This window comes from Mobula birostris, chromosome X (genome assembly GCF_030028105.1).
Source record: "Mobula birostris isolate sMobBir1 chromosome X, sMobBir1.hap1, whole genome shotgun sequence".
NCBI classification, from domain to species: domain Eukaryota; kingdom Metazoa; phylum Chordata; class Chondrichthyes; order Myliobatiformes; family Myliobatidae; genus Mobula; species Mobula birostris.
Genome location: NC_092402.1, coordinates 45,898,184 through 46,042,362, shown reverse-complemented (window position 1 = coordinate 46,042,362; position 144,179 = coordinate 45,898,184). Strand labels below are relative to the sequence as shown.

The window sequence follows — 144,179 nt, the reverse complement described above, 5'->3', positions numbered from 1 at the left end:
ATAAAGCCTCAACATTACATCCTTGTTTTTATTTTCTAGTCCTCTGGAAATGAATGCCAAGATTGCATTTGCCTTCCCTATCACCAATTCAATCTGCATATTAACCTTTAGGGAATCCTGCACGATGACTCACAGGTCCCTTTGCACCTTGGGTTTTTGAATTTTCTCCCAGTTTAAAAATAGTCTAAGCTTTTATTCCTTCTACCAATATGCATGACCATACACGTCCTGACACTGTGTTCCATCTGCCATTTCTTTGCCCATTCTCCTAATAAGTCCAAGTCCTTTTGCAGCCTACCTGACTCCCCAACACTAGCTGCTCCTCCATGTATCTTTGTATCTGCCACAAACTTGGCCACAAAGTCATCAATTCCATCATCCAGATCATTGACATACAACATAAACAAATGGTAAATGGTCAAATGGTACTGAAGGAGAGATTGTCTAAAATTTTCCCTAATGGTGATAGTTATTGTGATAGATGTAAAACTGAGACAGCGATACTGACACACATGTTTTTTGGTCTTGTTCTATACTAGAACAGTTCTGCAAGTCAGTTTTTTCAACAATTTCTAAAGCACTTAAAATTAATTTACAACCTAACAAATTAACTGTACTTTTTGGAATAATTCCTCAAAATATCCGTGGTATCTCTTTGTCTGACCAACATGTTATTGCATTTGTTACATTGATAGCTTGGAGGGCCATTTTGTTGAAGTGGAAGGATACATTGGCTCCCACTTTGTCACAATGGTTCTCTCAAGTGATGCTATGTCTTAGTTTGGAGAAAATTAGAAGGCGAACCTTTGAACCTATGTTCGATTTTGAGAAAAGATGAGGTGGGCACAGAGACTCATTCCTCCGAGATGCAGCACAGAGCGTCATAGGAAGTCATTCCTGCCTGTGGCCATCAAACTTCACAACTCCTCCCTTGGAGGGTCAGACACCCTGAGCCGATAGGCTGGTCCTGGACTTATTTCATAATTTACTGGCATAATTTACATACTACTATTTAACTGTTTATTACTATTTTCTACTACTATTCTATTACTATTTATTATTTCTATGACTATTACTATTTACTATTTACTAATAGTAATATTACTATTACTATTTCTATTACTATTTATTATTTATGGTGCAACTGTAACGAAAACCAATTTCCCCCGGGATCAATAAAGTATGACTATGACTATTTGCTCGTTATTATCATTTGAGTTAATTGGTAGATTTCCTCCACGATCTAATTGTAAATTTTTGGTACTTTTGTTTTCTTGCTGGCGGTTTGATGTTTATCTTTAGAAGCTTTTTGTATGACGCATGGCTCCGGGGTTGAACACCTAGTGGGGTTTTTTCCCTCATTTTTTCTTGCTCAGTAGGGGTTTTTTTCTCTCTTTTTTTTATCACCAAAATTTTTTCAATCTTTATAATAAGGTTTTTTTCTTGAGACATTATAAGTGTTGTTTACTTCGATGTACTCTTGTAAATTTTGGATAATAATAATAAAAAGATTTGAAAAGAAAGACAAACAACATAAAAAGAAGCAGTCCCAAGACCAGTCCCTGCAGAACACCACTAGCCACCAGCAGCCAACCAGAAAAGGTTCCCTTTATTCTCACTCTGTCTCCTGCCAATCAGCCAATGCTCTATCCATGCTAGTATCTTTCCTGTAATAGCCAACATGATTTTCCCAATCTACCTGCATACCGAAATCCTCCATGACGATCATAACATTGCCCCTTCAACATGCATTTTCTATCTCCTATTGTAATTTGTAGTCCAATTTCTGGCTACTGTTCCGAGGCCTGTATAAAACTCCCTTTGGGATCTTTATATCCTTGCAGTTCCTTAACTCTACCCACAAGGATTCTACATCTTTCAGTTCTATGTCACCTCCTTCTATGGATTTGATTTCAATTTTACCGACAAAGCCATCCTACCCCCTTTGCTTACCTGCTTGCCCTTTCAATACAATGTGTAGTCTTGGACGTTAAGCTCCCAAGTATAATCTTCTTTCAGCTACAACTCAGTGATGCCCACAACGTGACACCTGCCAATCTCTAACTATGCTACATGATTATCTACTTCAATCCGTACAGTGCATACATTCAAATATAACACCTTCAGTCCTGTATCCGTCACCTTTTTCTATTTTGTCCCTCTTTTACACTACACCTCATCCCACTGACTGCATTTTTGCCTATCATCCTTCCTGACAGTCTCACTCACTACTGCATCTGCCCCGTCTTCAGCCCTATCACTCCACTTTACATCCCACTGCCAAATTAGTTTAAACCCTCCCCAACAATTCTAGCAAAGCTGCCTGCAAAGATATTAGTGCCCCTTGGGTTCAGGTATAACCCATCCTTTTTAAACAGGTCATAAAGTATGCAGAAAACTGAAATCCTGCACCAGTTTCTCAGCCACACATTCATCTGCCAAATCATCCTATTCTTACCCTCACTGGCGCATGGCACAGGCAGCAATTCAGAGGTTGCTACCTTGGAGGTCCTGCTTTTCAGCTTTCTACCTAGCTCCCTAAATTTTTTTTCAGGACCTCCTTGCTTTTCCTACCTGTGTCATTGGTGCCAATGTGTACCAAGACTTCTGGCTGCTCACCATCCCCCTTTAGACTCAATCTGAGATGTCCCTGACCCTGGCACCTGGGAGGCAACATACCATCCGGGTGTCTCTTTTGCATCCACAGAATCTGTTGTCTGCTTCTCTAACTATGGAATCACGTATCACCTCCGCAGCCCTTGTCACCTCCCCCCACCTCCGAGCCACAATGCCAGACACAGTGCCAGAGACATGGTTGCCGCGACTCCCCCCCCCCGTAGGTCATCCCCCTCAATAGTAAGCAGAGTGGTATAATTATTATTGCGGGGAACAGGCACAGGGGTACTCTGTACTAGCTGCCAATTTCCATTTACTCTCCTGACAGTTACCCATTTACCTGCCTCCTGCAACTTAGGGATGACTATCTCCCTGTCGCTCTGATCTGTCATCTCCTCTGTTTCCCTTATGAGCCAAAGGTCACTGAGCTGCAACTCCAGTTCCTTAACATGGTCTCCGAGGTGCTGTAGCTCAGTGTACCTGGTACAAATATGGCTATCCAGGAGGCTGGTGGTCTCCCAGAATTCCCACATCTCACACACAGAACACAGGAGAGCCCCTGGAGCCACCTTCACAGCTCTAACTATGCCGTAACAGTCCTTATGTCAATCACTCTGCATTGGAGTTTTATGCAATGTAACTCCTGCAAAGCCAGTACCAATATAAACCAACTTAGAGTAACACACACAAAATGTTGGAGGAACTCAGCAGGTCAGGGGAATAAACAGTCGATGTTTCAGGCCAAGACTGCAAGCTTTTCTAAATGCTCCCTTCTATAAAGTGCTATAGGCCTATTAAAACAAAAACATCATGTCATCTTAAAAATTTCTTCCCCCAGGCAGTTAATCCGGCTAACCATTCTATTTAGCCTCCACCCCCACCCTTACACTCCTCTGTCTGTCATTGCACTGCTCTGTAAACACTTTAAAACATGGTTTATAATGTTTACATTGTAAGTACATACTGGTTTTATGTATAAGCACATTTTATTCCTTATCCATACTTCAATATTTAACTTTTATTTTGTATATAGTTCTCTATTCTTTATAATTGATGAACACTGCTTTTTGTTGTATGGCGTGCCCTGACCAATATACCACAACAAATTCCCAATGCATGTAAATTTGCACTTTAGTAGGTACCTCCTGTGCCTAATAAAGTGGCTACTGAGTGTATGTTCATGGTCTTCTGCTGCTGTAGCCCATCCCCTTCGAGGTTTGATGTGTTGTGCATTCAGAGGTGCTCTTCTGCACACCACTGTTGTAATGTGTGGTTATTTGAATTACTGTCCCCTTCCTGTCAGCTTGAACCAGTCTGGCCATTCTCCTCTGACCTCTCTCATTAACAAGGTATATCCATCCACAAAACTGCCACTCACTGGATTTTTTTTTTGTTTTTCACACCATTCTCTGTAAACTTGAGAGACTGTTGAGCATGAAAACTCCAGGAGATCAGCAGTTTCTCAGATACTCTAACCACCCAGTCTGGCACCAACAATGATTCCATGGTTAAAGTCACTTAGGTCACATTTCTTCTCCATTCTGATGTTTGGTCTGGACAACAACTGAACCTCGACCACGTCTGCATGTTTTTATGTATTGAGTTGCTGCCACATAATTGACTGATTATATATTTGCATCAACAAGTAGGTGTACAGGATTATGTAATAAAGTGACCATTGAGTGTATATGGTAAATAAACTTGATCTTTGGATTTAATCCTATTTTCTAAAGAACTGGGGTTTATTTGCAGTATTATCACTGCAGTCCATCTTGTTTCTTATCGTCTCTCCCTCCATCTTCCTGCAAGATGACAGGATTCTACACCATCTCCGTATTCCCTTAACTTCATCCCAATCTCCAAGGGTGAAGGTGAGCATCGTATTTAATGTGAAAACATTTAGAAACCAGAATGGTTGTTATTATACAATCGGTTTATTGCTGTGGAGAAATTACTTCAATCCTCAATTATTTATTTTAAACCCATATAGAACTCCAATGTTGAATTCAGTTCATCATGGCTAAAGCCCTCCCCACCATTGAGTATATCTACACAGAATGCTGTCACTGAGAAGCAGCATCCATCATCACAGACCCCCACTACCTGGGTCATGCTCCCTTCTCACTGCTGCCATCAGGAAGAAGGTACTGGAACATCAGGACTCACACCACCAGGTTCAGGAACAGTTATTACCCCTCAACCATCAGGCTCTTAAACCAAATGGGGTAAATCCACTCAACTTCACTCACCCCATCACTGAAACATTCCCACAATTTTTGGACTCACTTTCATGGACTCTTCATCTCATGTTCTCGATACTTAATGCTTAATTTTTTTTCTTCCTTTTTGCATTTGCACAGCTTGTTGTCTTTTGCACATCGGATATTCGCCCTGTTAGTCCGTCTTTCATAGAATCTGTTATGGCTATTAAAATTTACTTTGAACCTTGAACTTTGAATTCTGCCCAAGCATCAATCTTTAATTCCTTGGAGACCTATCTTTACAAAATGTAACACTGAAAATCATATTCATCATCCATGCTAGCAAAGTATTAAACCCTTCACCTTGTGAAGTATGACCTGTGAGCCTTTTTTATTACGTATATATAACAACAGCATCTAACAGCATACTTATTTGTCCCAACCTGGTGAAAAATCTCTACTGATATTTTAAACTTATTAATTCAGAATCAGAATCAGGTTTAATGATACTTGTTGTTTTGTGGAAACAGCAGAGTGCAAGACAAGAAAATTACTATAAGTTATAATATTAAAAAAATAATAAAAGTTGCAAAAGAGGAATAGCAAGACAGTATTCAGGAGTTCATGGACTCTTCAATAACCTGATGCAACACACATAATGCTGGAAGAACTCAGCAGATCAGGTAGCATCCATTGAGAGGAATGAACAGTAAACATTTTGGGCTGAGACTATTCATTCAGCCTGCAAGTGTCACCATACTTTCAGCACCAACATAGCATGCCCACAGCTTATTAACCCTAACCCATCAGTGGCCTTTTGTTGGTTGGGGTCAACATGGATGTTGCATCCTAAGTACCTACACCATTGGTACAGCACCGTCTGTCTGTGGGTGACGAGGCCAATGCAAGAGTAGCAGTCTGTTGCAAAGGTCACATCTATGAGTGGCCTCAGCTCTGCTGGAGATGCAGCATTCCTTTCTGTGGGCTCATTAGTCTTCTGCCGCTTTCAGCAATTTTTCCTCACCTGACATAAGGTGTTGTTTCAGGGTGCTTCTCCACCTAGTGCAGTTAGAACATAGAACATAGAACATAGAAACATACAGCACATTACAGGCCCTTTGGCCCACCATGTAACCTACTCCAGAAACTGCCTAGAATTACCCCACCGCATAGCCCTCTATTTTTCTAAGCTCCGTGTCTTAAAAGACCCTATTGTATCCGTCTCTACCACCATCACTGGCAGTGCATTCCACATACGCACCACTGTTTGTGCCCTGACATCCCCTCTGTACCTACTTCCAAGCATTTTAAAACTATGCCCTCTCATGTTAGCCATTTCAGCCCTGGGAAAAAGCCTCTCTCACCCTCTGTTGCTCCAAGGAGAAAAGGCCAAGTTCACTCAACCTATTCTCATAGGGCATGCTCCCCAATCCAGGCAACATCCTTGTAAATCTCCTCTGCACCCTTTCTATAGTATCCACATCCTTCCTGTAGTGAGGTGACCAGAACTGAGCACAGTACTCCAAGTGGGGCCTGACCAGGGCTCTTGAACTCAGTCCCATGGTTGATGAATGCCAACACACCAACTTAACAACACTGTCAACCCTTCCCAGCAGTTTTGTGTGTCCTCTCTGATATATCTCTGATCCTCCACACTACCAAGAGTCCTACAATTTATATTATATTCTGCCATCATATTTGACCTACCAAAATGAACTACTTCACACTTATTTGGGTTGACCTCCATCTGCCACTTCTCAGCCCAGTTCTGCATCCTATCAATGTCCTGCTGTAACTGCTGACAGCCCTCCAGACTATCCACAACACCCCCAACCTTTGTGTCATCAGCAAACTTACTAACCCACCTTTCTACTTCCTCATCCAATCATTTATAAAAATTACAAAGAGGAGGGGTCCCAGAACAGATCTGCAAGTTCCTTCCAGGACTCAATGTTGATGTCCAGCACCTTCATATCCTGCTTGCAGACATCCTTGTAGTGCAGTTGTGGGTGGCCAGCAGTTCTTTTGCCTGAAGCCGGCTCACCACAGTGGATGTTTTTTGGGATGCGGCCATCCTGCATGCAGCAGACAAGGTCCAGCCAGCCCAGCCTACACTGCCTGATCAAAGCGTACATGCTTGAGAGACTGGCATGAGAAAGAACCTTGGCATTGGGTACTCTGCATCTTTAGGAGATGCCCAGGATGCGACGAAGGCACCTTAAATGGAAGGTGTTCAGCCTTTTCTCCTGCTTAGCATATGTTCCCATGTCTGGCTGCTGTTCGGCTTTGTTTTTACTGACAGTTTGGAGTTCTCCCAGGCTCGTGTGGTGAGACAGACAAGAGTCCGTTGCAGCCTTCCCGATGCACTTGTCAATTTCTGTATTCAAGGAGAGGTTGTCACTGATGGTGGACACCAGGCACCATAGGTGAACTGATGAACTACATCCAGTTTGTGGTTGTCAATGGTAATAACTGCTGGTGCCTCCACATCTTGTCTCAAGACATTTGTCTTTTTCAGGCTGATAGACAGACCAAGTTCCTTGCAGGCCTGGAAGAAATGATCCATTAAGCTCTGGAGGTGCTGCGGAGTGTAGGTCGTGACTGCTGCACTATCAGCAAACAGGATGTCTCTGATCATAGCCTTGTGCATTTTGGTTTTGGCTCTTGGGCGGGCAAGGTTAAAAAGCCTGCCATCTGATCTACTGAGGAGGTAGATCCCCTCTATTGCAGTGCCAAATGCATAGCTCAGGAAAAGGGCAAAGAAAATCCTGAATAGTGTTGGAACAACAACACTACCTTGCTTATGTCAAAGGGCTCCAAAGAGCTGCTGTTGTACCACACAGACCCTTTTGCGTTGTTGTGGAAGGAATTGACCATGCTCTGTAATCATGATGGGCAGCAGATCTGAAAGAGCCCATCTCTGCTGACTCAAATGACTTGGTGAGATCAATAAACGCAACATAGAGGGGCTTCTTTTGTCCACTCCACTTCTCCTGGAATTGACAGAGAGAGAAAATCATGTGCCCAGTTGACCTTTCAGCACAGAAGCCGCTCTATGACTCTAGGTAGGCACGTTCAGCCAACTTCTGCAGGTGGACTAGGAAGACTCGGGCAAAGACCTTGCCAAAAACACTCAAAAGGGAGACGCCCCTATAGGTGTTACAGCTGCTTCTCTCACTTTTGTTTTTGTAGAGGATATGAGGTTTCCCTCATATCCTGTGGTACAGCTCCTTCCTGCCAGCACTGACAGAGGGCTTCATGTAGTGGGTGCAGAAGGGAAGCCATACAGTGCTGGAGCAGGTCTGGGGGAATTCCATTGTTGCTTGGTGCCTTCCGAGGTCAAGCTGCTGATGGCCTTGCTGAGTTCCTCTAGGCTCAGCTCTGCATCCAGTTCTTTCATTGTCAGCAGGCATTGAATGGCATCCAGGCTGAGCTGGTGACAATGTTGACCTCAGGGTAGAGGTCAGAGTAATGTTCTACCCACCTTTCCATCTGTTTGCCCCTGTCTGTGATTACTTCCCTATTAATGGATTTGAAGGGAGCCATCTTTCTCTGAGAGGGGCCAGGTGCTTTCCTGATACCATCATACATACCCCTGATATTGCCCGTCAGTACTGCGGTCTAGGTGTCTTCACTGAGGTTGGTGCAGCAACTGCTGTCTGCTGAACTTTACTTCTAGCAGCCTTAAGGATCCACAGGTTCCTCTCAGTTGGTGAATGCTAACACTTGGCTAGAGCAGCATGTTTGGTTTCGATGACGGGGGTCATTTTGTTGTATTTGGCTTGGAACCAGTCATTTGCTTTTGCGGTCTTCTTCACAAAGGTAGCTAAAACTGTGCTGTAGATGGTATTCTGCAGAAGTTCCCATTTCTCTGCGACAGAGTTTCCAGACTGCTGGGCACTCAGTTCTTTCTCGAAGGACTTAGCAAACTGCTCGAGCAGGTCTGGAGGAGACATCTTGCTGACATCAATGGGAGTGTTCCCTTTTGCTTAGCGTGATGGAACTTCTTTGACTGCAGTCTGATCTTTCAACACACTAGAGAGTGGTCTATGTTGCAGCCTGCGCCATGGTAGGAACATGTGAAAAGCACACTGCTGAGGATGGAGCGCCTGACCAGGACCAACTCCAACTGCTGTCAGTGTCTGGAACAAGGGTGTCTCCAGGAAGCCTTGTGTTGAAGTTTGGTCTGGAAGTATGAGTTGGTGATACATAAATTATGATAGGTGCAGAACGCCAGCAATCACAGTCTGCTCTTGTTCATCTTGCCCACTCCAAAGTGACCTGGACCTAGGCAAGATACCCTAACCGGTATGTCTTTTGGAATGTGGGACCTCAGTGGAAGAGCTGGCTGGAAGGTGATGACACATCACAACGGCAGTGAGGGCAGAGGAAGTCTGCAGCAGTGAAGGGTCCCCAGTTGTCTTGCATTCCATCTCACTGGACCGTGACATTTTCAAAGGGTGGTGCCTCAAGAAGGTGGTATCCATCATTCTCATTACATGCCCTCTTCACAATACTGTCACGAGGGAGGAGGTACAGTAACCTGAAGACACATACTCAATGTTTTAGGAACAGTGTATGACCCTCTCCCATCAGATTTCTGCTCTATTTATTTATTTATAATTGTAACATAGTAATTTATTAAGCCTGCACTGTACTGCTGCCACAAAACAACAAATCTCACGACTGATAGTAAACCTGATATTGTTTCTGATTCTTTCCAGCCATAAATGTCACTGATTGCTCCAAGTTACAGTAGGTGGTATGGTGACCTCTAGTGGCTATTCCTAGAACTACACACAACAGTTCGAAATAAAATAAAAGCAAACCTATTCAAGGTCACCAGTTCATAATTGTGGTCTCCCATGAAACCCACATCAGGCTCACTGCTTTTCAACTTTTACCTGCCCCAATCTCTAGTGAAACTAAGAATCTGTCCCAATTATATCTGAGATCTTCAAGTGATTTTAATTGTGACTTTAACCATCTGATCATTAGTAGTGCGATCACTCAAGTCGAGTATGATGTTCTCCGAAGGGGTTGTCTATTGGTGGGTCCTCAGGTGTTTATAGAGGCCGATCCAGGATCCATATATTCTGGTGCAGTTTGGGCAAGAGTAAGTGGTGGTTGTGGTTAATGGTTGTTCACTCTCTCCTTCCTCAGCTGCTACTTGTTCCTTGTCGCACAGCGAAGTTTGTTGTCATGTAGCACAGCTCCCTCTTGAACAGATTTCATTCAGGTGTACCTATTGAGTACAATGTCTTCCCAGTATTTGGATATAACATTGAATTTCTTCAGGCTGGTTTTGATGTTACAGTGCCATCAGAAAAGTGCTTTAAAAATCTTCAAACATCATTCTGATGAAGATTGTGATCACATTTGTGCAATTAATTCTCAGTCACAACTGCAGTAGCAGGCACAAGGGTGCAGAAAGGATGATTAGTCATTAATGTTACTGTAAAGCATTTTTTGTTCAAGGAACATTAATGCAATAGTTTGTTTGACTCAAACATTCTTTTTATTTTACTTGTGCACAAGAAGAACAGCATGGCCCCTGTCACCCACACTATTCTGAAGTCTGAATAGAAAACTGCTATTATTATACAGAATTAACTCATTAGTTACAGATATTGACCATTTGGTAAATTGTATATGTTTGAATTCCTTACTTTCAAGATCAATCGCCATTCACAATAGAAGTGTTAAACTCAATTGAAACTTCAAGCTGACAGCCGATGATATTTTGAATTTAGTAAAGCAATTGTCCCTTAGTTGACGGGTAGGTTTCACATCCTTTTGTTTTCTCATCTGTCTCTGTCTACTATATAAAGGGATGCTATGTTTTAGGAAGACCTTTCGAGAAAAGTATCACTATAGAGGCCTTATTCATCTGGCTTGAGTACACACTGCCGTAGTCAATCCAGCCTATCTCATTTGGAGTAAACAGAGGTATCTCCGGAGGTCTCACTTCAAATGTCTCCCTTGACTACAACTGTCCCAGGCTATCCTTGCTTTAACCTCTGCCTTACCACAACTTCCACAATATCACCCATCTAATTAGTGAGTTTACTCCTCAACAAACCAGTTTCATGTCATAGAATCATGCAGCATCACAGAACAGAAGCAGACCCTTTGGCCCATCTAGTCTGTGTTGAACTATTAATCTGTTTAATCCCATTGACCCATACCCGGAGTTTAGCCCACCATACCCCTCCTATTCAAATTTCTCTTATATCTTGAAATTAAACCCACATCCTTCACTTCTGCTGGCAGCTTGTTCCACACTCTGAGTGAAGAAGTTTCCCATCATGATCCCCTTAAACATTTCACCTTTTACCCTTAGCTCATGACCTTTAGTCTAAGTCTCACCCAATCTCAGTGGAAAAAAGCCTGCTTACATTTACCCTATTTATACCCCTCATAATTTTGTATACCTCTGTCAAATCTCCACTCATTCTCCTACAGTCAATTAAAAATCATGGTACTGCATCACAAGGGATTCTCAGTTCTATTATTCCACAGAATGCAATTTTTAATTAACTGCTGATTTTCAACAACCATCTAATCATTTACATTGAAGGTTTTAAATTTAGAGAGAGATTTGGATTTGTGCTCAATTAACATTTACGACTGAGCAAGTTAGATTAGTTAAATTGCTCAAGTATCGCAAATTATATCTCCATCAAGTGCAACATTGAACAAATGGATTTTTCTAATAAACAGATTCTTACATTCCAGTGTAAATGGAAGTGTAAGAGTCCAGATGAAGGGTCTCGTCCTGAAACATCAACAGCTTATTCCTTTCCATAGGTACTGCCTGACCTGCATTTCATGTGTGTTACTCTGGAAGTGTAAGGCTTTGATTGGTGGGCAATAATATATGGTGGGTCTGAAAATTAAGAAAGCTGCAACCTGGCAGTCCACTGTCTGATTCTTGCTGAGGTTGCAGATGTCAGTGTGAAGCCATTTAATTCATCACCAAACTATATGGGCTCATCTACAGATTTCATCTGGCCTATGTACCTATAAATCCAAGCACTTGTTCTTTTTAGGTGGAGCATTAAAATAGGTAAGGAAAATTACATTCCCCCTCAAGCCATCCTCCTAACAGCAAGATGGGCTTCCAGGTGCCTGTCATTTCAATCCTCCATCCCACTTTCCTGAGATGCTGGTTCCACAGCATCTCAGGGAAAGCATGCTACCTTTCATATTGGCATATGTAGCCCTTGGAACTCAAGTAAGTGTTCAACAATCTCTGATAACCATCCTTTCCTGTTTGTGTAGGAACTGGCCAGTTCTAATGCAAAGTCATCGGCTCAGTAGCGTAATGGTTAGGACAACGCTTTACCGTACCAGGAGTTTGTACGGCTCCCCATGAACCGTGTGGGTTTCCTCCAGGTGCTCCGGTTTCCTCCCACAGTCCAAAGACTTACCAGTTGATAGGTTAATTACTCATTGTAAATTGTTTCGTGATTAGGCTGGGGTTAAGTACATGGGTTACTGGGCAGCACGGCTCAAAGGGCCGGAAGGGCCTGTTCCACACTGTATCTCAATAATTAAATACATACATACATATTGAATTGACTTTAATTAAATTGACTTTATTACTTACATCCTTCATATACATGAGGAGTAAAAATATTTATGTTACGTCTCTTTCTAAATGTGCAATTTATAGTAATTTATAACAAATATTATGTACAACAGGATAGTCAATATAACATAAAAACACAGTGCATCAGCATGAATTAAACAGTCTGATGGCCTGCTGGAAGAAGCTGTCTCGGAGTCTGTTGGTCCTGGCTTTTATGCTGTGGTACCGTTTCCCAGATGGTAGCAGCTGGAACAGTTTGTGGTTGGGGTGACTCGGGTCCCCAATGATCCTTCGGGCCCCTTTTTACACACCTGTCTTTGTAAATGTCTTGAATACTGGGAAGTTCACATCTACAGATGCGCTGGGCTGTCCACACCACTCTCTGCAGAGTCCAGTGATTAAGGGAGGTACAGTTCCCATACCAAGCAGTGATGCAGCCAGTCAGGATGCTCTCAGTTGTGCCCCTACATAAATAACGAAATAGATAGATAAATATTAACTGAACTTTTCCCTCTCCAATAGATGTTACCTACGTGTTGACTATTCTCAGCGTTTATTTTTATTTCAGATATTAAGTAGCTCCTGTTTTCTATATCTCACAGTACTGGTACTGTCTCTTTTCTCCCTTGTGCAATCGTTCTTCACTGAATACTTACACCTCCTCCGCAGATCAACTATGATTAACAAGCCTTCACTACCCTCCCTTAGAGGCACTAAGAGCAGTAGTTTCATCTGGATTCTCTTGGTGTCCAACCTTCCACAGACATTCAATTTATTCTCACTTCTCATCCCTCTCTGCAATTTTAAACATGCTCGAACACAGAACAAATTGCTGCACAATAGGGTAGTTAAGATGTTGGCCTTCATTAATCAGGGAATTGATTTCAAGAGCCACGATTCTATTGCAATTCTATAAAATCCTGGTTAGACCACTCTTGAAGTATTGTGTTCTGTTCTGGTCACCTCATTATTATAGGAAGGATGTGGAAGCTTTAGAGAGGATGTAGAGATTTACCAGGATGCTGCCTGGATTAGAGAGCGTGTGTTATGAGGAAAGGATATGTGAGCTGGAGACTTTCTCTTTCGAGAGAAGGAGATTAAGAGGTGACTTGATAAAGATGTTCAAGATGATAAGAAGCATAGAGTGGACAGCCGTAGACTTCTTTCCAGGGTGGAAATGGCTAATACGAGGGGCCATTAGTTTATGGCGATTGGAGGTAAGTATAGGAGGAATCTCAGAGGTAAGGTTGTAGAGTGTGGAACACACTGCCGGGGGCAGTAGTGAAGGCAGATACAATAGGGTCATTTAAGAGACTTAGATAGGCACATAGATGAAAAAATATGGAGGGTATGTGGGAAGGAAGCATTAGATTGATCTTAAAGTTAAATAGTCAGTACAACATCGTGGGTCAAATGGCCTATACTGTGCTATAATGTTCCATGTTCTATATCTGAGGCGAACCTAACCTATAAAGGTATTCCTTGATTTACAAAACAGTTATTTTCGTGAAATTTAGTCAACTGCAAAAGCTTTTTCCATTAGTTTCAATATTAAACGCCCTGGTTGGGTTCCAGAACTCAAGAATAGGAATATGGATTTCACTTCACAAGGCTGAGGAAGTGTGTGTGAAGCTTTAAGGCAGTGTAGTGCTGTTGGCTCCAGTCCTTTTAAAAAAAAAGTGCATTTCTAATTTTGACTATGCCATTAACAACTGGTGGGAAATAAGGAGAGAAAATCAAAAAGCAATTTACTGCAGTCAAGTCTTACATAGAAGAGACCAAGATGGAAGTTCAACAGTGATCCATCTTTAGGGGAGAGTGAAAAATTAAGTGATAAAAAAGGGAAGATAAATGTTTTTAAAATATGAACAAAATCATGCTCTGCTAACAGTTATTGTTGGTATTACTGATGCAGTTTATTTCAGAACTTGCATTTTAAATGGAACTAAGATATTGATGAATGACAGTAGCAACAGTTTGAGATAGTCTTAAGAAAACCCAATCTACCTAAGCTGATCTTATGAATAAGAAACAGGCTCGGTATCACTGAACTTTATGTCTTTGCATAGTATTGCTGCCGTAAAATATTAAATTTCTATATAAGACCATAAGAGATAGGGGTAGAATTAGACCATTTGGCCCATCAAGTCTGCTTTGCCATTTTAAATTGCTGGGCAGTGTGGCTCAAAGGGCCGATTCCTAACTGTATTTCAATAAATAAAATAAAGAAAAAAAGGTTGATATCTACTATTGAATATAAAAAATACAATCAATTAGTATTCAAAGGAAACTGGAGTTACTTTAGGGATCAATATCTGGAACTCTAAGATATAATCTCCTGACTGCTGTCTGATTCACAATATTAATGATTTCCTTTCACATTAATTTCTGTCAAGTTTTCGAGCATTGAACTTTATCTAATGAAGCAGCCTATCTAATAAATATCATAACAAAGTTAATTATTAATCATAGATCAATTAGGTGGTTCATCTTTAGTAGATTTTGTGTTTCAGGGGATCTGCTGAACACATTTTGGATTGATGTTTATCCAGACCAGTCCCACTTTAAAAAAATAAAAGCCATAATTTCAAAGTAAAAACAGAAAAAGCTAGAGCTACTCAGCTGGTCAGAATGAGGGATAGATGAACAATGTCGACATTACAGACCTTTCGTCAGAACACAAAACTTAGATGGGGAAAAATTACTCTCTGGTTGCCAGTGCTAAATTTATCTCTATTTTGTTTCTGAACCTTCATAGTATCTAAATGTTTGATTTATTTCCTTGCACTATTTAAGAACTGATTATGCATTGGGAAAAAAAATAAGCTGACCAGACTTCATTCTCTTTCAATCATTTTAGATCCCTCAAGATTACTGAATGTCCATTGTATGACACAGCAAAGGTACTTTTGATACTTTTGAGTGTCTGAGGGTATAAACCATAAATTGAACAACTGGGTTATTAATAAGCAAAATAATGAAGATATCAATGGCATCTTCAGATTTCTAATCACACATTTTTCTAACAAATATTCTGCATTTACCTGTATTTCTGTTTCTGTATGCTTTGACTCATTAGTTGCAATTTAGGGAGAAATGCTGCTTCAATGACAGAGTAACACAATGGTTTTGATTGGAGAGATTTGGACCACAAATCCAGATACATGACTTTGAATCCCACCATGGCAGTGGGCCAATTTAATTCCAATAAAATGAAACTGGAATGAAAAACCGATATCTGTAATGATGGCCACAAAGACTATTAGATTTTTGTAAGATGTATCTGGTTCATTAATGGCCTTCAGTGAAGCAAATCTGCAATCCTTACCAATGCTAGACCATGTGCGCCTTCAAAGTGACCAATGTACAGTATGGTCGACTTTTATCTTTCCTGTGGGTAAATAGAGGTGGACAAAAACACCACCATTGCAATATAAGTACAAAGATCATTTAACAACTAGTGACTAATAATCTAATATTTATAGATTTAATGAGATTAAAAAGTACATTAATGTTTTATACAGAAAACAGGCTATGTATTGGTTAATTGGGCACCCACTGTCCATGACTTATTTTAGCCTTTGATTGTACTCCGTTCTGCACATTTAGGTCTATAACTCCATTGAAACTGAATGTTGGGAGGTAACTTTAACTTCTAATGAATATTCTCCCGTATCTTTGGCATTGGCATATAAATCAGGTAAAATTATTCACTGAATAGTCTTCTATCAAAGAGCAATGTCCCTCAAATTCTCTACCCTTTAAATATTGTTGGATTAGATGATTATAGATATTGAAAGAAAAGATAGACCAGTTTTTGAAAGATTGGGTTATTGAAGGCAATGAGTTGCCACAAAGGGTTAAGCCCTGGAACAAATCAACCATGACTGCACCGAATGATGGGGCAGACTTGAGGAACCAAGTTCTTCTTTTTGTTGCCTTCATGACTATTGTCTGGTAGTACTCACATCGACAGTGATGAAATGCTTTGAGAGGTTGGTCATGACTAGACTGAACTCCTGCCTCAGCAAGGACCTGGACCCACTGCAATTTGCCTATCACAATAGGTCAATGGCAGACACAATCTCAATGGCTCTCCACACGGCTTTAGACTACCTGGACAACACAGACACCTCTGTCAGGATACTGTTCATCCACTATAGCTCAGCATTTAATACCATCATTCCCACAATCCTGATTGAGAAGTTGCAGAACCTGGGCCTCTGTACCTCCCCCTGCAATTGGATCCTCGACTTCCTAACTGGAAGACCACAATCTGTGCGGATTGGTGATAACCTACCCTCCTCACTGACGATCAACACTAGTGCACCTCAGGGGTGTGTGCTTAGCCCACTGCTCTACTCCTGTACTCCATATATACACATGACTGTGTGTCTAGGCATAGCTCAAATACTATCTATAAATTTGCTGATGATACAACTATTGTTGGTAGAATCTCAGGTGGTGACGAGAGAGCGTACAGGAGTGAGATATGCCAACTAGTGGAATGGTGCCGCAGCAACAACCTGGCACTCAACGTCAGTAAGACGAAAGAGCTGATTGTGGACTTCAAGAAGGGTAAGACGAAGGAATACATACCAATCCTCACAGAGGGATCAGAAGTGGAGAGAGTGAGCAGCTTCAAGTTCCTGGGTGTCAAGATATCTGAGAATCTAACCTGGTCCCAACATATCGATGTAGTTATAAAGAAGGCAAGACAGCAACAATTAGGAGTTTGAACAGATTTGGCATGTCAACAAATACACTCAAAAGCTTCTATAGTTGTACTGTGGTGAGCATTCTGACAGGCTGCATCACTGTTTGGTATGGAGGGGCTACTGCACAGGACCGAAAGAGCTGCAGAAGGTTGTAAATTTAGTCGGCTCCATTTTGGGTTCTAGCCTACAAAGTACCCAGGACATCTTCAGGGAGCGGTGTCTCAGAAAGGCAGTCTCCATTATTAAGGACCTCCAGCACCCAGGGCATGCCCTTTTCTCACTGCTACCATCAGATAGGAGATACAGAAGCCTGAAGGCACACACTCAGTGATTCAGGAACAGCTTCTTCCCCTCTGCCATCCGATTCCTAAATGGACATTGAACCCTTTGTCACTACCTCACTTTTTTAATATACAGTATTTCTGTTTTTTGTACAATTTTTAATCTATTCAATATACTTGTACTGTAACTTATTTATTATTTTTTTCTTCTAGATTATGTATTGCATTGAACTGCTGCTGCTAAGTTAACAAATTTCACATCACATGCCGGTGATAATAAACCTGATTCTGATTCTCTGAATTAGGCCATTCAGCCCATTGAGTATCTTCCACCATTAAATCATGGCTGATTTATTATCCCTCTTAACCCAACCCCATTCTCTTGCATAGAAATATAGAAAACCTACAGCACAATACAGACCCTTCAGCCCACAATGCTGTGCCAGACACGTACTTATTTTAGAAATTACCTAGGTTTACCCATAGACCTCTATTTTTCTAAGCTCCATGTACCTATCCAGGAGTCTCTTAAAAGACCCTATCGTATCCACCTCCACCACCGTCACCGGCAGCCCATTCCACGCATTCACCACTCTCTGCGTAGAAAACTTGCCCCTGACATCTCCTCTGTACCTGCTTCCAAGCACCTTAAATCTGTGCCCTCTCGTATTAGCCATTTCAGCCCTGGGGAAAAACCCTCTGACTATCCACAAGATCAATGCCTCTCATCATCTTATACACCTCTATCAGGTTGCTTCTCATCTTCCATCGCTCCAAGGAGAAAAGGCCAAGTTCACTCACCTTATTCTCATAGGGCATGCTTCCCAATCCAGGCAACATCTTTGTAAATCTCTGCACCCTTTCTATGGTTTCCACATCCTTCCTGTAGTGAGGTGACCAGAACTGAGCACAGTACTCCAAGTGGGGTCTGACCAGGGTCCTATAAAGCTGTAACATTACCTCTCAGCTCTTAAACTCAGTGCCTTCTCCCTGAAACCTTTGTCACCATTGCCAATCAGGAAATTATCAACCTCCACTTTAAACATACCCTGTGACTTAGCCTCCACAGCTGTCTATGGCAATGAATTCCACAGATTCACCAGCCGCTAGCTAAAGAAACTCCTCCTTCTCTCTGTTCCAAAGGAACATCCTTCTATTCTGAGGACATGTCCCATGGTCCTACACTTCCCCAGTATTGGAAATATCCTTTCTACATCTACTCTATCATGGCCTTACTAGGTTTGATAGGTTTCAGTGAGAACCCCCCCTCCCCTCATTCTCTTAAACTCTAGTGAGTACAGGCCCAGAGCCATCAAATGCTCCTTAAAGACTAATAATTTTAAAATAAATCTTATGCTTCTTGTTGAATATAAACTTCTTCCAAATGTTTAAATAGTATGTGGAGTACCATTAAGAGAGAAAGTATTTGGATTATTGGTGCCCTATTAAGAATAATTTTGTTTACAAGTGTTTCCTTCAATTGAAGGCTGCTATCAGATTAACCGAAAATTTGTAATAGCTTGATCTCAGCCATGTTGATGATGAAAAGGGTAAGTATCAGTACAGTATTAATCTGCCCTTTTCTATCTCTTGTATTAAAATTCAGTGGAAAAATTTAATTTTTTTGCTCTTTCTGTCCCATCTTTTGAAGCTATACACTCTTTATTCTCTGCTGTTGTGAATCCTATTATACTAATTAACGGGTTTCTTTTCTCTGGTTTGATGTGCTTCACATGAGACAACACCACACAATAATTGAATTTTGTTTTTAATCTCATTCCCTCTTCCTTTTCACTTCAGGAGCTTTCCTCTCACTTTAGTACCCATCCCCTGTTTGAATGCTAATTAACTCTGCATTATAGCTCTTTGGATAAATGTGTCCCATTGTGCAAAACAGCTGTTGATTTTAACAGGTTTGCCTTGTATTCTTTCAAAGGCAAATTTAGTGAGACTCTACTCTGTCCTATTATTCTTTTACTCTGTCAGTGTTTTAATTATTCAAAACAACACTGTGATTTTTGTTTTGCCTTTTTTTATCTCCTAGAAATATAATTAAGATTTATTGTCATCATCAGCCATCGATTACTAGACTGTGACCGGACTCTCCATGGGTTCATAACTTTTTCAAGGTACAGTTTTCCAAAATAAGTCTGTCAAAATTAGCTTAATTTATCTTGTCTGAATGCATTTTTGGTATTCAATTCTAATACTCCACATCGATACCTAAAACAATAGCAGAAAATGCTGTGAACGTTTAGCAGTACACCTAGTCTATGACTTGAAAGTTTTACACGAGGAAATCTGCAGATGCTGGAAATTCAAGCAACACACATCAAAGTTGCCGGTGAACACAGCAGCCCAGGCATTCAGGGCCCCAGACAGTCCTTCCAGGTGAGGCGACTCTTTACCTGTGAGTCGGCTGGGGTGATATACTGCGTCCGGTGCTCCCGATGTGGCCTTCTATGTATTGGCGAGACCTGACGCAGACTGGGAGATCGTTTTGCTGAACACCTACGCTCTGTCCGCCGGAGAAAGCAGGATCTCCCAGTGGCCACACATTTTAATTCCACATCCCATTCCCATTCTGATATGTCTATCCACGGCCTCCTCTACTGTAAAGATGAAGCCACAATCAGATTGGAGAAATAACACCTTATATTCCGTCTGGGTAGCCTCCAACCTGATGGCATGAACACTGACTTCTCTAACTTCCGCTAATGCCCCACCTCCCCCTCGTACCCCATCTGTTATTTATTTTTATACACACATTCTTTCTCTCTCTCTCTCTCTCTCTTTTTTCTCTCTCTGTCCCTCTGACTATATCCCTTGCCCATCCTCTGGGTTTTCCCCCCTCCCCTTTTCTTTCTCCCTAGGCCTCCTGTTCTATGATCCTCTCATATACCTTTTGCCAATCACCTGTCCAGCTCTTGGCTCCATCCCTCCCCCTCCTGTCTTCTCCTATCATTTCGGATCTCCCCCTCCCCCTCCCACTTTCAAATCTCTTACTAGCTCTTCTTTCAGTTGGTCCTGACGAAGGGTCTCGGCCCAAGACATCAACTGTACCTCTTCCTAGAGATGCCGCCTGGCCTGCTGCGTTCACCAGCAACTTGAAAGTTTTACCTTGTTTCTTACAAGCACAAGAGATTTGGCAGATGCTGGAAATATAGAGTAATTCACAAAATGCTGGAGTAACTCAGCAGGTTAGGCAAAACCAATGGAGGGAAATAAACAGTTGATATTTTGGGCTGAGACTCTGCTTCTCTCTCCACAGATGTACTGTACTTCCTTTATGCTGCTAAGAATCGTCCTATTAACCCTGTATTTTCTGCCTTCAAGCTCGAAATTCCAAACTGTATAACTTCACACTTTTCTGGACTGAACTCCATCTGCCACTTCCCAGCCTAGATCTGCATCCTATCAATGCTCTGTTGTAACCTACATCAACCTTCTACACTATCCACAATTAAACCTATTCATATTCTGTACAACATTGGAAGATAGCTGGAGTCTTGACCAAGATCTTAAATGTCCTCTCTAGCCACATGTGAGGGCCCGGAGAACTGTCAAGTTGTTCTGGTCATAAAAGTGGAGAAACAGAAGGATCTTGGGGTCCATATCCAGAGATCCCTCAAAGATGCTGCACAAATTGATAGGGTGGTTAAGAAGGTGTATGGAGCATTTGTCTTCATTAGTCAGGGGACTGAGTTCAAAAGTTGCAAGGTAATGTTGTAGCTCTATAAAACTCTGCTTAGACTACACTTGGAGTATCGTATTCAGTTCTGACTCCTTTCCCCAGTCCAGTCCCAGGCTTTAAAGGGTAAGTTAGATGGTGAACCATACAGATGGGGAAAAGCTCAAAGGTTGGGTACTGAGTTAACATTGGTTTAACTTTCTTTTCATATTTTGAGAGGACTAGAATATAAAAGCAAGGATGTAATGCTCAGGCTCTATAAGGTATTGGTCAGACCACATTTGGGAGTATTGTGAGCAGTTTTGGGCACCTCATCTAGGAAAGGATGTGCTGGCATTGGAGATGGTCCACAGGAGGTTCACGAGAACGATCCCAGAATGAAAGGGTTAACATCTGAGGAGGGTTTGATGGCTCTGGGTCTGTACTCACTGGAGTTAAGAAGAATTAGGAGAGATCTCATTTGAAACCTATCGAACATTGAAAGCCCAAGATAGAGTGGATGTGGAGAGAATGCTTCCTATAGTGGGAGAGTCTAGGACCAGAGGGCACAGCCTCAGAATAGAAGGATGTCCCTTTAGAACAAAGATGAGGAGGAATTTCTTTAGCCAGAGGGTGGTGAATCTGTGGACTTCATTGCCATAGACTGCTGTGGAGGCCAAGTCTTTGGGTATACTTGAAGTGGAGGCTTAAAGGTTCTTGATTAGGGCGTCAAAAGTTATGAGGAGAAGGCAGGAGAATGGGGTTGAGAAGGAAAATAAATCAGCCATGATGGAATGACAGAGCATACCGGATGGGCCAAATGGCCTAATTCTGCTCCCCTGTGTTATGGTTTATGGTTTATGTCTTATGGACTTTTCTGTATCCTCTGAGTGGCATTTGTGCCCTTGACCAAGGAAGTGGTAAAGAAATTCTTCCATCTTCACTATTTAGTATTCCCTGCTGTAAAATCAAAATGTGATGTCAGAAAAGAAAGGTCTAAATGCAAGATTAGTACTGGCCCTCCTTTGGTTGTACCTGGAAGCACCTCACTTACGTACTACCTATACATAAAAATGAGCACTTGGAAGACTAAAGGAAAGAATTTGCCAATTGCTGCAGAGCTGCAAGCATCTTCTGCTGTATGGGAACTCAATTCACAGCAATATCAAAGCATCTTGCAGAGAAATCTGAATTATTTTTCTAAAAGCACTGATATAACTATAAATACATTGCACTTGATTGGCCTACGTTCTTACTTAAATATATATTGACAGGCTCAAAATTCAAAGTAAATTTATTATCAAAGTACATACTGTATATGTCAACATATACTACCCTGAGATTCATTTTCTTGCAGACATTCACAGTAGAACTAAGAAATACCAACTTGGACATCTACAGAATACTTTTTTATCTGTTATTATTATGTTAATATTATCTTATGTGCTGTATGTGATATATGTATTGTGTTTCATACCTTGCTCCCTAAGGAATGTTGTTTCGTTTAGCTGTATACTTGTGTATAGTTGAATAACGATAAACTTAAACTTCAAATACAATAGAATCAATGAAAAACTACACATACCGACAACCAAAATGCAAAAGACGACTATGCAAAAACACACACACAGACAGACAATAATAAATAATTAAATAAGTAGTACTGAGAACATGAATTGTAGAGTCCTTGAAAGTTAGTCCACAGGTTGTGGAAATCAGTTCAGTGTTGAGGTGAGTGAAGTTATCTATGCCTGTCCAGGAGACCGATGGTTGTAGGGTAATATCTATTCCTGAACCTGGTGGTGTGGGACCTAAGGCTAGAAAATTATTTCTCACTGGTGTTTCATTTGGTTCATCATAATACCCGGGGGCTTGCTTTTAAGGTGAGAGGGAATAATTTCAAATGAGATGTGAGGGGCAAGTTTGTTTGTTGTTTTTTTTTTAAAAACACAGAGTGGTGGGTGTCTGGAATGCCCTGCCTGGGGTGGTGGGAGAGGCAGAAACATTAGAGACTTTTAAGAGACATTTAGATGGACACAAGAATGTGAGGAAAATGGAAGGATATGGACATTATGAAGACAAAAGAGACTGGCTTAGTTGGCCATTTGATTACTAATTTAATTGGTTTGGCATAACATTGTGGGCCAAAAGGGCCTGTTCCTGTGCTGTACTGTTCTGTGTTCTATCATGTGTGTCCTGTCGTGTACCTCCTTCCTGATGGCAGCAGCAGAAAGACAGCATGGCCTGGATAATGGGGATTCTTGATGGATGCTTCTTTCTTGTGAATGTGCTCAATGGTGGGGAGGCCTTTTCCTGTGATGGACTGGGCTGTATCCACTACCTCTGTAGGCTTTTCCATTCTTCGGCATTGGAGTTTCCATACCAGACTGTGATGAAGAGCCAATGTACTCTTCACTGTGCATCTATAGAAGCTTGTCAAAGTTTTAGATGACATGCCAAGTCTGTGCAAACATCTCTCACTTAATCTTGCACCTTCCACCCCACTGCCAGTTTAAAAGCCTAGACATGGGGGAGAAGGGATGTTGTTAAATATTTCGAGGGATAACACATCCTGGGAAAGCTAGGGGGTCAATTAAAGATGGACAATGAACATTGCCAATGCTATCCACATTCCATGAAGGAATAAATAAAAAGAGAGGACAAATAACTAACAGGATTTTAAAAAGGATGAAAATTCTTAAACAAAGGGGATGCCAAAGTGTGGGGAGTGGACAGGGTGAAGAGCAAATGGGCCATGGTACAATTTTAGATAATTTGAAACTTACATAAGGTACAAGATGGAAGCCAACAACCATGTTTCTGTTTGCTTTTGGACAGGAGTGGAAATAGAACATAGCACATACAATATGCAACATGGAACATTATAGCACAGTACAGTCCTTCAGACCACAATGTTGTTCCAACTTTTTAACCTACTCTAAGATCAATCAAACCCTTCCTTCCCATATGGGGGCTCCATTTTTCTATCGTCCATGTGTCTACCTTGGAGTATCTTAAATGTCCCTGATGTATCTGCCTCCACCACCATCCCTGGCAGTGTGTTCCACACACCAAACACTCTCTGTGTAAAAACCTACCCCTGACATCCCCCTATCCTTTCCTCCAATTTCCTTAGAGTTATGCCTACACTCATACAAGCTATTTCTGCTCTGGATATTGATTTGATCTATTCCTCTTATTATCTTATACACCTCCATCAAGTCATCTCTCATCCTGCTTCACTCCAAAGTGAAAAGCCCTAGCTCACTCAACCTAGCTTTCCAATCCAGGCAAAATCCTGGTAAATCTCCTCTGCACCCTCTCTAAAGCTTCTACATGCTTCCTATAATGAAGCAAACAGAAGTGACCATAATATTCCAAGTGTGGCCTGACCAGGGTTTTATAGAGCTGCAACATTACCTCATGGTTCATGAACCTAATCCTCCGATGAATGAAGATGTAACCCAGATTAATTAAACCCAAAGATATAACGTTAGAAAGTTCCACCTGTGGAGGGATGAAAATGAGCTTTACTGAATTTTTTTAAAAAGAGAGAACTTGGGAAATAAAAGCTACATGAGAGTGAGGTGTGGCTGATGTAGGCATGGACAAGCAAGAGAAATGCAGCGATGTATTAGAAACTAAAGATATAAACTGTTAAAAGAGGAATTAGTAGTGTGTATCACTACCCTAATTACTTGAAAACCTCAGGGTAAAACGCCTGGAGGAGAGACAATATCAATAAAAGATTTATTGAAGCTATATAGCCATAATGAGACAATATTGGCAGAAACGAGTGTCCAAAATCTCTACCATGTAACTGGGAGTTAGTTCAGTTAAATCATACCAAGGGATTTAGTCCGTTTTTTTTTTGTGTAAGTGTTGTGAATCAACTTTCTGTGGATGACCCACAATTTCATCCAATGAACCAAGAAACAAGATGACGAGCCACCCAAGATCGAAGAATCTGCGCAGGAACAAAATGTTTCATGACATAGAGGATTTAATATGGTCGAGTGTACAAGTTCATTTCTCATTTGAAGGATTTGAATTTGATTTTCTGGAAGAACTGATTATTTTTGTAAAGACTTTGATAAATTACCGAATGAGATTTACTTTGTTTAAAAGTTCTGATGAACTTTATATACAGCTTAACTCCTTGTTAAGCTTATATACAGTTTATATAAGTATATACAGCTTAACTCCTTGTCATGAAAGGAGTTAAGCTGTATATATACTTTTGGGGGATTGAATTTGAATTTGTAGACATACTGACCTGAATTGAAACTGAAGTAAACCATAATACTTACTGTAAGAATAGGAATTCAATTAGGGATAAATAGAAAAGCAACTGTTAATCTGTAAACCTTTAAATAGGAAATAACACTAGATCTGATTAGTCAGGGAAATTGGAGTAATAAAGGTTATTCTCATGAATCTCACTGATTCAAATTAAAAAGGAATTTGGTTTTCATTTGATAGCTGAGATTTGGAACCTAAACAGAATGTTGGCATTATGAATTGTTCTTACTTATGTAAATATTTTGTATATTTTTTTTATATAAACAAAATTTGCCTCCAGAAGTGTGTGTTTTCTATTCACTGCCTCCTTCCAATATACCTAGAGCTTCTGATGGCCTACTAGCACTTAGTGTAGTACTATGTCATTTGATTTTCTCATAAAGAGTGCGGCAACCAGTCACACAAGATAAGACAAACGCTACACAGGTGTTACAAAGGCCAACATACATTACGCCTTCTTAACCACTATCAACTTGGGCAGCAAGTTTAAGGGATCTATGGACGTGAACCCCAAGAATCCTATGTTCCTTCACACTATTAAGAATCCTGCCATTAACCCTGTATTCTACCTTCAAATTTGACCTTCGAAAGTGAATCATTTCACACTTTTCCGGGTTGAATGAAGTAGCCGCGTTTTATACATTCCTTGAGGTCTGAAAAACTGCTTCTACTCCCACAAAAGCAGGCTTAGCAACTTCTGCGAACCAAGCACACATCTGAACTTCCTAATAGCAACAACTAAAAATTATTAGAGTTTAATTGTTTACCTTCATAAGTGAAACCAGTATATTACCATTACACAATTGCTAACAGGGAACCAATTTGCCCAAAGCTTTGGAAAACTGACAAATCCTCAAACAAGCAGAGACTTAAAAAAATACTGCAACCATATAATAGGGGCAGCCTGTTCAAATAACCATGGGGGAAAAGCTAATTCTCAGAACAAAGGCCTTAAAGGATCCCATCCTATTAATTAAAACAATAATTTTAAGACAGCCTTCATCTCTCTGCCTGAAACATCAACTCTTTATTCCTTTCCATTGATGCTGCCTGACTTGTTGAAGTGCTCCAGCACTATATGTGTGTTACTCTGGATTTTCCCCACTTTAGAACAGAAGTAAGGAGGAATTTTTTTTAGCCAGAGAGTAGTGAATCTGTGTAATGCCCTGCCACAGACTGCTGTGGTGGCCAAGTCCATGGGTATTACTTATTTATTTATTATTTTCATTTTATTTGTTTTGTTCTTCTATATTATGCATTGCATTGAACTGCTGCTGCTAAGTTAACAAATTTCACGTCACATGCCAGTGATAATAAACCTGATTCTGATAATTAAAGCAGAAATTGATAAGTTTCCTGATTGGTCAGGACATCAAAGGATATGGCAAGAAGGCAGGTGTATGGGATTGAATGAGATCTGGGAACGGCCATGATGGAATGGCGAAGCAGACTCGATGGGCTGAATGGCCCAATTCTGCTCCATTCTCTTATGGTCTTATAATGCATAGTATTGAGCAAAACAAAAAATCAGAGACATTTGTATCATTATTAGCCATGGGTGAAATACCAGAACATAAAACATAGAACTTAACAGCACAGTACTGGCTATTCAGCTCATGATGTTGTGCCAACTTTTTAAACTTACTCTAAGATCAATCTAACACTTTCCTCCCTATCTACAGTGTCTCTTAAACATCCCTAACGCATCTGTCTCTACCGCATCCCTGGCAGCATGTTCCACTCGTCCACCTCTCTGTGTAAAAAAAAACCTGCTTCTATCATTCCCCTCTCCAATTACCTTAAAACTATGCCCACTTGTATTAGCTATTTCCATGCTGGGGAAAAGGCACTCGCTGTCCACTCTATCTATGCCTCTTTTCATCTCATACACTTTATCAAGTTCTGCCTCATCCTCCTTCGCTCCAGAGAGAAAAGCCCTAGCTCACCCAACCTTTCCTCATAAGACATGCTACCTATCCAGGCAGTATCCTGGTAAATCTCCTCTGCATCCTATCTGAAGCTTCCATATCCTTCCTATAATGAAGTGACCAGAACTGAACACAATATTCTAAGTGTGGTCTAACCAAAGTTTTATAGAGTTGCAACATTACTCTTCAATTCAATCCCCTGACTAATGAAGGCCAACACAACATACATCTTAACCACCCTACCAACTTGTATGACAATATGAGGGATCTATGGACGTGGACCCGAAGATCCCACTATTCCTCCATAGTGCTAAGAATCCTGCCATCAACCCTGAACACTCCCTTCAAGATCGACTTTCCAAAGTGCAGCACTTCCACTAACCTGTGTCATCTGAAAACTTACTAATCCACTCATCCACTTCCTTATCCAAGTCATTTATAAAAATAACAAAGACCGGAGGGTGGTTAATGTTATGTCTTTACTTAAGTAGAGCTGCAAGATTAAGCCAGGAACTACACAAGACTAATGTCAGTGGTGGGAAAGATTCTGCAGGGGATTCTGAAAGACAGAATCTACGTGCATTTGGAAAGACAATGACTAATTAGAGATAGTTTGTGTAGCTTCGTATGTTGGAAATCATGTCTCCTGAAGTTGACTGAGTTTATTTTTTAAAAAGGTGACCAAGAGGATTGATGAGGACAGAGCGGTAGACTTTGTCTATGAGAACGTAGGTCACGTGGAATCCAGGTGAGCAAACCAAATGGACAAAAAATTAGCTTGGTGGTAGGAATCACAGGGTGGTAGTGGACAGTTGTCTTTCATATTGGAGGTCTATGACCCGCAGTGTGCTGCAGATGAACTGTTGTTCATCTATATTAATGATTGGGATGAGAATGTTTGTAATTTTTGCAAATGATACAAAAATTAGCGCACAGAAAAAGTGGTTTTTAAGATTACAACAGGATCTAGAACAATTGGGAAAGTGGCCCAAGGTATGTCAGATTGAATGATGATCGTGCTACCGTTCTTTTCTTTCTGGCTATCTGGAGAAGAAGAATTTCAAAATTGTATATTTTGATAATAAATGAACCTTTGAACTTTTGAATTGTCAGCATCAAAGGGGGGGGGAATTTTTTAAATTATTTCCTTTGCAATTAAACAATTACCTGCTTGTATTTTAAGTATACTGTACATGTAACAGTTTATTGCGTCCTCAGTTAGATGTGCGGGGCAGCAGTTTTTATTACCCACAATGTTGGGTGTCTGGAACAGGCTACTAGGGACAGTGTTGGAAGCACATACAGTAGTGTTTAAAAGGCTATTAGATAGACACATGGATAAGCAGGAACGGAGTTGTGTGGATGACATACAAGAAAAGATTTTGTTTAATTTGGCATCATGTTCAGTGAAGCCATTATGGGCTGAAAGGCCTGTTTCTGTTGTACAAGTCATATGTTGGTCAGACTACAATTGCAGTATTGTGTCTACTTCTTGCTGCCAAGCGAGGGAAGGATGTCATTAAGCTGGAAAAAGTGAAAAGATTCACAACTATGTCACCGAGAATGAAGGGCTTAAGTTATAAGGAGAGACTGAATAGCCTGAAGCTTGGAGACTGAGGAATGACCTTATGGAAAGATATAAAATCATGAGATAAACAGACCTTAAAGAATAGCGTTGTTTGTCAAATGTACATTGAATTATCGAAACATACAGTGAAATGCATCATTTGCATCAATGGCCAACACAGTCCAAGTATGAGGCAGTTTGCAAGTTTCACCATGCTTCTGACACCAATATAGAATGCCCACAACTCACTAATCCTAATCATACATCTTTGGAATGGTGGAGGAAACTGAAGTACCCAGAGGAAACCCATATGGTGACAGGGAAAACGTACACATTCTTTACAGGCAGCAGTGGGAATTAAATCCCAACCTTACAGCTGCCTTACAGAGTTGGAAGGGGACAGGGGGAGGGGAATCATAGTTGGGAAAAAGGTAAGGGAGAGGGGAGGGAGCGGGAAGACATTCTGTAATGATCAATAAACTAATTGTTTGGAGTCAAAAGTTCAAAGTTTAAAGATCAATGTATATATTATGCAACCTTGAGGTTTGTCTCCTTACAGGCAGCCACAAAAGAACCCATAAAAAAGACCGTCAAACACCCAATGCACAGAGAGAGAGAAAGTAAATCATGCAAACAATAAAAGTAAGCAAATAGCATTTAGAATGGAAGCGAGCCCTCAGACTCAAAACCCGGAGCAGCCCAGTCTCAGTTCAGTACAAAGCAGAGCAAACATCACGGAGCCTGCGGACACAAAGCCCGGAGCAGGCAGAGTAGGTCACGCCACAGAGTGGAGTAAATATTGTAGAACAGCAAGCAGAACTGGCCCAACCCTTGCCTCTGATCCCAACATCCTGCCTTTTCAATCCATCTGGTCCGGCATTTAAATTGTCCAAAACATCAGGTCATTCCTCGCCCTAGGACTCGGGTCCTGTTGGATTGATATGCTGTGAGCCTGGACCCCACTGCCACGTTTCAGCATGTACCCGACCTTTCCAAATTGGCCTGGCACTTAAATTGATCAAACCTTGCTCTTAGTTTAGGTGGTCCTGCCTTGAGTCTGCCTCTGCACCACTTCAACTTCACTCGCCACTTCATTGTTTGCGGTGATCATCTAGCATTTTTTTTAAACAGAAAAAGTGTTTAGTATTTAGTTGTATTCTCTGTTTGTTAACCAACAGTAGGTAGTCACTGGACTTTAGCAGTGCCATCCTTAACCAATTTAACTTAAGACACCTTGGCTAGTGTCTCCGTGCCGTGCCACACCCCGGCGCTCCGTCTCATCCACCTGTCCACACCCCTCCCGCAGTGCTCCACCCTCACCATTTCCAAAATCTTCTGTTCCCACTAGACTTACAAACTCACTCTCTGCTCCACATAAATACAATACTGTGCAAAAGTCTTAGACACCCTACCTATATATATGTGCCTCAGATTTTTGTACAGAACTGTATATACATTGGAAAGTTTTGATGTCCATAGGTTTTAAAGCAAGAAAATGAGACTAGCTCTGGGAGGCATGGATGACTTGGGCCCATCTCTGTGACACTAGGATGATTTGCAAACAAACTATGCCCTCTGCTGCACATCTACTGTATTAAAGGAAAAACAACAGGAATTTTAAAATCAAATAGTAACAGATCAAGAATTCACATTCCTGTCAACAAAACTTGCCTGGCCTGCTGAGTATTTCTTATATATTCTGGGTATTACTTTATTCTAAGGAGTTTTAAAACATAGCTTCCAGCCCTTGGTGTGCAATATTATCAGAGCCTTAAACTCGGTAACTCATATTGCCTTTGCAGTGGCTGCACCATCAGTGCACCTCTCAGCCTACTGTTTTGGATCCTTGAATGTATTAGTCTGCATACTGAATTCTGTTCAAGACCCTCTTCTTTTGCACATTGTTTCTTTTTGTCAGTCTTTTTCTTCTTGTAAAGTTTAATGGCAGTTGGCAGACCAGCATAAAGTGCATTACCACTACCTACTAAGATGGAGTGTGGAGCAAAAAGACAGGAAGTATATCTACTAATTTTCCCAACCCCCTAAAAACTCAAATAACATCAAAAAGTCTAATGCTTTTTCAAATATCAAATACGTACTTACATTCATTATGATAGAAGTGATATCCTAGCAAAGGACCTCCTATTGACACCATAATCACAGTCAACTAACCACCTGAGTGCATTCGGTGCTCTTTTGCACTTCTTTAGAATTTTATTCACATGCACCTTCCATGTTAGCCTTGTGTCCATCCACATACTTAGAAATTTTCACTGACTCTTCTTTAAAAGATTTACCATATTGTAGCGATGTGCTACACACACAGCTAGAAATAGCGACACGCAGTCTGTAAGTTGCACTCTAGACTACTTTATTCCAACTTCGCAGCACTGGCTTTTACGCAGTTCCATTCCCACCCTCTCCGGGCGGAAATGTCAGAGATGTATTACAAAAGTCTCTGCGTAGAAAGTGGGTCGCCACATACACCCCCAATGTCCACAGTCTGGGTCAGTCTCTGTTTGGGCGATCTGTCTCTGCGCCGCGGTGCCTGAACCTCGACCGGCTACGCCAAGTCCACATGGGCCGGTTTGAGTTGGTCCTCCTCTTTCCCCCCGATGTCCAGAACGTACATGGACCCGTTGTTACTGATCACCTTGAACGGCTCCTCTTACGGCCGCTGTAGCGGTGCCCGGTGTGCGCCCCTTCACACAAATACAAACAAATACTGCAGGTCTTTGGGTACGCAGGTAGGGCTCTGTCCCTGCTGTGAAGTCGGTCCGGGGGCCAGGTTACCGAGCCTCTCCCGTAGTCTGTCCAGGACTGCTGCGGGTTCTTCCTCTTGCCCCCTTGGGGCTAGTATGAACTCTCCTGGGACGACCAGGGGTGCGCCGTACACCAGCTCGGCCAACGAGGTGTGCAGATCCTCTGTGTGGATTCCAAGCAGGACCCAGGGAAGCTCATCCACCCAGTTGGGCCCTTTCAGGCGGGCCATGAGAGCCGACTTCAAGTGACGGTGGAAGCGCTCCACTAGTCCGTTCGACTGTGGGTGGTAGGCAGTTGTATGGTGTAGCTGTGTTCCCAACAGGCTGGAGGTGAACTGGGCGCCTCTATCGGAGGTAATATGGGCCGGTATCCCGAAGCGTGCTACCCAGGTTGCAATCAGCGCTCGGGCGCAGGATTCAGCGGTGGTGGTGGCCTCTGGCCATCTGGTGAAGCGGTCTATCATAGTTAGGAGGTACCGCGCTCCTCGCGATACTGGCAGGGGCCCCAGGATATCCACATGAATGTGGTCGAACCTCCGGCGGGTGGGTTCGAACTACTGCGGCGGAGCCTTGGTGTGCCGCTGCATCTTGGCTGTTTGGCACTACGTGCACGTTTTGGCCTATCCGCTGACCTATTTGCGAAGTCTGTACCACACGAACTTACTGGAGACCATCCGGACGGTTGTCCTAATAGATGGGTGCGCCAAGCCGTGTACGGAGTCAAAAACTCGCCCCCACAAGGCTGTCGGGACGATGGGTCGAGGTTGGCTGGTAGCCATGTCACACAGGAGGGTCCTCTCACCTGGGCCTACGAGGAAGTCTTGCAGCTGCAAACCCGAGACTGCGGTCCTGTAGCGCAGTCAGAGGTGCATTACGAAAGTCTCTTCCCGCACGCAGGCTTTCTCCCCTTGCTGCTGAAGAAGAAGGCCCAGCGCCATTTTGGGGCTGGCTTCTCTGCCGACGCGAGCGCCATTTTGTGAGCCGGTTTGCCCGCATAAAAAGTGGGTCGCCACAATATAACATGAAATCAATTGTGGGTGTAATTTTCTTTTTTTAAAAAAAAACAAATAACTTGAGTCTTTGCAACAAATAATTTAAATCCCCACTGACATCACCATTTCATTAATTCATTAATAGCAGCCTGCATTTTCCTAACTATATAATTTATATTCCTGCCTCTCGTCCATACTGCCCCATCATCAATGTATAATGATTCAGAAGTGTCTGAGCCAACATTTAAGAAAATATCATTAATCATAATATCAAAAAGGAGTGGCCTAAACTTTATAAGGCACTGGTGAGGCCTCACTAGCAGTATTGGAGGTTTGGGCTCCTTATCTTAGAAAGGATGTGACAGAACTGTAGAGGGTTCAAAGAAGGTTCACTAAAATGATTCCAGGATTGATTGGCTTGTCATATGAGGAGCGTTTGATAGCTCTGGGCCTGTATTTGCTGGAATTCAGACAAATGAGGGGTGACCTCATTGAAACCTATCGATTGGTGAAAGGCCTTGAGAGAGTGGATGTGGAGAGGATGTTTCCTATGGTGGGAGAGTTTAAGACCAGAGGACACAGCCTCAGAATAGAAGGTGCCCTTTTAGAACGGTGATGAGGAGGAATTTCTTTAGCCAGAGAGTGGTGAATCTGTGGAATTTTTTTGCCACAAGCAGCTGTGGAGGCCAAGTCTGTATGTCTATTTAAGCAGACATCCCACCCTGCAAACACTCATTTCAGGGAGGTAGTACCATCAATCTGCGGGAGACTTCTGGGAGAGGTGGGATGTCTGCAATAGAGTAGCTCCTTAGCAGCTAGCCAGCTAGTTTAAATAACATTAGCTATGCTAATGAATGAATGACACATGTTAAACTCACCTCAACATGTCTTTTACAGTCTTAACCCATCATGGGCAATAGAAAAGTCATTGTTGCAAACAGTGCAGTGAGCAACACTGTCATTATTTTGACCCCTATTAGGCAGGGGTACACTTTAGTGTAGTCTGGGGTGACGTACGTTTTATTTTTTTGGAACACTCTGTAATGGCGTGCGCTCTCTCTCTCATCGCTCACGCTCTCTCAAGCGCCCTCGCTGGCTCTCAAAAAAATTGATTTCTGTGATATTGTATATAATTTGCGGGCATCAGGGAGCCACTATTAATATGTGGGAGACTCCCGGAAGTTCCGGGAGAGGTGGGATGTCTGTTTAAGGCAGAGGTTGATAGATTCTTGATTGGTCAGGGCATGAAGGGATACAGGGAGAAGGCAGGAGATTGGGGCTCAGTGGGAAATTGGATCAGCCATGATGAAATTACGGAGCAGGCTCGATGGGCAAATGGCCAAATGCTGCTCCTATACCCTACTGTCTAATGGTCTAAATACACTCCCCTGTGGAGTCCCATTCTCTATCTCATACTCCTTAATGTTGTTCCCACCCAAATTTGTATCTTCCTATCACATAAAAAAATCTCGAATCCGATTGAACATTCTACCACGTATTTCCATCTTTTACAGTTTAAGCAGCAATCCTTGTGTCCATAACATATCATAAGCTTTTTCTACATCAAATAAAACTGCTACCACTGATTCTTTATTAACTTGGGCCTTAGGAATATCAGATTCCAAACTTAACACTGAGTCCTTGGTCATTCTCCCTTTACGAAATCCAGATTGGTATACAGCTAATTTTCCACTACTTTTCACAAAATAAGAAAGCCTTGCTATAACCATTTGTTCTATTATCTTACAGACATGTGAAGTTACTGAAATAGGTTATAACTGTATGGATCTGATTGATCCTTATCAGGTTTCAATGTAGGGATAACAACCGCTAACCTCCAGGAAGCAGGAAGTCACCCTTCAGCCCATATTGTACCAACTCGCTCGCTTTAGGTCTCATCTGGAAATTCCAGTTGGTGGACAATTTCTCTCCACGCCACTCTGACATATTGGGAAATCATGTACGTGGCAGGTTACAGCAGTAGCCTTTGCCTACTGCTGGGTGAGTTTAAAGAGATCACCACCTCTTGAGATCACCAAGGACATCTAAGTGCCTTGTCGTGCTCTTAGCGCTCCACCAACACCTGCTGGCCTGCCTTCTTGACCGTTGGACAATTAATCGGTCTCCTCCACTCCATCTGCCAGGACCAGACTTCACACAGTGGGATAGGCAAATCCCCTACCTCACCGAGGGTCGAAGACACGCGGCTACCGTCACCTGGTTTGGCCTGTCTGCCAAGGCGGTTTACCGGAGTGTGGCCACTGCACATGTTACAGCTACTTGGAGCCACAGGTGAGAGCTGAGCGCCAGGTGGGGACCGAAGATGGATGAGCTGCCCTGAAAAAGGGCATGGCAGGCCCCCCCACCAGAGGTGCTACCCCCTCCCTAGACACCCATATTGTATTAAAGAATTTCAAAAACAACATAAGTTTTGAATCTGATAACTGTGTAGACATATTATAACAAATATCATCTTTCCCAGGTGATGTCTGACCAGCACTGTTAATAGCCCTTAAGTTCAGACAATGTAAATCCTATATCCAAACAGGAACTGGAACTTCCGTTTTTCTCAGCAGTCTGAGATTGCTTGGCAAAACTGTTTCTCTATAAGACCTCTTTTTTTTACTTAAATTTTCCTAACTATATACACTGACATATGTATTTGCTAATAATCTTGCTTTTTTAGAGTTAGTAACTGCAACCTTCTCCCCACCATACAAAACCAGTAATGCATCAAGTTTCCTAACTCCCCCTATTTTCTGTATCAAACCCCAACCCTCTCCTACCTGGATCACTTTCCCAATGTTATCACAATACATTCTCCAATACATTTTCTTTGCCCTTCTCACTACTTTTCCAACTATAGCTTGAGCTGTTTTACTTTGTATGAACAATGAATAGGAGTAACACTGCCTAACTTTCTGAAAAGCTTTATTCCGCTCTGTCACAACTCTTTTACATTCCTCCGTCCACCAGGGAACAGTTCTCCTTTTGTTATCTCCCAGTGATCTGGGAATTGCTTCCAGAGCTATTGAGTTGAATACAGAGCTCAAGGTGTTATTACTCAACATGATATCCTCCAAAACCAAATGATCAGGAGATCTGCTTTCACATAAATCATCAAATACATCCTAATTTGCCTTTTTAAAGTTCCATCTGGGGATACAAGAACCTTTCCTCTGATTCACATCTATTCCCAGTGTACAGACAAAGGGGAAATGATCACTCCCCACTGTTGTATCATTATACACTTCCCATTTACACAGACTTGCTATAGTCTCAGATACCAGTGTCAGATTTGTAGCAGAAACTGTATTGTTAACTAGATTTATCCTTGTACTCCTACCATCATTCGAGCACACCCAACACTTTCCTTCCAGAAAGCCTTCCACTACCGTCCAATTCACGTGTCACAACAACCCCAAATGAGCATTAAAATCCAAGTACCATATGATCTTATTTTTCCCATTTCCACCCACTCTTTCCAATATATGACTAAGACATAGGAGCAGAATTAGGCCATTTGTCCCATCGAGTCTGCTCTGCCATTTCATCATGGCTGATCCAGTTCCCTCTCAACCCTATTCTCTTTCTTTCTTTCTTTTTCAATCTTTTTATTGATTTTAAAAACCTATTCTCGTGACTTCTCCCTGTAACCTTTTACACCCTGTATTCTAGTCCTCTCGAAATGAATGCTAAGATTGCATTTGCCTTCCTCACCACCAACTCAACCCTGGTGTTAATCTTTCACAAGGTTATATAAAAAAATTATCTGTATTTTACTATTCTTTCCCAAATTTAAAGCACAATTGACTCGTAAACAACCCCAATTTCGATTACTCTGTTTGTTATCCCATAGCCACTTCTCCATTACCTATTTTCCCATCGCATCTTATTAGCAACATAACTTTGTATCTTAAAACTTAGACAAGATTTCAACCAGGTTTCCTGTACACATTTAATATCAGGTTTATTTGGTAAATCTTCAATAAATTTCTCAAATTCTTGACCATCATCTAACAGGCTTCTAGCATTCCATTGTAAGATTAGAAAAACCATTAACAAGCCTCCTTTGAAGTCTGAACATTATTTAATCCTCCTTGTAAGGCATCATTAATAACTTCTGGAGTTAAGTCTTTTATCTCTAGATGTTTTTCTGCAGCTTTTAATATAATTTTAATTATTTGTCTGTCCTATTTTTAGTTTGTGATGTACAATTTACCACATCTGCTATGAAAGTGACAAACATTAGTTTATCAACAAATCCTTTGTTATACGATCATGCACTTTACATACACTCTCTATCTATCTGAATTCTGGAAATTAATAGGTCCCATTAACACTAACTTCTGTATTTTCTGCATGATATGCCCATTTCTATCTGAACACACTGCATTTCCACAGCTTTCTTTTGTATAGGACACCCTGCATAAGCAGAGCTATGTTCTCCTCACTGTTGCTGCATTTTACCCTAACACCTTCTCCATAATTGACATAATCATATTCTCTACACACCATTTTTTACCCTTACACAGAAATACTGCATGGCCATATCTCTGGCATTAAAACAAATCAGAGGGGGTGGCACAGACTTGAACCACATAACACATATAACCCAAATTAACCCTATCCAGCAACACTTTTCCATCAAATTTAATCAACGCCAATTAAGTTATCTGTTCTTACTCCACCACAAAACCCTTTTAAACATTTACCATCCACAACTTTTTGCCCAACTAAATTATTTTTAACTTGGTCAATGGATACATCTAGAGGCACTCCAGAGATTACTCCTCAAAGCCACTGACATTCAACATAATTCCTTCATGTTACTTTCACAGCTTTTAACCCCATTGCTTTCTCACATTGCTTACTACTTTACAAAATACTGAGTGCCCCATGTCTTAAGGCTTTGCGCCCACAATATCTCCTAATATTTTTCTTTCAAATCCTTAGTTAGTCAAATTGGATCGATGTCAGAAACAGGGTCAGAACACAACAAAACCTTAAACTGTCAGACACCTCCTCTTACTTACCCCTCAAGCAGGATCCCACTAAGGAGCACCAGGCCATTGCCTCTCACACTATCTCCAACCTCATTAATTCTGGGGATCTCTCATCCACCATCACCAACCTCATAGTTCCCTCAAGATCCACAAGCCTGCCTGTCCAAGTAGATGTGTTGTTTCTGCTTGTTCCTGCCCCACTGAACTCATACCTGCATACCTCGACTCAGCTTTATCACTCCGGGTTCAGTCCCTTCCTACCGACATCCATAACATTTCACACGCTCTGGACCTTTTCAAAAATTTTAAGGTCCCTGGCCCTGATCATCTGATTCGCACTATGGGTGTCCAGCCCCCATACACCTTCATTCCCCCATAAGGATGGCCACAAAGCTCTCCACTTCTTTCTGGACACCAGATCCAACCAATTCCCCTCCAACACCACTCTCTTCCATCTTGTCCTCACTCTTAATAATTTCTCCTTTGGCTTCTCCCACTTCCTTCAAACTAAAGGTGTAGCCATTGGTACTCACATGGGTCCCAGCTATATCTGCCTTTTTGGTGGCTACATGGAACAGTCCATTTTTCAAGCCTACACTGGCATCACTCCCCAACATTTCTTACGCTATGTCAACAAATGCAGTGGTGCTGATTCCTGCACCCATGCGGAGCTTGTCGACTTCACCAACTTTGCCTCCAACTTCCACCCTGCCCTCAAATTTACCTGGTCCATTTCCAACACCTCCCTCCCCTTTCTTCATCTCTCTCTTTCTGGAGACAGCTTATCTACTGACCTACAGTCTCTCATAGCTACCTGGACTATACCTCTTCCCACCTTGCTACTTGTCAAAGCGCCATTCCCTTCTCACAATTCCTCCATCTCTTCCACATCTGCTCTCAGAATGAGGTTTTTCATTCCTGAACAAAGGAAATGTCCTCCTTTTTCAAAGAAAGGGACTTCCCTTCCTCCACCATCAACACTGCCTTCAACTGCATCTCTTCCATTTCACGCACTTCTGCCTTCTCCCCATCCTCCCCCCACCCCATTTGGTATAGGGTTCCTCTTGTCCTCACCTACCACACCACCACCCTCTGCGTCCAGCACGTAAATCTCCGCCATCTACAATGGGATCACACCACAATCACATCTTTCCCTTCCCCCTACTTTCTACTTTCCGCAGGGATCACTGCCTATGTGACTCCTTTGTTCTTTCGTTGCTCTCCACTGATCTGCCTCCTGGTACTTATCCTTGCAAGTGGAACAAGTACTACACCTGCCCCTACACCTCCTCCCTCACTACCATTCAAGGCCCCAAACAGTCCTTCCAGGTGAGGTGACACTTCACCTATGAGGCTGTTGGGGTCATCTACTGTATCCAGTGCTCCCTGCATGGCCGTCTGTCTATCGGTGAGGCCCGGCGTAAATTGGGAGACTGCTTTGCCAAGCAACTACACTCCATTCGCCAGGAAAACAGGATCTCCCATTTTAATTCCACTTCCCATTCCGACATGTCAGTCCATGGCCTCCTCTACTGTCGCGATGAGGCCACACTCAAGTTGGAGGAGCAACACCATGTATTTGATCTGGGTAGTCTCCAACCTGATAGCATGAATGTTGATTTCTCAAACTTTTGGTAATGGCCCACCACCATTCCTCATTCCTGTTTCCCTCTCTCACCTTATCTTCTTATCTGCCATCATCTCCCTCTGGTGCTTTACCCCCTTCAATGACCTTCTGTCTTCTAACAGATACCCCCTTCTCCAGCCCTGTATCTTTTTCACCAATCAACTTCCCAGTTCTTTACTTCACCGATCACCTTGTATTTCTTCCTCCCCTCTCCCCACCTCCTAACTCTGAATGTTCATCTCTTTTTCTCCAGTCCTAATGAAAACTCTCAGCATGAAACGTCGACTGTGTAATTTTCCCCATTGATGCTGCCTGGCCTGCTGAATTCCTGCAGCATTGTGTGTGTGTGTGTGTGTGTGTGTTGCTTGGATTACCAGCATCTGAAGATTTTCTCCTGTTTGTGATTGGGGAAAAAACTTAAACTTTTCCTTCCTTCTTTTATTTATATCCTGTCTACTGCCTTCATCACTGGACGATAAGCCACTACAATCCTTAATGGACCATTTATTTTTCCATTACTCAGAAACCTCCTATTCATCTTCCTCCACATAACTCATATCATCGAATACCACTTCCTGTTCGCTACTGCTATCTTCTCCGTCGCTTCCGTACATCTCTACCTTTTACTGCCGGAGAGCAATTCCTAATAGCAGGCTCAGTCAGTCCTTTATTCCAACCCCAACAGGACCCGGCAGTCTGAGGGCCATGGCAGAACGTTTTTCAATCTTAAGCAATGCACAAAATGCTGGAGGAACTCAGCAGATCAGGCAGTATCTATGGAAACAAAGAGTTAACGTTTCGGGCCGAGACCTTTGGGTTCCTTCAGCATTTTGTGTATTTTTCTTTGATTTCTAGCATTTTCAGAATTTCTTGTGTTTATCTTTTTCAATCTTATTCAGTTTACGTGTAGTAATAGTGGACTACAACTTCCACAATGCATCTCGCATCAGGCGGCGAACCTAACTGTCCAATCATATTTGAAGCCCGAACCGTTAACGCTCTCAGGATGTGGAGAAGAGGACAGAACCGCAATATCTCCTGTGATTGGCTGCTGTATAGGCGGGCTGATACGCAGTTGGACTGGCGTTCGACGGACGAAAGTTTTGAAATCATTCAGCGCTCGAGCGCGAGAGTCGGCAGTTGGGTTTTTTCGGTGTACTCTGACAGAAAAATTATTTTCCCTTAGCAGGTTTTAAATATTTTTCTGTGGAACAATGGATCTTGGGTCGAGTCCCTTACGAGTAAGTATAATTTAATTAACAAGCTTCCTCTCGGATCAGTTTATAGTTAGAATCAAGGATAGAAGTGAGTGTTTCGGTTTTAAAACGTAAGATTTTTCCTGGGGATTTCCCCTCAAATGAACCTTTAATGTAAAAAAGTTAGAAATCTTGTGTTGTGTGAATAGAACGGCTTTAAAATAAATTATTAAACATAATTTGCGGTTCATGTTCTTTAACGGTTTGCCTGCCCATTCTCTTATCGAAAGGCGTACCACATAGTAAGCAATTGTCTTGGTAAAATTCAGTGTTTTTTTAATAATTAGTAGTTTACTTTTAGACATTTACTTCATTTTTTATTTTTACCTTTAAAATAAAATTGGTTAATTGTTGTATGTACATCCAGACAGACGTCATTTCTGTATATTATCATTTGAGGTAATACAAAAGGAAAGCTTATTTGTTATGTGTGCATGAAGCAGAGTAAAATGCGTAGTTTGTGTCAGCGACCAATTTTACCTCAGGATGTGCTGGGCTGGGGGTGTACGGGCAAAATTAGCTGACCTAGAGGGCAGCAAAGAGCGAGGGGAAAAAAGTGAGCCTTTTCTGATTGTCGGTGACTAGTGGTGTTTCGTGAATTGGTACCAGTGACAATGAGATCTCCTTCTAAGTCAGGATGGTGTAGAGTTTGGAAAGAAACCTGTTCCTATTCGCTCTCCATCCGTTTTGGTCACTGAAGTTGTGAGTTTAACTTTAGCTGACAAAGCTTGTTTTGTACGTATCATTTGCATGTTTGCTATTAACATTTCTAATGTGTTTTTGTCTTTCCACAGCCGTTGTTTCCCAATCAAGCCACTAAGGTGAAGAAAGGTGATGATGAAAGATTGTCTGTGGAAAGAATCTACCAGAAGAAGACACAGCTAGAGCATATTTTGCTCCGTCCAGACAGTTATATTGGCTCTGTGGAACCTGCTTCACAGGTAAAGATTTGACTTTGTCTACAATTAATGTAAAGTACTACAGTAATATTTTTGGTGTTGTGCAAACTCATCCACTGTTTTATTTGTGATCTTCACCAGATTGTTAATTGATAAATTAATGTATCACAAAATATGGTGATCACTCGTCTTTTAAGAAAATATTTAATTTCCATTTAAGATGATTGGAGCTATTTTATTTTGAGCTAGTGATTTATCCTTGCGCTTTTCTGTTTTCAAAGGTATTTCAGTATTAACACTTTATTTGACATCACAGTCTTGAAGGGAGAATTGAGATCAAATGGGGTATATTTGCGGGAGTGCATGAATAGCAAATCCATCTCCTTGGAGGAAATTAAAGATATTCTCTAAGGCAGAGGGGTCCCCAACCTTTTTTGCGCTGCGGACCGGCCGACGGGGCGGGGGGCGGGGGGCGGGGGGGGGGGGGTAGGGTTGGGTTGCCAACGGACAAGAGTAGTAGTCAAAAAATGAGAAAGACTACAATGACCATGAAGCCTTGCGCGGACACCAGTGCGCATGCGTGATGTGCGCATGCGTGTACCTGCCAATATTATTTTCGCAAATCGCTTTTGGCGATTCTGTTCGGGGATGGGGGTGGGGGTATTAATCACCACCGGAATATTGGTAATAAGGGGATAATACACTCAGTTTCATTTCTAAAAGGGTTTATCTAACGAATTTAATATTAAACATACAGCGCTTATTTTCCTCGCATGAATATAGTGATAAGTCAATCATCAGGGGAGGAGACGGGGAGCTTGAAGTAAGTGTTGAATGAACTTCCAGTAGAAGTGGTAGAGGCAGGTTCGATATTATCACTTATAGAAAAATTGGATAGGTATATGGACAGGAAAGGAATGGAGGGTTATGGGCTGAGTGCAGGTCGGTGGGACTAGGTGAGAGTAGCGTTCGGCACGGACTAGAAGGGCCGAGATCGCCTATTTCCGTGCTGTAATTGTTATATGGTTATATAAGTCACTTATCAGTCAATAGCATCGTAACATTTTAAGTAAAGTTTGGATATTAAACACACGGCACATATTTTCCCCGTATGAACATATAAAATCATTGCAATACACCAATATCGCTGAATCAGTGGGAGCCCTGGGCTTGTTTCCCTGCAACAAAACGGGTCCTATCGAGGGGTGATGGGAGACAGCGATACTCAAAGGGGGTTCCTTATGTCCAGTCTATTTTACAATTTAGTTTTCGTTGCATTCATTGCAGAGATATGATGGTGGAAATGGAAGCAATGTTTTCAGTGCTTTCGTGGCTATCTCAGGATATTCAGCCTTGACTTTGATCCGGAATGCCGGCAGAGATGTTATGTCAAACATACTTTTCAGCCCGCCTTCATTTGCAAGCTCCAGGAGTTGATCTTCTTCCCGCGCTGACATGGATGACGCGCGGGTAACGACCTCGCGTGTGTTCAAGCTCAACAGGGGGCGTGACAGGGAATGAGGAAAGGTGTAGCTGACTCATCGTTTCCTCGCGGCCCGTTGGCAAATGCTCTGCAGCCGGTACCGGTCCGCAGCCCGGTGGTTGGGGACCGCTGGTCTAAGGGTAGTCCCCCTGTCTGTCCTTTATAAATGTCAAGGCATTATTTTATGTTGTGATACTAGGTGTGCTTGTCTGTTGCTGTAATGTCCAGGTGAATTTTTTTCAAAGCTGCAAACTGATACTAATCAGCAGCAGAAATTTGCTAAGTTTCTTTTTCGCACTGACCTCTCCTTATTCTAGGCTGCTGAATTTATAAATTTTACGAATGCTCATTTTGAGATGAGAGAATAACAGCTATGGGTGGAAATGATGTTTCTCTATTTCTTCACAGCAAATGTGGGTGTATGATGAAGAAATTGGTTTAAATTGCAGAGAAGTGACTTTTGTTCCTGGTTTATACAAGATATTTGATGAAATTTTAGGTAGGTGTGGAATAGTTATGTTACCTTTCTAAATTTGTGCTACAAAGTTACAATGGCCAATTAACTTCATGTCTTGTTTAACTAGTGAATGCGGCTGATAACAAGCAGAGAGATAAAAATATGTCCTGCATCAAAATCACCATTGACCTGTAAGTCATTTGAAATTTATTTTGAAATCCTTTGTTTTTTCCTAAATGTTTTGAATGTGTTGAGTGAACAAAGTATTGCTTTAAAGCTAATTACAAAATGTACATTTGTTTAGAAGGCAATAGTGTCAGATGACCTCAAAAATTTAATAGTGCCCACTCTCCAAAGTGTAATCCCAAATCATTTATTTTCAAACTGTTTTCTAATTCTTTGGATGTGAACTTGTGCCATTGACACAGTCCAAAGCAGTGGATGTATTACAAAAATATAGTAGAACCGTGCCCATGAAATAGTAAACTAATTATCTGTCTTGTAAATTAAATATGCATCATAGAATGCAGGCGATGCATTAACTTGCCTGTATTTTCCCAGCATTAACATTAATTCTCTTTAGTTGATTATGCATATTTAGTTATTATTATTATTAGGTCCTCTGGTAGTTGTGCTGTCCAGGACAAGAAATATGTGCACTCCATTTTTTTTTTTTTTGTACTCCAGCCATTTTCTGTAAGGATTCCACTGGTGATTATTACACAGAGAATCTTTACAATGGTGCAGTAGGTAGAGTGTACTATAGCAAGCAAAATAACTGTTTTCTCTATGACAGTGAGAACAATACAATTACTGTATGGAATAATGGAAAGGGGATTCCTGTTGTGGAGCACAAAGTGGAGAAGGTTTATGTTCCTAATCTCATTTTTGGCCAGCTACTGACCTCCAGCAACTATGATGATGATCAGAAGAAAGTCACTGGTGAGATTGATCTTTGAACTACAAGTAGTAATGAATATGACGACTATTTTAAGTATGAGATAGAAATTATTTGTAGCTTTTCAAATTGCAAACTATTTTGCATTTAGTTTAAAATTTAAGTTCACATGATCATTCTAGCCAATAAATGAAATATAATTAAAATATAAGCTTACGAAAGCAATTTCATTGCATGTCTATCAGAGTAGAAAAGCCAGCATAAGACTAATATGCTTTTGTCCAGGGGAATTGCACAGAATACTGTGTCATAATGTAATTTCCATATTTATTTGTTTCCTCTATATTTGGATTTACTACTTAACTGCCTTATGGTACTCTAAGTAACACAAATAATAAAATGTATTTTGGCATTTCTGCCTTTTTAAATTAACTAGAGATAATTTCCTTTTTCAGGCGGACGAAATGGTTATGGTGCAAAGCTCTGCAACATTTTCAGTACAAGGTTTACGGTGGAAACTGCTTGTAAGGAGTACAAGAAAAGTTTCAAACAGGTACATTAAGCTTCTGACATTTGTAATTGAATTCATCTCTTCGTCTAATGTCGATATTTATATAGAACTTTAATATTTACTATTCAGTGTAAGGAACAAAGGGAATGTACCCATAAAGATTTGTTGCGATAAGTAATGAAACCTTTATCTATGTTCAAATTTTGAATTTTATTGTTTACTGCAGACATCAGAAATCATTATAGTGGGTTATGATCATAAGGAGGAAAGGTGGTTCAGATGGCTCTCAATTTTTTTCCACCATACAGCAGCAGGATCATTGCTGAACCTTAACTCCAAGTCCACTCCCCCTACTAAAACTTATCTTTGATTCAATAGCACATAGATTGTTCCAGCCTACTATGCAATGTGATCACACGTATCCTTGATTTATGTCATTTAGAGCTGAATATCTAAAAACTTTAGCTTGAACTGTACTCAATGAGCATCTGCAACTCTTTTTGATTAGAAGGATTTGCGTTTTGTGTGGAAACTATTCAGTCAAATGGTTAAAGTGGCTTCCCTCACCGTCTACCTTTTTAAATTTTAATAGTAAACAGGTGTCATTTTAATTACATTTAAATTAAAATCTTTAAATGAACTTGATAAGATACTATTGCATTTAATCAAGGGTTGAATTCCTCTAATTTTATTTTGCTTTCTTCTGTAGACCTGGAAGAACAATATGGGTGAGGCACAAGAGGCTAAAATCAAGCATTTTGATGGTGATGACTACACTTGTATCACCTTTCAACCTGATCTCCCTAAATTCAAAATGCAAACTCTTGATAAAGACATTGTGGCAATTATGTCAAGAAGAGCATATGATATTGCTGGCACCTGCAAAGGGGTGAAAGTTTTCCTAAATGGCAAAAAGTTACCTGTACGTTTCATATAATAGACTGGATATTTCATTCTCAGTATGCATATTTGAGGTCAAATGTTTTTTTTTTAAATTTATCACACTCAGGAAATTGTAAGGGGGTTTGTGCCTGTTTTGTAATTGTGTTGATTTGTTCTAATTTTAATATTATACATGTACAGTGGATTATGTATAATTGAGTGTAGTAAAATAATGTTTTGGTTATTTTGTGCCATTTAGATTGATTAGTTTTAAACCTATCATTTCTTGAATAAGAAGGGAGGTGAACAGTTTAGTCATTGAGAGCTCTGATATATGGCACTCTTCTTCCTATTTAAAAAATCAGTGCAAGAATAAATAAATGGTTTGTAATTTTCTGAATATTGGCTTAAATGCATTTAAACAAAATTACCTTAAATAGACCATAATATTGATGCCATTATCTTGCCCTGCTTGTAGGTTTCTGGATTCCGTAGTTACGTGGATCTTTACATAAGTGGCAAAGTGGATGAAATGGGCAGCCCACTCAAAATAGTGCATGAAGTTGTTAACGAAAGATGGGAAGTTTGTGTGACGATGAGTGAGAAAGGCTTCCAGCAGATAAGCTTTGCAAATAGCATTGCTACCACAAAGGTAACTGTAATTCAGATACTTAATAGAATCATCAATGGTTCTCCTGTTAGCTCATTGTGATTAGTGAAGAAGTGACTGAACCACACAAACTTCAAAGGTCTGCGGTTTTAACTTACTATGTTGAGTTAACTGATCTCAATCAGGCAATAGTTTGAAGAAGTATCAGCACACTCTGACTCAAAAATAATAGCTTATTTGTTGTCTGTGAAATTGTAACTCAGCTATGGAGTTGGTGTTTTTAGAAAAAGTGAAAATAACATATCAAAGCTTTTTTTTCATTATAACAGATTGCATTTAGAAACATGGAAACTCTACAGCACAATACAGGCCCCTCGGCCCTCGATGCTGTGCTGAACACATACTAAAGTTACCTAGGGTTACCCATAGCCCTCTATTCTAAGCTGCATGTACCAATCCAAGCATCTCCTAAAAGACCCTATTGTATCCGCCTCCACCACCATCGCCGGCAGCCCATTCCATGCACTCACCACTCTTTGTGTTTATATATAATTTTTAAAAAAACTTGCCCCTGACATCTCTTCTGTACCTACTTCCAAGCACCTTAAATCTGTGCCCTCTCGTGTTAGCCATTTCAGCCCTGGGGAAAAAGCCTCTGACTATTCACAAGATCAATGCCTCTCATCATCTTATGCACCTCTATCAGGTCACCTCTCATCCTCCATTGCTCCAAGGAGAAAAGGCCAAGTTCACTCAACCTATTCTCATGAGGCATGCTCCCCAATTCAGGCAACATCCTTGTGTAAATCACCTCTGCACCCTTTCTATAGTTTCTGTAGTGAGATGACCAGAACTAAGTACAGTACTCCCAAGTGGGGTCTGACCAGGGTTCTATACAGCTGTAACATTGCCTCTTGGCTCTTGAACTCAATCCCACAGTTGATGAAAGCCAATGCACAGTATACCGCCTTAACCACACAGTCAACCTGAGCAGCAGCTTTGAGTGTCCTATGAACACGGACCCCAAGATCCCTCTGATTCTCCACACTGGCAAGAGTCTTACCATTAATACTATATTCTACCATCATATTTGACCTACCAAAATGAACCACTTCACACTTATCTGGGTTGAACTCCACCTGCCACTTCTCAGCCCAGTTTTGCATCCTATCGATGTCCCACTATAACCTCTGACAGCCCTCCACACTATCCACAACACCCCCAACCTTTGTGTCATCAGCAAATTTATTAACCCATCCCTCCAATTCCTCATCCAAGTATTTTATAAAAATCATGAAGAGAAGGGGTCCCAGAACACATCCCTGAGGCACACCATTGGTCACAAACCTCCATGCAGAATATGACCTGGCTACAACCACTCTTTGCCTTCTGTGTGAAAGCAAGTTCAGGATCCACAAGGCAATGTTCCCTTGGATCCCATGCCTCCTTCCTTTCTCAATAAGCCTTGCATAGGGTACCTCATCAAATGCCTTGCGGAAATCCACATGCACTACATCTACTGCTCTACCTTCAGTGTGTTTAGTCACATCCTCCAAAAAAAAAAAAAAAAAATCCAGTAAGGCATAAGCTGCCCTTGACAAAGCCATGCTGACTATTCCTAATCATATTATGCCTCACCAAATGTTCATAAATCCTGCCTCTCAGGATCTTTTACATCAACTTACCAACCACTGAAGTAAGACTCACTGGTCTATAATTTCCTGGGCTATCTCTACTCCCTTTCTTGAATAAGGGAACAACATCTGCAAACCTCCAATCCTCCGGATCTCTCCCGTCCCCATTGGTGATGCAAAGATCATTGCCAGAGGCTCAGCAATCTTCTCCCTCGCCTCCCACAGTAGCCTGGTGTATATCTAGTCCAGTCCCAGTGACTTATCCAACTTGATGCTTTCCAAAATCTTCAGCACTTCCTCTTTCTTAATGTCTATATGCTCAAGCTTTTCAGTCTACTGTAAGTCATCCCTACAATCGCCAAGGTCCTTTTCCGTAGTGAATACTGAAACAGCTTATTCATTAAGTACCTCCGGTTCCATACACACTCTTCCACTGTCACACTTGATTGATCCTATTCTCTATGGAAGTACCTATGCAGAATGCCATGCAAATATCCTCTGAATATTTGCCACATTTCTACCATACACTTCCCTGAGAACATCTGCTCCCAGTTTATACTTCCAAGTTCCTGCCTGATGGCTTCATATTTCCCCTTACTCCAATTAAACATTTTCCTAACTTATCTACTCCTATCCCTCTCCAATGCTATGGTAAAGGAGATAGAATTGTGATCGCTATCTCCAAAATGCTGTCCTACTGAGAGACCTGGCATCTGACCAGGTTCACTTCCCAATACCAGATCAAGTAGGCTTATCTACATGTCAGGAAACCTTCCTAAGCACACCTAACAGACTCCATGCCTTCCTGCTCTAGGGAGATGCCTATCAATATTTGGGGAATTAAAATCTCCCACCACGACAACCCTGTTATTATTGCACCGTTCCAGAATCTGTCTCCCTGTCTGCTCGATGTCTCTGTTACTATTGGGTGGTCTAAAAAACACATAGTAGAGTTATTGACCCCTTCCACTTTCTAACTTCCACCCATAGAGACTCAGTAGACAATCCCTCCATGGCCTACTCCTTTTCTGCAGCCATGATGCTATCTCTGATGAGCAGTGCCATGCCCCCACCTCTTTTGCCCCTCCCCCCCCCCTCCCTGTCCTTTCTGAAACATCTAAAGCCATTCCTGCCCCTAGGTCATCCACATCTCTAATGTCCACGACATCATAGCTCCAAGTACTGATCCACGCTCCAAGCTCATCTGCTTTGTTCATAATACTCTTTGCATTAAAATTATTTCACACCATCAGTCTGAGCGTATCCCTTCTCTATCACCTACCTATCCTCCTCGCACTGTTTACAAACTTACTCGATTTGTGAGCCAACCGTCCCTTCCTAGTCTCTTCGGTATGGTTCTCACCCCTCAGCGATTCTAGTTTAAACTCTTCCCCAATACTCTTAGCAAACCTCCCTGCCAGGATATTGGTCCCCCTCAGATTCAAGTGCAAACCCATCCTTATTGTACAGGTCACGCCTGCCCCAAAAGAGGTCACACTGATCCAGAAATGTGAATCCCTGCCCCCTGCTCCAATCCCTGATCCACACATTTACCCTCCACCTCACTCTATTCTTATACTCACTCTTGTGTGGCACAGGCAGTAATCCTGAGATTATTACCCTTGTGGTCCTGCTTCTCAGCTTCTTCCCTAGCTCCCTGCAGTCTGTTTTCAGGACCTCCCTTTTCCTACCAATGTCGTTGGTACCATTATGTACCACGACCTCTGGCTATTCACCTTCCCACTTCAGGATATCGTGGACACAGTCAGAAACATCCCAGACCCTGGCACCTGGGAGGCAAACTACCATCCATGTTTCTTTCCTGCGTCCACAGAATCACCTGTCTGACCTCCTAACTATAGCATCCCCTATCACTGCTGCCATCTTCTTCCTTTCCCTACCCTTCTGAGCCACAGGGCCAGACTGTGCCACTGTTGCTACCCCTAGATAGATCATCCCTCCTGCTCCCAATAGTACTGAAACAGGAGTACTTAGGTGCTCTACAGGGGTGCTCTCTATCACCTCCTTGCTTTCCCTGACTAGACGAAGATCATCGAGCTGCACCTCCAGTTCCCTAACCCAGTTCCTAAGGAGTTGCAGCTCAAACCACCTGGTGCAGATGTGGGAGGCTGGGAGTCTCCCAGACGTCCCACATCTGACACCCAGTACAGAACATCGGCCTCGCAGACGTATTTCCTATTCCTCAAGTAACTTGCCTTGCTTTGACCTGTTGATTCAAAGCCCTCCTACCCTGACACCTGCTCTATAAAGTTGCTTTCCTTTTAAACTTGCTAACATCCACGTGCCTGCACAGTTGTGCCTTGATCTTTACTTTATAGGTATTAAGTGCACAATTTATTCCAAAGAATTATGATATGTCGTAGTTTTAGCTTCAGGGTTTTTGGGAATATTGGTAACAAGGCCACTGGATTTGGCCTTCATTATCCTTTTAAACCGATAGCACCCTAAGGTTTCACTTAAGTGTTTCAGTGAATTTCAGAACTTAAGTACCATTTGTCTGAGGGCACTACTTGCACAGGACTTAGGTGTTTGATTATTTTTTCAGGGTGGCCGACATGTTGACTATGTCACTGACCAATTGGTTAACAAATTAATTGAGGTTGTCAAAAAGAAGAATAAAGGTGGTGTGGCAGTGAAACCATTCCAGGTAAGAATTGCCCAAAATGCAAAATGGTAACATCTAACTCTTTAAATGAATTGCATCTTTTAGCTGTATCTAATAAAGTGTTAATTTCTTCAATCTTCACTTTGAGGGTTGGCAACACTCTACCAACATTTCAAAGGCAACCACTGGGCATCTGATAACTTTGTATTATACTGAAAAATCCTCCATTTTAGAAATAATAAATGAAGTTGCATACTAATCTTTACAAAATAGAACTACCTTAGAATGATGACTGGTCTTAGTTACCTTCTCAATTTGCCATCTGAATGTCTTGGTTTTTAATCTTCAGAGTTGCTGGTTACAGTAATCTTCCTTTCATGAAGCTTAGTAGTGATGTATTGGTTTTACTTTTTATGATTTAAGCATTTTGAATTGCACTAATTTATCTGTTCTTTATGACAGAAAAAGTGTCTGTATTAAGTTGTGAATTTAATTGTGACAGGTCAAGAATCACCTCTGGGTCTTTGTGAATAGCTTGATTGAAAACCCAACGTTTGACTCCCAGACTAAAGAGAACATGACTCTTCAAGCAAAGAATTTTGGTTCACGATGTGTATTATCTGAAAAGTTCATCAAAGCAGTATGTTTTATTTTTAACTAGATACATAACTACATTTTTAGATTTACACAATTGGCTTGAACTTTACTGAAGCTGTGTCATCATTTAAACAGCAAATTTGAAAACTCATTTTTGATGGGAAATCAAATTATTCTGCCTTAGTTGCTTCGGTTTATTAAAGCTGTTATCCTAGTGGCAGTATTTTATTTCACCAAATTTATGTATTTGTTGTAGGTGATGAGCTGTGGTATCATTGAAAGCATCCTGAATTGGGTTCGGTTTAAAGCCCAAAATATGCTTAATAAAAAATGTTCAGGAGCAAAACAAACCAAGATCAAGGGAATTCCAAAACTGGATGATGCTAATGATGCTGGTATAATATTTCTTATTTATTTGGAGCTCTTGGCACTAGCATGACGTTACTAACAATTAAGTTTAGAATTAATATGTACTGTAAGTGAATGTTTAATGAGGAAGTTTATTGGTTTGAAAGATTTTAATTGTTACGCTCACTTAATACTAAATACAGTAATCTTGACTAGGGAAAAAATAGAAGTATTAATATCATAAGTACAGCACAGAAATGGGCTCTTCGACCCATCCAGTCTATGCCAAAACCATTTAAACTGCCTACTCCCATCGACCTGCTCCGGAACCATTTCCCTACCATCTATGTACCTATCCAAACTTCTCTTAAACGTTGAAATCGAGCTCACATGCTCCACTTGTGCTGGCAGCTTATTCCACAATCTCATGACCATCTGATGTGAAGTTTCCCCTCCTATTCACCCATCGCCCTTAAACCATGACCTGACTTTTCCACCTGACTTCAGGGGAAAAAACTTGCTTGCGTTTACCCTATCCCCCTCATAATTTTGTTTACCTCTGTCAAATCTCCCCTCAATCGTTTACATTCTAAGGAATATAGTCTTAACCTATTCAATCATTCCTCGTATCTCAGGTCCTCCAGACCTGGCAACATCCTTGTAAATTTTCTCTGTACTCTTTCAACCCTGTTTACATCTTTCCTGTAGGTAGGTAACTAAAACTGCACACAATACTTCAAATTAGGCCTCACCAACTTTTTACACAACTTCAACATAACATCTCATCTTCTGTACTCAGTACGTAAATTTATGAAGGTCAATGTGCCAAAAACTTCCTTTACAACCCCATCTACTTGTGATTCCACTTTCAATGAATTATGGACCTGTATTCCTAGATCCATTTGTCCTGCCACACTTTTCAGTACCCTGATGTTCACTGTGTAAGACCTACCCTGGTTGGTCCATCTGAAGTACAAAACCTCATACTTGCCTGCATTAAATTCCATCTGCCATTTTTCCAGCTGATGCAGATCCCTCTAAGTCATGATAGCCTTCCTCACTGTCCACTACACCCCCAATCTTGGTGTCATCCAAAAGTTGCTGATCTAGTTAACCACATTATCATCCATGTTATTAATATAGATGACAAACAACAAAGGACCCAGCATCAATCCTGCAGCACACCACTAGTCACAGGCCTCAGCCAGAGAGGCAACCTTCCACTACCACTCTGGCTTCTCCCACAAACCCAATGTCTAATCCAATTTGCTACCTCATCTTGAATGCCAAGTGACTGAACCTTCTGGACCAGCCTCCTGTACAGTGCCTTGTCCATGTAGACAACATCCACTGCCTTGCTTTCATCCACTTTCCTGGTAACTTCCTCAAAACTCTTAAGACGTGACCTACCATGCAGGAAACCATGCTGACTATCCTTAATCAGTCTATATCTATCCAAATACTTGTATGTCCAGTCCTTTAGAATACCTTCCAATAACTTTCCCACAACTGATGTCAGATTTACTGGCCTATAATTTCCAAGTTTATGTTTAGAGTTTTTTAAACAACAGAACAACATTGGCTATCCTCCAATCCTCTGGTACATCTCCTATAGCTAAAGATTACTTAAACATTTCTGCTAGGGCCCCAGCAATTTCTGCACTTTCCTCCTATAGAACACCTTGTCAAGCCCTGGGAATTTATCCACCCAGATTTGCCTCAGGGTAGCAAATGCCACCTCCTCTAATCTGCATAGTCTATGAAGTTGATGTCACTTTGCCTCACTTCTATAGACTCTGTATCCGTCTCCTGAGTAACTACAGATGCAAAGAATTCATTTAAGATCTCCTCCATCTGTTCTGGCTCCACACATGGATTACCAATCTGGTCTTCTAGAGGACCAGTTTTGTTCTTTGCAATCCTTTACTCTTAAAATACCTGTAGAATCCCTTAGAATTCTCCTTCACCTTGTCTGCTAGGGCAACTTTATGCCTTTGTATAGCCTTCCTGATTTCTTTAAGTGTTCTCTTGTATTTCCTAAACTGCATAAGCAAACCTGCCTATACATGCTATGTGCCTCCTTTTTTTTCCCTTAACCAGGACCTCAATATTTCTTGAAGACAAAGGTTATCTTTAGCTTTTATCCTGACAGACACATACAAACTTTATATTCTACTTGCCTATACCTGCTATGCATCTCCTTTTTTTCTCAACCATTTTGACCCATTTGGAAATGTATCACTTTTTTTTTTAAGATCTCTATTGCCCAATAAATTAATATTTTGACACAAGTTATATTGTGATCATAATGCAATTTCCTTTCCCCAGGAACTAAGCATTCTCATGGTTGTACTCTCATCCTAACTGAGGGAGATTCAGCCAAGACCTTGGCTGTGTCAGGTCTGGGAGTTGTTGGACGGGATAGATATGGTGTGTTTCCTCTTAGAGGGAAAATTCTCAATGTTCGAGAAGCTTCTCACAAACAGGTATGTTGGCACAAGTTGCAAAAATTATTTTTAAAGTCTCAAAGAATTTCATAAATTCAAAATCCAAATTTGTGGCATCAACTTTATTTACTCATTTGCTTTTTTTTTCCTCTAGGCAGTTGCAAAGAAATTATTTTTGTAATCTTGCATAAGCTGTGTTATTGACCAGGAATAATCAGCAGCTGATTATGTTTTAGTTGCTTTTTAGGCCCCTACCATGGTTGTTCATTAAGTCAAATCTGGTGGTAGTGCAGTTGACTCTACAAGTTCTTGCATACTAGCAGTTTTTTTTTAAAGTTCAAAGCAAATTTATTATCAAAATGTCACCATATATAATGCTGAGATTCATTTTCCTGAGACCATAGTCAGTAAATCCATAGAATAAGTACAGTAGCAGAATCAACAACAGACTGCCCAACTAGGGCATTCAACCAGAGTGCAGAAAAGAACAAACTGCAAATACAAAAATAAATAATAACGAATATCAAGAAACATGAGTGAAGAGTTGTTGAAAGTGATTCCATTTTCTATAAATTGTTATACCATGTTGTAGTCTCCCAGGTAACTTACTTCCATCAATTCTATATTTTCTTTAACAAGGTTGAGAGTATATTGCCTACTGTCAAGCTATGAGTGCTTCTTTCCTAAATTGGCTATTTTAGGTCAAATCAGAATTGTCCAATTCCTAATTTATCTGATATAGCAAAAAAAAAATGTCACCATAGTTTGACTTTATAATGGCTTCCCATGGGTATTAAAGAACCACTTGGCTGGGAGCATAGACTTGCATTTTTATAGTGCCTTTATTGGCTTATTCAGAACATCTTGATGCATTTTGCTGTTTAGGCGATGAGTGCCAACCATTTGTGCATCTCAATGTATCTGTCTTTGTGCTGTTGGTTAAGGGATAAATAATGACTGGGCCTTGTTAATGTGCAGAATGATGCCAGAGGATCCTTTGTCCCTCCCATGCATTCAAATTGGGCCTTGGTTTAACTTCACATCAGAACACTTACTGTACTGTAACATCAGCATAGAATCAAGTCTGTAGGGTGGTCTCAATTCCAGAATGCTATAAATACAGCTGAGAGAATTGCTAGCTGAACCTCAGTGCATACTTCAGTGGGCCATCAGAAATAGTTGCTTGACACTTTTAATATTTGATTTACAGATAATGGAAAATGCAGAGATCAACAACATGATAAAGATAATTGGTCTACAGTACAAGAAGAACTATGAAGATCAGGAGTCTCTGAAAACTCTCCGTTATGGAAAATTGATGATTATGACAGATCAGGTGACATAATTAAATTGTCTCTGAAGTGGTGTTTTGTTTTAACCACGTGTAAAAATTTCATCCTTTTTTGAAAATATATATATTTACCATACGTTAAATTGAAGCCACACTACAAACCATCTTCTGTTTTCACACAATACTTAGTGCTGTTTTTTTTCTAAGGAGTAAAACATACCCTGTACACCAGTTTCTGTGAAGAATAACACTTGATAGAAAATTGCAATGGTTCCACATTGATTGCAAAGCCAGCATAGTCTCTTCTCCCTTCACCCATGGGTCCTTTGTATATTTGACAATTAAGCATGTACAGCCTTGGGCACACTTGATGAAACCAAACATGCAATTTTCATAAGTACAGCCATGTAGTCTGTAAACTACTTGTGCAGAAGCAAGCTCTTTCTTACTGCCCATTACACTGCTGACATTTAGGGCAGCATTGAAGGTCTTCCATCTCTGGTGGTGTTCAGGGCTTTCTTCATCATGTCAGCAGCTTCCTCTTGATTTTCACTACTGTCAATCATGCAAGTCTGAGTGGAGATTCGCGGGTACTGTTGCACTCAAATGTAGAAGTACTCTTCATTGCTGTTTCCATAACTATACTGTTTTACCATTCAGTGTTGTTAGCCCTGACTCACTCTTGGTCTGGCCTCTACCCTTTGACCTGTTTGTCATGGGTGATGCTACCAAGAGCTAAAGCATAAAGCCCTAACTCCAGTCAACATAGTTCTCCAGGTTATTGAGACATGCAAGCCTCCAAACCATAATGTGGTTGTCTTAGAGGAGAAGTAGGCATTAGCACCTCCAAGTCCCGCTAGTGTATGATTTCAAGGAGACTGAAGAGACACTGGCATAAGAATTCCCTAGTAGTCTCCTTGAAGTCAAATACGTCTTATTAAGTTGTTTCAGTACCTGGCCATTTGCAGCAGCTCACCAATTATATGCTCACCCAGGCACTAGTACGGAAAAAGTGCCCAAAGGACTGTGTCTTGTGTAAGATTAATTCGGGCAATTTTCTTTCAGCAGATGGACAACAAAAATGTTCTTTGCTCTACCATGCAGTGGAGTTTTAAGATGTCTGGAGGTATTGATTAGAATCTAGTCCACAACCTCCTGAAATTTTAGTCGCCTGCAAGTTAGTGCTAGTAGAAACAATTCGAGACCATAGAACATGTAATCAGTATAACTGTTATTGTCAAATCAAATGCAGGAAAAATTATTTGCAACAATCTCAGCTGGAACTGTTTTAACGCTGCATCCATTATGTGGCTGCAGTTCCAAAAGCACAAAAATGTGGTGCACTGCGGTGAGACTGCCTTGTTTTTACTGCTGTCTTGATTAAAATTTGCAGTTTGAAAGTTGCCTTTGTAACCTTCCAATTCCTCACTAGGAAGCATGGAATCTCAGTAAATTATGGTAAACTTCAAAAGTACATGTTACTCATGTGAAGTTGCCTGTTTATAGTTTGCATATTTGCAAAAATAAAAGTAGCATAAAAGGTACCACAAACTGCAAAGGTAGTAAAGGGTAAGATGCCTCTTACCTTGGAAGTAATTTTCAGTATGGGAATCCACATAACTTCCGTAAAAGTGTTAAAACATCTCTACAGTTCTGGTACATCTTTCTCATGGCATAAATCCTAATTTTCTTTATTGCAGGATCAAGATGGTTCACACATCAAGGGTTTATTGATCAATTTCATCCATCACAACTGGCCTTCACTGATCAAACATAGATTTATAGAGGAATTTATTACACCAATTGTAAAGGTTTGTCAATGACTACTTGGAATATTATCAGTTGAAATATCAGTCCTCTAATAAATGGCTAACATGGCCTAACTGTTCAATTATGAAGTAAGATTTTTGTTTGTTTTTTCCCAGGTGTCCAAAAACAAGCAGGAAGTTGCATTTTACAGTCTACCTGAATTTGATGAATGGAAAAAGAGCACTAACAACAGCAGGACTTGGAAAATAAAGTACTACAAAGGTTTGTTGTAAACCCCTGTGTAGTGGTACACTCAACAATGTAAGAACCTAATTTGTTTTATCGGAAAGTTTTGCTGATAGTTGCAAATCTGCTTTTATCATCCTTACTCTATATTTGGGAATGGATTAGTCTAAGATCGGTGGTTCTTTGATTTAAAACTTATTTTTAATTTCTTGTTTAGAATTAAAACAGGAGATTCAAATGTTTGCATTTTTTGTTGGTCAGGGGAATAGCACTGATGAATAATTGGGGGCAGTGGTGCTTCAGTTGCTGTGGCCTTCGTAGATCGTGGGATTAGAGATTTAGATGTGGTACGAACTTCATGTTGGAGAGAGGATTTATGTTTATGATGGAATGTCAGCACAGCTGGTATTGAACAGGATAGCCTTAAGAATGAAAGTGGTTGACTTGGTAGGTGTTCCAGTCTGCTATTACTGTTATGGGAAGTCCTGGGAGTGCCAAGTGGTAATTGCTCTCAGGGCAACGAGTTTCATGTTTCCCCTCCAGTGTTCTACGAGTAGTCTTGATCATGCATCTGTTATGTGGAAATAAACCATATTGTGTTTCACTATAGTGGATGGCAATAAAACTATTTTCAGTTGTGTAATGCTGTGGGGAAAATAAAATTACACGCCGACATCTGGGCATATTTTTTTTGTTGAAATGTATTCTTGTGGAGTTAACTATTGCTTCTGAATCTAAATCATCTAGGTTTGGGTACGAGTACTGCCAAGGAAGCAAAGGAATATTTTGCTGATATGGAGAGGCATCGTATCCCCTTTAAATATGGTGGCCCAGAAGATGATGCTGCAATCACCCTGGTGAGAGGCCTAATTCTTTCAGTTTATCGGCATAAATCGGAGTTTTATCGCTGCAGGTGTTTAACTATTGCTTTCATTCTTTAGGCATTTAGCAAGAAAAAAATTGAGGAACGCAAAGAATGGCTGACAAACTTCATGGTTGACAGGCGACAGCGAAAATTACATGGATTGCCGGAGGTGTGCTTCAATTTTCTTTCGGCTATAGGTTGCAGCAATTTTTTAATATATAGCTATATAGCAAACTATAATCCTGAATGTGACTATAGACAATAGGTGCAGGAGTAGGCCATTCGGCCCTTTGAGCCAGCACTGCCATTCACTGTGATCATGGCTGATCATCCACAGTCAGTATCCAGTTCCTGCCTTATCCCCATAACCTTTGATTCCGCTATCTTTAAGAGCTCTATCCATCTCTTTTTTGAAAGCATCCAGAGACTTGGCCTCCGCAGCCTTCTGGGGCACAGCATTCCATATATCCACCACTCTGGGTGAAAAAGTTTTTCCTCAACTCCGTTCTAAATGGCCTACCCCTTATTCTTAAACTGTGGCCTCTGGTTCTGGACTCACCCATCAGCGGGAACATGCTTCCTGCCTCCAGCATGTCCAATTCCTTAATAATCTTATATGTTTCAATAAGATCCCCTCTCAGCCTTCTAAATTCCAGAGTATACAAGCCCAGTCGCTCCAATCTTTCAACATATGACAGTCTCACCATCCCGGGAATTAACCTTATGAACCTACGCTGCACTCCCTCAATAGCAAGAATGTCCTTCCTCAAATTTGGAGACCAAAACTGCACACACTACTCCAGGTGTGGTCTCACCAGGGCCCTGTACAGCTGCAGAAGGACCTCTTTGCTCTTATACTCAATTCCCCTTGTTATGAGGGCCAGCATGCCATTAGCTTTCTTCACTGCCTGCTGTACTTGCATGCTTGCTTTCAGTGACTGATGTACAAGAACACCTAGATCTCGTTGTGCTTCCCCTTTTCCTAACTTGACCCATTTAGATAATCTACCTTCCCGTTCTTAACACCAAAGTGGATAACCTCACATTTATCCACATTAAACTGCATCTGCCCACTCACCCAGCCTGTCCAAATCACCCTGCATTCTCATAACATCCTCCTCACATTTCACACTGCCACCCAGCTTTGTGTCATCGGCAAATTTGCTAATGTTACTTTTAATTCCCTCATCTAAGTCATTAATATATATTGTAAACAGCTGTGGTCCCAGCACTGAACCCTGCGGTGCCCCACTGGTCACCGCCTGCCATTCCGAAAGGGACCTGTTAATGGCTACTCTTTATTTTCTGTCAGCCAGCCAATTTTCAATCCATGTCAGTACTCTGCCCCCAATACCATGTGCCCTAATTTTGCCCACTAATCTCCTATGTGGGACTTTATCAAAAGCTTTCTGGAAGTCCAGGTACACTACATCCACTGGCTCTCCCTTGTCCATTTTCACTGTTATGTCCTCAAAAAATTCCAGAAGATTGGTCAAGCACAATTTCCCCCTCGTAAATCCACGCTGACTCGGACTGATGCTGTTACTGCTCTCCAGATGTGTCATAATTTCATCTTTAATAATTGACTCCAGCATCTTTCCCACCACCAATGTCAGGCTAACCGGTCTATAATTCCTTGTTTTCTCTCTTCCTCCCTTCTTGAAGAGAGGGACAACATTAGCCACCCTCCAATCCACAGGAACTGATCCTGAATCTATAGAACATTGAAAAATGATTACCAATGTGTCCACGATTTCTAAAGCCACCTCCTTAAGTACACTGGGATACAGACCATCAGGTCCTGGGGACTTATCAGCCTTCAGACCCAACAGCCTATCCAACACCATTTCCTGACTAATATAAATTTCCTTCAATTCATCCATTACCCTAGGTCCTTTGGCCACTATTACATCTGGGAGATTGTTTGTGTCTTCCCCAGTGAAGACAGTATATGTTCAACTTGTCTGCCATTTCCTTGTCCTCTATAATAAATTCACCCACTTCTGTCTTCAAGGGCCCAATTTTGGTCTTAACTATTTTTTTCTCTTTTCACATACCTAAAGAAGCTTTTACTATCCTCCTTTATATTCTTGGTTAGTTTACCTTCGTACCTCATTTTTCTCCGTGTATTGCCTTTTTAGTTACCTTCTGTTCTTCAAAAGTTTCCCAATCCTCCAGCTTCCCACTTGTCTTTGCTATGTTATACTTCTTCTCTTTTATTTTTATACTGTCCATTACTTCCCTTGTCAGCCACGGTCGCCCCTTACTCGCCTTAGGATCTTTCTTCCTCTTTGGAATGAACTGATCCTGCACCTTCCACATTATTCCCAGAAACACTTGCCATTGCTGTTCCACTGTCACCCTGCTGCGGTATTGTTCCATTGAACTTTGGCCAGCTCCTCCCTCATAGCACCATAGTTCCCTTTGTTCAACTGTAATACTGACACTTCTGAGTTTCCCTTCTCCCTCTCAAATTGTAGATTAAAACTTACCATATTATGGTCACTACCTCCTAATGGCTCCTTTACCTCGAGGTCCCTGATCAAATCCAGTTCATTGCACAACACTAAATCTAGAATTGCGTTCTCTCTGGTAGGCTCCAGTGCGAGCTGTTCTAAGAATCCATCTCGGAGGGACTCCACAGGCTCCCTTTCTTGGGGGCCAGTACCAACCTGATTCCTCCAGTCTACCTGCATGTTGAAGTCCCCCATAACAACTGTAGCATTACCTTTGCGACATGCCAATTTTAACTCTTGATTCAACTTACACCCTACATCCAGACTACTGTTTGGGGGCCTGTAGATAACTCCCATTAGGGTCTTTCTACCCTTAGAATTTCTCAGTTCTATCCATACTGACTCGACGTCTCCTGATTCTATGTACCCTCTCGCAAGGGACTGAATATCATTCCTCACCAACAGAGCCACCCCACACCCTCTGCCCATCAATCTGTCCTTTCGATAGGACGTATACCCTTGAATATTCATTTCCCAGGCCCTGTCCACTTGAAGCCATGTCTCTGTTATTCCCACAACATCATACTTACCAATTTCCAACTGTGCTTCAAGCTCATCCACTTTATTTCTTATACTCCGTGCATTCATATACAATACTTTTAATTCATTACTCCCTTCACCTCCCATATCAATTCCTATTTCACTTGGCCATACTGTACGATCCCTTCTTGAGCTTTCTGCTCTGTTGATTCTGCTGTCTTTCTTAACTTTTCTTATTCTCACTTTCCCTTATCTCCATCCTTATGTTTCCAGATTGTCCCCTCCCCCCCACTACTTAGTTTAAACACACCCGTGTTGCAGAGGCAAACCTGCCTGCCAGAATGCTGGTGCCCTGCTTATTAAGGTGCAACCCGTCCCTTTTGTACAATTCATCCTTACCCCAAAACATACCCCAGTGGTCCAAGAATGTAAATCCTTGCTTCCTGCACCAGTTCCCTCAGCCATGCATTCAGATCCATTATCTCCCTGTTCTTGACCACTCCAGCATGGGGAACTGGAAGCAAACCGGAGATAACCACCCTGGAAGTCCTTCTTTTCAGCCTTCTTCCGAGTTCTCTGAAGTCACACTGTAGAATGTCTTTCCTCTTCTTCCCCACATCATTTGTGCCGACATGCACCACCACTTCCGGATGTTTACCTTCACTCTTGAGGATTCCCTGCAATCGGTCCGTGACGTCCTGGATCCTGGCACCAGGGAGGCAACACACCATCCTTAAATCTCGCCTGTTGCCACAGAAACCCCTTTCTGTACCTCTCACTATGGAGTCCCCTACTACCACAGCTCTGTCTGACATCTGTCTCCTTGGCTTTGTCTCAGCGCCAATTGTTGACTCGCAGACCCGTCCGCCCCTCAGACTGGCACTGTCTTCTGTCCCGACAGCTTCCAGGAGGGAGAACCTGTTTATGAGAGGCACATCTCCTGGGGTCTCCTGTACTTTAAGCATCCTTTCCTTGTTCATCGTCGTCCCCCTTCTCTCTTCCGGTATCCTGGGTGTAACGACCTCACTGTAGGTCCTGTCCAGAGAACTCTCGTTCTCCCAGATGAACCTAACATCATCCAGTTGCCTCTCTAGTGCTGCAACATGGTCCTTCAGAAGCTGAAACTGGACACATTTTCCACAGGTGTAGGAGCCAGAGGCACTATCAGTGTCCCTGACCTCCCACATCATGCACGCAGCACACTGAATCAGCCTAGCGATCATCTCTTCACCACTTCTCACCCTCTCCAACTGTGACGTAGTCACCACTCTCAGCCTCCTCGCCGAAGACTCCTGAGCCAAAGACTCGCACTTTTCTCGCAAGGCACTTCCCTCGACAAGGCTGCTCCCCTCGAGCAAGCCTTACTTATATTAGCTGATAATTTGAGTAATTAGCTTCATCTGCCGCGCCTCCTCCGACGTGGAAGGTCTGTTATTAACAACAAACTCCCAGTTGGCATGGTCAAATTCTGTAATGTGTTGTGTGCCACAGGGATCATTCCTGGGCTTTAATGTTTTATTATTCATATTGATATCTTGGATAAAAGGATTGAAGATGCTGTAAATTTGCTGACAATGTTAATTAGGAAAGTAAGTTGCGTAGAGAGATATGAAGACCATAAGATGTCTCTTTCTCAAAGGGTGGTGAAAGCAGTATCTGGATATTTTTAAGGCAGAAGTGGATTGATATTTTTTTCATAAGGCTTAGAGAATATGCAAATAATTAGAGTTGAGGTTACAACCAGATCACCAATTATTTTATTTGAATGGCAGAGGTGACTGGTGGGACATGGTGGAACAAGACTTCTACTTATTTTCCTGTCAAAAACCTAGGGAATGACCAGCTTTTTGGAATACTTTTGGAACTGTACTCAGCAGCTGACTTTTTGTTTACAGCAATTCTTGTATGGAAAAGGTACAAAATATTTGACATACAATGACTTCATAAATAAGGAATTGGTCCTTTTCTCCAACTCTGACAATGAACGGTCAATTCCTTCACTTGTGGATGGTAAGTCTCTGGGTGTATTGTGTTTTTTTTTAAAAAGTGCAGCCCATGACAAAGGCTTAATATCTCAATGGAATTCTTTAACTTTTAAAATTACCTGAGAATTAGTAAATTATCACCATTCTTCCTTATGATGGTGCCATTTGTGATGGGTAATAGACATTGAAAGAATAAACAGCTATTTTGTTATAAATCTCAGGGACACAAGAAACTGCAAATGTTGGAACTTGTGGCAAATTGCTGGAGGAACTTGTTGATTCAAGTACCGTCTGGTCGATGAAAATTAGCAGTTAATTTTTTATTTGCACTGAGTCCTCCAGCAATTCGTTTTTTGTTCTAAATCTGGTCATATTTTTCAGTTAGAAAATAGAATTGTTGGTAATGCAAGTTATAGGTTGGTACAAGGAAAGGAATTGCATATATTAGCCCATTTTGCAGCTCTTACTGCGGGGGGGGGGGGGGGGGGAAGAAAAGACCTTTCCTTTCAGATTTGTATTTTGAAAGTTCCTGTTGAAGCTGCATTTATCATTCCTTTTCATGGAATTCCCGTAGATGACAAAAACTTTAGAACTTTGCCTATCTTTTGAAAAATATAGTTATCTATAACTTTTTTTTGCTAGTTATCTTAAATCTTATGTAGTACTTGTCCCTCACGCTAGTGTCACTTTTTGCTAAAGGAATGTCTTTAGAAATTGTGTATACCTCTATAACACATAACATCTGGTTGTGAATAGTCTGCATTGTTAATTGGTGCTTGATGCCATTCATCCCGATTGTTCCATAAAATTACCATTACCTTCGTATCTTGGCTATTATGCAGTCAGAATGGGATATGATTACTTAAAAATGGATTTCTCCTAATTTTGGTGCAATAAACATTTACTCAATATAATGCCAGTGCCTGTTTCAATTCCTTACATAAAATCCTGAAAGTGGCCAGAAATATAGTAAAAGCAGTGGAGTGAAGTTTTGTTCCCATAGTTACAGTGTGCTGAAATACCTATCTCAGTAGTTGCATGCAGAACTGCCCTGTTTTTGTCATACAGTTGAATGGGAAGCAGTCATATATAATGCATTCTCCCCACAATATATCTGCAGAAAAGCGGAAATAGCAATCTGTTTCTGGCCACCCCTACTGCTTCCCATGTGTTGGCCTGCTGCAATAGACTCTGGTGCTGCAAATAGCCCCATCTACAACAAGCATAGCATGCAGTTCAGGTGTAAATTTAACAAAAAACAATCATTCACAATTTTCCATTCATGTCACATTTGGCATATGGTGCATGCAAGTGTTCATGCAGCACTTGAGACAGTGATCCCTGGTGATCTTGACCACAACTGCAGAAAATGGCAAAGCAAGAAATTTCACTTTTAACACTGCATTGTAGTTTAAGGTATTTTGATTATCTTTTTTTAAAAAAAAATCTCCTTTAATTACAAGGCATGAAGCCTGGTCAACGAAAGGTTTTATTTACCTGCTTCAAGAGGAATGATAAACGTGAAGTCAAGGTCGCTCAGCTAGCTGGTTCTGTTGCTGAGATGTCAGCCTATCATCATGGTGAGGTAAGATGCTATTTGTTAACCGGTATGAATAGGTATTTAATGTCCATTGTCTAATTATTCATGATTTTAGAATTTAACATGTGAATGTTGTAGTTTTGTGCCATGCATCATATCGTAAAAACAACAGATTTTATTTTCTATATTGATTTCTTGCACTTCAGTGGATTATAAAATAACTTCGTAGTTTTTGCCTTTCCATGCTATGTCAGAGTTGAATGGTGGCTTCCTTCAAAATTTCCAGAAGACACTTTTTCCCTATTTTGTTTGGTAATTTACAGTAGGATCGTCTACTGAAGTTAAAATCCCTTGTGTAGATTTTATCTGCAGTGTCATGGGTCGCTTTAGAGTGAATTTTTTCAAGAACAAATGTTTAGTATGTGTTAGGTTGCTGACATGACGGATTATTCAGAGATATCCTTGCCCTATTTTAAACTATTGTATGTAGCAAATACATAAACTATCACCTTGATCTCCTTGGTCCATTCTCAAGTACCATCTGTGCTTAACCATTAGTGCTTAGTTTGAAGGTTAAATAATACAGCGCTGTATTATACTGGCTAATAATTTAGCATTATCATTGAAAACTCACTTTTGAAGGCTGTGGAAATTAAAGAACTGTGAGGTTAATTAATGCAGGGACTGCAGCGATTCAAGAAGAAAACCTTGTGGCAACTAGAGTGAAAGATGCACATGATTGGTAGGTTTATGGAACCCCTGAAAACGAATAAACCATTTTCTGATTAAAACACAACTCTTCAGGGAATGTTATGATTTCAGTGTCAGCATTTGTAAACTCCAAATTGTCCAAAATTAAACTTCGGGAAGCAAAGCTCTTTTCAACCCTTTTTGCAACAAAAAGAAAAAAAGATAGATATGACTGTCCTTGAGACATTCTGCTGCACAATTGCACACTAAGTTGTATAAACTATATGCTCAGAATGAACATCTTTAAATCCATTTGAATACATATTCTCAAGTAGTACATCTTAATGAAAGCAATAATGGGGGTATTAAGATATATAAATGTTATTGAAAATGTATATTTGATTATTCTATAATGCTTTTTAAAGTCTAAATAATATTCAGGCAGCAATGGAAAATATCATGAATGAAATAAGCATTTTGAATTCACTCCATTGTATTAACTATGCTTTGTAATCTCATATTACAGTATCTATTACATCACATATTTTAGGCAAATTGAGCTGTAGATCCTTAAGGTATTAACTATAGTCCAATGAGCTGTGTGCTTTGAAATATAGAATTTATTAAAGTACACTTCAGAGTTACTGTTCATAATGAGGTTTAGTTGCGTGGAAACATGTAAAAATTATATCTCGATTTCAAGATATTTAATCCAAAACTCAATCAGATCTTGTGTCAAATTTCTATCGTACTTTGTTAACTGCTGAATTGATTGATATTTCTAGGTATCCCTTATGATGACAATTGTTGGATTAGCTCAGAACTTCACAGGCAGCAATAATATCAATCTTCTGCAGCCAATTGGTCAATTTGGTACGAGACTTAATGGTGGCAAAGATGCTGCAAGTCCTCGATACATTTTCACTATGCTCAGGTTTGTGCCTTCATAATATTTGCAGGTAGTAATTTGATCTGATTGATAATTGTATTTTTATTGAAGAGTAAATATATAGTTGATTAGGTGTGGCTGAACATAAATAGGGTATGGTTGATAAGAATAGAGTGCATATTTGGAGTACTCAGAAGTTTTCTCAATCCTAAACAAGCCCCAAAATATTTGTTTCAGAAAGATGTCTTAGGAACACAGCCTGTGGATTTGAATCAAAGTACCAAAAGTATCTAATAACCAGAAAGAACATTTGTAGAGGAGTTTCTTAAAAAGGGCAATTTGGAAGTGGCCCAAATATGCTGGTTTTAAAATGCATATGTTGGACAAAATAGAGCCAGAAAAGCCTGCTTGGAGTAGGAAAAGCGCAGAACCAAGAATGCAATATATCATCCATCACAAAATGTTACTATATGATTGTCTATGACACCATGAGATTGGATCTCGCTTGGAACCATAGCAAAAAGAGGAGGGAAGCCAAGCTGAATGGTGTGAGGGTAGTTGTGGTGTCAAGACCACAGTGAATATCAAGGATAATGGCCTAGAAATTCATGGTCCTGTCCCTTGAAAATTCAGGGGCATTTAAGGCTCCAATAACTTTTATATTTGTAGTATTTTCTTTTGTGTGAATATAGTCAGCACAATTATTTTAGAGTATTTTTTAGTGCATTTCATGAGGTGTAGTTAAAGATGACACTTTAGAGATTGAAATGTATTGTAAGTTGTCAAAATTATCTTTGTATTAATTTCCATGAATTGTGATTGTGATCAAAATTTGTTTCCTTTAGTCCTTTGGCCCGGCTCTTGTACCCAGCCGTGGATGATAATCTCCTGAAGTATCTGTATGATGATAACCAGCAAGTGGAGCCAGAGTGGTACATCCCTATTATTCCTATGGTGCTCGTGAATGGTGCTGATGGTATTGGCACAGGATGGGCTTGCAAAATTCCCAATTATGATGCAAGAGAAATTGTTAATAATATCAGGCGTTTGCTGGATGGAGATGATCCAGTCCCTATGGTAGGAGAACAATTACTATTATCCTCTGCTCGTATCTGTATTTGTATACTGTTTTAGGAAGTTTATTGGAAATAATTTTGCAATTTTTTTAAATGATAATTTAAGTTGATCAACAGAATTATTCTATAATAAAGGCAAACCATAAATCTTATTCTTACAGAGCACCCAAATGTAAATTCTTCTAATGCCTGTGTTGGATTGTTTCTCTCTAGCTTCCTAATTACAAGAACTTCAAAGGAACAATTTTTGAGTTGGGTGCCAATCAGTATATGATCAATGGTGAAATCTCGGTGTTGAATGCCACCACAGTAGAAATTTCAGAGCTACCTGTCAAGACCTGGACTCAGGTAATTTTTGTTGGTTTTTTATTGTTAAACTGTAGTATAAACTTTATGTGGAAATACCTTTATATGTTAAGGAGTATTTTATTTACTGAGATACATCATGGAATAGGACATTCAAGCTGCACCGCCCTGCAGCCCAGATTTAACCCTAATCTAATCACGGGACAATTAACAACCTAGCTGGTATGTCTTTGGACTGTGACGTACAGAGAATCCTTACAGAGGATGCTGGGATTAAACTCTGATGTCCCAAGCACTAATAGTGTCGTGCTAACTACTATACTACCATGGTGTCCCGATTACATTTTATTATCTGCTTTTTGTGTCGTAGTCATACTTTATTGATCCCGGGGGAAATTGGTTTTCAAATGATTCATAGATTCTGCAACTGGTTTTTGGCTTGTGGACAACTAGGGAAGAGAGAAAATATTAAGACTTGATCTACAAGTCACTAATATTGGGGGTTTGGCATGTTTTGATCAAGGAATTGCAAAGGATTACTTTTTGTTTTTAATTGTGTGGGTTTATTTTTGTGTCTGTAGGTGTACAAAGAGCAAGTACTTGAACCAATGTTGAATGGAACAGACAAGACTCCATCATTGATCACTGACTATAAAGAGTATCACACTGATACTACTGTGCGTTTCATAATAACAATGACCGAACAGAAGCTGGCCGAAGCTGAGTTAGCAGGATTGCATAAAGTCTTCAAACTGAATGTCCCTCTTACATGCAACTCAATGGTAAGGTAATTTATAGTAAACTCGAGTATAATGCAAAATGGTATATGGATGCTTTCATGCTAGTGCCCATGCTTGTACACTAGATGGAGCTTCAGAATCTGCATCACTTTTTAAATATTTCAGGTTGCCCTTCTGTTCCTGTTGCTGCAGGCATGTCTCAATGTTAACTTGTCTAGATTGGGGCATTTGACCCAAGCTGACCTTGTTTAACTATACAGATGGGGTCGCGTGCAGGGCACACTATGCAGTTTTAATTGAAAGCCTGAAGAAAGGGACGTTGATTAGATTCTCATGAGGTAAAGGGATTATTCGAAAGCGATTGTTTACTAGCGGAAACGTGCTGTTAAATCATCTAATTTTAATTTGTAGTCTTTGTGGATTAGGAGGTGGGTTCCAATGTAGGCATTAGAAGAATAAGGTTTATGGTTTAGCTTTAATGTTATAGTACAAATCAGTTGATAGATTTAAGTTATTATAGATTAAATAAAATAATTGCAAAATTCTTTCCAATAAATTTCTTAACAGTATACAAATGTAGACACAAGCTTCCTTTGCAAATTTATTTGCAAGATCCACCCAATATAATTACTGAGGACCAATAGTGTGGGATTTCTTATATCAGACAGGTAATATATTTGCCCACTTCAAGTGAGGAAATTGTAGTAAAGAGGCCTGGCTATTAGTGCTGTCTGGGACTGGGTTCCCAGATTTATTGGCTGCACCATAATTTTATGTGATTTATACACATTACATCTTCTCTCCACTTCGAATCTGAAGGACAAGAAACTGAAGACCAATACTTGTGGTATTAATGCTTTGAGGGGAAAATGAGCTTTGTTATGGGGTTAAATGGGGAAGTCTTTTGGAAATAGGTGGATGGAAAATCTCTCTCAAACTAGTTATTTTTCTAACAACAAACACATAATTGTTGCAGTAGGTTAGCACACTAGGCAGTCATAGCTGCAGTGATTGTTGGTCATTTAATTTTAGTTTTCTATTCTCTTTAGGTGTTATTTGATCATGTTGGTTGTCTGAAAAGGTATGAAAATGTACAAGAAATACTGAAAGAGTTCTTCGACTTAAGGTTGAAATATTATAGTTTAAGAAAAGATTGGCTTGAGGGATTTTTGGGAGCAGAATATGGAAAACTAAGCAACCAAGCTCGTTTCATCTTGGAGAAAATTGAAGGCAAACTGATCATTGGTAAGTCTTAAATTGCCCACACCTTTACTTACAAGCAATATTTATTTTCATTTTGTCATTGGATATTTCAATGACTATGCTTAGATGAATTTCTGAAACCTGATTAATTTTAGTTTAAGTCCAGGAATATTTAAAAAGAATCTGAGAATAACTAGGAATCAACTTGGTGGCAGAATGTGCTTAGTTTAATGATGCTTTATGAAAGGCAAGATTTCAACACATTTCCTTTAGCATTATATTAGTCATTATGATAATGTTTAGATTTATTAAACATTGAGGTCATTCATGAACATTACTGCCTTATTTGACTTCACTATATAAGTTTACACCTTTGTTACATTTGTAATGTGTCTGAAGGACATCCGATTGCTATCCATATAAACATTTTGTTGAAACCAAAATAGAACTGGGACAGAGTTCTCAGCAAAATCTAGCAGGCACTTCTCTAACATGTGTACAACAATGATTTACGTTCAGTTTGCACTAACAGTTCAGTATTCTGAGGCACGTGACAGGAACACAATTAGATAAATATTAATATTAAGACACAATATGAACATTAGAATAGAAGCCTAAACTCAAGGTCAAAGACTCAAGCTTTATAGACCATCTTGGAGGAGAGAATATAATGGGTATATCTTAGAAATCAGTCTAACACAGGTGAGGTGGAAACGTAATTGGGAGAATAAATCATTTGAGCAAGAACTCGTTGATTAAGGAAAACCATTTTTAAACAAGCTATAGAGTTTTTGATGAGGTGATGCGAAGGATCAGTGAGAAATATGCATTTGATCGTGTTTGTGGAGTTTCAAAAGGCTGCTAGTAGGCTTTCCATCAAGATTGAAGCACGTAGAATGAAAGGCATTCAAAAGGAAAATGGAAAAGTACTTTAAAGGATTTCTAGGACTGATCTGAGAGTGGTGAAAGGGGCTAAAAGGACTGACCTGGTATCAACCTGAAATGGACTCAGTGGATTGAATGGCCTTCCATGCTGCAAACCACTTCTGTTGGTATTTTATTAAAAATCTTATTCGTTTATTTATTTTGCTTCTTTATAGAAAACAAGCCAAAACGCGAATTGATTCAATTACTTCTTGATCGAGGTTACGATTCAGATCCCGTAAAAGGGTGGAAAGGATCTCAGGAAAAGGTGATAGAAGAGTAACAGGAGTTGTTTTGAACTGTTTGAACATTGATAATTTTAATGTTTTTGTAATTACTCACAAGTAGAACTAAAGTTGAAACATAATCATTTACAATTGCTGTGAAACTTGTATTTGCATTGTTGTATTTCAGACAAAATTTGATGAAGGATATTGGGAGAGAAAGGAAAAGCCTAATTTTTTTTCTTCTTCTTGAACATTATAAGAGGAAAGTGAGATGGTGAAATTTAGGAAAGGAGATCGAGCAAGGATTCCAGCAGTCCAGGCAATAACTGAAGAATTCAAAAATCCTTGAAGATTTCAGACTGCAGAATATTACGGGAATGCAGAAAAGCATGACTTGGAAAACCAGGCACCAATATTAAGCCAGCGAGTATAGGCAAATGATTTGGCGGGGGGGGGGGGGGTCAGTGCAAGTTAGAATAGAGAGATCAGGTATTCAAACTAACCTGAGGTTATAGGGAAAGCAAGATGTGAAAGGTGAATTGGGTCACATTAAGAGGTCAGTGAAGCTGTTACAAGATTTTAGCAGTGATAACCCAAGACAAAAATTGAGATGATATGGAGATGAATTGGGTGAAAGTATGGACAATGACAGTAAGAGATGGCTGCCCATCTTGGTAGCATCAACTAGTATGTCAAAGACAGTTAAGCCTGAACCTCTACCTTTATTTACTTGTTATATTTTTAGAAATGCTTTTACAGTACATTTTAATCGTGATGCAGAATTGATTGGACAATAAAAAAAATCATTCAGATCTGTTAATATGTGTGTGTGTGTGTGTGTAAAGAATTCAGGAGTCCATATAGGGTATGTAACATTTATTTACAAAACTAGATTTCAATTCTTTGAAGATTAGTTTTTTTGAACTGATTATGCAGGTAAATAATACATTTTGTGGGAATTCAGTTGCTTTATAATGGTAGGTAGATAATGATGCAGAATAATTCTGCAGCTCAGTGGTACCAAGCCCCAGGAGAACGCATAGTTTTGCTGATAAACGGCTATAGTTTAAGGCTTTGCAGACCCAAAGAAAATGTCGAGAGAAGGAACTTGTGCATTTTCTTCCCAAATTCACAAGAATTTAGAAATGTAAATTTGTGTTTTTTTTAAGCCATTATTTGCAAAGTTTAAGGTAGCAGTTTCTAACTTCAGCTAGGTTTGAGGGAAATCCTTCACTTTTTAAAAATGTTGTATCTTAAATGTAACCAGGGCTGCCTAGCTTATTTCTGGAATAATAAATTTTAATTGCTTGTTGACAGGGGCAAGAATCTGAGCTGGAAGATACAGAAGAGGAGGAAGAAGCAACCACTTCTGGTCCAGATTTCAATTATCTTTTGAATATGCCCATGTGGTATCTGACAAAAGAAAAGAAAGATGAATTGCTCAAGCAGAGAGATGTCAAAGTAGGTTTCTACAGGTTCAAGGGGCTTGATACCAAATATTAATATGAAATTTTGTATTTGGAAATTATATTGTCTCAAATCAGTGTTTTCAAACCTTCAGCTACTATGAGACTTCTGCATTTGTTTCTAATTTTTATTGGTTTTAAATGTACTGTATATAAACTTGTGAAACCATTTATCTTAAATTGGCAGGAAGCATGAATGCACTTTTAGCTAAATTGGGGAAAGATGGGTAAGAAGGTATTGAGCCTTCTGCAATGATGGTTTCCAGTAGGGAAAGATAGGATCACTGATATAGTATTAGTTTTGGGAGTTGGGGTTAATGCTGTCTGAATTTGATGTAATGCTTTGTTTGAAATTCTGATTTATTTTCTTTAGGAGAGGGAATTAAAAGGTCTGAAAAAGAAAAGCCCTGAAAATTTGTGGAAGGAAGATCTGGCAGCTTTTATTGAGGAGCTTGAGGTAATTGTTTTTGATTGGTGATGTATGGTTTATTTTGGTGTTTGAGATTACCCTGTAATTTTTCTCAGGCCTGCTTTTGTTTTGAGGCATACTAATATAGACATAACACAATTTCAACTGACCTTCACTGCACTGCTTGAAGTTCATGATTGCAGCCTGTCCAATCAGCTGTCTACAAGCCAAGCCTCCAGCCTCTTAGGTGATTTCCTTCACATTCTGTGCCTGAGGCCGATACTCATTGATGTCTTTGATATGGACGCCAAGGTAGGGTAACGGTTAGTGCAATGCTATTATAGCTTAGGACGTTCCGAAGTTCAGAGTTCAATTCCAGTGCTTTTCTGTAAGGAGTCTCTGTACATCCACCCTGTGGAATGTGTGGGTTTTCCCCAGGTGCTCCAGTTTCCTCCCAAAGTCCAAAGACCTACTGGGTAGGTTAATTGGTCATTATAAATTGTCCCATAAATAGGTTGAGGTTAATTGGGGTCATGGGTTTACTGGGGCAGCATGGGTCGAAGGGCCAGAAGGACCTAATCTGAGATGTATCGATGAACAGATGCACCCTTCTCTTACTAAACTTCATATCTTTATGGCGTCATTTGAAGAACCTTTGAGGATTCCCTCATTTTTACAGAAATAGACTCCATAATCAATATTGCAATATCATCTCTTTTACATTTCCCTACCCTCCAATGTGCCTAAAGTTTTGATGACCAGGGATGTTGAGTTGCAAGTTCTGCCCTTGTATTCATGACTGTTTGATAGCAACACTAATCAAAATATTATGTTCCCACATACTCATCAATTCTGACTTATTCTGTACATTAAAATAGATAATTTAGCTTTACATTTTCACCCATGTACTCTTCAGTTAACTGGACTTGGTGAGTTCTCCTTTTGTGTTTTCCCCCATCCCCAAACAGTACAAAAGCTGTATCTCTCATTCCTCTGCCATCTTGGTTTAAACTGTCCCCAAAAGTTTCCTTGACTGCTTCTCTTCCTCTGTCACCCATTCCTCTTTTGGCCACCAGTCTGACTCATACCAGTGGGTCACTGTTCAGTGGCCATTGTTCAGAAGTTCTCATATTGTAGGTCTTTCTCATCAAAGTCCTGTCACTTGCCCAAACCCACACTCTTGAGATAAACCCTGTAGCATCCAACAAGCTAGCATTGAAACCTTTCATCAAATAAGTTCACATAACATTGCTTGTCTGTCTTTTCACTGAAGAGATCTGTTTTAACTTTTCAAAACGATCTGTTTCCATTCAGCGTGTGGAGATCCAGGAGAAAGAAAATGAGATGGCTCACATTGGTAAGGCTGTTAAAAGAAAAGCTGGTAAGGGTAAAGTAAGAAAGCTGCAGTTGGAGGAAACCATGCCATCTCCCCAAGGCAGAAGGATTGTCCCTAGAGTTACTACTGCCATGAAGGCAGAGGCCAGCAAAAAGGTTATCAAGAAAAAAGGAAAGGTGAGCATACACATTTGTAGTGCCATAGTTTAAGGTAAAGTTTAACTTTTTAACTTGTACTTAAGGGATTCAAAAATGTAAGTGCATTACCATAAACACAGTTGCTATTATAAATGGGCCCTGGTGCTGACAACATTGTACCAAAAAACATGAAATTTGTATATAGTATGAATATTACATGTTTTACCAGTATTAATTACCACATTAAGTATATGTAAAGATTGTCACTGAAATAGCCCACTTAAATTCTGACCTTGATTCTGTTCTTCCATATGCATTGATTACGACAATGTACTAATGCTACTCTGACCTTTATTCAACTTATAAAAATCAGTGAGAGCTGTAAAGGGTAAACTATAAAATACAAAATGTCATGATATGAATACAGGGAGTAAAGGAGGGGGCTTAGGACAGAGCCATGAGTGCAATTATTTTATCCTCCATTATGATGTGCTAGTTAAATATAATTATTCATGTATTTCAAAATTAAAATTCTGGAGCAATAGGAAGCTTGATGCTTCATACTACTTTATACTTTATTGTCGCCAAGCAATTGGTACTAGAGCATATAATCATCACAGTGATATTTGATTCTGCGCTTCACACTCCCTGGATTACAAATATTAAATATTAAAAATAGTTAAAATTAGTAAATATTAAAAATTTAAATTATAAATCATAAATAGAAAATAGAAAAATGGGAAGTAAGGTAGTGCAAAAAAACCGAGAGGCAGGTCCGGATATTTGGAGGGTATGGCCCAGATCCAGGTCAGGATCTGTTCAGCAGTCTTATCACAGTTGGAAAGAAGCTGTTCCCAAATCTGGCCGTACGAGTCTTCAAGCTCCTGAACCTTCTCCTGGAGGGAAGAAGGACGAAAAGTGTGTTGGCTGGGTGGGTCATGTCCTTGATTATCCTGGCAGCACTGCTCTGACAGTGTGCGGTGTAAAGTGAATCCACGGACGGAAGATTGGTTTGTGTGATGTGCTGCGCCATGTTCTCAATCTTCAGCTTCTTCCGCTCTTGGACAGGACAACTTCTATACCAGGTTGTGATGCACCCTAGAAGAATGCTTTCTACGGTGCATCTATAAAAATTAGTGAGTGTTTTAGGGGACAGGCCAAATTTCTTTAGTTTTCTCAGGAAGTAAAGGCGCTAGTGGGCCTTCTTGGCAGTGAACTCTGCTTGGTTAGACCAAGTCAGGTCATTTGTGATATTGACCCCGAGGAACTTAAAGCTTTTGAGCTGTTCCACTTGCACACCACTGATGTAAATTGGGTTGTGCGGTCCGCTACTCCTTCTGAAGTCAACAACCAATTCCTTCGTCTTGCTGACATTGAGGGATAGGTTATTGTCTTCACACCTTGCCACCAGGTTCTTAATTTCCTCTCTGTACTCAAACTCATCATTACCCAAGACACGGCCTACAATTGTTGTGTCATCATATTGAGTTTGAACTTTTCATTTGAACCCAAGGAGGTGCTCACTGCTTGTAATTCAGACTGTCTTATTTGTATGTACAGTATATTAAATGTCTTGTTTCATCAGTTGCAGTTATATATGTGTGTTGCTAAACTAACCTTGCAGACCATAGTGGAGAATGATTCAAAATTCCACTTGGCCTTGGATATATTATTTTATGGAACTGAAGTATAAGGTTCTTTAATGACAGTTATTTCTCAACTCTTAAAAATTTCAGTATCTGTTTTTTAAACTTTGCTTCACAGGGTGAAACAGATTCGCTTGCTGCTAAGATGGAATTTGATGATAAAGAAGAAAATTCTCTTGAACATGCAAGCCTTGCAGATAGACTGATTAAAAAAGCACAAGCAGGTATGTTTCTCATGTTATTTGATCAACATTATAGGCATCCGTTAGTCTCATGAGACCATGGATTTGCGCCTTGAAATGTTTCCAGGGTGCAGGCCTGGGCAAGGTTGTATGGAAGACCAGCAGTTGCCCATGCTGCAAAGTCTCCCCTTTCCACGCCACCAATGTTGTCCACGGGAAGGGCATTAGGACCCATACAGCTTGGCATCGGTGTCGTTGCAGAGCAATGTGTGGTTAAGTGTCTTGCTCAAGGATACACACGCTGCCTCAGCCAAAGCTCGAACTAGCGACCTTCAAATCACTAGACCGACGCCTTAACTACTTGGCCATGCGCCAACACAACATTAATCAAACTTAAAGAACTACTTTTGCTACACTCAGATGAAAAGGGGTGCAAACTTGTTTTCTGTCACTCTACTGAGTCCTGTGTATTCCTTATTCAGAAATTGGGGAAAGAGTGATTCCATGATTGTGCAAAATTATAAAGGAGTTGTAAAGCCATGATGTGTTGCAGCAGATTTTTTTAATAAAGAGACTAATGTTTCCATGGTGGAACTTGAATTTGTGTTACAGTGACTGATCTCCATTACAGTTAGTAGAGTAACTTAGCCACACCTATGATGGGAACAAATTTTTTGACCTATCCAATGTATTGTCCATTTTAGTTTGCACATGAATACTGGCTTAGTTTCTGTTGTCCCCTCCCATTTGCTTTGTTCTTTACTTAATTTTGTTAAATGTTTGAGGTGTTCGCCACTTCTCAATCAGCAGCTTTCATGATATTTTGCAAAAGATTCTGTGTAAGCGAAGTGTTTCTCCTCTGATTAAAATTAAAACATGTTAGGTATTGAGTGACTCTAGTGCAACTTATTTTGGCTGTAATTTTCCTTATTATTTCTGTAACGTGCATTACTTTTGTATCTTTTACAGGCCACTTGTGTACCTGAAATTAAAATACTTTTTATGACATTACACATTTTTTGCCTATATGAAATATGATTGTTTCTTGTTGGCTTAGCATTATTCAAATGTAATCAGTCACTACCTGGGATAATCAGCCATGGGCTCCTGATGGGATTTCATTGAATAGTCTCTCTTCCTTGCTTAGGGCCCAAGACTATGCTAATGGCGCAGAAGCAGACAAAACTTCAGTTTAAACCTCTTGAACAAAAGAAAAAGAACCCTTGGTCTGATTCAGAGTCAGAATCAGACATTGATTCGGAAACTGTTGATCTTCCTCCCAGAAAAAAACCACAAAGGGCGACAGGTAGAGTCTTTGAATTTGTATTCATGCTAGATATTTCAAATTCATAAGAGGACAGCATTTTAAAGATTGGTATTAATGGTAAATACTGGTTTATCTATACAGTCGGCCCTCTGTATCCGCTGATTCAACCAACTGCGGATCAAAAATACTGTACAAGTATCCCCCATTATCCAAAAGTAGAGCGTTCCTATGAAAGCTTTCGTAAGCCGAAATGGCGTAAAACGAAGAAGCAATTACCATTAATTTATATGGGAAAAATTTGTGAACGTTCCCAGACCCAAAAAATAACCTACCAAATCATACCAAATAACACACAAAACCTAAAATAACACTAACATATAGTAAAAGCAGGAATATGCTACTAGCAGAACCAATAGTAACATCGGCAGCTTTCAAGATTCTTTCTCTCTGCGTGTAAATAGTACGAATGGTGGACTCGGGCAAGTTCAACGCACGCACAATGTTTTTATTTCATTTACCACGATCAAAATGCTTAATTACGTCCAGTTTTACGCTAAGCGTAACACCCTTACAAGCTCTCTTAGGCTTTTATATAAGGGACTTGAGCATCCATGAATTTTGGTATCCGCGGGGGATCCCGGAACCAATCCCCCGCAGATACGGAGGGTCGACTGTACTAAAATGTAAAAGATTGCTATAATATTTCAGCTAGGGAGAATGGCATGAGGCATGCAGATCAAGTGATTGTAGGGTAGTAATACATTTACTGATGAAATGCAAAGAAACCCGGAAGAGTGAAATTGAGCTGTTTTCTTTTTCCTCAGTGATATTTGCCATAAAATGCATTTCAATTAGAATTGAATGGATATTTTGTCACATTGGCTATCAAGTAAGGTAACCAAAGTGCTTAGTGATTAAATTTTTGTGGAAATATGGCAGCTGCGGAGTGTTACTGACAACCCTGGAACCATATAGTCTGCTAATTCCTTCAATGAAGGTGAAAATTGACTAAAAGATATCTTGCAGATCTTTCAAATGTTGAGCAACTCGCCTTGTATCTCTAGTATTTCCCTTTATCGAACAATTCCATTATTTAATTCTTCAGTAGTCATATTAAAATGAACTGTTTTAAGTTTTTTTATTTTTTAAAGGTAAAAAATAATTCTCAATAAAATATCTTTAAAGAATAATAGTATAGAGTTGGCAATTATGAATGTATGTGTGTTTTTAATCTGCATTAGTGCACAGTGAAGCAAAGTCACTGACAAGTACCATTGACAGCCTTTAATTCCTTGTTTCTTATCTGTTATACATATTTTCCAGTTAAAAGATAATTGAGTAATCTAGATAGAAATACAAGTTGTATCTAAAAGGCACTGTAAGCTTTTCTTATCAAAATCATGCTTATTGCTGCAGCTCATTCCTTTCAAAGGTCTTAAACTGTGGCATATTCCATATCAAATTACTTTTTCTGTGGTTTAGATTTGTAATCTTAACATAATTACTTTTAAACATTGGCATCCTGCACTATGGTTTTTAACAATTCAGTTTCAAATTCTGAACTTCAAAGCTTGTATCACTGTCAAGTATTCGTATCTTTGATTCTTTCCAGACTTGTGATACTTTATTTTCATTTTCCTACCAGCTTCAAAGGTGAAGTATGTTCTTTCATCAGATGATGATGATGTTGGAATGAGCAGTGAGAGCGATGATGAATTTCATATTTCTGACAGTGACTCGGAGTTTCCAGCTCCAAAAGCAAAGCATCCCTCTAAGTAGGTGTAAAATTAAATTTTAGAAGTTGGTGGACTTGATACCTAGGGACTAGAAATCCCTTTTTTTTATGTATTATTATGTGGTAACTATAATCTCTGTTGCATACAGGAAAGTTCAGTCAAAGGCTTTGGTTAAAACTGTTCCCCGTGCAAATAAATTTTTGCAATCTACAAAATCATCTTCCAAAGCATGTAAGTTTTTTCATGTTAAAGCATTTATTTTGATGAAAGGTTTGAAGCATTATAAATGCTTCAGTGGTTATATTTCCAAATGTGTAAAAGAATCATACATAACACAGGACATTTGATCTTAAAACTGCTATATATCTGAGGTATAAAATTGCTTATTGAATTGCAAAACAGTCTGAATAGTTTACATAAGAACGTGAGATATGGTAGCAAGATAACACCATTCAACCTTATGCTTTCGATCTCGTTCAAAATCATAGCTGGTCTTTTACACTAGTGCCACTTACCTTGATTCCTTCTAAATCTAAAATTCTGATCTTTTCTGTACTTATACTCAGCCATTGGGAATGTATGGTCCTCTTTGGTAGTAAATTCCAAAGATTTGCCAAGCTTTGGATGAAGAGATTGTTTTTCATCTTTGCCCTGTATTGCTGACCCCTGTTTAACGAACAGGAAAGCAATACATTGTGTTATAAAAGATATTTCTTGATAAATTGGGCTCTTATGATTGACACTCTTGTGGTGAAATAGCAATGACATTTGGCACATAATACTGCTAAAACAGAATAAGGAAACTAAAAGTGGTAAAGGATGGGGAAAAATTAATTGCAGAAACATTGGCTTAATGTTGAAGTTATTGCACTTATAGAGTGTCTGCATTTCGATAAAAGCAAATTCAACTGCTGTGGCACAGGATGCCAGTAAGACTGCCTGTGGGGGTGGGGAAGTTTTTTTAAGTGTACATGTATTGTATCTGATGTATTGTTAATTTTTCATTACATTTAGTTGTAAACTCTTGAGTATTCATATGAATACCATATACTTGTTTTTGTTGCCACTGATTTTATAAACGTTGAACATTGCACTGCAGATTGGTAAGTACTTGGTTCCTTGATTCCTTGCAATGGCATTCCTTGGGTTCACCAATGGGATAATCATTTCATCTACCCTCAGGACGACATATTGACTTAGTAATGAGCACAAGGTGTTTCATAGAATAAGTAGAACCAGGAAATTTAAAAGTTCATAATGAAGCGATATTAACTTCAAACTGCGATATAAGTGTATTAGACTGTAAGATATAGGAGCATAATGTTCGGCACAACATTGTGTATTGTGCTGTAGGTTTTCTGTGTATCTAGAATTAGGCCATTTGGCCCATTGAGTCTGCTCTGCCATTACATCATGGCAGATCCATTTTCCCCCTCAGTCCCAGTCTTCTGCCTTCTCCCCATATCCTCACATGCCCTGACTAATCAAGAATCAATCAACCTCTGCATTAAATATACCCAATGACTTGGCCTCCATAGTTGCCTGTGGTAATGAATTCCACAGATTCACTACTCTGGCTAAAGAAATTCCTCCTCATCTCCATTCTAAAAGGATGCCCCTCTATTTTGAGGCTGAGTCCTTTGTGTTTAGACTCTTTTTTTTCTCCCCCAACCATACGAAACATCCTCTCCACCTCCGGTGTATCGAGGTATTTCAACATTCATTAGGTTTCAATGAAGTCACCTCTCGTTCTTCTAAATTCCAGTGAGTAGAGGCCCAGAACTATCGAATGCTCCTCATATGTCATTCCCAGAATCCCTTTTTGTGAACCCTTTGAACCCTCTTCAATGTCAGCACATCCTTAGATAAGGGGCCCAAACTGCTCTCAATACTCGGTAAGGCCTCACCAGTGCTTTATAAAGCCTCAACATTACATCCTTGTGTTTATATTATAGTCCTCTCAAAATGAATGATAGCATCGCATTTGCCTCCATCATCATTGACTCAACCTGCAAATTAACCTTTATAGAATCCTGCAGGAGGGCTCCCAAGTCCCTTTGCACCTCAGTTTTTTAATTTTCTCTCCATTTGGAAAACAGTCTACCCTTTTATTTCGTCTGCCATGAACATACTCTTCGCCCATTCTCCTAATCTAAGTCCTTCTGTAACCTCTCTACTTCCTCAAAACTACCTGCTCATTCACCTATCTTCATATCATCCGCAAACTTGGCCACAAAGCCATCCATCCTGTTGTCTAAGTCATTGACATATAACATAAAAAGAAATGGTCCCAACACAGACCCCTGTGGAACACTAGTCACTGGCGTCCAACCAGAAAAGGCTTTCTTTAACCCCACTCTTTGCCTCCTGGGTATTGGTTTATATTGACTTTAGAATATAGAACAGTACAGCACAGCAAGAGAAGCAAATCAAAAATACACAAACACTAATCCCCCCCACCGACACAATATCTATATCCCTTCATTTTCCTTACATCCATGTGCCTATCTAAACATCTCTTAAAAGCCTCTAATATACTTGCCTCTATCACCATACCAAACAGTGCATTCCAGGCATCCATGACTGAGTAAGAAAACCTAACACCCACATTCCTCCTGAACCTACACCCTCTCACCTTCAATGCATGCCCTATGGTATTAGATACATCAGTCCAGGGAAACAGATGCTCTGCCTACTCAATCTATGCCTCTCATAATCTTGTAAACATTATCAGTTATCCCCTGAGCCTCCAGCACTCCAGTGGAAAGAATCGAAGTTTATCCAGCCTCTCATGATAGCATGTGCCCTCTAAACCAGGCAGCATCCTGGTAAACCTCTTTTGCACCTTCTCCAAAGCCTCAACATACTTCATATAGTGGGGTGCCCAGAACTGTAGTCAATACTCCAAATGTAGCCTAACCAGAGTTTTACCAAGTTGCGACATAACCTCATGACCTTGAACTCAACTAATAAAAACAAGCATTCCATAAGCCTCCTTAACCATCCTATTGACCCATGTAGTCACTTTCAAGGGGCTATGAACTAGGATCCCAGATCTTTCTGCTCAGCAACACTGTTTAAGGATCTTGCCCTTAACAGTATACTGTCTCCTCGCATTTGCCTTACCAAGGTGCCACACCTCACATTTATCTGCGTTAAACTCCATCTGCCATTTCTCAGCCCATATCTGCAACTAATCTATATTGTACTGTATTCTTTGTCAGTTTTCTACACTATTCACAACTCCACCAATCTTGGTATCATCTGCAAATTTACTAACCACCCATCTATGTTTTCATCCAGGTCACTTGTTTACATTACAAACAGCAGAGGTCCCAGCACAGATCCCTGCAGAATTCCACTAAGTACAGACCTCACTCTCGAATAAGTCCCTTCAACCACTATTCTGTCTTCTATGTGCAAGTCAGTTCTGAATCCAAACAGCCAATTTATCGTGGGCTCCATGCATATTAATCTTCTGGATTAGCCTCCCATGAGGGACTTTGTCAAATGTCTTACTAAAATCCATTTAGACAAACATCCACTGTCCTACCCTCATCAATATCTCTCATCACCTTGTCAAAAAAAAAACTCCCATGACCTTGCCACGCACAGTCATGCTGGCTGTCCCTAATTAGTTCAAGGGTTTCCAAATGCTTATACTATATATCCTATCCCTACGAATTTTCTCCAGCAATTTCCCTACAACTGACCTAAGACTCACCAGTCTATAGTTCCCAGGATTTTCCCTTGTTCCCTTCTTAAACTGAGGTAGAACATTAGCCACTTGCCAGTCCTCTGCAACCTTGCTTGTGGCTAAAGACACGAAGATATGGTCAAGGGCCCAGCAATCGCATTCTTTGCCTTCCTCAATAACCTGGGGTAAATCCATCAGACCCTGGGGACTTGGCCACCTTAATACTCATTAGGAAGCCCAACACTTACTCCTCCTCGACCTCTAATTGCCCTAATGTAGTTACACACTCAGCACTGATCTCCTGGTCCTCCATATCCTTTTCCTTGGTAAATACTGAAGCAAAGTACTCATTATATGCCTCACTCACATTCTCCACATCCAAGCAAATGTTCCTCCCTTTATCCCACCTTCTCCCTAGTTATCTTCTTACTCTTGATGAATGTCTTGGGATTCACCTTAATCCTCTTGCCAATGACTTTTCATGGCCCATCCTGTCTTTCCTAATTCCCTTCTTTAGTTCTTTTGTGACTTTTTTATGCTCATGTGCTTTGTTTGATCCTAACTTCTGAAGCTTTACATACTTTTCCTTTTACTACTTGACTAAATTCATCAGTTCTCTGGACATCCAAGGCTCTCTTATCGTTCCATACCCGTCCGTCCTTATAACGGGAGCATACCTTTCCTGTACTCTGCAATTGATCTTCATTGACTTTTATGATCTTTGACTTGTATTTTCTAAACTATGCATGGTATTTGTAAAATTTCCAGAGCTGCCTAATTACCTTGTTAAACATGATTGCAATGATCAGTCTTCCAGAGCATAATCTGGTATGATACGATACTGATTAATTGGGATTATAATCTTAAACCTGTGTATGCTCAAAATAAAATGATCCATTGAGATAGTAAAAAAATTTTTTTATATTTCTTTTCGCTTTGAGGAAAGTCTTTATGGTGCACATGTATCGAATTTCTTTTTTTTATATTTCTTTTCACTCTGAGGAAAGTCTTTATGGTGCACATGTATCGAATGATCCATTGAGATAGTAAAAAATTTTTTTTATATTTCTTTGAGGAAAGTCTTTATGGTGCACATGTATCGAATTTTTTTAAGATTCAGGACCTTTCTATTAACATAAATATAATGTTTATTGTAATATTTTAATGAGAATTTCTTAAACTATCTTTTTTTGTTACAGCTGAAGAAAACATATTTGATTCACTCTCCTCTGATTCTGATGAGCCTGCTGCAGTGATGCAGTTTGATGTAGCAGATGAAAAAGAAGATGATAAACCTGAAATTACTAAAGCAGCAATCCGGAAACCAGCCCCCAAATCTCTTGGAGACAAAGCAGCACCAAGAAGACGTGCTCTTGGTAAAAAGCCCACCACCACTTCTAAAAAAGGCAAGTGAACCTAAACCAGTACAGATGTGGTATGGCTACAACTACATGGTCGTGCTTGTTTCTTGAGAGAAGTTAGTCCACATCATTCCAAAGCATACTCATTGCCTTGCAATTTTTACACCTGAAATTCATTAATCCTTGTTCTGCAGAGGCTGAATATGTCTATGTTCAACTCGTAAAATCATTTGATTTACTTCTGTTCTCTCTTTTGGGGGCCTCGTCTATCAATAAGCTTCCTTGTGGTACAAACTGTACCCCCCATTCACTCCCAAACTCACAATCCAAGGTTGCTCCCGCCTATCCCATGGTCTAACATCAGGGCTTTGGCTCAGCAGCCGACCTAGGTGCCAACTGTGCACACCATGAGAGACTGGCAGCAGGCCCTTTCCTTGGTCAATTCTCTGGCTCTACACCCCTTGAACTTGTTTTCTTTTGCTCCATTTGTATTGGCACATCGTGCGTAGAATCAGCTCACCTAATTTAGGTGTCAGCAGCAAGTGAAATCTAAGGGCAACGGATACAACTGAGTTGGTAAGTGACAGGACTATGACCATCGTCTCATTTACATACAAGTGTTACTGAATTTCTTAGGCTTTGATTTCCCTTGTCCCTACTATTGGAGAGGAGGTAAAGCTGTTATTATTTGCAGACTTTGCTCAGCTGAACAATTCAGTCAGCAAAATTGGAGTTGTCCTAATTTACATTCTCATTTCCTGGCAGTTCAAGTTGTATTTGCTGTATTGTCACTGTATGGTAACAGAGTAATATTGCACTCAATAACTTGGTCTAAACAAAATGCAATTATTTCCAGATGAGAAACAGCCTTCCATCTTTGATGCTCTTACCAAAAAAAAGGCAGCTCCAAAATCAACTAAGTTGCCTGCTAAAACAAGCATTAACATATCATCCGATGAAGACAGTGCTCCAAAGAAAGTTGTGACTGCTAAGGCTAAAATACCCAAAAGGAAGAAGATTTTTAACTCAGATTCAGAAGATGAATATGGAACCATATGCGTAAAAGCCACTAACAATAAAGTGAGTGTTGATACATTGTTTCAAATTTTATTTTAAAGATAATCAAAAAAGATTATTTAAAATTTAAACATCTTTGAAGTTAACAAAATGGAACTAGTAATATAGGAGTTCATGGATAACAATGAGATTTCTATCATATCTGTATGGTGAGTATGTTTTTAAGGAACTGGGAGGCCAAACGGAGGAGGAGATTATACATTAATTGGTAGAGTCCTTAAGGAGCATTGATATACAAAAGGATCTTGGGGTACAAGTTCACAGCTCCCTCAACATGGCAATAGAAGTACATACATTGACAAGGAGGTGTCATGGTATGCTTGCCTTCATTGTTGGGTATTTGAGTATAAAAGTCCATAAGACATGGGAGCAGAATTAGACTATCTGGCCCATCGAGTCTGCTCCGCCATTCTATCGTGGCTGATCCTTTTTTTTTTATTTTTATCTCCTCCTCAACCCCAGTTCCCGGGCCTTCTCCCCGTAACCTTTGATGCCATGTCCAATCAAGAACCTATCAATCTCTGCCTTAAATACATCCAATAACCTGGCCTCCACAGCTGCAAGTGGCAACAAATTCACCACCCTTTGGCTAAAGAAATTTCTCAACATCTGTTTTGAAAGGGCACCCCTCTATCCTGAGGCTGTGCACAGATGGGAGATGATTTGCAGCTACATAAAAACTTTGGTTAGGCCACATTTGAAGCATTGTGTGCATTTCTGATCACTGCTTTGAAGGAAGGTTGAGGAGGCTTTGGAGAGAATGCAGAAGAGATTCAGCAGGATGTTGCCTGGTTTAGAGAACATAAGCTATAAGGAACTAATACAGAAGTTGAGGGGTTGTATATAAGAATGAGAAACCTTTTCCTTCAGCAGAGGTGTCTGATTGGAGGGCATAGGTTTAAATTAAGGGCTGAGAGATTTGAGGAAAACATTCCTCATCCAGAGGTGGTTGAAACAAAGATGTCTTACAGCCTGCTTTTCAGACACCTAGGAGTAGGCACAAATGCAAGTCAAGACAGTTTGGCTCATTCTATGAATCCTACTCTCGTGTATTTTGGCTTTGGCTCTAGCTCTAGCTCTGTAGAGCACTTTTCAATTTTGGAATTTAGGAAACACAACATCTAATTTACTCCCAGCATACTCCTCCAAAAAGTATCGTGCTAATAGCATTCATTTCTTATGTCAAGGCATTAGATATAGGTTAATATTCTTGCAAAAATGAGGTAGGATCTTGTGTCCAACTGAGGCTGCGGTTTAAAGTGAAATGCAACAGCTGAGACTGCAGTACTCAACTCTTGCATTGTGCATAAATAATATAATGAAGAAAACCACCTGATGCAATAGATTAGCAGTCTGCTGTTCCTTTATTTTGGCCTGGTTTCAGTTCACCAAGGATGTGAAATGTCCTTTTTGTTGCTTTTAAAAGCTTTAATTTAAAATGGATTGTAATTTTTGCCTTGTTAAATTTACAAGGCACAAATCTAATTACAAACCCCATTTCCAGAAAAGTTGAGATATTTTCCAAAATGCAATAAAAACAAAAATCTGTGATACGTTAATTCACGTGAACCTTTATTTAACTGACAAAGGTACAAAGAAAAGATTTTCAATAGTTTTACTGACCAACTTAATTGTATTTTGTAAATATACACAAATTTAGAATTTGATGGCTGCAACACACTGAACAAAAGTTGGGACAGAGTTAAAATAAGATTGAAAAGTGCACAGAATATTCAAGTAACACTGGTTTGGAAGACTCCACATTAAGCAGGCTAATTGGTAGCAGGTGAGGTATGATGACTGGGTATAAAAGTAGTGTCCATCAAAGGCTCAGACTTTGCAAGCAAGGATGGGTCGTGGCTCACCCCTTTGTGCCAAAATTCGTGAGAGAATTATTAGTCAGTTCAAAAGGAACATTTCTCAACACATGATTGCAGAGAATTTAGGTCTTTCAACATCTACAGTACATAATATTGTGAAAAGATTCAGAGAATTCAGAGACATCTCAGTGCATAAAGGGCAAGGTCGGAAACCACTGTTGAATGCGCGTGATCTTCAAGCGCTCAGGCGACACTGCCTAAGAAACCGTCATGCTACTGTGACAATTATAGCCACCTGGGCTTGGCAGTACTTTGGAAAACCATTGTCACTCAACACAGTCCATTGCTGCATCCAGAAATGCAACTTGAAACTGTATTGCGCAAGGAGGAAGCCATACATCAACTCTATGCAGAAACGCCAGCGAGTTCTCTGGGGTCCAAGCTCATCTCAGATGGACCGAAAGACTGGAACTGTGTGCTGTGGTCCGATGAGTCCACATTTCAGCTAGTTTTTGGTAAAAACGGATGTTGAGTTCTCCGTGCCAAAGATGAAAACGACCGTCCAGATTGTTATCAGCGAAAGGTGCAAAAGCCAGCATCTGTGATGGTATGGGGGTGCATCAGTGCCTACGGCATGGGTGAGTTGCATGTATGTGAAGGTACCATTGACTCTGAGGCGTATATTAGGATCTTAGAGAGACGTATGTTGCCATCGAGGCGATGTCTCTTCCCGGGATGTCCATGCTTATTTCAGCAGGACAATGCCAGATCACATTCTGCACAGGCTACAACAGTGTGGCTTTGTAGACAGAGTGCATGTGCTTGACTGGCCTGCTGCCAGACCAGATCTATCTCCTATTGAAAATGTGTGGCGCATCATGAAGAGGAGAATCAGACAACGGAGACCACAGACTGTTGAGCAGCTGAAGTCTTATGTCAAGCAAGAATGGAGAAAATTTCCAATTGCAAATCTACTACAATTAGTATCCTCAGTTCCAAAACGATTAAAAAGTGTTATTAAAAGGAAAGGTGACGTAACACAGTGGTAAACATGCCTCTGTCCCAACTTTTGTTGAGTGTGTTGCAGCCATCAAATTCTAAATTTGTGTATGTTTACAAAATACAATTAAGTTGGTCAGTAAAACTATTGAAAATCTTTTATTTGTACTTTCTGTCAGTTAAATAGGTTCACGTGAATTAACATATCACAGATTTTTGTTTTTATCGCATTTTGGAAAATATCCCAACTTTTCTGGAAATGGGGTTTATAGATAATGGGGTTGGGGAATTAAATTTGGACAAGAGAGAATGGGACATTTGTATAATGGCTTGGTCAATTTGAGACCTGCATGCTTGACAGGTCACCAGATAGTTAAAGGGGGAAAGCTCTTTACTTGTGATTTCACCTGGTACTCATACCATTTTATTCTTTTTGCCTGGTCAGTGTTTCCTCTTAGAAATTACAGGCCATGGTGGCTATGGTGACATTTTAATCATCTGCATTAATTTTAATATAAATTAGTGTAGTTTATTTTTGCCAAATGTACTTGGAGTGAAAATCCATGGAATTCATTGCTTCAGACAGCCATGGAGCCCAAAGGTATGGATGGGGTGAAGGTAAAAAAAATGGGGTTTGAGGGGGATAATAAATTAGCTATGATGGAATGATGAAGCAAACTCAATAGGCCAAATGACTAAATTCTGCTCCTATGTATCATGGTCTTATGAAGCTGCAGCGGCTGGGTACATAGTCTGTTGCTATGGCTCAGAAGAGAGGGAGGGAGAAGAGGACTGCGGTAGTTATAAGGGAGTAGACACGAGACTCTGTGGATGCAATATGACACCTGGATGGTACATTGCCTCCCCGGTGCCAGGGTCAGAGATGTCATGATTGGTCCACAGCATTCTAAAGGAGGCGGGTGAGCAGCCAAAAGACTTGGTACATATTGGTACTAATGAGATAAATAGGAAAAGCGAGGAGGTCCTGAAGAGAGAATTTAGGGAGCTAGGTAGAAAGCTGAAAAGCAAGACCTCCAGGGTAGCATCCTCTGAATTGCTGCCTGTGACATGAGCCAGTGAGGGTAAGAATAGGGTGATTTGGCAGATGCATGCATGGCTGAGAAATTGGCGCAGTGGGTCGGGTTTCATTTTTTTTCTATCATTGGGATTTCTGAGGAAGATACTGCATGACCTGTACAACAGGGATGGGTTACACCTGAACCTGAGGGTAACCAATATCTTTGCAGCAGGTTTGCTAGAGCTATTGGGAAGAGTTTCAAACTAATTTGGCAGGAGATGGAAACGGAAGTGATAGAGCTGTACAAGCAGAGGCAGTATGTAGTAAGACTATCGGGACAGGCTGATGATGGAGCAAAATTGCAGTCAGTGGAATGAATTACAGTGTTAGGGGGACAAAATCAAAAAGGGTGACGAATACAGGACTGAAGGTGTATTTGAATGCATGAGGCATGGAATAAGATGGATGCTCTTGTAACGCAGTTAGAGATTGGCAGGTATGATGTGGACATCACTGAGTCGTAGCTGAAAGAAGATCATAGTTGAGAGCTTAACATCAAAGGATACACATTGTATGGAAAGGACAGGCAGGTAGGCAGAGGGGGTGGGGTGGCTCTGTTTTAAAAAAGTGAAATCAAATCCTTGGAAGGAGGTGACACAGGATTGGAAGATGTAGAATCCTTGTGGGTAGAGTTAAGGAACTGCAAGGCTAAAAAGGCCCTGGTGGCATTATATACAGGACTCCAAATAGTAGTCGGTCTGAGCTACAAACCACAACAGGATATAGAACAGGTATGCAAAAGGGCTAAGGTTATGGTAGCCATGGGGGAATTCAGTACGCAGATAGATTGGGAAAATCCGGCCGGAGGCCAAGAGGAGGAATTTGTAGAATGCCTAGGAGATGGCTTTTAAGAGCAGTTTGTGGTTGAGCCCACTAGGAGATCGGCTATTCTGGTTGTGTAATGAACCAGACTGGATTAGGGGGCTTAAGGGAAAGCAATTCTTAGGAAGCAGGGGTCATAATAAAATTCACCCTGAAATATGGGAGGGAGAAGCTAAAGTCGGATGTATTAGTATTACAATGGATAAAGGAAATTCGAGATATGAGAGAACAGCCTGGCTAAAATTGATTGGAAGGGGACACTAGCAGGGATGACAGCAGAGCAGCAATGGCTGATGTTTCTGGGTGCTATTCAGAGGGTGTAGGATAGATACGTCTCAGAAGTAGTAGTACTCTAAAGGCAGGATGATGCAACTGTGGCTGACAATGAAAGTCAAAGCCAACATTAAAACAAGAGTGCACATATAGTAGAGCAAAAATTAGGTGAGAAGTTAGAGGATTGGGAAACATTTAAAAACCAACAGAAGCCATAAGGAGGTGAAAGATAAAATATGAAGCTAAGCTAGCCAATATCAAACAGGAAACCAAAAGTTTTTTTTTCAGATAGACACTAGCAATCTGCCAGAAGATCAAGTGTCAGGGGGTAGAGGTGAGTGCATTTGCTATTACTGGGGAGAAGGTGCTTGGGAAACAAGGTAGATTAGTCATCTGGACCAGATGGACTTGCACCGCAGAGTTCTAAAAGAGGTAGCTGAAGAGACGATGGTGTGGAAGGCAAATGCGATGTTAGCATTCATTTTGAGAGGACAAGAATGTAATGCAGAGTCTTTAATGAGGCTTCTCGGAGTTTTGGGCCCCTTTATTTAAGAAAGGTGTGCTGACATTGGAAAGGGTTCGTGGGAGTGATTCTGGGAATGAAAGGGTAATCATTTGAAGAATGATGGCTCTGGGCTTGTACTTGATGAAATTTAGAAGAATGAAGGGTGATTTCATTGAAACCTATCAAATATTGAAAGGCCTACATGAGTGGATGTGGAGAGGATGGTGGGGGAGTCTAGGACCAGAGGGCACGGCCTCAGAATTGAGGGACGTCCATTTAGAATGGAGATGGGGAGGAATTTCTTTAGCCAGAAGGTGGTGAATCTGGAATTCTTTGCCACGGATGGCTGTGGAGGCCAAGCTATTAGGTGTATTTAAGGCAGAAGTTGATAGGTTCTTGATTAGTCAGGGTATGAAAGGTTACAGGGAGAAGGCAGAAGAATGAGGTTGAGAGGGAAATGGATCATGATGAAATGGCAGAGCAGGCTCGATGGGCTGAATGGCATAGTTCTGCTCCTATTTATGTTTGTGTGCCATCCAGACAGATCATTCTACACACAAGTACAGTGAGATGGTAAAAAAAGAAAGGAATGCAGAATATAGTGTTACCATTACAGAGAAAGTGCAGTGCAGGTGACAAAGTGCAAGGGCTGCAGTGAAATGGACTCTATCTCCCAATCCATCTTTTAGCATATTGGGGGATGAATTTGGACATTGCTACAAACTTAAACTATAATTGAGCAGTCATTACAACTTACTGTGGTGTCAATCATAAATTGGTGGTGATCATTTTGTTGCAGTATTAGGTAATGAGTGCTAATGAATGCTGCTACTTAACTGATTAATATATTTGCTGTTGATTTTGGAAAGTCCATAGTAACCATTGCATTTCCTTTTAAGATTTTGTGCTTTTGACATTACTCAACTTGATAAAACATGGCCTAAATCTTCAGGTTTTTTTTAATCTTTTTTAGAAATCCAAGATGCTGGACGATGATAGTTTCCACATTGATGATGCTGGACCCTCCAACTACACTGCTGACATGGATATAGCACCCAGAGTTACAACAGGTCGTGCAAAAATGCCTGTCCGATACCAAGAGGAGGACGACGACGACTACTCTGAAGAGGATATATTTAACTCAATTTGATTTTAGCACTGCGCTGCTGATCTTGTTTCAAGTTTGACAAACTGGAAATATCAAATTTAGTTCTAAGTGTAGTTCTTCAGTTGTCGATGTTTTCCTAGTTTCAGTTTGGGTGGGTAGAGAGGGCAAAATTCCTGTTCTTGATGAGATGAGAGGGGATAGTTGTTGTTGAAATGTTGTTGGCTAATTTTAATTGTTGTAAATATTTTCTTATGACTTGTTCTTACACTCTCCAACCTGTTCTCTTACTCTGCACTTAAAATATTTTTTCTTTAAACAGTTGTTCATTGTTTCAGTTGAAGTGTATTTGTAGCACAAAATAAACAGCTGTTTACTTTAGTCCATTTTAAATATTGCATTTTTAATTAGAACTTTCTTGTTCATCAGATTTCTTTAAACCTAATGGTATACTATTCCAAATCTAATTGTTGTAGTTCATCCATGCCATCTTTAAATGCATGTCCACCGTCAACCCTTTACCAGTCTATCTATGCAGTGACCCATTCATGGCGGGAGAGGCCAAATGTGCGGATTAACAGGGTCTTGAGTGCCTCATACCTGTCTGTTGCCGGGGGAGCTGAGGCAGAAAGTCGGTAACGCAACTCGCTGTCTCCTGGTCGAGGGCGCCCACCACGTAGTAATACATGGTGGCGTCTGAGACAATTTACCTGACCTGGAACCGGGCCTCCATTTGCTCAAACCAGACCAGGGGTTGGCAGTTTAAGGGAAACTGGAGCCGAGTCGTTCATGTTGGGTCCAAATGCCGTTGGACCGTCGGGGTCACCAGTGGAGTCACGCTGATGCGCTACGAGTGAAAACAACACACCGACTTGGGTGTGGGCTAGATGCAAGCAAGATTGTAGCTGAGTACAGATGAACCCAGTTAAAATGGAGGGGGGCCTGCATAAACCCAATAAGCAGCATCCTATAAAAACTGCTGCACCTGACAGCTGTTCAGGGTACAGTGAAGAAACTAAAACATGATGTAATATTCAGAAACTGCGACAACTACGAATTTATATGGCCGGGAAAGAAGCCCAATGGATCGCATGGATTAACAATATACTATACTGCCCTTAAGACCATGCCAATATTGCATCCCATTGTGGTAAGCCCTACAACAATCCTGAATCATCTGTCTCCATGGCACCTGAGTCCCATGACAGATTTGCCTTCACCCTGGGTGTGCAGCATTATACATGGACCAGATTACCCCAGGGATTCCACAATAGTCCAGCCATTTTTCATAAGGTGCAGTTTTTGGAAAAGCTCAATCTAACGCCCTAGCGGTTGACACGCTTACAATATGCAGATCTACTAATCTCTTCAGAAGAAGAAGCAGGTCACTTAGGGGTGATAACCAGTGTTTTAGAGATGCTGTGAGTCCACACAAGGGTCAGATAAGAAAGCAAACTGTACACCATTCCCCAGGGAAGGAAGGACAAGTCAGATGACATTCGTTCAGTAAACGTAGGGAGTTAGGGTCTATTCAGTTATGGCTGTAATTTCAAACCAGTGGCCCCGATACAGATCTTAATTAAAGGAGGGAAGCCCCTTCTGGAAGAAATAAGATGGGGGGCCAGATGAGGAAAAGGTTTTTGCAGATATCACAAAAGCCCTAGTCTTTGCACCCACGCTGGGGTTACTAGATGCGGTTCGTCCCTTTCGCCTATACTGCAGCAAGACAGTAGTTGGTGGTGCAGGACCATGGGAAGAAAGCCAATGGCATATCATTCAAGGAAACACACCCATTGCAGTAGGACTTTAGACTGTGCCACATAGGCAGTGTGAGTAAGTGAACCAATTGCAATGATGGGACACCTCTTACAATGCACATCCCGTACCATTGTAGAGCTCCTGAATACCAGGAGGCTGAGAGCAGTCACCAACAGCAGATGGGCAGGTATTCAGCATAGGCACCAAATACAACAACTGCTGAAAGCAGTGAGTCTGCCAGCAGAGGTGGCAGTAATTAAAGTTAACATCAGAAAGGGGAGAGTAAGGAGCAGAAAGAAAATGAGTGGGCAGGCATCAAGAGGCAATTGAAATTACAAGTATGTAGGGAGAAACAACTGAATACAGTTTAGTAAAATTTTATGAAGAGAAGGAGAAAATAAGCAAAGGAGGGACCAGATGGGAGCTGGACACATGGGGAAGAAGGAGTCGTGGCACCACCATGTATTAGGATACTGGATTTGTATCATAGGGTGATGTATCAGGGAAGGTAGAGCATGATCACGATCCTCCGGTGGGACTGATGGGTGGGGGTGATAAGAAATTCTGCTGCCATTGTATCATATGTGCCCAGCATCACCCTGGTATGAGCATAAAGCTACTGCTAGCAAATCAGCCACAGCCAAGGGGACCCTGGAAAAGTATCTAGATGGACCACAGGACTCCTGCCAAAAAGTAGGGGAAAAGCTACTGTCTAGTAATTATGGATCACTTCACCTGCTGGGTAGTGGCTTTCCCAACAAGGGACTGCACTGCTGCACGGATCCTAGTTCAGGGAATCCTCCTAAGGTGGGGAACCCCAGGTTCAGATCAAGGAGCACATTTCACAGGGAAAGTGATGAGGAAATGTGCTGACTGTTGGGGATTCGACAATAGTTCCATGTACCCTACAGCCCCTGGAGTTCAGGAATGGTAGAAAAGATGAACTGAACAATCACAAACACCTTGGACAAAGCTATAGCTGAGACAGAGAAAGACATGGGTTGGTGTATTGCCAGGAATCCTGATGAGATTACGGGCAACTCCAAACTGCACGCTGGGTCTCAGCCCCTACGAATTATTGATGGGGCAAGCAATGTGACTCCCTTCTGGAGTAACTAAGGGTTGCGAGGAGCTTGGGGCTTACAGGGATAGAATGACACAGTCTGTCAAAGACCTTTGTAACTTTGCTTAAGGACTGAGCAAAACAACAACAGCACATCGCTGATTCAGAGAGAGCCAGAGGGAAAGGTGATAGTCCTCCCACACCCGGGTGACTAGGTCATGGTGAGGGTGCTGCCTGAAAGGGAAGGGGTTGCTCCCAGATGGATAGGACCACAGATGGTACCTTTTACAAGTGACACTTGTGTCTGTGTGCAAACTTGGCGAGGCAGCCAGTGGAAACACTGGACTCCGGTTAAACTACGACTCACCTTGTTGCCCCTACAGACAGAGCGGGGAATCAAGTGTACCCAGTAACCATGTAATTACAGAGAACCTAAGAGACCAACACCAGACATGACCACAGTTGATGAAAACAGACCAACAGCAAACATGAATGCAGAGGACACTGAGCGTTACAGAAACCAGTGAATAGCATGCTAAAGTGTAATGGTAATCATACTCTAATGAAGGCTGGTTGCTAAAGGTAGATGATTAGTTGAACAGCATATTACAGATAAGATATTGGGCAAAATAAATGAGGAGGGATTTAAGTTAAACCAGAGACAGCAAATTCCACAACTTTGACAGCATGGCAGACTGAGAAAAATTACATACGGCATCTGAAGGCAGTCACCCCCAGCCCGAATGGGAAGTGAATACAAATGAGCTGGGCCTTTTCAGCAGTCAGGCCAGTGATCAACTGGACAGTTCAGATGGGGGTGCCACCAGGGAGAGGTCCTTGCAGACCACAAGAAATAGGAGCAGAATTAGCCCACCGAGTCTGCTCTGTCATTCCATCGTGGCAGATCTCACTCAACCCCATATACTGTATCTGCCTTCTTGACATATCCTCTGATGCCCTGACCAATCAGGAAACTATCAACTTCTGCCTTAAATATACCCGCAGACTTGGCCTCCACCACAGTCTGTGGCAGGGCATTCCACAGATTCTCTACTCTGACTAAAAAAATTCCTCCTTGTCTCTGTTCTAAAAGGTCGCCCCTCAGTTCTGAGACAATGCCCTCTGGTTCTGGATACGCCCACCATAGGAAACATCCTCTCCACATCCACCCTATCTAGTCCTTTCAACATCCCGTAGGTTTCAATGAGATCCCCACACATTCTTCTAAATCCCAGTGAGCATAGGCCCAAAACTGCCAAATGCTCCTCGTATGTTAACCCCTTCATTCCCAGAATCATCCTTGTAAACCTGCTCTGGACTCTCACCCTTTCAGGGATATGGGGCCCAAAACTGTTGGCAATACTCCAAGTGCAGCCTGACTAGTGACTTATAAAACCTCAGCATTATCTCCTTGCTTTTATATTCTATTCCCCCAAAATAAATGCCAACATTACACTTGCCTTTATCACAGACTCAAACTGTAAATTAACCTTATGGGAGTCTTGCATGAGGACTCCTAAGTCTCTCTGCACTTGATGTTTGAACCTTCTCCCCATTTAGATAATAGTCCACACTATTGATCCTTTTACCAAAATGCATTATAACTTTCCCAACTGTATTCCATCTGCCACTTTTTTGTCCATTCTTTGTCCACCCTACTTATTACTTGAACTCTAACAGATTTGTCAGATGATTTCCCTTTTACAGAAACCATGCTGACTTTGGCTTTTTTTTAAAATTATTCTCCAAGTACCCCAAAACCTCATCCTTAATAATAGACTCCAACACTTTCCCAACCACTGAGGTTAGGCTAACTGGCCTATAATTTCCTTTCTTTTGCCTTCCTCCCTTCTTAAAGAATGGAATGATATTTGCAATCCTCCAGGACCATGCCAGATTCAAGTGATTCTTGAAAGATCATGCCCAATGCATCTGTTATCTCTTCAGCAATCTCTCTCAGGACTCTGGGATGTACTCCGTCTGGTCCAGGTTACTTATCTGCCTTAAGACCCTTGAGTTTGCCTAGCACTTTTTCCCTTTGTAATAGCAATGGTACTCACTCCTGCTCCCTGACACTCATGGGCCTCTGGCACACTGCTAGTGTCTTCCACAGTGAAGACCGATGCAAAGTAACCCATTAAGTTCATCTGCCATTTCTTTGTCCCCCATTACTACCTCACCAACATCATTTTCCAGTGGTCCAATATCAACTCTCACCTCCCTTTTGCTCTTTATATAACTGAAAAAACTTTTAGTGCAAGAAAATACTTAAGAAAGAAATCAGGAGGGCTAAAAGAAGACATGAGGTTGCCTTGGCAGTCAAAGTGAAGGATAATCCAAAGAGCTTTTACAGGTATACTAAGAGCAAAAGGATTGTAAGGGATAAAATTGGTCCTCTTGAAGATCAGAGTGGTCGGCTATGTGTGGAACCAAAGGAAATGGGGAAGATCTTAAACAGGTTTTTTGCGTCTGTGTTTACTAAGGAAACTGGCATGAAGTCTATGGAATTGAGGGAATCAAGTAGTGAGATCATGGAAACTGTACAGATCGAAAAGGAGGAGGTCCTTGCTGTCTTGAGGAAAATTAAAGTGGATAAATCCCCGGGACCTGACAGGGTGTTCCCTCGGACCTTGAAGGAGACTAGTGTTGAAATTGCAGGGGCCCTGGCTGAAATATTTAAAATGTCACTGTCTACAGGTGAGGTGCCAGAGGATTGGAGAGTGGCTCATGTTGTTCCGTTGTTTAAAAAAGGATCGAAAAGTAATCCGGGAAATTATAGGCCAGTAAATTTAACGTCGGTAGTAGGTAAGTTATTGGAGGGAGTACTAAGAGACAGAATCTACAAGCATTTGGATAGACTGGGACTTATTAGGGAGAGTCAACATGGCTTTGTGCATGGTAGGTCATGTTTGACCAATCTGTTGGAGTTTTTCGAGGAGGTTACCAGGAAAGTGGATGAAGGGAAGGCAGTGGATATTGTCTACATGGATTTCAGTAAGGCCTTTGACAAGGCCCCGCATGGGAGGTTAGTTAGGAAAATTCAGTCGCTAGGTATACATGGAGAGGTGGTAAATTGGATTAGACATTGGCTCAATGGAAGAAGCCAGAGAGTGGTGGTAGAGAATTGCTTCTCTGAGTGGAGGCCTGTGACTAGTGGTGTGCCACAGGGATCAGTGCTGGGTCCATTGCTATTTGTCATCTATATCAATGATCAGGATGATAATGTGGCAAATTGGATCAGCAAGTTTGCTGATGCTACAAAGATTGGAGGTGTAGTAGACAGTGAGGAAGGTTTTCAGAGCCTGCAGAGGGACTTGGACCAGCTGGAAAAATGGGCTAAAAAATAGCAGATGGAGTTTAATACTGACAAGTGTGAGGTATTGCACATTGGAAGGACAAACCAACGTAGAACATACAGGGTTAATGGTAAGGCACTGAGGAGTGCAGTGGAACAGAGAGATCTGGGAATACAGATACAAAATTCCCTAAAAGTGGCGTCACAGATAGATAGGGTCGTAAAGAGAGCTTTTGGTACATATTGACCTTTATTAATCAAAGTATTGAGTATAAGAGCTGGAATGTTATGATGAGGTTGTATAAGGCATTGGTGAGGCCGAATCTGGAGTATTGTGTTCAGTTTTGGTCACCAAATTACAGGAAGGATATAAATAAGGTTGAAAGAGTGCAGAGAAGGATTACAAGGATGTTGCCGGGACTTGAGAAACTCAGTTACAGAGAAAGGTTGAATAGGTTGCGACTTTATTCCCTGGAGCGTAGAAGAATGAAGGGAGATTTGATAGAGGTATATAAAATTATGATGGGTATAGATAGAGTGAATGCAAGCAGGCTTTTTCCACTGAGGCAAGGGGAGAAAAAAACCAGAGGACATGGGTTTAGGGTGAGGGGGGAAAAGTTTAAAGGGAACATCAGGGGGGCTTCTTCACACAGAGAGTGGTGGGAGTATGGAATGAGCTGCCAGACGAGGTGGTAAATGCGGGTTCTTTTTTAACATTTAAGAATAAATTGGACAGATACATGGATGGGAGGTGTATGGAGGGATATGGTCCGTGTGCAGGTCAGTGGGACTAGGCAGAAAATGGTTCGGCACAGCCAAGAAGGGCCAAAAGGCCTGTTTCTGTGCTGTAGTTTCTATGGTTTCTATGGTTTCTATGGTATCCTGCTTTATATTATTGGCTTGTTTTTCATCTTTTCCCTTCATAGGTTTTTAGTTGCCTTTTGTTAGATTTTAAAAGCTTCCCAATCATCCAACTTCCCATTCACTTTTGCTACCTTATATGCCTCTATTTGCTCATTCAAATAGAGACCACCCCAACCCCTTCCGGTACATCGATGAGAGGGCCTGTGAGCCTGATGCACTTAACCTTGCTGATGCCCCTGGAAAGAGAGTTTTAGCTACCAGAGAATGAAGCAGTGAAGATGAGGAATATGATTAAGCTGCAACTGGCCAGCAGGGGAAGAGCCAACATGTATACAAACAAAGCTGCATTTCTAAAGACCTATTCAAATTTCAGGAACAATCAATTGCTCAGCATTTTGCAGGTAGCGATTAGGGATTATAGGGTAGATGTAGAGTCACATGAAATAATAGGACCTTTTCTTCTGCCCTATTTGAATAGATAGAAACATAGAAACATAGAAAATAGGTGCAGGAGTAGGCCATTCGGCCCTTCAAGCCTGCACCACCATTCAGTATGATCATGGCTGATCATCCAACTCAGAACCCTGTACCTGCCTTCTCTCCATACCCCCTGATCCCTTTAGCCACAAGGGCCATATCTAACTCCCTCTTAAATATAGCCAATGAACTGGCCTCAACTGTTTCCTGTGGCAGAGAATTCCACAGATTCACCACTCTCTGTGTGAAGAAGTTTTTCCTCATCTCGGTCCTAAAAGGCTTCCCCTTCATCCTTAAACTGTGACTCCTCGTTCTGGACTTCCCCAACATCGGGAACAATCTTCCTGCATCTAGCCTGTCCAATTCCTTTAGGATTTTATACATTTCAATAAGATCCCCCCTCAATCTTCTAAATTCCAACGAGTATAAGCCTAGCCGATCCAATCTTTCATCATATGAAAGTCCTGCCATCCCAGGAATCAATCTGGTGAACCTTCTTTGTACTCCCTCTATGGCAAGAATGTCTTTCCTCAGATTAGGGGACCAAAACTGCACACAATACTCCAGGTGTGGTCTCACCAAGGCCTTGTACAACTGCAGTAGTACCTCCCTGCTCCTGTACTCGAATCCTCTTGCTATGAATGCCAGCATACCATTCGCCTTTTTCACCGCCTGCTGTACCTGCATGCCCACTTTCAATGACTGGTGTATAATGACACCCAGGTCTCATTGCACCTCCCCTTTTCCTAATCGGCCACCATTCAGATAATAATCTGTTTTCCTGTTTTTGCCACCAAAGTGAATAACCTCATATTTATCCACATTAAATTGCATCTGCCATGAATTTGCCCACTCACCTAACCTATCCAAGTCACTCTGCGTCCTCTTAGCATCCTCCTCACAGCTAACACTGCCGCCCAGCTTCATGTCACCCGCAAACTTGGAGATGCTGCATTTAATTCCCTCGTCTAAGTCATTAATATATATTGTAAACAACTGGGGTCCCAACACTGAGCCTTGCGGTACCCAACTAGTCACTGCCTGCCATTCTGAAAAGGTCCCGTTCATTCCCACTCTTTGCTTCCTGTCTGCCAACCAATTCTCTATCCACATCCATACCTTACCCCCAATACCGTGTGCTTTAAGTTTGCACACTAATCTCCTGTGTGGGACCTTGTCAAAAGCCTTTTGAAAATCCAAATATACCACATCCACTGGTTCTCCCCTATCCACTCTACTAGTTACATCCTCAAAAAATTCTATGAGATTCGTCAGACATGATTTTCCTTTCACAAATCCATGCTGACTTTGTCCGATGATTTCACCGCTTTCCAAATGTGCTGTTATCACATCTTTCATAACTGACTCTAGCATTTTCCCCACCACTGATGTCAGGCTAACTGGTCTATAATTCCCCAGTTTCTCTCTCCCTCCTTTTTTAAAAGATCTTCCTTTAGATTAGCCTTTCCAGGTACAAATTAATTTTTGCCCAGGAAGTCCAAGAGGAGAGACTGTTAGTGATTTTTGGGTTTAGGTTTAGGTTTTGTATTAACTTTGATTACCAGTCTTCACATCTAAAAATGTAATGGATTTAATTTGGAGTACAGCTCTGAACAATGGGTTCCTGAAAGCCCTGAATCCCAGACCAGACAATGCTGATGAAAATTCATTTAGATATCTGTGGTGTTGATGTGAATCAGGAGGGGTGAAGGTTGTATGTAGTTTCTAAGAGAGATTGTCCATACATTGTAAATATGGAGTTGTCCTTTGATGTTTGGCACATAAAATACTGAGCCCCACATTGGGCCAGCAGACCTTTCGACCGAAAGCATCTCATATGATGCCTCCTGTACCTTGTTTTGTCGAATAAAGAAGCTGTTTTGTATCTACCAGTAATGTTCTCCAGTAAATTCATTCACACAACATACAGCACACCCAACATAAAGAACTTAAGGAAATGAATAAAGATGATTAGATTGAGGACAGATTGCAATCTTTAAATTGGAACTGCTTTCTAGGGGCTTCACCTTCCCAAAGCTGTTAAAGTTGGGAATAAATTGAAAAACTTTAAGGGACTATTAAAGGATATAGAACCAGGATTAGTAACTTATTGATGTCTTTAATCAGAGGCGATCTAACTGGATGATGGAAAGGATTTCAGGAACAAACAGGCCTATTCCCAGGAATTTCCTCACTCGGACTATCGTGACATCAAGACAAGTTTAGCATTCTGGATACAAAAAGCTGTGCACGTACTCGTTGTATTGGCTCCTGCAGCTTTTGCATTGAGCTCTGCTAGAAAAGAGCAATGAAAGCACTAGTAAGTGTAGAATTATGTATGGCTGTAACATCGGTCCATTATTTCAAAATATTGATTAGATTTGAGTGGAGAAGGAAGCAATGATCTTAGAGCATTTGCTATGCTGTAATCCTTTTCCTGAGCTACTAAGTGATACAGATTGTTTTAAGTTATTATCATATCTCCAAACTCCATGTTTGAACATGCATATTACTTTTCTCCAAGTAGAGTCATAGAGCATGGAAACAGACCCTTTGGCCCAACTTATCCTTACCGACCAAGATGCCCAATCTAAGATGGTCCCATTTGCCTGTGTTCAGCTAACGGTATTTCCCTCTAAACCAGGGATCCCCAGCCTGGTGTCCATGGAGCCCTCAGTTAATGGTAAGGCTCCATGGCAATTTTTTTTTAAAGCTGGGAACCCCCACTCGAAACCTTTGCTATCCATGTACTTAATCAAGTGTCTCTTAAATGTTAATGTACCTGCCTCATTTCATTACAGATGACCCTCTGAGTAAAAGGTTTGCCCATTGGGTTCCTATTAATCTCTTGAACCCATGGCCTCAACTTGACTTTCCTCAATTCATGGGTAAAGACTACATTCATTCTATCTATGTTTATGATTTTACATACCTCTATAAAGTGTCATTCTCCTGTGTTCCCACGAATAATGGCCCAGCCTGCTCAACCTCTCTCTATAACTCAGTCCTGGCAATTTCCTTTTAAATCTCTGCACTATTTCCAGTTTAATGACATCTTATAGGGAGATCAAACCTGAACACAAGTAGTCCAAATATAGTTTTTCCAATGTCTTGTAAAACTGCAACATAATATCCTAACTTCTCTACTCAATGCCCTGAGAGATGAAGGCCAATGTGCCAAAAGCCATCTTTACCACACTATGTACCTGTGATGTGACTTGCAGGGAACCATCTGCTTGTACTCCAAGGTCTTTGTTCTACGTCACTCCCCGGGGCCCAACTGTTCACTGAGAAGTCCTGCTTTCATTTGTCTTCCCAAAATGTAACACCCTGCACATCTGAATTAAACTCCAATTGCCATTCCTCGACCGACTTACCTCTACCTCCTGAACTACTTTCACAACCACCAACCATTTTAGTGTCATCTGCAAACATCCTAACCTTGCCTTGTACATTCATATCCAAATCATTGACCATCAATGACAAATGACAGTGGGCCTATTACAGGACCCCCCCTCACCCCAGGCCACACTGCTAATGACAGGCTTCCAGTCCAAAAATGTACGTAACACCATCACCCTCTGCTTCCTATCAATTGTATATCAAATAATCTAGCTCTCCTTGAATCCTGTGCAATCTATATTTCCCAGCCTACTATCTAGAACCTTATCAAAAGCCTTACTGAAGTCCATAAGGACTACTTAAACCACTCTACTCTCATTGATCTGCTTATTTATTTTTTCAAAAGCTTGATCAAAGTTGTGAGACATACCTAATCTAAATGCATGTATATCTTAACCCCTTCCAGTAACTTAACTGCCACACTGATTAGGCTTACTGGTCTATGGTTCCCAAGTTTTTCTTTGCAGACCTCCTTAAATAAAGGCACAACATTTACCACCTTTCAGTCTTCTGGCACTTCACCCACAGCCATTGGTGATGCATATATCTCAACTAGTCCTCCTGTAATTTCTCTGCCATAAGACATGAGAGGAGAATTAAGCCATTCCATCAACTCAACTCAATTCTCGTACCTTCTCCCCATAACACTTGATGCCCTGACTAATTGAGAGCCTATCAACCTCCACTTTAAATATACCTAATGACTTGGCCTGCACTGCTGTCTGTGGCAATGAATTCCACAGGTTCACTACCCTCTGGCTAAAGAAATTCCTCCTCATCTCTATTGTAAATGGATGTTCTTCTATTCTGAGGCTGTGACCTGCAGTCCTAAACTCCCCCACTACAGGAAAGATCAACTATGTCTAGGCCTTTCAATATTTGATGGATTTCAATGAGATCCCTCCTGTTGTTCTAAACTAGCAAGCACACCCTCGGACGTTAATCCATTCATTCCTGGAATCATTCTCGTGACTCTCCTGGACCCTCTCCAATGCTAGTACATCTTTTAAATAAGGGGCCCAAAACTGCTCACAACACTCAAGTGTGGTCTGACCAGTACCTTAAAGCCTCAGCTTCACAATGTGTTCTTAGATTTATCCTATGTCCCAGACACTTATCTATCTGCATACACTTTAAGGCATTCAGCACTACTGCTGTAATGTGGACTGTCCCCAAGATGTCTCCATTAACTACCCCAAAAAGCCTTCCTGCGCAGTAACCGTTCTATCATAATTCTCAAAAATGTCTCAACCATAGGTTGGATTTCTCCTCTGCCATTGTTGCATGAGCCTTAAAAATTAGGCCCTAAAGCTCTGAAATTGTTAAAATGTTCTTGGAACCTGGACTAAATCACACACTTGGTTATCCGCTGCACAAAAAAAAAGATTCTGCAGATGCTGGAAAACCAGATTAACACGTATAAAATGATGGAGGAACTCAACAGGTCAGGCAGCATTTATCTGCTGGGATGTTAGTCTTGCTCGTTCATCTGTTCCTGAAAGAAGTCCCTTGACATTCTAACTAATAGGAAAGGCGCTATGTAATTGCAAGTTGTTGTAAGGATGAGTTTCGATACCAACACCCGTAAAAAAATGAAACTGTTCATCTTGCCGACTGCTTATCAATTTACTTTGAAATATTTTTGGAGTGCTGATTAGGAAGCGTGACTGAGTCCAAGACAAACTGGCATCATATAAGTAAGCATGGCTTGTTGATATCGTCATTCGACTTACTAATACAGCTCTTGCACAGAGGACTTGGAATTATTTCTTAAAAGCCTCACGCTGTCGAACGTACTCGCTTGCAAACTAGACAGAGTATGGTTTAACCCTTGTTAAACCCGTTAAGGAAACCACGAGTGTCTTTTCTTTAAAGATTAATTGCGCAAAAAAAATCTAGCGCGGTTTCTCTCTTAAAGGTTCAGCAAGAGAAAATCTTTTGAAACAAAGACTTTTCGCACTGACATCTATAAAAGAATTGTTAACCTCAGGCAAGAAAAGTAAGAGGGACTGAAGGCCTCGAATTTTGCCGTTTTGCGATCGTCAGAATCGTTCATTACCCTCCCGGACAGCCGAATTGCGGGGGAATAGGTGAAAATGGAACCGTGATTCCATAGACAGCTAGAGGGAGTGTCGAGACTTTATAAGGTGGGTTCTGCAATGGAAAGTTTTGCCTTAACTTCAAAGCTTAAGCTAGGTTTCCCGCTCACTTTCTTTAACCATACCTTCCGTTGTGTTTTTTTTAAGCATTTCGGTGTATATATTAATTATTGAGAAGGCACGGACTTTTATGTTACAATTTAGTCCGATTTACCAGATGTGCACTTGGAGAGTCCGCCTACGAAATTTAAATTTGTAACGAGGCACATTTCTTTGCTGGGTCTAATGAGAGGTTTGCTTTCCAATGTCTGCAGCTGCTAGTGAAACAAATAGGGAACCGTTGAGGTTGGATTTAACAGAAGGAACTGAAGCACAAGGTTAGAGTGAAAACTTTTCAGCGGACTACCTGCCGGCGGGAAATAAAATTTTATTTCGAAATAAAATCCTTTTTGAACATGGACGGTATCAATGTAGCTATCAAAAATCTCAAGTTTTCTTCAAACCTTAGCAACAAGTATGTTGGTGATGATGAAACGGATGGTTTTGAGAGCCCTTAGCAACCCATGCACACCTCTTAAAGTGAATACGCTACCTGATAATGTTCTGGATGGGTCTCAATGCATGAAACATTTTTGCGCGCCACTATTGGGGTAAAATTGGCTTTGATTGCGTAAAGATGATAAACTGAGGCGCCGATGTATGATCCCAAATTAACGAAAACTGAAATAGTTTTTAGCTCCTCTTCCAGATGTTGAGCATCATCTTAGTCTCCAAAATAGTCGATCTGTGTTTTTGCTTATGTTAATAGACTAATTCATTGACAAGAGGGTATGTTGGCGAAAGGGAATGCGCGCATCGCAATAATGCCGAACAAAGTGCATTTTCCAGTAAATGTCAATGGATATCATAAGAAACTAAAATTATCTCTGATTATCTTCACAGGGAAAGACACAGAAAGAGAATATAGTCATTGGTGTAGGGCGCCTGGTACAAAACTTCCTATCTTCCTAGTTTGTGAGCCATAATTCACAAGCTTTTCTAGGTGAGCTCTAGAAAGGTAGTCACACCATGCACTAATGGTGTATGGGAACAAGGGACAGAAGGAACAGGCGGTAGTGTAGGAGTTTCCTGAGTCTATCGCTCTCACAATTTCCTTTAGTAACACCCGCAAAATGCTGGAGGAACTCAGCAGGTCAGGCACCATCTTTGGAAATGAATAAACAGTTGACATTTCGGGATGAGATCCTTCAGGATTGGAAAGGAAGGAAGAGGACACCAAAATAAACAGGAGTGGAGTGGGGGAGGATAGGTAAAGTCAGGTGGGTAGGGAAGGTAAAGGGCTGGAGAAGAAGGAATCTGAAGGGAGAGGAGAGTGCGCCATAGGAGAAAGGGAAAGAGAAGGGGGCTCAGGGAGAGGTGAGAAGAGGTAAGAGGCCAGAGTGGGGAATAGAAGAAGAGGGGACGGGTGGGGATTTTTTTTTTTACCGGAAGGAGAAATTGATACTCAACCCATCAGGTTGGCGGCTACCTAGATGGAATATAAGGTATTGCTCCCCCACCCTGAGGCTGGCCTCATTGTTGCATAAGTGGTCACCATGGCCAAATATGTCAGAATGGGAATGGTCAGAGAATGATGCATTGGATGAGGAGGCTCATGAGGTGCTCGGTAAGGACAAGAGGAATTTTGTCACTGTTAAGGTGGCGGGAAGATGGGGTGAATGTGGATGTTCAGGAAATGTAGGAGATGTGAGTGAGGATAACATCAATGGTGAAGGAAAGGAAATCCAGTTCCTTGAAGAAGGAGGTCATCTCTGATGTTCTGGGAACTGAGAAAAGGGAATAGCATTTTTACAGGAGACAGGGTGTGAAGAGGTGTAGTCAAGATAGCAGTAGGAATAGCTAGGCTTATAAAAGATGTTGGTAAACAGCTTATCTCCAGAGATGGAGACAGAGAGAGTGAGAAAGGGGAGGGAGGTGTCAGAAATGACCAAGTGAATTTAAGGGCAGGGTGGAAGTTGGAGGGAAAGTTGACAAAATTGACGAGATCAGCATAGGTGCATGAAGCAGTGCCAATGAATGCAATTGTCAATGTAGTGGAAGAAGAGTTGGGGAGCATTACCAGGGAAGGCTTGGACGGTTTTCTGACAGACCAGAGTGGGGTCCTCTTCAAGGGGTAGGTATGAGAATTGCCGCCTGGCCTCGACAAGGTAGAGATCAGCTTCCCTTTCGCACAGTAATCAAGGTGATGTTTCTTCAGGGGAGTGTAGCCAAAATATGGAGTGTGGCACTACAAATAGCTCACCTTCACAGAAAATGAAGAAGAAAGATGAGTGAGCATTACTGGTAGATGATTTATAGAGTGGTGAATGTGTGGAACACCCTGCTAATACATCAGAATGATTTAAGAAGCTCTTAGATAGGCACATAGGTGATAGAAAAATGGAGGGCTACACAGGAGGGAAGGGTTAGATTGATCTTGGAGTATACTAAAAGATCGGCACATTGTGGGCCAAAGGACCTATACTATACTGTATGCTCTATGACACTGTAGATAAAGGACATGCACGTGGTCATAGCCATGGGGTGAAGGGTGTGTTTCTGTGCTGTAGTACCTTATAACTCTGTGCAGAACTGAAATCTATCAAAAAAGGTTTGTAAAATAAGGTCTTCCATACTCGAGCTGTGAACTAACATGGGCTGTATGTAGTTCTGGCATATTATCTCTGCTCTTGCATTTTGGAACTCTAATAAAATAAAATTGTCCATATAGCTTTTCAACCACTTACTAGCCAGTTCTGCTTTTTTAAAAGAACCCATGAACATTCATTTCAAGGTCCATCTGTTATTCCATGCCTATATATATGCTCCAGTTTATTGAATATTGTCTTGCCTTGTTGCACATCACCAAATGCAGTACCTTGGCTTTCTCTGGATTGCATTCTACTTGCCACTTCTCTTCTCAAATGACCAGGTGATCCATGTCTTCCTGCAGTCTAAAGCTTTCCTCTTCACTACTAGTATTTGTGTCATCTCCAGAATTCTTTTGTATGCCCTCTATATTAACACAACCATTTTCATTTCTTGGGAGCAACAGGATGGAACAGGCCCTGCCGGCCCAACGAGCGACACCACTCAGCAACCTTACCTATGTAACCCGAGCCTAATCACAGGACAGTTTACAATCACCGATTAATCAACCAACTGGTATGTCTTTAGTCTGTGTATATCACAGAAACCCTACTGTTTCTTGTTGAATTAACAAGCATCCCACGCCATCAGGCTCAAGGACAGTTTCTGTCCTACTTTTATATCACTCTTGAGTAGACGTGTTGCATATTAAGGATGAACTCCTGCCCTCACAATCTACCTACTCAGCCCTTGCATATTATCGTCTGCCTGCACTGTAATTCCTCTGTAACTGTATCACTATTCTGCAATCTGATATTGCTTTTCCCTTGTACTACCTCCAGGTACGTGTGTTTTGGATGCTTGCAAAACTAGGATTTTCACTGTATCTCAGTGCATATCACAATTATAAACTGATACCACAATAGTCAAGATACCCACCTGAATTTGGCTTTTCTGTTTCATTAATCCAGTAACAATGAGTTCAGTTATCATCCCTACAAGTACTGCCCAGATAAAAGCAGCTATAATTATATCAAGTATTAAGATGAATCTGGAAATTTTAATCTTATTATCATTGTGTGATACACCTTAATAGTAATACTATGAAACATATACTCAGTGGCCACTTTATTAATAAGTAATAGTATGTTTGTGGTCTTTTGCTGTCGTAGCCCATCCTCTTCGAGTTCAAGGTGTTGTGCATTCAGAAATACTCTTTTGCACACCACTGTCGTAATGTGTGGTTATTTGAGTTACTGTTGCCTTCCTGACGGTTCGAATGAGTCTGGCCATTCTCCTCTGACTCTTTCATTAACAAGGTGTTTTTGCCCTCAGAATAGCCACTCACTCGATTTTTTTTCCCCTGCAGTATTCTCTGTAAACCCTAGAAACTATATTGCATGAAAATCAGCACTTTCTGAGATACTCAAACCATCCTGTCTGGCACCAACAATTGTTCCACAAAGTCACTTAGATCATATTTCTTCCCCATTCTGATGTTTAGTCTGAACAACAACTGAATCTATTGACCATGTCTGCATGCTTTTATGCATTGAGTTGCTGTCACATGGTTGGCTAATTAGGTATTTGCATTAATGATCAGGTGTGATAAAGTAGCCACTGGGTGTAGTACTATAAATCATAAGACCAATAGAATTACTAAATGATAAGACCTTAAGGTTATTATAGCCAGGGGTGGTAATGGGGATAAGCTGTCACTATTAAATGCTCCCAATGGCATATGCCTCAAATAGCCTCTGACAACCAAGTCCAGCTCCTAGCCTTCATGTGTGACCTAGTTACTAAGCCCAGCAGAACAGTTTCTACTGACAGGACAAGGGGCAGAGGTGGGTTACTGGTGCCTTAAAACCAGTCATTTTGGGCAGATGGGGCTCATTAGCCGTGGTTGGCAACTCACCTAAGGAGAAGGAAAACTCTGATCTCAAACCTCCGCTGCCTTGCAGCTATACCCACTCACGGAGAAGGCTTCAGGAGTAAACCCCGAGGGAAAAATCCAGAGCTGGAGTCCCTAAAGCAGTCCGACATTGAGTCAGTGCTGACTGGCAACTCCTGTGACACTGCTGGTACCAAACTGTATCGGTCTCTGCCGTTCCTTTGGATTCATCAGTTGCATGGAGATGGGGAGCCTGCTACATGGGCAATGACTTGCTCTCCATATTGTACTGCCCAGGCTTGCATATGTAGACAAAAAAGATGCAGCATCCATGGTCAACTCTGACTGACGGAGGCCTTCAAGACCTCATAAATTTGACGCGTTCATTAATCCAGATCAGTCATTAATCTCTGCTAGGTGAAGTTAATGGAGTTATTGCTTTGATGATCATTTTGTAGACTTTAAAAGTAAACACAAAAGATTGCTGGCTGAAGTTTGATGAAATGAGATAATAAGACAATGCTGCCTTGTTTTACGAGGAAGACTTTTTTTCGTAGTTCTTTGTTTTTGTTGTTACCGAGCTGCCTGCAGAAGTAGTGGATGTGGGTTCGATTGCAACCCACATCCACTTAAGAGAAATTTGGATAAGTACATGGATGGGAGTATGCAGAGCTAAGGTCCACGTGCAAGTTGATGGGTCCAGGCAGAATAACAGTTCAGCATGAACTGGATGGAGCAAAGGGCCTGTTTCTGCACTCTATGACTCTATTCCTGTAATGAAGGGGAGTAGGAAGAGGATATTTTAACAGAATTTTCTTTGAACCTATTTAGTATATAGAACAGAGAAGAGTGGGTTTAAAATTTATATGTTGTCAGTGGAAAGTTTGGACTCTTGGACTTGTCAACCCATTCTTCCTCAGGCTCTTTAAGTACTTAAGTGAAATAAATGTGTCCAGAACTCCTTTGATACTTCCATACAGACATGTGCCCCAGAAGCAGGACAGGGCTAACCAGTTCCTTGGTTTCAATCAGATTGTGGCTAACTTGAATGTAATCTCAACATCACATCCCTGCCTTGCCCAGAAACCTTTTGCTGCCTTGCCTGTCAAGAATCTGTCTTCACCTCAAAGCTATTCAAAGATCCAGCTTCCAATCCCCTTTGAGGAAGAGAATTCCAAAGAGCTATAACCTTCTAAGGGGGAAAATAATCACCTCATCTGTTTTAAATGGACAACCTCTTATTTTTATTCAGTGATCCTCCCTCCATTCAACACCCCTCCCTGTCAAACCACTTAGTTCTAAGTTCTCTCACAAGAACAAGCCTCCTTACATTCAACCTTAGCTCTTTCAGTCAACCACATCTTACTCTTTTAAAGTCCAGCTGATACAAGCTTGACCTGTCCAACCCACCTACAATTCAGAAGCTGCAGGATAGATAGATGAAGAAGTATTCTAAAGGGAGGATGACACAACCATGGCTGACAAGGGGAGTCAAAGATAGCATAAAAGCAAAAGAGAGGGCATATAATATAGCAAAAATTAGTGGGAAAGATTGGGAAGTGCTTAAAAACCAACAAAAGGCAACTAAAAAAGCCAAAGGAAGAGATGAGATGAAAGTAAGTTAGCCAATACTGTAATATAAAAGAGGTAACCACATGCTTTTTTTCTGATATATAAAGAGTAAAAAGGAAGTGAGAGTGGATGTCAGACCACACTGGAAGATGATGTAGGAGAGGTCGTAATGGAGGACAAAGAAATGTAAGGGTCAGAAATTGTGGAGGCATTAGTAACGTTCTTTTAAGGCTCTTCAGCTACCTTTTACAGAACTCTGGGGTGTAGTCCATCTGGTCCAGGCGACTTATCTACCTTCAGACTGTTCACCTTCCCAAGCACCTCCTCCTTAGTAATAGCAACAACACTCACTTCAGCCCGCTGATACTAGCATTCCTGGCATATTGCTAGTGTTTTCCGCAGTGAAGACTGACGCAAAATACTTATTAGGTTTTTCCACCATTTCCTTGTTTCCCATTACTACTTCAGCATCATTTTCCAGTGGTCTGATACCCACTGTTGTTTCTCTTTTACTCCTTATATATGCGAAAAACATTTTGTGTCCTCTTTTGTATTATTTGGCTAACTTACCTTCATATTTAATCTTTTCTCTATTCATAGGTTTTTAGTTGCCTTCTGTTAGTTTTTAAAAGCTTCCCAATCCTCTATATTCCCCTGTTTTTTCTATATTATATGCCCACTCTTTTGCTCTTACACTGTTTTTGACTTCCATTATCATTCATATTGCCTCATCCTTCCTTTAGAATACTACTACTTCTTTAGGATGTATCTATCCTGCACCTTCCAAATTGCTCCCAGAAACTCCAGCCATTGCTGTTCTGCCATCATCCCTGCTCGTGTCCCTTTACAATCAGTTTCGGCCAGCACCTCTCTTGTGCCTCTGTAATTCCCTTTGCTCCACTATAATACTGATACATAAGACTTTATCTTCTCCCTTTCAAACTGCAGGGTCAATTCTAAGGTTTCTTTACTTTAAGCTTCCTAATCAAATCTGAGTCATTACATAACACCCTAGTGGTCTCAACCACAAACTGTTCTAAAAAAACATCTTGTAGGCATTCTACAAATTCCCTCCCTTGAGATCCAGCACCAACCTTATTTCCCCAATCTACCTGCATATTGAAACCCCCCATGATTATCACCATTCTGCCCTTTTTACATGTCTTTTCTATCTCCTGTTTTAGTTTGTATCCCACATCTTGGCTACTGTTTGGGGTCCTATATGTAACTCTCATCAGGGTCTTTTTACCCTTGCACTTTCTTAACTCGACCCACAAGGATTCTACACCTTCCGATCCTATATCCCCTCTTTGTAAGGATTTGATTTGATTTTTTTTACCAACAGAGCTACCTCATCCCCTCTGACTACCTGTCTGTCCTTCTGATACAGTGTGTATCCTTGGATGTTAAGCTCCCAACTACCATCTTCTTTCAGCCATGACTCAGAGATGCCCACAACATCATACCTGCCAATCTGTAACTGTGCTACAAAATCATCTACCTTATTCCGTTTACTGAATGGATTCAAATATAACACCTTCAGTCCTGTGTTCATCACCCTTTTTGATTTTACCCCCTGTTACACTTCAACTCATTCCACTGACTGCAATTTTGCCCTATCATCTGTCTATCCTTCCTCACAGTCTCACTGCACACTGCACCTAGTTGTACACTAACCAACCCATCCACAGCCCTACCACTTGGATTCTCATCCCCTGCCAAATCAGTTAAAATCTTCCCCAGCAGCTCTAGCAAACCTGCCTGCAAAGATATTGGTCCCTCTTGGGTTCAGGTGTAATCCATCCTTTTCTTACAGATCATAAAGTATCTTCCCTAGAAGCGATCCCAATGATACAGAAATCTGAAACTCTGCCCCCTGCACCAATTCCTCAGCCAGCATTTAACTGCCAAATCACCCTATTCTTACTCTGGCACAGGCAGCAATCCAGAGATTACTACCCTGGACGTATTGCTTTTCAGCTTTCTGCCTAACTCCCTATATTTTCTCTTCAGGACCTCCTCCCTTTACCTAGCCATGTTGTCGGTACCTGTATGTACCGCGACTTCTGTTGGTTCACATGCCACGGACTTGATCCAAGACATCCCTGACCCTGGCGCCTAGGAGGTACCATCCCATCTGGGCGTCTCTTTCACATCCACAAAACCTGCTCTCTGTTCCTCTAATTATGGAATCCCCTATCACTACTGCTCTCCTCTCCCCCCCCCCCCACCTTACCTTCTGAGCCACGGAGGATATTGGTGCCAGAGACCTGGTCGCTGGGTTTCCCTCAGTAGCCCCACCCCCTCCCAACAGCATTTGAAGCAGTGTACTTATTATTGAAAGGAAAAGCCACAGGGGTGCTCTGTACTGGCTGCCTGCTCCCTTTCCCTCTCCTGACAGTCACCCAGGGACCTGCCTCTTACATCTTAGGGGTGACTACCACCCTGTAGCTCCTATCTATCACCTCCTCATGCTCCGATATGAGCTGAAGGTCATCAAGCTGCAGCTCCAGTTCCTTAATATGAGCTCTAAGGAGCTGCAGCTCAATGCACTTCATGTAGATACAGTTAACAGGGAGACTGGAAGTCTCCCAAATTTCCCACATCTCACCATCTCTCACAAGGGACATTACACTACCTCCAGATCCATTTTCAGCACACTAGCTACACACTAACAGGAAAAAAAACTTGCTAGGGACTTTCTTACTTACTTTGAACCTCCGCCTGTGCTTGCCGGAGCCTGTTCTTGCCAAAGCTGGACTCTAACAGTGCCCACTCCAGCAATGACCAGTCTGCTTACACCTCTTTTCTTTTTGTTAGCCCCGCATTGATTGCCGCAGCCAAGAAAAAAACCAAAAAGCACCCGGGATCTTTTTAAATCTCGCGCTGCATCACCAATGAATGACCTTATCAATGGCCTTCTGAAAATCCAAGTAACAAACATCCACTGGTAAGGAATCTGATAGGAGAGGAGAGTGGATCATGGGAAAAAGTGAAAGGGGAGGGGGAGCACTAGGTGAGGAGAAGAGAAGAGGTAAGAGGGGAGCCAGAATGGGGAATGGAAGGAGAGTTAGGGGTGAGGGGTGAAATTACCAGAAGTTAGAAATTGATGTTCATGCTATCAGGTTGGAGGCTACCCAAAGTCATAACCTCCTTTTTTTGTATCAATATGCAATGCTTTTAAGTGTGAATAATCAATGCTAATCTGTGTGACACGACAGATTAAGCTGGTATTGGTTTATTATTGTCACATACCAAGATGCAGTGAAAAGTTGATCTTGCATACTGTTTATGCAGATCAACACAATGTATTGAGCTAGAATATAATATTACAACAAAGAATAAAATGTAAAAGCTACTGAAAAAGTGCATTGATATAAACGATAAAATGAAAGATAATAATGAGGTAGATTGGGCAGCCAAGGATTCATTTAATCATACAAGAGGTCCATTCAGGAGTGTGATAACAGTGGGATAGAAGCTGTCCTTGACCCTAGTAGTATGTGCTTTCAGGCTTTTTAATCCTTTGCCCTATGTAAGAGGAGAGAAGAGAGTTGATCAGTAAGACTAATAAACACCTTCACCCACTAACTCCTCCGCTACTTCATTATTTCCTGTCAGTCACCTTATGTATAGCCTAGCATCACTTTGTAGACATACAATCAATCTATGTATATCAGCTATCTTATGTATTTATATTGTATTTATTGTGTTTTTATTATTATTGTGTTCTTTATCTTTTGTGTTTTTGTGCTGCATCAGATCTGGAGTAACAATTATTTCATTCTCTTTACACTTGTGTACAGGAGATGACATTAAACAATCTTGAGAGATTGTCTAGGGTGGGTGGGATCTTTGATTCTGCTGGCTGTTTTACTGAGGCAGTGAGAAGTGTAGACAGAGTCCACGGAGGGGAGGCTGGTTCCTGTGATGTGCTGAGCTGTGTCCACAACTCTCTGCAGTTTCATGTGGTCTTGTGCAAAGCAGTGACCATACCCAGCTGTTATGCATCCAGACAGAATGCTTTCTATGGTGCATCAGTAAAAATTGGTAAGAGTCGAAAGGATCATGCTGGATTTCTTTAGCCATGTTTAGGATCTTGTGTTTTAATTTCATATGATTACCTGTTAAACATTTTAAAGTCAGGGCTTCTAGGTCAGAAACTTATTGGTTCAAATCACACTCTAAAGAACTCGACACGTAATTCAACACCCCAAGCAGTAGTGAGGTGTCAAAGTTATGCTGTATTGATGAGACTCAAGTAACCAAATGAAGGAAGTGCTTTTCAAAGAGTAAGGAAGTTTTTAAGCAATGTCCTGATTATTAATTATTTTCAAACAACATCACCAAAACAGATAATCTGCCCATTCTCATCTTTTTTTCCAGACCTGATGAAGGGTCTCAGCCCAAAACATCAAATGCTTACTTTTTTCCTTAGATGCTGCCTGGCCTGCTGAGTTCCTCCAGCATTTTGTGTGTGTTGCTTTGGATTTCCAGCATCTGCAGATTTTCTTGTGTTTGTAATCTACACATTAACTCGATTAATACCAATCTTTAACAGTATGTTACAATTAGTTCTCAAAGTTGTGAAGAAGACCTAAAAAGGCTACAAAAGGATAGTTGGGTTAAGTGAATGAGTAAGTTTCTCTGGCAGTTGTCCATTTTGGTGGGAAAAATAGAGGAAACACATTATCGATGCCAAGTGCATGATTTGTAAATGGCTACTATGTAAGGAAACAAGTAATTAGGAAAGAATAATGTAATTGATGTGATTGTATATTACTCAGGGAAATGATCACAAAAGTACAGAAGTTAAACTCAATTACGTGAGGCTTTAGTGAGACCACATCTGGAGTAGCATGACCAGTAAAGGTCTCCTTATTAAAAGAAAGGATATAAATAATAATTGGATGCAGTTCCGAGAAGGTGTAGTATACTGGTACCCGATACAGGTAGGTTGCATTATGAGAAAAGATTTAACAAATTAGGGTTATATATACTGGACTTTAGAAGAGAGAGACTGGAGTTGATTGAAGTGTAAGGCCCTGATGGGTCTGGTCAGGGTGAAAGTGGAGGAGATGTTTCCTTCTTTGGAATAATCTAGAGCTAATGTTCAATCTTTTGATGTAATCCACTTAAGGTAGCGATGAGGTGAAGTTTATTCTCTGAGGGCGTCTAGAACTTATTTCAAAGGTCATTGGAGTAGAGTCTATGAATATTTTTAAGGCAAGATAGATTCTTGACAAGGATGAGGGTAAAAGATTACTGGAAGTAAGGTTACAATCAGACTAGTCACTGTTTTGTGGAATGGAGTAGTGGGACCTAATGACCTTGGCCTGCCTTTAATTTGCATTCACATATTTCATTAGTTATGGAGCATAAATTGATCCATTTGATGGAAAGTTGGACAAATGTAATGTGCAGGGTGCTGACTTGCATTGTAAGATGGACTTTGATTCATAACCAGAGACCAACACTACCTTTGTATTGCTAGGCTGTAATTTACACTGTTTACTGAATAAGAGTAGACCACAAGAATGAAGCCAGTGGACTTCTGATTGTCAGCAGAATGCTGGAACTTTGTTATGCAAAGTAACTTATTAACTGAAATACACCCCTCTTTAGTCTTTTTTCCAATAATTTTTTCCTCCCTTCTCCAAATTTTACCCAATAGTCCAACATCCCAGACTCAACATGTTGCAGAAACCTATTCAACGTCATCCTTGTGTGGGTCTTCCAAGGTGATAGTGGTTTGATAGTGTGTATGTAGCAGGCTCAGTCTTAGAGCACAACTTGAGGTGCCCATGGTACTGGCCAGCCCAGTGGGGGAGAGATGACTGACCAATCTATTTGTCTCATTAAACCCATCTTGCTATATATATTTCAGAACCATGAATAAATGTGGATGTTGCTTATGCATTTTGGAGCCCTATCTGAAGATTCTCATCTTGAGTTGTCTGAGTGCAGAGTTAATTGTAGTGTTTACAATTGCAGTGTACAGCAGTCAGAAAAACATAACATAACCCATTTGGGGGAAATCACATTGGCTAAGTGCACTGTGTCTGTAGTTAGATTGCTTTGAAAAGATTCTCAAATATTATGAATGGGGTGAGTGTATATTCCTTCCTAGTGATTTAGATTTTGTCTTGTATGTGTGCAGCAAAGGGGCAGAGGTGCCAACCGAAGATGCTGTAGCACTGGCGGATCTGTCATTGATGGGCAATGTGCTGGAGGAACTCAGCAAGTCAGGCAGCATCCAGCACTGTCTGTGTGTTGCACAAGATCGGCAGCATCTGCAGAACCTCTTGTTGTTTATGATCTGTCAGTTGTAGTTGTTTTTATTGGCCAGCTGGAAGAATAAAGTTTAGATGAGAACAGGATCTTGGGTAAAATCTTTTGATATCAAACACGTATGATCCTGATGGGAATACTGAGAGATTATAATATATACAGATTATATATATATGTGTCCTCTGCAGGTTATGAACACAATCTATATACAGTCCATATATACATATATATATATAAATGAGAGCTGATTTACCAGCAGGGCAGGCATCTTCTGCCATATGGGATTGGTTTGTGATAATATTATTGCATCTTGCAGAGAAATCTGGTTGAATTAAACTCCCTGGTTTAACTAGAAGTTATCCTTGGTTGACCTATGTTATTTAAATATTAATGCCAATAATGGAAGGTCAAACTTGAAGGCGGGGTACAGGGTCAATGACAGGATTCTTAGCAGTGCGGAGGAACAGAGGGATCTTGGGGTTCACATCTATATATAACTCGTAAAGTTGCAGCGTAAGTTGATAGCGTGGTTACGAAGGTGTGTGGTGTGTTGGCCTTTATTAGTCAGGAGATTGATTTCAAGAGCCACAAGCTAATGTTGTAGCTCTATAAAACCCTGATTAGATTTCATTTTGTGTATTGTGTTCAGTTGTGGTCACCTCAGTATAGGAAGGATGTGGAAGCTTTAGAGGGATGCAAAGGAGGATGTTGCCTGGATGGAGCATGGCTTATGAGGAAAAGTTGAGTGAGCTGGGGCTTTACTCTTTGATGCAAAAGAGGATAAGAAGTGATTTGATGGAGGTATATAGTATAAGATGATAAGAGGTATAGATAGAATGGACAACCAGCACCTTTTTCCCAGGGCAGAAATGGCTAATACAAAAGGGTATAATTTTAAGTTGATGGGTAAGTATAGGGGATGGGGGGGGGGGAGTGGAATGTCAGGTAGACTTTTTACACAGGGAGTGTTTGGTGTGTGGAACATGCTGCCAGAGATGGTTGTAGAGGGCAGATACATTAGGGACATTTAAGAGGCTCTTAGATAGCCACATGGATGAAAGAAAAATGGAGGGCTATGAGGGAGGGAAGGGTTAAATTGATCTTGGAGTAGGTTAAAAGATTGACACAACATTGTAGGCCAAAGGGACTGGTCTATGCTGTAATGTCCTATGTTCTGACTTGTGAACTGTTTGGGTTACAGACAGTTCCCAGGAACAGGAAACAGGGCCCTGTCATAATCTGGGGAGGAACTATGACTATTCAGTGAATTAAAAGCTTTTGTTAAAAAAATCAATATAAGCTACATAAAATTTTGTATTTGTGTCATTAAGATGCCTTCATCCATCATGTAAAAATCTGTTTGTCTATTTCCATATTACCCTTGCGTCTTAGAGGCTTTTTATTTGAGTAAATAACAACCAAATAAATTATTAAGAAAATTTAATCAACAATTTATTGATTATTAATAATTTAATCAATTTTGGCAGCTTGCTTTCTTTTATATATTTTAAAAAATCATGACAGTTTATCCCTTGGCACCACAGGTGAACAAGAGTTTAGTAGTCCACACTTGTGTGTGGTGGAAAAGGCATCCTTTTGTGACTCCAGGAAATTGTCCAGGATGGCATGGTCATCGCAGTTAGCATAGCACTGTCACAGCGACTGTGTTCAATTCCTGCCGCTGTCTGTAAGGAGTAAATTCTCCCCGTGACCGCATGGGTTTCCTCTGGGTGCTCCGGTTTCCTCCCTCAGTCCAAAAGTGTACAGGTTAGCAGGCTAATTGACCACATGGGTGTTGTTGGGTGACGTAGGCTCATGAGCAGGGCAGTAGCAATGGATAGACTGCACCTTGGTTAGACTGCACTTAGAGTATTATATACAGTTCAGGCTGTGCACTACAGGAAGGATGTGGTGGTAGCAATGGAGAGAGTGCAGAAGATGTTCACCAGCATGTTGCCTGGAATGGAGGGCTGTAGTTATAATGAAAGTTTGGACCATAGGAAGCTGAGAGTGACTCAATACAAAATTATGAAGGGCATGAATGGTCAGAATATATTTCCCAGGGCAGGAGAATCTAGAATTGGAGGACACAGATTCAAGAGGAGAAATTTATTGGAGATACGAGAGGGGGAAATTTGTCAGCGATGCAGGAAAATATTTGGAGTGAGCTGCTGGAGGAGGTAATGGAAACAGATGTTTTACAATGTTTAAAAGGCAAGTGGATAGGTAGTTGGAAAGAAATAGAGGGATAATGGCCAAATGCAGGCAAATGGGACTAGTATTATGGTCAGTAGAGCCCTGTTTCTCTGCTTCATGTTACACACATCCCAAAGATTAATTTCAAAATATGTTTATGATCAGAATTCCAAAGTATTACATCAAGATGACCACCTGGCTTCAAGACCGTGGACCAAGAGCTGGGATATGGGATTTAAATGAAGTCTGTTTTTGGAAGGCATGAAGCAACGTCTCTGTGTCATAAATTCAGTTCAAGAGGAGAGAGGCTGGCATGTCTGTATTACACAAGAGCATTAAAAGTTCAGTATTTCTAAAATGAGTAATTCCAGGAATCTGTTTATCTAAGCTACAGGAACATAGTTAATTCTTCTTTTTCACCATTATTGTACTCCATTACCTTGTCCTTCTCGGTGAGGTAAATCTTCATATCTGCAAAACACAATATCTAAGTAATTCTGCCTGGGAGCTACAGGGGTTGAGTGGCTATGTCTATTTCAATCTCTTCTTGCACTCGTGTCTTTCTGGGACCAAATATTTCTGGGCAGTCAGCCACACAGCAGTACGAGGCTAAAAATAAAAGTAAATGACTGCAGGATGAGTCTTTGCCGTGTTCTTTATTAATTAAAAGGGATGCGCTCGGGGAAGAGGGGCTCTGGCAGAATAGTGGCACTCCTGTTGAGCCAGAAGCTAAAGGGTTAAAGTCACACGATAGGCAATGGTTGGAGATCAGATTATCCCTTCCACGTATTAGGACATCTGCCAGTGGGGATACATGGATAGGGATGGAAAATGAATCATCTTGGTGGCAACAAATCTATCTTCAAGGCACAAACTAAGAGTTCAGACCCTGTCCAGAGCTTGCAATATTGGTTTGCTGGTCAGTAGGGTACTTGTGAGGCATGGGTGGCTTCCCTATAGTAGAGGGTTACTTTACTAGGAAAATTATTTCTAAGATTAAAAAGCACAACAAAGGCTTCACAGTTCTGCCTTTCCTGTGAGTCATGACACACTGACCTGACCTCCCTCAGCAGGTTTCTGTGCTACAATGTGACCATAAGATATATCAGCAGAATTACAACATTCAGCCCATTGAGTCTTCTCTGCCATTCCATCATGGCTGACTTATTATCCCTTTCTACCCAATTCTCATGCCTTCTCCCTGTTACTTATGACATCCTTACTAATAAAGAACCTATCAGGATGGTGGCGCAATGCTGAGTGAGAAATGCGTGGTCTGTAATGCTGTCTTTTGGGTGTAAATGAAGAGCAGGGGTGCCCTGCCTAATGGTTATCCCTGGTAGAGCATATCTGAAGCGGATTATCTGAAAGTTGTCAGAATGCTGCTTGTGGGATCTTGCTCTCTGCAAATTGACTATTTGTTTCCCAATGACTGGACTTCAGAAAACTTAATTGGCTGGAATGTACTTTGGTAGTGTTTTGAAAGGATGTAAATTTTGGTCTGATTTGTTTTTGCTGCCATTAGACCATAAAACATATGAGTAGAATTAAGCCATCCGGCCCATTGAGTATGCTCCACCATTCGATCATGGCTAATCTATTTTTCCTATCAAACCTATTCTCCTGCCTACTCCCCATAACGTTGCTGCTCTTACTAATTAATTACCCATCAACTCCTCTTTAAATATATCCAATGACTTGTCCTCCATGGTCGTCAGTGGCAATGAATTCCACAGATTCACCCCCTCTGGCTAAAGAAATTCCTACCCATCTCTGTTCTATTCTGCAGCTGTACCCTCCGGTCCTAGATTCTTCCATGATTGGAAACATCCTCTCCATGTCCACTTTAGGCTTTTCGATAATCAATAGGTTTCAATGAGATCCCATTCCCCCCCCCCCATTCTTCTAAACTCCAGTGAGTACAGGCCCAGAGCCACCAAACACTCCTCATACCTGGAATCATTCTTGTGAACCTCATCTGGACCCTCTCCAATGCCAGCACATCCTTTCTTAGATATGGGGCCCAAAACTGCTCACAATACTCCAAGTTGTGCTCACAACTCCAGTGAGTTGGATACTTTGAGAGTTTATTTAAAGTTTATTTTATCTACTTCATAGTCACTCCTCATTATCCACGGTGATTAGCATGATGTGGAACCACTGTCTTGAACTGCTACAGTTCTTCTGGTAAAGTAATCCTGAAAGTCCTATGAGGTAGTGTTCCACAGCTTAGATGCAGTGATGATCAAGGAGTAGTGATCGTTTCCAAGGTAGGGAGGTATACAATCTGGAGATAAACCTGCTGTTCCCTGTGCTACATACTTGTGTCTTTCTTGGTCATGAGGGTGAGAGAAGCAGTATTGGGAGACTGTTTTAGTAAGTTCCTGTAGTGACTTCTAACTTGCCAGAAATCAAGCAATGAAAATTAATTGCTAAATTAGGGGATTGTGTGACTTGGGGGAAAAAAAGCTGTATTTTGTAGTTTTGTTTTGGCTTTCACTGTTATTCCTAACACCAACAGAAATGACCTCATCTAGCAGGCTGCCCATTCTCCATGCAACTGTGGGGCACATGAGGAGAAATGTAAAGCTCTTGTAATCTTGCAGACTCAGGTCTTTGGTGCTTGGTTTAGCTTTTTTGGGCTGTTACCCGTATCAATACTCCAACACACTCTTATTTTGTTTTTTAAGTATGTGTCAGCGAACTGGTGAATTTAAAGGGAGTACAGGAACCAGGCTGTCGGTGGGTTTAAAGGAAGGGCAAGAAATAGGATCTTGTGTGTTTAAAGGGAGCCTGGGAAACAGGGTCTTATGAATTTAAGGGGAGCGCAGCAAAGAAGGGTATTGGTGAGTTCAAACGGAGCTCAAGAAACAGTCTCTTATGAGTTTAAAGGGAGCTCTGCAGAGTATTGGTCAGCTTAAAGGGAGTATGGGAAGTAGAGTCCAGGTGTGTAAAAAGTAGATCAGGAGTCAGCACTCAGTGCAGTGAATCAACTGCAACTTGCGAGCAACTGGAAGATGGATTATCAGAGTTTTATTCTAGTTTAATGGCAATGAAGCATTGAATGGAGCAAGGCATGAATGTGTAGTAAAAGTGTGGTTCACAATGATCCAATTTGCCTTGGAGAATTCTAGTGAAGCAAAGCTTTCAGTTCTACACAGCATCTTAAGGACATGCTGTTGGGAAATATTAGAGTGCCCTGTTGTAAATTTTTGTGTGTGCTTGGCCTGGAAAGTGGTGCAAGTTATAAGCAGCACTTCTTGATAACTTGTATGTTACCTTACAGAGATTGCCTCATTTGTGTCAGCACAAAGATGCAGCAGTTTGCTCCAGAAAACCAGGTTCCATTCTGACTTTGAACCATATTTATATAAAACCTGCACATTAACTGTGTTTGTGTGGGTTTTCCCTAGATTCCTTCCGTATCTCAGGGAAGTTTGGAGGTTAATTAGCTGTTCTAAATTAATGTGATGTTTTTAATCATTAAAGTGGAATGGTGCTGTCTGTAAAGGGTTTGTACATTTCCCCGTGACCACATGAGTTTCCTTCAGTTGCTCCAGTTTCCTCCCACATTCCAAAGGCATAGGGTTAGGATTATTAAGTTGTGGCCATGCTATGTTAGTGCTGGAAGCATGGTGACACTTGCGGGCTGCCCAGCACGATCCCCACTTAATTGATTTGACGCAATCGATGCATTTGACTGTACGTTTCAATGTACATATGCCAAATAAAGCCAATCTTTATCTTTTAACTCTCCTTAGTAAGTCTTAAAGGAGATTTGATTTTAATGTGAGAATGGGTTACAGAGAAACACAAGGGGAATGGGGCAGATGGGATTGCTCTTCTGGGAACTGGCATGGACCTAATAGCCTGAATGGTCTTCTGTGTCATGATAAGAAGGTTAATGCTTCTGGAAAGTAAAGACTTAGCTTATCAGATTCCTTAAATTGTATCATTGTCTTTTGCCTCTAACAAAAGGTTTACATAAATAGTAATACCAGTTGCTATTTGATGCTTCACTATCATATAATAGGGTGGCTCGGTGGAGATACGTCTCTTCCAAAGGATGCGTAAGGCACTTCTTCCCTCCGCTAGCCTTTAGGTCACTCTTGGGCAAGGTGTAGCACCTGCTTAACCCTCTCCCCACCCTATTCAGGGTCACGTGAAGCCATGGCACCAGGTGGTGGTTGGTCGTATGGGCAGCTGATGCATATCACAAGTCCTGATTATGCGACCACTGACACCAAGCAGACAATCCCTGAAGAATATTAATAATGGCTGGGGTCATCCATTTTGTAAAGACACTGCCCTGTAGAATAATGCCAAGACACTGTCAAGAACAATTATGGTCATGGAAAGACGATGATTGCCTTTGTCATACAACACGGCACAAAACAAACAAATAAATTGGCATTGCTACAAGTATCCATCTTTGGCAGATGCAAGGAGATGTACCAGTCATTGTTGTAGGGTTAAACTGCTGCTTTGTTCCATCATAATGTCCATAGATTCAGTGTTGGCCCTTTGCAGTGGAATTCCTATCGCTAACAATTAAGGATTAGATTTATGTGTCACGTGTACATTGAAACATACAGTGAAATGCATCATTTTGCGTCAATGACGAACGCCGTCCGAGAATTGTGCTGGGGGCAGCCCGCAAGTGTCTGGTGCCAACGTAGCATGCCCACTACTCACTAACCCTAACCAATATGTCTTTGGAATGTGAGAGGAAACTGGAGCACCTGGAGAAATCCCGCATGGTCAGGGGAGAATGTGTAAACTCCTTACAGAGGGTGGCAGGAATTTAACTCCAATGGATTTCCCCAATTGATTTTACAGCTGGCACTATAAAGTGTTGCACTAACCACTTCGCTACTGTGCTGCCCAACAATGTCCACCCATTAGACTAATATCAATTCTGCGAATGAAGTCAAAGTAATTTCATTATCAAAGTACATATATGTCACCACATACTACCTTGAGATTCATTTTCTTGTTTACAGGAAAATAAAGAATCACAATAGAATTTATTTTTAAAAAAAATTATATATAAACCAAAGACTGACAAACAACAAATGTGCAAAAGAAGACAAATTGTGCAAATAAATAAATAAATAATACTAAGAACACGAGTTGTAGAGGCCATGAAAGTAAGTCCATAGGTTGTGGAATCAGTTCAAAGTTGAGATGAGTGAAATTATCCACTCTGGTTCATGGAGTAATAACTTCCTGAACCTGGTGGTGTGGGACCTAAGGCTCATGTACCTCCTGCCCAATGGTAGTAGCAAGAAGAGAAAATGGCCTGGATGGTGGAGTCCTTGATGATGGATGCTACTTTCTTGTGTCAGTGCTCTGCATACTGTAAATGTGCTCAGTGGTGGGGAGGGCTTTGCCTGTGATGGACTGGGCTGTATCCACCACTTTCTGTAGACTTTTCTGTTCCTGGGCATTGGTGTTTCCATACCAGGCCATGATGCAACCAACTACCTAGTTGGTTCCAATAGCTGGAGTTAATGAAGAGTGTAATAACAGAATACTGAGGAAGGCATAATTGGACATGGCGTGGACAGTATGAATTTGTATTTCTCTGAAAATTTAAAATTTAAAAAGAACTGCAGTTGCTGTAAGTCTAAAATAAAAACTAAAATGCCAGAAATACTCAACAAGTCAGGTCGCATCTGTGAGAAGAGTAAAAGAGCTAACCTCTGGTCCAAAACCCTTCAACAGTACACTGTGTTTTTAGCATTTTCTGTTTTTATTCGTGTTTGTCTATTTTACAGGAGCTTTATTGAGGAGGGAACTATTAGGGTAGGTAAGGGGAAAATAGTAGATATAGTGTATTTTGACTTCCAAAAGGCTTTTGATAAGAGAGAGATACAGTAGCAGGCCCTTCTGTCCCAATCAGACCATGCTGCCCAATTATATCCATGTGACCAATAAAGCTACTAAACCATACATCTTTGGAATGTGGGAGGAAACCATAGCAGCCAGAGAAAACCCACGCAGATATGGGGACAGCGTACAACTCCTGACAGTGGCAAGAATTGAACCTGGATAGTTGGCACTGTGATATAGCATTATCCTAACTGCTACGCTAACATAACACCCCGAGGACCGACACAGAAGGTTGGAGCACAAATAATTGGGGGGGAGGGGGAGTAATATACTGTCATAGATTGAGAATTGATTAACAAGACAGCAAGCAGGGAGTGTGAATAACTTCCCCATATTGGTGGTCCGCAATTTGTTAGCAATCCACAGAGAACAATGCTCATCCCCCAGCTATACGCAGTCTGTGTCAACAATTTTGTCAAGGGACCATTTGTCACATTTCCAAGTTTGCTGACATTACAAAACTGGGTGGGATTGTGAGGCGGGAGGAAGCTTCAAAAGGTTATGGAGGACTGGATAAATGGGCAAGAACACAGCGAACGGAATGCAATATGGAAATATATGAGCTCATCCACTTAAATGCACAAAACAGGAAAGTAGGCTATTTTTGAAATGTTGATGTTTAAAGGGACCTAGATGTCATTGCGTATAAGTCACTGACGGCTAAAATATAGGTGCAACAAACAGTCAGGAAAGCAAATAGTAGACGAGAGGATTTGAGTACAGAATTAAAGATATTTATATTTTACAAAGCTATTTTCTATGATAAATTGATATGCACATTGCTCTCTGTGCATAGGTAAACACTGTGCTAAAATGCCCATAAAACATTTCACCCAGCCTTTCTGATTTATGAAATTTTGCTTAATGAAACATCTTCTCACAATGCTATCCTTTTATACACTCAATGGCCACTTTATTAGGTCCAGGAGTGTACACTCCTGGACCTAATAAAGTGGCCACAGGAGTGGAGCCGATGTGGTCTTCTGCTCCTGTAGCCCATCCACTTCAAGGTTGACATGTGCATTCAGGAACGCTTTTCTACACACCACTGTTGAAGTATATGGTTATTTGAGTTACTGTTGCCTTCCTGCCAGCTTGAACCAGTTTGGCTATTCTCCTCTGACCTCTCTCAGTAACGAGGTGTTTTCACCCACAGAACAGCCGCTCACTGGATGTTTATTTTTGTGTGTTTCATACCATTCTCTATAAACTCATTTACCATTGTGTGTGAAAATCCTAGGAGATCAGTAGTTCTGAGATACTCAAACCAGTCCGTCTGGCATGTCTCATTCCACATCAAAGTCACTTAGACCACATTTCTTCCCCATTCTGATGTTGGTCTGAACAACAACTGAACCTCTTGACCATGTCTGCATGCTTTTATGCACTGAGTTGCTGCCACATGATTTACTGGTTAGATATTTGCATTAATGAGCAGGTGTACTTAATAAAGTGGATTTTTTTAAGGGAATCATGATGAAACTGCAAGGATCTTGCTGAGACTGTGCCTGAAATATTTTGTGCTATTTCAATTTTCTCATCTTAAAAAGGTATATACAGTATATACTGTAGAGGTCTGGTTCCTGGGGTACTTGGTTTGCTGTGAAAGACTGAGCACAACTACTTCTGAATTCTGGAAGAACAAGAGATCATTTCATTGAAACTTGCAGGACTAAAGCTGCAGAAGGTTGTAAACTCAGCCAGCTCCATCATGGGCACTAGCGTCCCCAGCATCCAGGGCATCTTCAAAAAGCGATGCCTCAAAAAGGTGGCATCCATTATCCAGGATACCCAGCATCTAGAACATGCCCTCTTCTCATTATTACCTGAAGACACACACTCAATATTTTAGGAACAGCTTCTTCCCCTCTGCCATCAGATCTCTGAACAGTCCATGAGATACCTTACTATTCTTGTTCTCTTTTTGCAATATATACAGTGGATTCCAATTGGGACACATCGGGACCAGTACATTTTGGCCCATTTTGCCGATGACATTCTGAATAAATTAGAATGTTACCAATGTTGGTGCTTGGCATCTGTCTGTCTCGAAGGACAATCGGTGATGATCCATCATTATCACAAGCCTGGGTGGAAGGTATGGAGATCTTGAGATGCCCGTTTGTCAAGATCCCCCTCTCAGCCTCACCAGTGTAGTCCAAAGGAAAGCGAAGCAATACTACTATAATATTACTACAGAGCTATAAAACTGTGTATTAGTTATCAACAGAGGAATTCAGCATATGCTGCCGTATTCTTTTGATTAACTGTAAATGAAGAGAATCGGCACTGACACCTAGTGTAGGTAATGGACTGCCTTCATACAATGCTATCGACAGTTGCATCCTCAAAATCTTTATTTTCACTGTAACATTCAAGATGATTGTCGATACCTTCAAATTCTTCATAGTTCCTAACTTGTTGAAGTGGAAAAAAGTAGTTGGCCATTTCTGACGTCTCTAAGCCTGAATGTTTGAAACTGCAGTGAGCAGAACAGTTCTGAATTGCCCTACTGTTTATTTCTCGCTAACTGTTAGTGACCAAAACCACAGCTTTTTGAACAGAAGTACACGTAACTGACGCTATTTAAAAACTGTTCACTTGAAGCACAGCAGAGTGTCTAAAGGCCACACGAGTGCATGCATCTGACGCTAGTTAGAAACTGTTCATCCACAGTCTCCTGCCCCAAGTAAGCAGCGTGGTGTCCCAAATAAACGAAGGGAATCCCGGCTATTTTCTGGGTGAAGGACAACCAGACTGAAAGGTGAGGCTGTGGCAGATGTGACAGTTTGACCTTCAAATCATCAATTCTTACACCATGGCAAGAGTGAGCATAGCAACAAGACACAAGGTGGTCATCCTGCATCAGCAAGATTTCTCCCAAGCAGAAATTTTGCAGCAGGCAGGAATTTCATGACGTACTATCCAAGCTCTTCTGAAGAAACACAAAGAAACAGAGAAGGTTGAAGAGCAGAGTCGAAGTGGTCAGCCATGGAAACTGAATGCAGCAGACGAGAGATAAATCAAACTAATATCACTTTTAAGTAGGAGGAAGTCCAGCACTGATATCAACTCTGAATTCACAGAAACCACTGGAACCCAAGTAGACCCCTCTACAGTCCGGAGAAATCTTGTCAAAACTGGTCTTCATTGAAGAGTTGTTGTCAAAAAGCCATTCCTCTGAAGTGGAAACAAAGCCATGAGACTCGCCTACACACAAAAACACAAGGACTGGGGTGCAGAACAATGGCTCTGGACTGACAAGTCGTGAAATTTTTGGCTCAAACAAGAAGCAGTTTATTTGTAGGAAGAGCTGAGGGTGCTACATGAGAGGACTAACTGAAACCAAGCAGAATATCTTATAATTGTTCTGTAATCATTTTATCTTAAAAATGTTGTTGTTCTTCTTTAGCCCATTACCCCTACTGGGGCATAGGCCGCCAAAAGCAGCTCACCAAGGTTGATGGGCCCTGTGGCTTCTGCTTTCACTGCATGACTTCATATATCTTCTAGGCGAAGATCTTTCCTCTCCCAGGGCTGAGGTCTTTGGAGCTTCCGTTGACTTTTCTGTAGCTCTGGGTTTTTATGGGATGGGGTTGCAAGCCGCATACCTAACCCTCCTCCTTTCACAGCCGGGCTTAGGACTGTCTATAATGGAGATTTTAAAATGTCCACTACAAAGATTAAACAACCAAGTTGCCATTCTGCGCAGGAAGAATGGTAAAGGGTTAAAAAGGGAGAGGTTCTCAATTTCTTAAACATTCTCGATTATAAAGTAAGTCCTTCAGTCAGTTGCACAGTTGAAAGCTCAAAGTAAGTTTATTATTAAAGAGCATATATGTCACCATATACTACCCTGAAATTCTTTTTCTTGTGGGCATTCACAGTAGATACAAAGAAATACAATTGAATCAATGAAAAACTACACACAAAGATGGGCAAACAACAGGATGTGCAAGAAAAGACAAATCGTGTAAATGCAAAAATAAATAAATAAATAATACTGAGAACATGAGTTGTAGAGTCCTTGAAAGTTAGTCTGTAGGCTGTGGAATCAGTTCAATGTTGAGGTGAGTAAAGTTATCCACACCGGTTCAAGAGCCTGATGGTTGAGGGGTAATAACTGTTTCTGAACCTGGTGGTGTGGGACCCAAGGCCCCTGTACCTCCTTCCCAATGTGGCAGCGAAAAGAGAGCATGGCCTGGATGGTAAAGGTCCTTGATGATGGATGCTGCTTTCCCGTAACGGCGCTCCGTGTAGATGTGTTGAAGGGCAGGGAAGGCTTTTCCTGTGATGGACTGGGCCGCATCCATCACTCTTTCACAAACAAGAGAAAATCTGCAGATGCTGGAAATCCGAGCAACACGCAGGCCTGCTGAGTTCCTCCAGCATTTTGTGTGTGTTGCTCCATACTTTTAATGGGCTTTTCCTGCATTTGTACCAACTTGGCTATGTCCTGCTGAGTTCAGATGAACAACAATTAGAGGCACAGTTACTGAGAAATTGGGGGAAATCATCTTTGCTTTTCATTTTTAGTTGGTGTCAATATTAAAAGGTGAATAGCACAAACACTGGTTCAGAACTGGATTATCCTCAGTTCTGTTGCCCAGAGGTCAGATATCCTCTTGTAAGTCAGACTCACAGAACACAAGAACGAGAAAGTTGAAGGAGGAATGAAAGGTAAGACATGCTGCGTTGCAAAAATTTTCTTAAGCTGGATATGTGGGCACGTTTCTCACAAATACTCAAGTTATCTGAAGTATTTCTTTAGATGGAGAGACCTTCACGAAGGAATTTGTCAGATGCTGTAAGGAATGTTGATAAAGCACTCCATTAGTATTTCATATTGGCTTTTTACAAATACACCTGTAGATGACTAGGTCACATTTTATGTCATGATATTGATCGTTTGTTACAAACCTGAGAACTGATTGGCTGAAACTCTTGGCTTAGGAATGAGTCTTCAGCTTGCCCAAGCCAGCTTTAAATGATATTTGTCTTATGTCCAAACCGAACAGGGTGTTGCCAGAGGATTCTGGGATTAGCACTATGCAAAATTTGGCCAGTGGGCTTCTGGGGGTCTGCTTGCATTTGTTGCCGACCCTGTTTGAAGGCTGAATGGAGTTTTTATGACATGATGCTCTAATTACGTGGCATCTCTTAGTGCTAATGCGTTTATCGAGTGTAGATCGATATTTGGTTGTCATACCAGTGACTTGGTGATTTCGTACCAGTTACTGCTGTGTGAGGAGTTTTGGGATGTCACCCTCATGCAGGCAAAAAGAGGGATGTTGTGCTATATTTGCATTTATTACAGTTGCACAATTGACAACTGGGGGAAGCAACAGTGGCCGTGCCTCCAGCATAGTGTCTGGCCCTGTAGCTCAGAAGGGCAGGGAAAGGAAGAGGAGGGCAGTAGTAATAGGGGACTCGATAGTTAGGGGGGTCAGATAGGCGATTCTGTGGATGCAGTCAGGAGACCCGGATGGTAGTTTGCCTCCCTGGTGCCAGGGTCTGGGATGTTTCTGATCGCATCCAAGATATCCTGAAGTGGGAGGGTGAGGAGCCAGAGGTCGTGGTACATATAGGTGCCAATGACATAGGTAGGAAAAGGGGAGAGGTCCTGAAAGGAGAATATAGGGAGTTAGGAAGGGAGTTGAGAAGAAGGACCGCAAAGGTAGTAATCTCGGGATTACTGCCTGTGCTATGCGACAGTGAGAGTAGGAATGCATTGAGGTGGAGGATAAATGTGTGGCTGAGGGATTGGAGCAGGGGGCAGGGATTCAAGTTTTTGGATCATTGGGACCTCTTTTGGCGCAGACGTGACCTGTACAAAAAGGACGGGTTGCACTTGAATCCTAGGGGGACCAATATCCTGGCAGGGAGATTAGCGGGGGCTACTGAGGTGACTTTAAACTAGAATGGTTGGGGGGTGGGAATCAAAGTGAAGAGACTAGGAGAGAGGAGGTTAGTTCACAAATAGAGAAAGCTAGTAGACAGTGTGTGAGGGAGAATAGACAGGGGACAGAGAAGGGGAGCACTCAGACCAAAGATGTAGGGGAGAAGGAAGAAAAAGATAACAAAGTTGTTTGCTCCATTAAGGATAAGCAGAGAGTAAGAGGTGAAAAGTTTCTTAGATGCATCTATTTTAATGCTAGGAGCACTGTAAGAAAGGTGGATGAGCTTAGAGCATGGATTGATACCTGGAAATATGATGTTGTAGCTATTAGTGAAACATTGTTGCGGGAGGGGTGTGATTGGCAACTAAATATTCCTGGATTTCGTTGCTTCAGGTGTGATAGAATCAGAGAGGCAAGGGGGGAGGTGTTGCATTGCTTGTCAGAGAAAATATAACAGCGGTCCTCTGGCAGGATAGATTAGTGGACTCGTCTCGGGAGGCTATTTGGGTGGAATTGAGGAATAGGAAAGGTGTAGTGACGCTTATAGGGGTGTATTATAGACCACCTAATGGGGACCGAGAACTGGAGGAGCAAATTTGTAAGGAGACAGCAGATATTTGTAGTAAGCACAAGGTTGTGATTGTTGGAGATTTTAATTTTCCACATATAGACTGGGAAGCCCATTCTGTAAAAGGGCTAGATGGTTTGGAGTTTGTAAAATGTGTGCAAGATAGTTTTTTGCAGCAATACATAGAGGTACCAACTAGAGAAGGGGCAGTGTTGGATCTCCTGTTAGGGAATGAGATAGGGCAGGTGACAGAGGTATGTGTTGGGGAGCACTTTGGGTCCAGTGATCACAATCCCATTAGTTTCAATATAATTATGGGGAAGGATGGGTCTGGACCCAGGGTTGAGATTTTTGATTGGAGAAAGGCTAACTTTGAGGAGATGCAAAAGGATTTAGAAGGAGTGGATTGGGACAATTTGTTTTATGGGAAGGATGTAATAGAGAAATGCAGGTAATTTAAAGGTGAAATTTTGAGGGTACAGGATCTTTATGTTCCTATTAAGTTGAAAGGAAATGTTAAAAATTTGAGAGAGCCATGGTTTTTAAGGGATATTGGAAACTTGGTTCGGAAAAAGAGAGGGACCTACAATAAGTATAGGCAGCTTGGAGTAAATGAGGTGCTCGAGGAATATAAAGAATGTAAAAAGAATCTTAAGAAAGAAATTAGAAAAGCTAAAAGAAGATACGAGGCTGCTTTGGCAAGTAAGGAGAAAATAAATCCAAAGGGTTTCTACAGTTATGTTAATAGCAAAAGGATAGTGAGGGATAAACTTAGAGAATCAGAGTGGACGACTGTGTGCGGAGCCAAAAGAGATGGGGGAGATTTTGAATAATTTCTTTTCTTCGGTATTCACTAAGGAGAAGGATATTGAATTGTGTAAGGTAAAGGAAACAAGAAGGGTAGTTATGGAAAGTATGATGATTAAAGAAGAGGAAGTACTGGAGCTTTTAAGGAATATAAAAGTGGATAAGTCTCTAGGTCCGGACAGGATATTCCCTAGGACCTTGAGGGAAGTTAGTGTGGAAATAGCAGGGGCTCTGACAGAAATATTTCAAATGTCATTGGAAACTGGGATGGTGCCGGAGGATTGGCGTATTGCTCATGTTGTTCCATTGTTTAAAAAGGGTTCCAAGAGTAAACCTAGCAATTACCAGCCTGTGAGTTTGAAGTCAGCGGTGGGTAAATTGATGGAAGATATTCTTAGAGATGGTATATATAATTATCTGGATAGACAGGGTCTGATTAGGAACAGTCAACAAGGATTTGTACGTGGAAGGTCATGTTTGACAAATCTTATTGAATTTTTTGATAAGGTTACTAGGAAAGTTGATGAGGGTAAAGCGGTGGATGTTGTCTATATGGACTTCAGTAAGGCCTTTGACAAGGTTCCACACAGAAGGTTCAATCGTTAGGTATTAATATTGAAGTAGTAAAATGGATTCAGCGGTGGCTGGATGGGAGACGCCAGAGAGTAGTGGTGGATAACTGTGTGTCAGATTGAAGGACAGTGTCTAGTGGTGTGCCTCAGGGATCTGTACTGGGTCTAATGTTGCTTGTCATATATATTAATGATCTGGATAATGGGGTGGTAAATTGGATTAGTAAATATGCAGATTATACTAAGATAGGTGGACTTGTGGATAATGAAGTAGGTTTTCAAAGCTTGCAGAGAGAAGCCAGTTAGAAGAGTGGGCTGAAAGATGGCAGATGGAGTTTAATGCTGATAAATGTGAGGTGCTACATTTTGGTAGGACTAATCAAAATAGGACACACATGGTAAATGGTAGGGCATTGAAGAATGCAGTAGAACAGAGGGATCTAGGAATAATGGTGCATAGTTCCCTGAAGGTGGAATCTCATGTGGATAGGGTGGTGAAGAAAGCTTTTGGTATACTGGCCTTTATTAATCAGAGCATTGAGTATAGGATTTGGGATGTAATGTTGGAATTGTATAAGGCATTGGTGAGGCCAAATTTGGAGTATTGTGTACAGTTCTGGTCACCGAATTATAGGAAAGATGTCAATAAAATTGAGAGAGTACAGAGGAGATTTACTAAAATGTTGCCTGTGTTTCATCTCCTAAGTTACAGAGAAAGGTTGAACAAGTTAGGTCTTTAATCTTTGGAGCGTAGAAGGTTGAGGGGGGACTTGATAGAGGTATTTAAAATTATGAGGAGGATAGATAGAGTTGACATGGATAGGCTTTTTCCATTGAGAGTGGGGGAGATTCAAACAAAAGGACATGAGTTGAGAGTTAAAGGGCAAAAGTTTAGGGGTAACATGAGGGGGAACTTCTTTACTCAGAGAGTGGTAGCTGTGTAGACCGAGCTTCCAGCAGAAGTGGTTGAGGCAGTTTCGATGTTGTCATTTAAAGTTAAATTGGATAGATATAGGGACAGGAAAGGAATGGAGGGTTGTGGGCTGAGTGCAGGTGGGTGAGACTAGGTGACAGTAAGAGTTTGGCACGGACTAGAAGGGCCGAGATGGCCTGTTTCTGTGCTGTAATTGTTATATGGTTATATGGTTATAACTGATCAAAGATCTATTTGGCTGCATTCAAACTCTTAATTGCAAATATAAAGTCCAAGAAAACACTGCATGCCCAGTTTACCGGAGGTGATCAGTCTTAGACTTGAGATGCCCAATTTTCTTAGAATCCCATACTCAGGGCTCCTCCTTCCCAATATTGGTCCTGATCTCTTCAAGTCATGCAGCCTTTCAGTCCATCAAGTTCATGCTGATCATTAAACACACCAATTCTACACTACTCCCCATTTATTCCCTACATTCCCACCAGCTCCTCCAGATTCTACCACTCGTGCGCGCGCACACATTCGGGACAATTTATGATGGCTAAATACTCTGCCAACCCATGTATTGTTCGGATGTGGGAGGAAGCAGAAAGCCATGCAGTCACAGGGGGAGTGAGCAAATTCCACAGAGGACTGGAGCTGTGAGACATGGCATCACAGTACTCTTATGCTGTTCCGAGATTCAGGAAGGAGATAATTCTTGTTTTCAGGAGTTATCCCTGCGGTATTCCTCTTGTTGTGGTGGTATCACTATAATAATCTAGACCAGGGGTTCCCAACCTTTTTTATGCCATGGAACCAATACCGTTAAGCAAGGGGTCCGTGGACCTGAGATTGGGAGCACCTGATCTAGACCATATCTATCCTGTTCCATCTACTTTCAACGAGCTTCTTGTTGGATTTGGAGTAGGCAAGAGGAAGGGAGCTGGAAGCCAGGAGCAGATGGGCAGTGATTTGGCCACCACTGCCAGCCCACCAACTGGAGAGTGTCGTGGTTAAGGGTCAAAACACTCTACGAAGGTTGGGAACCACCCGATGACATCTGCTCTTGGCTGAAGGCTATGGTTACCTAAAAAGGTATCTGGAAAATGCACCCTAACAGGTGTATGTAACAAGCTGGTTATCAGTGTACCACCTCCATTTCCACTTCATGACATTGTGTAGCATTGTGGTTATTGTTATTAAGCCACCAGGTACAGAAGAATGTGGAATTGGTTACACTTTACACAATGATCCCTCTCTTGACATTAGTCTGATGACAAAGCCCCATTGCTTATGTATTTCTCTTAACCATGATCTTTTTTATTTAAGGCTAAGGGTGAAAGGTGAAATATTTAAGGGGAATCTGAGAAGGAACTTCTTCACTCAGAGGGTAGTGAGTGTGTGGAACAAGCCGCCAGTGGAAGTGGAAGATGTGGGTTCGGTTTCAGCACTTAAGAGTAGTTTGGATAGGTACATGGATGGGAGGGGTATGGAGGGCTATGGTCCCGTTGCGGGTAGATGGGATTTAGGAGATTAATAGTTTAGCATGGATTAGATGGGCTGAATGGCCTGTTTCTGCATTGCATTACTCTATGAATCAAGTTATTTCTTATGACAAGAGTAACAGTCTAGAGTAAAGAGTAAAGGGCCTGCCATTTATGGCCCTTGATACCACTGAATATGTTTTAGAATGGATTCATTGTTTCCTATCTTACTACAGCAAGCTGGCCACTGTCTTAGTGCTTCCAGTTCATTAAGCCTCTGAGACCTTGGGTCTCAGTAAAGAGACCTGACTTCCAATTATTTGACTGTCACTTATTGAATCTGAGAGAATGTTACAAAAGAGTAGAGTCCTGTATCTCATGCTGGTCTTGTTGCTGCCTGCAGTTATAGACATTTAAAAGCAACCAATGGCTTCTCAGATTAATTCCTGATACAGAAACATATGGTCAATCAGTGCCAAAGATTCACTTCTTTGATCAGGTCATCTCTTTGTGCATACATTCTTAACGTGTTAAGAGAACTTCACAGACCACTCTTATATGTGCCAATGTCCAAAGATTCATTTTTCTGTTCCGTGATTGATTGTAACTCCTCTGACTACAAGGACCACCTAGCCTAGGGAAGAAAGGAAATGGATAGAGGGAAGCATGCACCAGGGGTAGGCAAGCTTTGATTCCACTAATACCTAATGACAGCTTACTGAAATTCTACTGATGATCAATGCTAACATTTTAACAACCATAATGGTATTGGTAATATAGTAACTTAGTTACTGTCTATACATTAAAAAAAAGTTCAAAGTAAATTTACTATCAAAGTACATATATGTCACCATATATACCCTGACATTCATTTTCTTGTAGGTATTCAGAGTAGAACAAGGAAGTACAACAGAATCAACGTTTTTCTCAATGCTATTTGCTTACTTTTATTGTTTGCATGGTTGTTTTTTTTCTCTGCACACTGGGTGTTTGACATTTTTTTTGACATTTTTTAATGGGTTCTCTTGAGTTTCTTTATTTCATGGCTGCCTGTTAGGAGATGAATCTCAAGGTTGTATAATGTATACATACTTCGATAATAAAGGTACAGTACTTTGAACTTTGAAAAACTATGCACGAAGGCTGGCAAACAACCAAAGTGCAAAAGAAGACAAACTGCAAATACAAAAACACAAATAATAAATAATACTTAGAACATGAGTTGTAGAGTCCTTGAAAGTGAGTCTGTAGGTTCTGGAATCATTTGATTGAGGTGAGTGAAGTTATCCACGCTGGTTCAGGAGCTTGATGGTTGAAGGGTAACAACTGTCCCTAACTCATCAGGAGATCCGAACGAATAGACCATGGTTGTCAGGGATTTTATGAAAACAGTCGTTTATAGGTGTGTCCCCATAAAACCATTGAGTCCAAAGTCTTCCCCAACCAGAAACCCTGGATGAACCAAGAGATCTGCAATCTGCTGAGGGCCAGATCAGTGATGTTCAGGTCTGGGGACCAAGTAAAATACACGAGGTCCAAATACGATGTCCAGAAAAGCAGCTCACATACAAAGTGGCAATTCTGGATCAGACCTGAGTCACTGAAAGATGCTGGACAGCTGTGGCAGGGCTTGAATACTGTTTCCTCCTACAAAGTGAAACCAAGTGACACAGGTGACAACAAGGTTTCACTCTTAGATCAGTTCAATGCCTTTTATACTTGTTTTGACCATTAAAACATAGAGGGACCTTCACAAACTCCCACGGCCCCCAACAGCCCTGTGATTCCAGTCTCTGAGGCCAACGTGAGAACAACCTTCAGGAGGGTGAACCCACTGAAAGCATCTGACCCAGATGGGGTACCTGGCCAGGTACTTAATACCTGTGCTGATCAACTGGCTGGTGTGTTCCCTGAGACCTTTAACCTCTCGCTTTGGCAGTCTGAGGTACCTACCTGCTTCAAGCAGTCCTAAGAAGAACATGGTAATCTGCCTCCACATCTGGACAGTGAAGATTCATTCATTTGGGTGTTCTTCATTGACTAGAGCTTGGCATTCAATACTATCATCCCCTCCAAACTAACCAATAAGCTCCAAGACTTTGGCCTCAATAGTTTCTTGTGGAAATCGATCCTCGATTTCCTCACTTGCAGACCCCAGTCAGTTTGGATTGTCAACAACATCTCCACGATCTCCATCAGAACAGGTGCAGCACAAGGCTGTGTGTTTAGCCCCCTGCTCTACTGGCTTTACACTGATGACTGTTAGACCAAGCACAGCTCCAATGCCATAGGCTGAATCAAGGGTGGTGATGAATTATCATATAAGAGGGAGATTGAAAATCTGGCCGAGTGGTGCCACAACAACAACCTCTTACTCAATGTCAGCCAAAGCAAAGAGCTGACTATTGACAACAGGAGGAGGGAACTGGAGGCCCATGAGCCAGTCCTCATCAGGGGATCAGAGGTAGAGTGGGTCATCAACTTTAAATTCCTTGGTGTTATCACTTAGGAGGATCTGTCCTGGGTCCAGCATTTAAATGCCATTACAAAGAAAGCACAACAGCGCCTCTACATATTTAGAAGTTTGAAAAGATTCCGCATGTCACTTAAAACTTTAACAAACTTCTATAGATGTGTAGTGGAGAGTATCCTGACTGGTTGCATCCCAACCTGGTATAGAAACACCAATGTCCACAAATGGAAACGTCTACAAAAAGTGACGGATACAGCCCAGTCCATCACAGGCAAAGCCCTCCCCAGCATTGAGCACATGCATACTGTAGTCGCAGAAAAGCAGCATCCATCATCAGGGACCCCCACCATCCAGGCCACGCTCTCTTCTTGCTGCTGCCATCAGGAAGAAGGGACAGGAGCCTCAGGACTCGCACCACCAGGTTCAGGAACAGTTATTACCGCTCAACCATGAGGCTTTTGAACCAGAGGGGATAAGTTCACTCAACTTCGTACCCCATCACTGAACTGTTCCCACAACCTATATTCATTTTATATTCTCTATTTATTGCTTATTTGTTTATTTGCACAGTCCGCTGTCTTTTACACACTGGTTGTTTGTCCATCTTGTATGCAGGCTTTCATTGATTCTATTGCATTCCTTTGAATTTGCTGTGAATGCCCATAAGAAAATGAATTTCTGAGTTGTTAGTGGTAACATATATGTACTTTGAACCTGGTGCTGTGTGACTAAAGGTTGATCTGGCACAGTCTGATCTGAGAGCTTGTTCAAGGCAATCAATGTTTGGGTACATCCCCAAGAATACTGTTCCAAAGCTTGCTCAGTAACAACATTATTTAAAGTCTCCCTGGCCTCTGGTTCAATAAAATGTTTGTGCAAATGACAACAGGGTCTGGATCCCAGTGCATCTAAGCTTTCTCCCATAACCCCAATCCTTTCATTTTCCTCCTACACAAATTGATTTCAAATGAAGTTCTGGTCTCTGATTTAGTTGCCTTTTTATGGTGAAGTAGGTCATGGTTTAATAGCTCATTTCGTGGAAAGAATCTCTCTAATACACCACTCCCCCACCCTCTCCAAAATCTCCTGGATTTTTCCAATAAGAACACTCTGCCTTTATCCTTTTCTTCCCCAGTCATTCACAAGCTTATATTATTTAGCCAGAGTGAAGTTCCCAGGATTCCCCCAAAGCTGAACTAGCTGACTGCTCCTCCCCTTCTGGCATTGCTACTCACTACAATACCATAGCTTCCAATGACACTGCTGGGCCCAGAATCAGATCATTATCTTTTCTCATTGATAATCTCTCAGTCTCGCTCCCCTTTCCCTTTCTTACTCTCTCTCCCCATTACACTCTCTATCCCTCTTCTGCCTGTCTCTCTCTCTCTCTCTCTCTCTCCCCTGCCCCGCATCTCTTGTGCACTCGCTCCCCCGCCTCGTGTCTCTCGTACTGTCTCTCCCCCCTCGTTGTGTTTGTCGCTTTTTCAGCCCCTGCCTCTCTCGATCTATCTGCCTCTCCCGCTCCCCCCTATTTTTCTGTCTGACGCCCTCTTTTCCTTACTGTCTCCCCCCCCCTTTTTCTGTCTTTTCCCCTCTTCTGTCTTTCTCTCCCCGCCTCTCTTGCTCATTCCCTCTTTCCCTCTCTGCCTCACTTGCTCACTCGCTCCTTCTGCCTCTGCATCTATCACCTGCCTGTCCCCCCCTTCTCTCTCACTCTCTCTCTCTCACGCTCTATTTGTCTCTTTATCTCTTTCTCTCTCTCTATTTCCATCTATCCCCATCTCTCTCACGCTCTCTCACGCTCTCTCTATCTGTCTCTTTATCTCTTTCTCCCCTCTCCCCTCTCCCCTCTCCCCTCTCCCCTCTGTGCTACACATGCCCTTACACTTCCTCCCTCACCACCATTCAGGGCCCCAGACAGTCCTTCCAGGTGAGGCGACACTTCACCTGTGAGTCGGCTGGGGTGATATACTGCGTCCAGTGCTCCTGATGTGGCCTTTTATATATTAGCAAGACCAGACACAGACTGGAAGATCGTTTCACTGAACACCTACGCTCTGTCCGCCAGAGAAAGCAGGATCTCCCAGTGGCCACACATTTTAATTCCACATCCCATTCTCATTCTGATATGTCTATCCACGGCCTCCTCTACTGTCAAGATGAAGCCACACTCAGGTTGGAGGAACAACACCTTATATTCCGTCTGGGTAGCCTCCAACCTGATGGCATGAACATCGACTTCTCAAACTTCCACTAATGCTCCACCTCCCCCTCGTACCCCATCCATAATTTATTTATTTATATATACACATTCTTTTTCTCTCTCTCCTTTTTCTCCTTCTGTCCCTCTCACGATACCCCTTGCCCATCCTCTGGGCTTCCCCCCCTTCCTCTTTCTTTTTCCCTGGGCCTCCTGTCCCATGATCCTCTCATATCCCTTTTGCCAATCACCTGTCCAGCTCTTGGCTCCATCCCTCCCCCTCCTGTCTTCTCCTATCATTTCGGATCTCCCCCTCCCCCTCCCACTTTCAAATCTCTTACTAACTCTTCCTTCAGTTAGTCCTTTCAAAGGGTCCCGGCCCGAAACGTCGACTGTACCTCTTCCTAGAGATGCTGCCTGGCCTGCTGCGTTTACCAGCAACTTTTATGTGTGTTGCTTAAAATTCCAGCATCTGCAGATTTCCTGTTGTTTGCGTGAGAATACAGATTCATATTTTGTTGAAGTTACAGGTGGATAGGGTCATAAAGGGATCTTTTATTGTCCTTCATAAATCAAAGTACTAAGTATATGAGTTGTATAAGATGTTGGTGAGGCCTAATTTGGAGTATTGTGTGCAATTCTGGTCACCTACCTACAGGAAAGATATCAATAAGATTCAAAGAGCGCAGAGAAAATTTACAGGGATGTTGCCGGGACTTGAGGACCTGAGTTATCTAGAAAGATTAGATAAATTAGGACTTTATTCCCTGGAGAGTAAGGGAATGAGAGAATTGAATTGAACTGAATTGACTTTTATTTCTTACATCCTTCACATACATGAGGAGTAAAAATCTTTACATTACGTCTCCATCTAAATGTGCAATTATAGTAATTTATAATAAATAGAACAGTCAGCGTAATATAGAGTACACTCAGATCAGTGTGAGTTAATCAGTCTGATGGCCTGGTGGAAGAAGCTGTCTCGGAGTCTGTTGATCCTGGCTCTTATGCTGCGGTACCGTTTCCTGGATGGTAGCAGCTGGAACAGTTTGTGGTTGGGGTGACTCGGGTCCTCAATGATCCTTTGGGCCCTTTTTACACACCTGTCTTTGTAAATGTCCTGAATCATGGGAAGTTCACAACTACAGATGCGCTGGGCTGTCCGCACCACTCTCTGCAGAGTCCTGCGATTGAGGGAGGTACAGTTCCCATACCAGGCAGTGATGCAGCCAGTCAGGATGCTCTCAATTGTGCCCCTGTAGAAAGTTCTTAAGATTTGGGGGCCCATACCAAACTTCCTCAACTGTCCAAGGTGAAAGAGGCGCTGTTGTGCCTTTTCACCACACAGCTGGTGTGTACAGACCGCGTGAGGTCCTTGGTGATGTGGATGCCGAGAAACTTAAAGCTGTTCACCCTCTCAACCCAGATCCATTGATGTCAATAGGGGTTAGCCCGTCTCCATTCCTCCTGTAATCCACAACCAGCTCCTTTGTTTTTGCGAATATTTGACAGAAGCTTCCAAATTTATGAGGGGCATAGATAGGGTTAATGCAAGCAGGCTTTTCACACTGAGGTTGGGTGAGACTAGAACTAGAGATCATGGGTTAAGGGTAAAGGTTGAAATGGTTTAGGGGAATGCATCTTCACTCACAGTGGTGAAAGTGTGGAACTGTCAACAGAAGTGGTGGATGCATGTTCAATTTAAGAGAAATTTGAATAGGTACACAGATGGGAGGGGTGTGATGGACATTGTTCCAAGTGCAGGTCAATGGGATTAGGCAGAATAATAGTTTGGAATGGACTAGATAGGCCAAAGGGCCTGTTACTGTGCTGTAGTGTTCTGTGACTCTGAATAGGTAGACACAGAAGGCAGCGCAGGAATTCCTTGAGTGGTTCGGTTAAATGGACAAATGGAATTCAGTCTGAAGTATCCCAAAACGCATTGGGAAGGGACACAGATTCCTGAAGGTAGCGTGACAGCTACTGCAAAGGCTTGTGGGATACATCGCTTGATTGCACAAGGCATAGTATGCAAAAGTAGAGAGATAGTGTCAGAGCATTCCATAGCTGGAACACTTTGTTCATCTTTGCCCATCACACTACAGATGTTGCCTAACTTGCTGAGTTTCTCCAGTATACTGCACAATACTCTAACATGGTTATTCACAAAATGCTGGAGGAACTCAGCAGATCAGGCAGCATCTACGGAAGGAATAAGCAGTCGATGTTTTGGGCCAGTAACGTACTTTGAGTGTGTTGCTCAAGATTTCCAGCTTCTGCAGAATCTTGTGTGTCCACAACTATTGTGCTGCTCTTCAAACCAGTTCAACTGACCTGAAGGCCCACATTGCTTGTTTTGTTCCCTCCTAAAGTTTTTTTCTTCCCCCACGAATGTCTCAGAAAGAGATAAATGTCTACGGTATCGAAGGTATTCTGGGGTGTTTGCCTTGGAAAGGTTATTGAGCTGTAAATTGCAGGAGTCAGGAGTCAGGTATCATAAAGAAGCATTCCTTGTGTTCTACTAAAACTTTTACAGTATGACTAAACAAAATAAATCTTACAAGTGATTGCAATCTGTGTCTTTAACTTAAAAGTCAGACCAGAAGTAGAAACTATTCTCTGATAACTGTGTTTCCTTATCTTTTACAATGGCATTGTGCGAGCCATCAACACTAATCGCATTTATCAGCATGTGGTAACATTGTGATCACGAAGTCTCTTTATACTTTGTACTTTAATGTCGTCAAACAATTGATACTAGAATGTACAATCATCACAGTGATATTTGATACTGCGCTTCCCACTTCCTGGATTACAAATCGACAGTAAATATTAAAAATTTAATTGATGATGCACCATCAATAACTCCCAAAGACCGGAAGTAGAGTAAATACTGAAAGGCTTTTATTAGCAGTAAAATGTGACCTCCATCATGCTGAGTACCTGCCCCTGGACTGAGACGAGGAGCCAAGGCCCAGTCGCCTTTATTCAGGACTCTGTGGGAGGAGCCACAGTGGCAGTCAGCGGAGGGGTGTGTCCAGACAGGTAACCCAATAAATATGGTTTACCACATTCACCTCTCCTTTTTTTAAAAAGAGTCCCGCAGGGTGAAGTGACTGACAATATTTACAACAAGTATATTTACAGGTTAAGTCTATCAGGCGGTCGAGTCCGTCGCTGTGATCTACGTAGCACCGGCGATGGCGGTTGTGCTGGCTCCGGCCTGACTTCAGGTGTCAGCACGTTAGGCATCGGTAATCCCTCGTGTGTGTGTGTCGCGCCCGGTATGGGAGTGTCGTGTGGTGTCTGTATAGGGTTTGGGGTGCATGGTGTCTTGTAGGTACATACATTGGTGGGTACAGGGTCAATAGTCACCACGGAGTGTTCAGGGTAGGGGCCCGGAGCTCCTGCGGGCGCCAGGTCGCGGATGGAGACCGTGTCCTCCCGCCCATCAGGTAAAACCATGTAGGCATACTGGGGGTTCGCATGAAGTAAGTGAACCCTCTCGACTATCGGGGAGTATTTATTGCTCCTCGCATGTTTCCGGAGCAGCACTGGCCCCGGGGACATCAGCCAAGTTGGTAGGGTGGTCCCAGTGGTCGACTTTCTGGGAAAAGAAAAGAGCCGCTCATGAGGGCTGGCATTGGTGGCCGTGCATAACGGAGCGGATGGAGTGGAGTGCCTCGGGAAGGACCTCCTGCCAGCGGGAGACCGGCAGTCCCTTTGACCTGAGGGCTAAGAGTGTGGATTTCCACACCGTGCCATTCTCCTTCTCCACCTGTCCATTCCCCCAGGGATTATAGCTCGTGGTCCTACTAGTTGCAATTCCCCTAGCCAGTAGATATTGGCGCAGCTCGTCACTCATAAACGAGGACCCTCTGTCACTGTGGATATAGCATGGGTATCCAAACAGAGTGAAGAGCTTGCGCAGGGCTTTTATAACTGACGTGGTAATGGTGTCGGGGCAGGGGATGGCGAAGGGGAACTGCGAGTACTCGTCGATAACGTTAAGAAAGTACACATTGCGGTTGGTGGAGGGAAGGTGGCCCTTAAAGTCGACACTCAGTCGCTCAAAGGGGCGGGTGGCCTTGATTAGTTGTGCCTTTTCGGGTCGGTAGAAGTGCGGTTTGCACTCTGCGCAGAGTTGGCAGTCCCTGGTCATCATCCTGATCTCCTCAAGGGAGTAAGGCAGGTTCCGGGCTTTCACGAAGTGGAAAAGCCGGGTGACCCCCGGGTGGCAAAGATCTACATCTAGGGCGTATAGCTGGTC

General features: G+C 41.3%; 1 protein-coding gene across 1 annotated transcript; it reads left to right on the top strand.

Annotated features, from left to right (window-relative positions):
• The first annotated feature begins 40,366 nt into the window (after window positions 1–40,366).
• Window positions 40,367–91,936, top strand: top2a (DNA topoisomerase II alpha). The gene is made up of 35 exons (XM_072249772.1): window positions 40,367–40,505; window positions 41,315–41,461; window positions 43,311–43,401; window positions 43,487–43,550; window positions 44,156–44,301; window positions 44,713–44,810; window positions 45,478–45,690; window positions 46,129–46,302; window positions 50,461–50,562; window positions 51,023–51,160; window positions 51,374–51,512; window positions 53,794–53,951; window positions 55,123–55,248; window positions 56,904–57,014; window positions 57,129–57,234; window positions 57,946–58,055; window positions 58,140–58,232; window positions 62,955–63,069; window positions 64,508–64,629; window positions 66,060–66,208; window positions 67,009–67,240; window positions 67,453–67,587; window positions 68,127–68,327; window positions 69,335–69,530; window positions 70,589–70,680; window positions 71,957–72,100; window positions 72,479–72,562; window positions 73,829–74,026; window positions 75,752–75,857; window positions 76,963–77,121; window positions 78,728–78,857; window positions 78,967–79,049; window positions 83,715–83,921; window positions 84,733–84,956; window positions 91,424–91,936. The coding sequence occupies exons 1-35, from the start codon at window positions 40,479–40,481 to the stop codon at window positions 91,598–91,600; spliced, it is 4,797 nt and encodes a 1,598-aa protein (XP_072105873.1). The 5' UTR covers window positions 40,367–40,478; the 3' UTR covers window positions 91,601–91,936.
• Window positions 91,937–144,179: the final 52,243 nt, after the last annotated feature.

Coding starts and splice junctions, on each gene's coding strand:
- top2a (XM_072249772.1), top strand. CDS start 40,479: ATGGATCTTGGGTCGAGTCCCTTACGA. Junction 77,122..78,727: donor AAAACCACAAAGGGCGACAG/GTAGAGTCTTTG, acceptor TTTTCCTACCAG/CTTCAAAGGTGAAGTATGTT. Junction 84,957..91,423: donor TAAAAGCCACTAACAATAAA/GTGAGTGTTGAT, acceptor AATCTTTTTTAG/AAATCCAAGATGCTGGACGA.